We start from the raw sequence: 137992 nt of genomic DNA on the forward strand, positions 1-137992 counted from the left end.
TAAACCCATCTCTGAACGAAAAGCTTTTTCTGGATACACAGATGGAAGATCCTCCTAATCTGTTACTATCTTTGAGTCAGACACTTTCATTTTCACAACCTGCCTGTGAAAACGGGTAGTGCAGTTATCTGGTTTACTGCAACGCGTTTGGCCCTAAGGCCTTTCGAGGAGGCTGAGCTAGGTCTCCTGAGCTGTGGGTAAATGCTCTAATCCCTGGATCTCTTTGCTTCCCCCATCTAACAGCTGCAGGAAGGTAGCTCCAAGGCTGGAGCCTCATGGCAGAGAAGCCTTTTTTCATGATGCTGAGAGCGAAACTATTAGGATTGCCGTAAGTCAAATGTATCTATGGACACGAGGACAATTATACAAGAAGTCATGTTTTTATAGTCACAAAAAAACATACCCACAGCTTATCCCACACTGCAGGGGCGATGCTCTGGGTTCTCCTCCGGTGTTTTCCAAAAGAATGAAAGATTTCAACCCAAAGGAAAAAAAATACTATGTTTCAATCAAAAAAGAATTTCAGTTGATAAGAAAGTGTTTTGGTGAAAATGTTTCCACTGACCTAAGCAACGCGGATGACTGGAACAACAGCTGGACTCTTGGAAACTGGCCGCTTAGTGAGGCAAACACCCAAGTCTCTTATCAAGCCTGGCTCTTTTTGTAGTTGCCCACACAGTCATATGATGTGTGTACTTACACTTGTATTTCAGGGGCACTGACTAGCATTTCACGGGGCCAACACACAGGGGGTGTGGCAGGCGGGTGACACATTCGTCAGAGCTGGGGCTGCAAGAGAGCGAGACTTTCTGCCTCACCTCCGTGCAGGCTCTGCATCGTTCCCCGGCTGCTTGGTGTCACACCAGGCAAGCAGGGACATCCTCAGCGGGGCTGAAGCTGCAGCAGGTGAGCAATTGGGTGACCAGCACAGCTCACCTTCCTGCTGAGGAGCCAGTGATCCCACTGCTTGGCACATCTGCTACGCCAAGGGGGCTGAAATCTTCAGCTTGGTCTGCAAGAGCCAAGTGACGTCCATTGGGCTTGTTGTGCCAGGAAGAGCTCAGACGGAGCAGAGAGGAAGCCAGCACAGGACACGTGAGTGGCATGATGACTGGGTGGGTTGTTAGCTGGATCTCTTGGAAGGAGTATTTCTGTCAGTGGAGGGAGCAGCTGGAGCTGGTTCCCATGTACAGGGTCCAATGGGTGTCTGACCAGTCGTGAACTGAAATATGAGCTTTTCTTGCTGGATTCCCCACCAATCTCCCACACCCAGGATAAGCAGTGTATGCTAAAAGCTGATCTCAGGCCACAGCCTTCCTTTTCCCTGGTGAAATGATTGAGTCTCTGTCTTCAACTTCAGGTTTATTTTCGTGTGAGTGAGGAGACCATTAAAGCTCTGTGACTGCACTAGTGCGGTACCTGTCTAGTGTATTCAGGCTGCTCTGGCTTGTGTCTTGGGGGGAAAGAGCAGACATGCACAACACTGTCGCGTTTTCATCACATCCATAGGAAACACTACCAAGTTAATGTATTTTCCACCGTGAGGGACTGAGTAGCAGTGTAGTGACTTCCTTTGGGAGAACAGTGCCAATTCCAGGGCTTGGGCCTCAGATTGCTGCTGCTTGTCCAGGTGCTGATGACCTCTCTGCCCTGGGAGCCTGGCGCTAGCTATACCAGCTTGGAAGGAGGCATTTACTGCACAGCATGGACCATTGAGCCCACATGGCCCAGGAACTCAGTGGTTAAATCCCATGGCACTGGGAACAGCAAAGGACCCAAGGCCGGATAAATCTTAGAGTTAAATGGGCTGGCCGTGTGAGGCCCCAAGGCTGGGTGGGAGATGCAGTGATTTCAGCTTGTGGGGTGCTGGCCTGGAGCATCGAGCAATGCGAGGACTAGAGACTCCACTGTGTTTCAAGGAAGTGAGGTACCATCACAGCCCTGGACTCTGCAGCTCAGCCTCCCAACCCTCATACTAATAAATCTGGCCTCACAGGTGTTTTTCATGTGGTTGTTGTCCCTGTCTCTTAGATAAGGACTCTCTTTGTAATTTCCATCTGCTTTTGCTTAGACACATCACTTGTGCTAATGCTGGTCCTTCTGAGGGTGTGCCAAGGATGAGACAATGAGCCCAAAATGACCTGTAGAAATTCAGACAGACCGGGGGCAGTAATTTTTTCAGCAGAAAATTCCTCTTGGCTCTGTCTCAGGCCCTGCTGACACCTGGTATACAGACAGGTACCCCTGAGGTGGGCTCCAGTCTGACGCAGCTGCCAAGCAGAGGTCTCAGATGGGCACCAGCTTGGTGGCAACTTCTGACATCTTAGGCAGATCTGGCAGGCCTGACCCAGATTAGGTTTTTGTTAGCAGGGCCCACACCCATCAGAGATTCTCAGACTAAAACAAGCATCTCACACTTTGCTTGGAGCACAACAATGAGTTCACAAGTGTCTGAGCTGCTGACGGGGTGGGGAAGAAAGTATTTGAGGGGGTCTTTGTTTCACTTTCCCCAAGCGGTGAGCTCTGTCTTCACTCATCTGTGCTTATCTTGCTCCTTGCAATAGGACGGATCTCTTTCTTGTGTTTCAAGGTCAGGTCCCTTCTGCTTGTGTGTGCCGTGCTGGGAGGCAGGATGGCTCGGAAGATGAGCATTGATGAGCTAGAGGACCAGCTCCTCTGTCCCATCTGCTTGGAGGTCTTCAAAGAGCCGCTGATGCTGCAGTGTGGGCACTCGTACTGCAAGTCCTGTGTGGTGTCACTGTCCTCCGAGTTGGATGGGCAGTTCCTGTGCCCTGTGTGCCGCCAGAGCGTGGACTGCAGTGCCTCACCACCCAATGTCACACTGGCCCGTGTCATCGAGGCGCTGCAGAGCCGGGGCGAGGCGGAGTCCACCCCGGAATCCTGCCCGACCCACCACAATCCCCTCAGCCTCTTCTGTGAGGACGACCAAGAGGTGATCTGTGGGCTGTGTGGCACCATCGGCAGCCACCGCCAGCACAAGATCACCCCCATCTCTACCACCTATTGCCGGATGAAGGTTGGCAGACGGGGCTGGCAAGGGCTCCCCAGGATGGGGGTTAGGGCACCTGTAGCAATCTCAGCCACAAACAGAGCACTGCCTGCTGACCAAGTGTCCCCTATCCGTCAAGGGACAGGCTGGAAATGATGCTGGTGTGGGGGCATGGGCCCTGGGCTGGGGGGCAGCTCTGTCTCAGACCCACTGTGTCCCCAGCTTAGTGAGCTCACAGTTTTGGTGGCTAAACCACAGTGGGGAGAGCTGAGGGTCAGGGAGAGCGGGAGTGGGCCTTTCAAGACTGTTTTCAAATACCATCAAAAGGAGTCTGGAGATAAGGGCTAAGGCGAGGAGCCACGGGAAAGCAGGGAAAACAGGAACCTCGGCCAGTTAGAGTAAACAGCTAGCGTCTCCTGCCCAGTGTCACGTGAAAGCCCAGAGCAGAGAATGGAAAAGCACAGGGCCACTGATCCCCTCAGCTCCTGGCACTGGGTAGATAAGACCGGGAGGAAGCAGAAACACACCTGCCTGAGTCAGGCCCCTGACACAAGCGTTGAGAGGGTGTTGCAGGCCCTGTGCTGGCTTGCAGGCCACTCACGTCCTCCTTATCTGATGTGGAGCCACCACAGGGTGGAAGATGCTGCCTGAGCAAGTGGGAGAAGATACAGAGGGGAAAGGATATGGAGGGCTGAGAACAAGAGCAGACACTTTACCAGCACTCCTGGTTCTTACCAGCAGCATCCAGATCAAGACTGTGGTCTAGGTGCTCTCCTGCCTCCAGCCACCCCAGAACCTTTACATCAGCGAGTAAAGATCAGCAGGATGTGCAGGACTCCGCTTTGCTCGGGGTGCTCCCAGGCACTCTCAGCTCTGTGCTTTCCTCAGGAGGTTGTGGTTTCTTAGGGCCACACATTCCTCAGGGGCAGGCATTCACCGGGGCACAGCCTGCGATCAAGCAGGCTGTCACAGAGGCCCCCACTAAAGATATCTGCTGTTTTTGCAGGAGGAGCTGTCTGTGTTGCTAACCGACATCCACCAGTGCAAGAGGAACCTGGATGAACACTTCAGCAGGCTCATCAACAACAAAATACGCATTGCAGTGAGTGCTATGCACCAAGGGAGCCCGCTTCCCAGAGTCCTTTTTGTGCCACATAGCCGCTGGGAAAACCCCTGCTGCTGGGCCTCCTCGCCGCTCCTCTTCCAATCCTCTCCTCTTTTCCCTTCCCTGGGATAGCAGGCATGGCTTGTCCTCCACCTTTTTCCCCGGGATTGCTATGAAACTGAAGGACTAAACATGGTCTGGTTTTTGGGAGGGGTGATGTAGCCCTCTTTGGTGGCACAGCCCTGTTTTCAGAAGCGGTGACATTTCTTTCTCTGGTGGCACTCAGCCCCCTAGCAGGACCACTGGTCAGAGCTGGTTTCACCTAATGTCCTTGGAGGTGGTGAGATAACAGGTGAAAAAAATGCTGCTCAGAACTGGTTTCCCGGCCTGGGTAACACTGGTAGTTTCACACCGAGTTCATGCCTAGTTTAGCTGCATGTTGGTTTTCCACCCTGTAGGCTTCTCCTAGGGACCTCCTGGCATCCTTTCTCAGGCTAAAGCTTCCCAGCAGGGCTCATCAGGAGGGTTGAACCCGAATGAAGCTGTAGCTTCACTTTCTCCCCCTTGGCCCAGGACACTGGTTGTTCCCTGAGAGCAGAGGGATCCAAGAGCTCTGTTGAGCAGCAGGGCTCTAATGTCCTGTCTAGTCAGGACATTAGGAAATCAAAATTTGGGGGAGGGGTGTGAGCCGGGGTACTGTGGTGGTAAGCCTCTGAGGACAGCAGGATGAAGGCAGCATCTGGCTTGCTGTGAAGGGCCGCTCTTTATTTGGAAAGCGAGTGGACATCTTGCTGGAACACGTAGACTTTGCTTGTGGAATTTCTGAAACTAAAAAGCAGATGAAGGCAATGGATCAAAGTGGTCCTGCACAACTGCTTGCTGTCTCCCTGCAGAATGAGGCAGATGTCTTCAAGTGTGTGACTCGTAAGGAGTTCCAGGAGCTGCACAGGTACATTGACGAGGAGAAGGCCACCTTCCTGGAGAGCGTTGAAGGGAAGGCAACTCAGCTAATCACCTCCATTGAGTCCCAGGTCAAGCAGACTTCAGATGCCCTGCAGAGGCTGAAGGAGATGGAGAGCTCTCTGGAGACACTCAACAACGAAAGCCAGCTTGATTTCATCCGGGTGAGTGTGCTTATCAGGGGCCATGCGGCAAAGGTGGTGAGGGCCAGCCAGGCTCTCCAGTCTGCAGCCCACTACTCATAGTCCTGGGTACTTCCCTGGGTAGCAAGTACAACTATCCAGTGTAGTTAGGCAACCAAGAGAAGAGAGAGGCAGGTGCCCTCTGTCCAACCAGGGCCTTCCCCAGGTGGGAGAGACCTGCCCTTCAGCATACACCTCCACAAAGGGTGCTGCCCTCAGCTCTCCCCTGAGAGGAGACCACTGGCCTCTCCAGCCCCTGGAACAAGTATGTAGAGCTGTGACCAGGTAGAGGAATTAGTGTTTTGGAAGTCTCCCAGCACTAACTTTCTCCTTCTCTTGTGTTTTCCAGAAATATAGCTCCTCCCAGTTCAGGTGAGTGATGAGACCCAGCAGCAAACAGCACCAATGGGGACAGCAGTGCTTCTGCACCGGCTCTGGAGGGTCCAGGCCTGTGGGCACCCCAGCACTGCTAGGGCAGCCTGGCACAGATGTACTGCCCTGCTCACTTCTATGGGCATCACTGTTGTGGTAGAGAGTGTCAGAGCCATGGCTGAAACCGTACCCGCAGCCCCAGAGCAAGAGCAGCTGGGGAGACACAGCGTCACCATCATACACAGCAGCCAGGTGAGAAAAGGTTGCATGCCATCCCCGTCACCTGTGTCATAGCTGCTCATGTCTTTCTAGGTCAGAGCTTCCCAGCCTGCAGCTGTGCGATGGCATCTTCAGCCCTGTTTCCTTCAAGCCATGTTTCCACCAAGATGACATCAAGATGACTGTGTGGAAGCGCCTGCACCGCCGGGTTCTGCCAGGTACTGTCCTGCCTGATTGGCATCACCCCAGATATCCTGGCCTGCTGGTGCATGCTGTTGGGACAGGCTGCCCAGCTGGCATCGCACTGCCCCCAGCCTCTGTCTTGCTCTCTGGACGTGGTTGTGACCCCTCACTACCAGGAGAGCTCCTGGAGCAAGGACTGGCCCAGCAAGTCATGTCGGTAACAGCCTGCTCTGGCAAAACGCTTTTAGCTGCTTAAAAGTTCAGCAGGGCCAGCTTATCTGGCTGTCCCTGGCCAGATCCCAGCTGAGATGGGATCATCCAAGGCCAGTCCTTCTGCCTGCTAGGGTGACTGGAGTCTGAGTGCTTTCTTTTTAGCTCCAGAGATGCTGAAATTGGACCCAGTGACTGCACATCCCCTCCTGGAACTCTTCAAGGGTGACACAGTGGTACAGTGCGGACTCTACCAGCGCCGGGACAGCAACCCCAAGCGTTTTGACTCCAGCAACTGCATCCTCACCAGCAAGGGCTTCTCCTGTGGCCAGCACTACTGGGAGGTGATTGTGGGCACCAGGAACCACTGGCGTGTGGGCATCATCAAGGGCACAGTCAGCCGCAAAGGGAAGCTCAGCAAGTCTCCTGAGCATGGTGTTTGGCTCATCGGCCTAAAGGAAGGGAAAGTCTACGAGGCCTTCAGCACCCCGCGGGCCACCCTGCCACTGGTTGCCCGGCCTCAGCGCATTGGGATCTATCTGCACTATGAGAAGGGAGAGCTGACCTTCTACAATGCTGACAGCTCTGATGAGCTCAGCCCCATATACACCTTCCAGGCAGAGTTCCAGGGCCAGCTCTACCCTATTGTGGACCTGTGCTGGCCAGAGCGAGGGCCCTACTCCCTGCCCATCATCCTGCCTACACCTGCCATGAGCCAGCACCCCCATTTGCCGTACAAACATCCTGCCCCGGAGGAGCCCACCAAGCTGTAGTCTGTCCAGCAGGATGAACCTCTGGCTATGGAAGACTACGTCTCGCGTTGTTTCCTGGGGTGCCACCTCAGCTACAGAATGGACATGGAAACAGGTTCTTTGGCCCTTTACACCAGGGAATGTGTCACTAAGCAAAGCTGCCTGCTGGGCCACTTTTGATAGGGAAGGGGTTCAGGCCTAGTGCTTGCCTTTGGTCCTGTCCCCATGGCTAATTCCTGCCACCTGTCTCTGCCCAAACACCAACGGGCTGCTCAGGACCTGCGCTGGTAGTTGGTCCCCCTCATGCAGAGCATCATACAAAGGCAGCAGTGCTCCACCCTGATCGCCATGTCGCACCTGAACAGACTGAGACAGGCACTAGGGAAACCTGTGACACATTCAGAGTCTTCTGTTGACTGCCTTTCTGCTGGCTATTGATTAGTGACTGCTCTGGCCAAGGGAAATGGCCTGCAGCTATGATACAGGGACTAAGTGACACATTTTGTGCACGCTCCTTTCCCTGGCAGGGAAGCAAAGATGTGCAAGTCTAGAGGGCCTGCAGCAGACAACAGTCACTTTGTGGACAGGGTTGTTTGATGTGGAACCTGTTCTTCTAGAGAACAAGATTCAGCAAGCCAGGAAGAGTCCTTCCAGTCTCCTCTAACAACAAAATGGCAGTCCTGATCTGTGAATGCCCATCCACAACCTAACAGGCAGACCTGGCTGACCAGAAAGCCTAAAGTACATCTGGCCTGCAAAGATCTCCCTATGGAAATGAATGCCTGCCAAAAAAAAGCAAGCTATAAGCATCTCGGGGCGGGGGGGGGGGGTGTCTTTGTTGGCCTGCCCTGCTTCTGAATGAATGGACTTTGCATTAGGCGAGCTGATTGCTGGCTAGCAGTGCCATTGTGTCTGAGGAAGCAGAACTGCAGTCAGACCTGAACAGGCCATTGCAGTGATCTGCGGAGGCTCATAGGGCTGCTGGGAGAGGAAAATGGGTGTCTTAAAAGCAGCAGCCAGAGAGCTGTCTGCTAGCCAGTCAGCAGCTGACAAGGGCAGAAACAGGGCCAACAGGTATTAGCTGAGGAGCTGTGGGACCATGACGGCAGCAAACCAGGCTGGCTAGGCAGATCATCTCTTACAGCTTCTCAGGGATGTAAACTGGTGCTGAAATCAGGGTGTCTCACACCCAGCCTGGTTTTGGGTGACACACTGTGCCTGGCAGGGCTATGGGCAGCAGCACTGAATGGAGGTGCTCACTGGAGGGGTGAGGAGATGCTGGGGTGCTGGCCTGAGGGGTGAGGTGGTGTGAAAAGAGCAGGGTGAGTCATGACCCAACAGGCGCTGCCAGCTGCCCCTACAGACAGCCTGGGAGCAGCACTCCCAACAGTCTTCTCTCCATTCGACTATGCCCATAGGGCGTCTCTATTCTGGGGAATACAAGGAACACTAGGCAAAATATCTCACATGGAGCATGCATCTTATTATCAATTACTATGGATTTAAAGGTTGCTGCCTTACTTCTGAAATTCAAGCAGCTCCAGTTCCTAAATCACAGTAACACATTAAAGCTCTGTCTCAACAGACATTACACAATGTTTTCTTCTCCATTACCATGCAAGTCTGGCTGGATCCTAATGTACTGGCAAATGGTCGTGCACCTTTCAAGGTTTGATCTTACAGGGCAGCATCTTGCAAACAGAACTGCTTCCTACTTTTACCAACCCTGAGAAGTTCCCATGCTATCTACTCCTCCAAAAGACATGTGTTACAATCTGATTTCAAAACCAAACTACTTCACCTTGAGCAGCAGGACCCCGTCCCCTTCCTAGCATATGGACACCACTGAAAAATATGCAAGTCAGGGGCAGTTTCTCAGAAAAATACAAAGTAGCATTTTTGATTTGGTTCTTATGTCACCATATCTTCGATACAAAGGTATGTATCACTTACCGTAGTCTTCTGCTTGCCTTGATCGTCTGAGTTTATGGCTATTAAAAAGTCAAGTGTGGCTATTTTTCTCCAAATATTATTTCTCTTCTGTGTGTAATGCACAGAAATCTAGCACAGCATTGAAACTGCAGTACAACTCTGCTGAATGTATGAGCCTATGTCAAACTGCAGTTATGTCTAATTGCTGGGTTTGGCTGGGTCCCAGCAGCAGCGGAGGAACACAGCCAGGACTCACCTGCAGTGCTGGTCAGCTCTGGCCTGTCAGGACCCAGGCTGGGCCAGGTCTCTGAGGAAGAGCTCAGAGATCTCTGGAAGATTTCAAATTCCCCTTAAGGGAGTCCCAAACAGAGTCAAAAGAAGCTTCACAAACTGCAAGAGTAAGTGCGGTGGTGGGCAAGGCCCCACCAGGCAGAGGAGCTGGGAGGACTGCAGCAATCCGGGGTGCTGAGCGCCCCTCGGCGCTCCGCCACCTGTTAACCCAAACGACCGCTTCTCCAGGAACTGCCAACCACAGCCCCCGCCCTCTGTGGAGAAGGGAAACATTCCTCTCCTGTCAGGTCCCTGCCCTATACCCGCGAAGAGCCAGGAGGCCCAAGGGCTCTGATCCCACTGTGTGACTCCGAGATGGGTCACAAAAGTCGCCTCCGTTTCCTTCTTCCCGACGGGGCCCAAGAAGCAGCCAGGGGACAGAGAAAGGAGCCAAACCCCGTGTGCGGCCGGGTCCTCCGCGCCCGGCCTCAGGCAAAGGGCGGGCAGGGGCAGCCCGAACCCCAGGAGCCCCGAGGCCCCGGGCCGCCACAGCCACGGCCCCCGGCCCTCCTGGGCGGCCGCAGCCGGCACCGCCGGGGCCCCGCGGGAACCGCCGGGCTCTACGGCGCCCCCGCCCGGCCAGGCCCCCCCCGACCCCGTTCCCGGGCTCACAGCGCCCCCTGGCGGCCAACGCGGGCCGCATCCCCGGCCAACGGCCACCTCCCTCCTCGGGCCCGGCCGGCGCTGCCGTAAATCGCGACGGCGGCAGGTCGCGCTGCACGGGGGCACGCGGCCGGGCGGTACGGGAGCCGCCGGGGGCCATGGCGCTCTACAGCGCTGCGGCCGCCGTGCTGGCCGGGCTGGAGCGCGGCGACGGCGGGCTGAAGACCCTCGTGTACAACAGCCGCTTCCCGGTGCGGGGGGAGCGGGGCCGGGGCCGGGGCCGGGCGGGGCCGAGCCGGGCGGGGCCGAGCCGAGCCGAGCCGGGCGGGCGCGGGGAAGGAGAACGGGGGGCCCGGGAGGGGAGGGAGGAACGACAGACCCGTGGCGGGGGGGATGCGGGGGCGCCGGGGCGGGGGGCCGCGGCGGCTCCGCTGACGGCCCCCGCAGCGTGTGAGGCAGCTGTACGCGCTGGTCTCCGAGACCCTCCGCTACTCGCCGGTGCTGGACGCCCTGCTGGCCGGCGCCGCCCTGCTGCAAGCCGAGAAGAAGCTGCCCCCGCAGCTGGCTAAGGTAAGGGCGGCCCGCGGCCCGCGCTGAGGCTCTGAAGCCCCCTGGCGCGCTGCCCGGCCCTCAGCGCGCGCTGCCCGCAGGTGCTGGTGTACGACCTGCTCTTCGGCAAGGGCCTCCAGTGCGGCGGCCGCTGGAAGGCGCTGGCCCGGCGGCACCGGACCCGCCTGCAGGCCGAGCTGGCCCGGCTCAAGGTGCAGCGGAAGGTGAGCAGGAACGAGGATCTCCTGGCCCCGGCAGAGGGAGCGAGCCCAGGAGGTGAGCTGATTTGGGGGGTGGGCCTGCCCCGGCTAGGGGAGCCGGGGAGGCGAGGGCCCGCGTTGTCTCGGCACAGTGGAGGGGTGCCCCTCTGGACCCCCTGGAGTGCTCCCGCACGGCGCCCCGGCTGCAGCTGGGATCTTCTGTGTGCGTCTGACCTGACTGCCGTCTCCCCAGCCCCGCAGCTACCGCGCTACGTCCGAGTGAACACCCTGAAGACTTGTGTGGATGATGTGATTGATTTCTTCAAGCGCCAGGGCTACTCCTACCTGGGCAAGGCCTCCAGGTAGATGTATCTCTGTGCTGTCCTGGGGCCCCTTCGTGGGGATGTCAGTGAGAGAAGGGCTCGGGAGAAGATTCTCTAAGTTGAAGGGTCGTTGATCTTGGTGTTTGTGGTGGCTGATTTGGGATCTCCACCATGATGCTCTTCATTCTTTCCACCTTTCCAAGCGTTGCTTGGCACCAAAGTGGAATGGGGGCAAGGGAAGAAGGGGGATTCTCCACCTGGGCTCTTCAGAGTTTTGGCATTGGGAATGCCGAAGCAGGACTGTGTGTTGATCCTCTTTGTGGCTTGTGAGCAGCGTAGAGGAACTGAGCTCCCTCTCAGGGAAGAAATTCCTGTTGGATCTTCATCTCCCAGAGTTGCTGGTCTTCCCTCCACAGACAGACTTCCATAACAACCAGCTCTATACTTCTGGGCACATAATACTTCAGGACAAGGTGGGTGAGCTGGGGTGCAAGAGGCTGCAGTTGCAGGGGTAGGAAAAGAGCTGAAATGAGTGCAGGGTGGGCCTTCTACATGCTTGGGCCTGGTTTGCTACAAGATTGAAGATTGAATTTTGAATGCAGAAATTTTAAATGCAGCCTGCAGGTATGGGGTTCTCCTGTAGCTCTGGTTCCCTAGCTTGTAGGTACTGGATGGACACTCAGAACTGCACTTAAAAACTTCCTTCAGGGAGCTGAGCCAGCAGCTGGGAGGTGTGTGGGACTGTGGCTTGGGCAGTGCTGCTCCCATCACGCTGGGAGTTGTTCCTAACAGTGGGGCAGCAGTAACGGCGGGTGTTTTGTAGTATTAGTCCTGTGTAGCTGTGCTACCTTTGACCCTGCAGTGTTGCGCATCACCTAAGGGCGGGGTCTGGGGGGGGGGTGGGTGGTGCAGGAGGCACTTGTGGCTTTGCACATCTCATGGCTGTTCACCCTCTTTCAGGCCAGCTGCCTCCCTGCCTTCCTCCTGAGTCCAGCTACTGGCTCCCACGTGATTGATGCTTGTGCTGCACCTGGGAACAAGACCAGCCATGTGGCTGCCATCCTGAAAAACAAGGGGTGAGCGCAGGCTCTGTGTACTGGAGGGGAAGGGGTGCAGCTTGCCCTGAGCCTGCAGGAGGCAGGCTAGCATAAAGAGAAGGCAGCAGGACTGAAGCAAAGCTGCAGCCTGTGATCTTGCCCTGCTAAATTAGGCTTGACATCCACTTCTCTCTAGGTGGGTAGGGGACTCTGATTGATAGTTGTGGGGGGTGGAACAGCCATTAGAAAGGCTTGAGAGAACAGGAAGTCACTTAGTTTCACTTCCCAGCCGCTAACAAAGATCTCTGCCAGAGACCAGCCCTGCTAGCCCACGTACATGGGAGCTCTGCCTCCCCACAGACAGAGGATGTTTGGGGCTGCTGGTGGTGGTTGGGCAGCCTGGTGTGGTGAACGGGATTCTTGGGGCTGGGCAGGGTATTCATTCCTCTCTTGGGGCCTGGGCTCTATGTTCAGGCAGATCTTTGCCTTTGACCTGGACACCAAGCGCCTGGCCACCATGAACACCATGCTGATGCGGGCTGGGGTCACCAGTTTTGAGTTGGCCCAGCAGGACTTCCTGAAGGTTGATCCTAGGGACTCCAAGTACAGCAAAGTGACCTATATCCTCCTAGACCCATCATGCAGTGGCTCAGGTAATGTGCAGGGCTTAGGCCATCTCATCTGCTACAAGGCAGCAGGCTTGAGCCAGGTTCTTGGCATCTGGACCTGTGGGTGACTGCTGTTCTCTCTGCAGGGATGGTGAACCGGGTGCCAACAGAGGAGGCTGCCCCCAGCGCAGAGCGGCTGCAGGCGCTGGCTGGATTCCAGCGCAAGATCCTGAACCATGCTCTGAGTTTCCCGGCTGTCCGGCGCCTGGCCTACTCTACCTGCTCGGTGCACCAGGAAGAGAATGAGGATGTGGTGCATGCTGTGCTTCAGGAGCAGGGCTCAGCCTTCAGGTTTGCCTGCTTCGAGGAGGAGATGGGGAGGGATATGCTGCAGCAGGGTAGTGACACAGGATGCCACGGGGTTGCTGCTGCCACATATCAGAAGACAATGGGATTGTGCTTGTTCTTGTGCCATGCCATGGGAAGTATGCTGTGTGCTGCTGGTGGCAGAGTTGATGCAGAACTCAGCTCTGTCCTGGTCTGTCCTGCACTCCAGGCTGGTGAACGTGTTGCCTTCTTGGCCCTGCCGAGGACTTGCTACCTTCCCTGGGGCTGAATGCTGCCTCCGAGCCTCTCCTGCAGACACGCTCACCAATGGCTTCTTTGTGGCTGTGCTGGAGCGGTGTGGGGAAGAGGCTGCTGTCCCCAGGTAAGAGGGCCCAGGAGACTCTAACAGGGGGATGGTGACTGGGCTCAGGTCTGTCTGTATGGTGTCTGCACCTTTGTGTTTTTAGGGGGTTTGAGGGGCACCTAGAGGGTGGAAGGAGGGAGGCGTGGGGGGGTCAAACCTCACTCAAGAGCACAGAAAGAGACCACAGGAGCCATGGTACTGGGCTGAGCAGGGCCTCAGGTGCTTAACTCGGGCTGTTTGCTCTTGTCCACAGCTCCCTGCCCACAGCAGCTGAGGTAAGCCTACAGCAAGGAGGGGGAGTGGACCCAGGGGCTGCTCACAAGAAGAAAAGGAAAAAGCAGCGAGTGAAAGAGTGAACCAGCTTTTCTTAGGACTGCACATGGCCCAGCTCTGCTTCTGGTAGAGACCTCTCCTGCTGCACCCACTGCTGCACTACCTCCCTTGGGCTGCATGACTGAAAGGCTGGAGCTCTGTCTCTGCCCCTGGACAGCAGGGCCTCTCTGATGTAGACCTGTAAAGTAAAGCTTTGCACCAGCTGCAGTTGTGTTGGACTACTGTAAATCTGTGCCTCTCTCTGGGGTTGAGGGGGCTGGGGCTGTCTGTTCCCCAGGGTACCCTGTTGCAAGGAAAGGGTAAGCTGCTCTTCCAGCCCTATGCAGGCTTGCTCTCAAAGCCAGATCTGGGCTTAGGCAGGTTTGCGAGGTTTAATTGAACAGTAGCAGTGTTCAATGTATCCAGAATTTCTGTACCCTGCTGGGCTGGATTTCGCCTGCTGCAGTAATGATGTCTTACTACTTTGTCCCCCGAAAAAGCCTTACCTCAACCTGGGCTGGGGTTTGAGAAAAGAATCTTGTAAACGCTGCAGTAGCAGTAATGAAAGAGGCATTAGCTTCTTTCTCTTGCTCCTCCACCAAGTATATATCACAGTAGACCTTTAGGCAGGAAGGTGCCTGATCTATAAGTGCCCTAACTGCAGGGCAAAGTGAGGCAAAATAATAGTAAGCTAACAGTCCTGTCCTGTCATCAGCACTCAGACCATTTCTAACAGGCGAGCAGGAACAGTCAGGCCTGAGCGCTGGAAAGCAGCACCACCTGCTGTTCCAGCAACGCAGCGCCCTGCTCAGGCACTGCAAGGCAGGAGGACTAAAACACAATGGTGAGCCAGACATGAACACAGTCTTTTTATTTTAAATCAGTGACAGAAGAAGCAAGGAAAAAAAAATTGCACATTCACACTAAAAAAAAAAAAAAACCTCATCAGCCACACCAGGAATGATCCAAGTCTTCACTTTTGTGTTAAAACCCAACCTCCTAGCACTTTCACTGTCCACATACTGCAACCCAGTCACACAGGTCTCTCCCAGCAGGTACCCAAAGGTGTCTGTGCTGGGGGGGGGGGGGGGTCCCTCCAAAGCCTCCCCAGAAGAGCACCACCCCTAGTGCATGCAAGAGGCCCCCCCCCCCCCCGAGCATGGCAGCACAAACATCGCTCTTGGCCCTGCTCCCAGCAGTAGTCCCCTTCGCAGTGCTGAGCCCCAGCAGTTGGCTCTTCTCCTCTGAGCTCACCCTGTGAGGGGCCCTGACAGGCAGTGCACAGTGCTCCCAGCAGCTAGCAGGGTGCCCTCCCCTTGCATGCTCTTCACCGTCCACCATCGCCGCTGTCTCCCAGCACTGTGCCTGGAGCTGCCCCAGGTTTCAGGAGGCTGAGGCAAGGCCCTTCAGAGGGTGCAAGCAACACTGCACCACCAGCCAGGCACCAGCTTGCAAGCCTCAGCACCTGGAGTCCTTGCCCTGGGGAGCCAGGGATGGATGACCTGCAGAGGCCAGAAGAGGAGGCGGCAGCAGCAAGCTGGACAGGGTGCAAACACCACAAATTAGCCCTCACATGTGATAATCCCCTTATTAGCCAGATTCTCAGCCTCCAAGGACACAGCCCAAGCTGACTCCCTCAGCAAAGGTCTGCCATGCTCATAGGGAAACAGCATTCCCTCAACAGGCCACCAGGTCCCCCCCCCCCCCCCCCCATTTTGGTACAGGAAGGCTAGGAAAATCCATGCCAGTGCCAGGCAGCTGTGAGCCCTTAGAAGGGGGAAGGTGCCAGCTTGCATGCCCTATACCCCACATGCTAAAAGGGGCTGCCACCCCCTCCCCCCCGGCACCACTCACAGCTTGTTGACCCTGCCTGCCTTCCCTCTGCCTGCTGGGAGAGGTATGTTGCTCCTGGTAGAGGAGAAAAATCACACTCGCCACTGTAACGTGTAAGAGCTCCTGCTCCTCACCCTCAAGGAAATTTTAAAAAGAGGAGGGGAGGGAAAAAAAAGAAAAACAAAGGGGAGAGAGAGTGAGAGAGAGAGAAAGGGAGAGAGAGGTTTAGTTACATCCACATATATCACATTTTAAAATAAGGACATTTTGTTACAGCCTGGGAGGAGAACATGGTCACAGAGCACACACCTGCGGTGCTCCAGCCCTGACCAGCCAGCCCATGGGACACAGCTGCCTTTCCCTGATGCAGCTAGTCACCTCTGGTGTGAGTGGACAGAGGTGAGCGCCCAGGCCCATACGCCAGCTCCTCACCAGACTGCAACCGCACAGCTAAACTCTACCACCAGTGCTGCGGGGTGCGGCAACCTCAATGAACCAAGCTTGAAGGAATTCAAAGGCAATTTAGCTTAAATATAAAAATAAATTTTTATTTTGTTAAAAAATGTTTAAATATTTTTTTTTAATTTAGACTTCGGCAGACACACGCACTCACACGGCTCGGAGAGTAAAAAAAACCCGGCAGCAAAGCACTCCTGGAAGTGGTAGGGAGACCGTGGGGCAGGAGCGCTGGTCCCTCTCCCCAGGGCAGAGAGAAGGGGAGGCCACGCAGGGGCTGAGACCAGCTCTCAGTTACTGGGGGGGGACCTGAACCTGGCAGTCTCTTCCCACAGAAGTTCCCAGATACAGAAACAGCCACCCTTCTGGCTGGATGGAAACAGGGGCTTTGGACACAGCACCACAGCTCTTACGAGCTGGTAAAAAACAAAAGGATAGGGACGAGCTAGAAGTGAAAACCAAGGAGGGGAACTGGGTAAACCCATCCTCCTCTCTGGACTCCTTCCATTAGTGGCTCCAGAGGACCACAAAGTGGCTAACGGGCACTCGATCCTGGCCCAGCTTAGGAGAGAGAAGAGCAGGAAGGGAGAACAAGTAGAAGAGAGACTGCCAAGGCTGCAGTCCCCATGCCCAGGGCCCGTTCCCTCCACCCCGGCTGCCTTTCTTTCAGTCACAATGACAAAGGGACAGAACTCACCCAGCAATAGTAGCCACGCAGTGATGCTACTGTCAACACCCAATTAGCCAGGGCACACCCTCCCATGAGGGAACAGATGCCCCAAAAAACTCCAAACAGCAAATCCGGCATAACCAACATGCCGCCACGCACACAGTTCAATTCTTCCTCCAAACTCGATTCAATGAGTGCATCAACAGGAGCACAAACAAAGCAAAACAGACAATGCTTTACACAGAGCAGATCAGGGTCAGCTCAAAGCCTCATGGATGGCAGAGAGCAGCAAGGGCCAGGGCTCCTTCACTGGAAGGAGCCTGGCCCTGCAGGGGGGAGAACACTTCTTGCAGCTCTGAGCACAGCTCATCCCCAAAGCACTCCTCCAGCTGAGGTCTGACACTATAGCACAGTCATTATCCCGTGCGTGCGAGACCTAAGCTGGAGGTTTGATGGGAGATTCACGGTATGATAATAGGATCTTTACCCAGCTGCAGAAGCTGGATCAGTCAGTCACCTATGGCACCAAAACACTATGCCTACCCTTGTGGGGGCGCCGCTGGCATTAATCCAGGCAAGTGTTCTGCAAAGATGGCAACTACCAGCTTGGAGCAGAGCCCTCTAGAAAAAGAGTGTTCACCAGGTCATGAGATTACACAGCAGGGAAAGATTTCTGGACCTGGTGAAGACTGCATCACACAGTAGCACTGGGACAGCAGCATTAGGCAGAGAACTGCACCCAGCAGGGCTGGGCAGCAGAGATGCAGGGAGACAGCAGCATGCCACGAGAGCAGATCTCCAGCCAGGCTCTGAGCAGGGATGCACCCGTCAGCTGGCACCCTGTAGCTCTGCTGCCTGCCACGTTGTGGGGCAGGGGGCTCAATGTCAGGGGAACTGGGGGAGGAGGGCACAGGCACAGCTAGAAGAAGCAATGGGAAAAATTTACATATTATGAAACATGGCAAAATAAAATGAGGGAAGAAACGCTGCAGATATGTACAGAGGTTCATCCAGCCTCAGCTGTGGAACTGTTCAAGTACAAAGGGTTTGGTTTATCCTGTCCCACCCCAGTCACTGCTACCCAGCAGAGTCTCCTGCTGGCATAGGAGATGGGGGCCTGAGCCCCGCCACCGCTGGTCTTGCCACAGGGACTGCTTTAGACTGGAGCCCCTTGCATGCGTGCTGGCGCAGGGGCTCTTCGCAGCAGGCCAGCAGCTGGGGCCCAACAACTCAAGAGGTTACTTTTTGCGGGTGTGCTGTCTCCGCGCCTGCAGCCGCTGGCGAGCCCCGGTCTTGGATCCTGCCCCAATGGAAAACGCAGGGGTCGAGGGACCTGGAAGCAGAAAGGTTGCATAGGTCTCTCCAGCTTCACCCATGGCTGTGTTAACACAGAGGCAGTGTTATCCTCCCTCCCAGAGGGAAAGGAGGGAAGGGAAGGTTTTTTGCCTCCCCAGAGCCCAAGAGGTGCCACCCGAGCAAGTGGCAGGGGACAGCATCCCAGAACACAGCCTGTCACAGGCCCTGTTGCCATCCCCCGCTCAAGAGAGCGCCTCAGCCCATGGGCCCCACAGGGCCAGAGAAGAACCCTTACCGAAGGAAGCACCAACTCCCCCAAAGCCTGAGGCAGGAGTGCTGGGTGTCCCGAAGGAAAGGCTACTGCTTCCGCCCCCCACTGCTCCTGGGACAGGTGTGCTTTGCCCAAAGGTGGGAGCAGGAGTTCCTGGAAAGCAACATGCCACTGTGAGCGCGGGTTAGCAAAGGAGACAGGAGAGCCTGGATTTTGGGAGCAGGCACTTCCTGCAAACAGCAGGATCTCTCTCCATGGATTGAAGGAATACAGTCCCCCAGGACCAGCCTATTCACCTCTGAGAGCCCCTTCTAATGCAAGAAGTTGCTCCCTCCTATTTTCTCATCTTAATCCCTTGACCCTTCTCCCAAGAGGGTGGCCCAGGAGGATTTGCAGGCTAGGGAAGCACAAAGGCCTTTGGTCTTTCTAGACCAAAGAGTTTCTCAGCATGTGGGTTGCAAATCTGCAGGAAGTGAGATGGTTCAGTGAGGGTTCAAAACAGTTGGGAAAACCTCAGCAGATGAACAAGAAGGGATTGCAAACACTGGCTGGAAGTGTTTCTACTCTCCCAAGAAACTTCAGATTGCTATTAAGTGCTGGCAAGACCTTGGCTTCTCCAGAGGGCTGGCTGGGTTCAGCACTCATGCTGAGCCAGAGAGCTGGCATGTTTACAGGGGCCAAGGAACAGCAGACTAACGGATTAAGGACTGAGAACTGGGGCCCTGAACGGATGAGTGAGGCAAGGCCCTGCACAGCATAAACACCAGCCCATCTAGGGCTCCTAAGCCCAGGGAAGTTCAGCAAGGGCCATGAGGAAAGCAGCTGCCTACAACCAGCCCTGCCCTCCACCCTGCTAAGCGGCCTGACTGCTGCAGCTCACCTCCAAACACAGGTTTGTTGTCAGGAGTGCTGGGCACAGTGAAGGCAAACGGCGTGCTCTGATTCTGCGCACCCAGCGTGCTCTGCGTCAGGGAAGAACCGAAAGGCGTTGCCGCAGCGGCTGCTCCACTCTGCCCGGCCCCAAAGTTGAATGATACGGCAGGGGAGCCACTGTTAAGGGCAGGTGTGCCAATCCCAAAGGCACTGGCAGAGGGACCTGACTGGGCAGATACCCCGAAGGTGAAAGGAGAGGGGGTGGTGCCGAAGACAGCAGTGCCAGTGCTGCTGTTTGTGGTCTGGGTGTTGGAACCGAAGCTGGCCGTGGTGGAGGTGACAGTCCCAAAAGAGAAGACTGACGTGGTAGTTCCAAACGCTGCCTGGGTGCTGCTGGTGCCAAAGGAGCCCTGGGTGCTGGCTGCACCAAACGCCGGCTGAGCATTGCTACCAAACGCTGGCTGAGCAGTGGACTGGGCTGTCGGGGCTCCAAAACTGAAAGGGGGGCCAAAGCTGACAGGGCCCGCAGAGGGTTTGCTGGCGGGTGGTTGGCTCTCCGCAGCACCAGTGCTGAAAGCTGACTGATTTGCTGTGCCAGGATACGGTGGCGGTGGCTTCGCACTTGCGCTGAACGAACTGCCAAAAGCTGTAACAGAGGAGCCAAACGACAGCGTTGACTGACCTGTGGTTGCTGGGGTAGATGTCAGGCCGGTGCCTCCAAAAATGCTAAAGCCCACAGCAGTGGTGGGAGCAGTCGAGTTTGAAGGTGCTTGGCCAAAGCTAGAGCCTCCTGGGACACTGGTGGTGGCAGGGATTGTAGCCGGAGCTAGCTTTCCAAACTGGAACACAGGCCCCGAGGCGGCAAAGCTGCCTTCTGTGCTGGGAGCCGAGCTGCTTGGGCCTCCAAACAGGAACGGCTGGGATGTACTGGTGGAAGTGGCAGTGGTAACAGTCAGGTTGGTAGTAGGGCCAGTGGAGGCAGGAGGGTTGAGTCCAAAGCTGAAGACAGGTTTAGTAGTGGCATCCGTGGAGGAACTCAGTGTGGTAGCAGTTGTAGCTGCAGTGGTGAAGATGACAGTAGGGAGGCCCGTGAATACTGCCGGGGCAGTCGTGGAGGCTGTTGGCAGATCTGCAGCTGAGGCTGGCTGCGGTGTTGGCTTGAATGCGAAAGGAGAGGCCTTTGCTGGAGATGAAGCTGCTGTCACACCGCCAAAGATAGGCTTGAACATGGTAGTGGTGGAAGATGCCAAAGAAGGGCCCAAGCTCACAGACGCGACAACTGCAGTAGAGACAGCAGTCGTACAGGGTGTTGTGCTCTCACTTTTCAGCGGAGTTCCAAAGATGGGTTTGAAGACAGGGGTCGTGGCGGGGACAGCAGCAGCTGCCGTCGTTGCCGGCTGGCTGGTTGGAGGGGTGCTCGGCATCCCAAAAAGGATGCTTGGCTTTGGGAAGGAAGGAGGTTTGCTGGGGGTTGGGCCCAGTTCTGTGGATGAAGGATTTGCCAGGCTGCTGGCAGGCTGCGCCCCAGAGGTAGGAGGGGCAGAAGGGGCAGTTATGCTTAATACGGGCACAGGCTTGGTGTCGGCAGAAGTCGCAGGTAACGAACTTGACTCTAGTGATACAGCTGGAGCAGGCAGCTGTGGTGCTGATGAAGACGGCGGAGACACTATCGCAGCTCCAGAAGAGTCTGGAAAGGGGTAGAGAGTGGATTTAGAGACAGGGGTCCTAGACAGACAGCCACTCTGCCAAACAGCCACCCCAGTACTGCAAAGGCTCCTGGAGCAGCACCTCCCTATACTAGATAGATCAAGCCCTCCATGCCACTGCAGCTCACAACAGGAGCACAGACTGAGTGCCCAGACTTGCCCCACAAGGCCTGCCTGTCGTCTCCACTGCGTGCAGAGTGTTTGAACATGGAGTTTTCCAGCCTGGCTCCCACAAAGGTGATGGAGGGCCCCTCTTGGGGCTGGCTCGCTCTGCCACAGTGCCCAGCTCTGCCCACCCTCTTCCTCCTCACCTGCCAGCACAGGGGCAGTCTGGCTGCTCTGCATCTTCTTCAGGCTGTCCAGGAGCGAACTGGTGCTGGCAGGTGCAGTTGTTGACACAGGCGTGGGCCCTGGGGAGGTCACTGTGAACGCCAGTGGTCTGGATTGAGGGGCAGTCTCCGCAGTGGTGCTGGGAGCTGGATCTACTGGAAAGGAGCAAGAAGTCAGCATCCAAAACGTGATGTAGGGGACGACCCATTAGCAGAGCTAATGGGTAGGAAGCTGCATGAACATCCCACAGCTCTGGAGCTGGGAAACCTTACTCATCACACTGACTTCCCACGGACTCTGGGGCACGAACTATCCTGAGCCAGGGGGCGTTAACACTATCCCCATCCTCAAGGGCTGGGCAGGATTTCCTAGGGAGGTTCCTCAGCCTGTATTACACAGGCTTCCCGCTGTCCCAGCAGCCCCACCCCTGGATTTCTACTCGTCTCTAATCCTTGCTGACCCCTTCATCCTCCTAGTCTGCCCAGGGGTGCGGTTCTTACCAGCCTTATCCTCCAAGACTTTGTTGAACCACTGCAACGCTGCCTTCTTCTCCGCATCCAGGTCCTCCGAGGTGATGGAATAACCCAGCTGAGGTGGTGGGGGCTGCCAAAAAAGAGCAACAGCTTAGCTCGTTCTCAGGGAAGCTGGCAGAGCCTCTCTGAACGTGTGGTGAAGGCAGGCCGTCGCAAGACCCGTGAAGCAGGTGTTTCTGCCACAGCACACTACCGCGGAGCTCCAATCCCACCTATTATGGCCCCCGGCTTGGCACTGAGGGCACGGCAGGCCTTCCCCAGGCCATTACCTGGTCCGGCAGCAGGCAGCACAATCACGCACAGCCCACCAGACACTGGGGCTGGGGATAGCGTCACTTCCCACTCCGCCAAGGACGGGGCCTCCTTCCTGAGGGCAGGCAGGTCAGTCTCCCCCCAGCCCTGCAGAAATTGCAGTGAGCACATTCTATCGCCAGAGAAGGGCAAAAGGGGCTGCGAGACAGCGACGTACCAGGGTGAGCTGATCTCCCCGTCGCGATGACAGCAACTGGATCTTTCGCTTGCGTTTCCCGCTGCTTCCAGACACGGATGGAGAGCTCAGGGAATTCTGCTTCTTCCGCACAGGCGTCTCTACCACTACAGATAGAGACAAGTCAGAACTGCCCCTAGGCAAAGGAGGAACTCAGCTCAGGTCAGTATGTTAGTCCCTTCTGAGAGGGAGAAAGGGGACTCCTCTCTGGATGACCCTAACCCAGAAAGCAACAAGTGTCACTGGCTCGGGACCAGCATGTTCTTAAGTTTCTAAGAGACATCTCAAGACTATCCCACCTGAAGACCTGAGCTACATCCTGCTATGTTCTCAAACTGAAGACCCATCCAACTCTGGCCCACAGCTGGTGCAAACCTGTGCTCACCTTTTTCAGTCTGAAGCTCCTTGTCTGATTTCACTGGAGTGGAAGCGTTGGAGCGAAGAGACTCCTCTTCCCTGTGCAAAGGGGAGAGAGAGTTAGTGTCAATCCCCAAGCTTGGCCTCATTCCCAGAGGGGACAGGCCAAACACACTAAGACTCCCACCAGCATCCCTTGCCCATTTCTTCGCCTCAGCCAAGCAACAGGACTCCCAGCAACATCCTGAGCCAGCGGGCATTAACAGCATCCCCAGCTTCAAGGACCAGACGGGACTTCCTAGGGAGATTCCCCAGCCTGTGTTACACAGACTCCCCACTGCTGTGGCAGCCCCACCCCTGGGTTTTGTACTCTGCTCCTTGCTGAGCCCTTCACTCTCGTAGTCTGCCCAGAGTGAAGTCCTTATCAGCCCTGTCCTCACCGTATCAGCCTGAAAGCAGCTCAAAGCAGAGGAGTTGCTCCCATCCCCAAGATCATAGCTTGGTCTGCCATTCAAGTGCACTCAACCCCTACTGCTCTGCAGGGCTGAAGTCAGCTTCAGAGCAGCATTCAGGGGTCTCAGGTGGGAAACGTCACTTCCCACAGACCTCTTAGACCCACCCTTTCCAGGCAAATGGTTGCGTCAGCTTCAGTTCTGACGCATGCTTCTCCCCAGGGCAATCAAGTCCTTCTCTGAGCTGGGAGAGAGCGGAACTAGGGCATAAGCTCCAGAGCAGGTGCTAAAATGCAAATATGCCACAGTCACCTGCGAATCACTTTTGACGAGATTGCAATAATCAGGGCCTGTCTCTCTTCCTGAGTTTCAGACATTCAGGCAATCCAGGCTGTGCCAGTTCCACAACACAACATCGCATCTGTGGCAATTTCCGAATCTCTATAACATGGTGTCAGAGCAGGACAGGGGATCTCAACCGCACAGTGCTGCTCCTGCAGTGCTACTGCCAGGACACCAGTGTAGCAAGGTGGCAGAGATATGAACCAACACCAAATCAACGGGATTCCCACACAGGTGGGTCACCCAGCAGTCAAGTCTTAGAATCAGGCAAGATGGTCCCAAATCCCTTGGTGAGAGGGGTCCAGTTGGAAGTACCATTGGGAAGATGCCCTGCTCTCCTTCAAACTGGAGTTGAGGAGCAGCTGCTCCCTGAAAGAGCAGCTAGTTACCTTGCTTTCTTGAGAGGCCACTCTGGTGTTTGGGAGCGGGAGGACGCTGGGCTGGACAGCGGGGACACACTCACACCGCTTGTCTTCCACAGCTAGAAGCCAGAAGAAGACCAGCAGTAGTTTAGGGCATGGGATGAAAGGGAGTAAATGTTCTATCCTCCTTCTCGCTTGCATGGTAAATGCCGTCTCCGAGAACCTCAGCTAACGAGTCCATCGCCTCACTCTGTCTTCATCACCACATAATTCCTTTCCACATTTCGGGGAGCAGAGCAGGGTTTGGACACCCCAGAGCAAATACATCTCAGGAGCAGGCAGCCTCTAGGCCTTAATGGGCTGGCCCGGCAGAGAAGGTGGAAAAGGGAGGACAGTGCTGTTCAGAGCACAGTCCAGGCAGCAAACACTAGTCCTCTTGCCTCTGCGTGGTGCAGGCCAAGACTGCCTGGCTACCTCAGTAGCCTCAGATGCCCACGTGTGCACAGGGCTGCTCTGGCAGCAGCAGGCTGCCTGTCTGCCAGGAGCTCAGGGCAGATGGACCCCACCTCAAGAATTTTCGGACTTGCCCCAGTCAGAGGAAACCCTTCCTTAGAGAGGCCACAGAGGCAGCCTGCCTCCAAACAGACAGCAGAGCTCCATGAGCCACAATTGTTCCACTGTCAGATCTGCAGCCCTGATCCAAGAGCCATTTAAGTAGTGTTTTTCCACAGCTCAGCAGCTGCTGAGGGGGCCCAGGTCAGAATGGGAACACAGGGCTCTCATACTTGCTGACTCCAGCTGAAAAGGCAGCAGTGCAGCAAGAAGGAGTGCAGCAAGTTTTCCCCACCTGGACCTAACCACCCTAACAGACAGGCCAAGGGTATGTAGGGAGAAAAACAACCTCCTCCTCCTTTCAGCATGAAACAGGCGCTGCAGGAAGACATCTCAGATTGGGAACATCCATAGAAGCATGCACAAAGTAACATCGCTTCCTGCTGCTGCAGGCCCAGCAGCCTGCCTAATGTGTGACAAGATAAAATTGACTGGCTAAGTTGCGCTTGAGACTCCCCACAGCGTTTACTGCCAGGTACCTGGCAGTAATCTTGCTCTAATCTTATGAGCCCGGGATCTGAGTTACACAGGCGGTCCCAAAGGAGGGGCGAACTACTCTGCACTGCGCCTGGCTGCAGACTCCAGCGGTATATTTGCAAAGCTGTTTCCTACCTGTGAGAGGCCTCGGCTAGAGCTGTAGGAGCTGGCGATGGCGTTGCGAATGGAGCTGGGGATCCCACCAGCATACATGTTGTTCACAGAGCTCATGGAAGAGGTGCGCGACCTCTTGTTTGAGCAGTCATCTAGGCAGTGCGAAACAAGGCCCCTCTTCAGAGAGCCAGGCCTGGAGGTGGTTATAAAAAATTTTATGAGCTCCCCACCATCCTGCCCACAGGTCCTGTAAAGGCAGGGCAGGTTGACATAAGCAACTCTACTCTTCCTTACAGCACGGAGCTTAGAAAGAGCCCCCATAGCAGCACAGCCCTAATGCCCACTGGCCAGTGCTCAGACTGCACAGCTCTAACAGTGGGTGACAGGCAAAAGGCAAGGCCACAGCCTCTCCAGCTCTCCCCAGAACCTGGGCTCCACAAGCAAAAACTAAGCATTTTTTCCAGAGTGTGCAGAAACTTACAGATTCACCTCCCAGCTAACAGCAGTCCCTTTGGGCCTGATGGGCACTTACTTGGGTATGAGAGAGGCAGGGGCACCATTGGCTACCAGCGGCTCAAATGCTGACTGTCCACTTCCACTGCTGTCATGGCGCCTACGGGGAAGAGGGGAAAAGTCTTTGATGGCCAGGAGGCAGCAGAGAGCAGGGGCTACCCTGCCAGGCTGGGAGAGAATCCCTTCCAGGCAGGCCCAGCACCAGGAAAGCACAAACCTTGCTTTTCTCCTGCCACCCAGTACTTGGGGCAGAAGTTTTCCCACCCACATCCTGTCACCTTTTCCAGGCTGCAGATTTTCTCTCCACCTAGTCCTGGCCTCACTCATTCTCATCCCTAGCTGCCTTCCTCCCAAGCACCAGCACTCTATTCGCTGCCTGCTGGGCAGAATAGTTTTGATTTAATGAAATCTTGCCCAAATCCATCATTCTAAGCCAAAAACATTTCAGACAAACTTAGCAGTTCATTCCTGGAATGAACCTGGCCACTGAAACCTAGATTTCCTGCCTCTTCTTAGCCAGTGCCATAGACAGTTTGAGCTAGAAATTGGTTCCCCCTTCCCACAAGGGGATTTTAATTTCAGTGGATAACTGACGTCTGAATGTCTTAAAAACAAACCGCACTGTGAAGCGAGGGTGGAGAAATAAGATCAGCTCTGTCACTTAGTCCAAGCACTTTCCTGAAGCTCGGAGCATGCTGACCCCTCATTGCACAAGCAGCACAACGCTCTCCAGCTGACATAGGTACTTTTCTGCCCTCAAAGGTCAATGGATTTTTTTTTTTGCCTACAAGCATTTTTCATGCTTTCCAGATGATTAACACCTTTAAAATTGGCTTTCGTGGCAGAGCTGGGTACTGGCATGTTAAAATAAAATAATAAAAGAGAGGATGATGATGATGATAAAAATATAATAATAATAATAATAGTAATAAAAAAAGAGAAAGACTAGCTAGCATTTTCTGCTAGCACACCCATCCTTTGTTATCCTAGAGACTCAGCTCTCCTCATGTTCAGATTTACCAACCTGAGGCAAGGGTTCAAAGGTAGAGGGAAAAATCAGCTGATGGAATAGAGAATTGCACGACCGACCTGCTGCAACTCCCACTGCCAGCCTGCTCCTGCAGCAGCAGGAACAACAGCTGGGAGCTCCCTGGAAAATGCCAGTCATCCCCCTCTGCTCTCAGAATGACCTTTAACAGCAGGTCCCAGTGTAGCACACAGGATGACATGCTTGGACAGTGCCTTCATCAGTCCAAATTGCTCTTCTCCAATCTCTCAGTTTACCTGCCAGAGCCCAAACAGGTAGCCCTTGGTGCGTAAGGGTCAGAAGGGGGCACAAGGAAAATGGCCTACACGTACACAAATGGAAAGGATGAAAAACAGGGGAAGAGAGAATAACAGAAAGGCAGAGCTATGCTTGGGCAAGTACTCCTACCCAGAGCCCTGGCAAAGCCACTGCATCTTCACTTTTTGGAGCTCAGAGCTGGAAGTCATTGACCTTGATTAATGAAAGCAGAAGATAGTCTTCCTTGTTTTCTCTTTTGTTTTTACCTCCTTTTGCTAGTTACAGCACATAAAGGAGTACCCAGAGATTTTTAAAGCATGATGCTCCCATCCTGAACTTTAGACTTTGGGAGCCCATCTCTCCTTGGAGACTGGCGCTGACTGAAGGATCAAGATGATCAGTCTACAGCAGATACCAGGATTATCTGTCAAGTTTCTCTGAGATGACAGAAGCCCTGACAGGTTTCCTCCATCCACATTCCAGGCCTCTCCCAATCTCCAACAATGCAAGAGAATACACTTGACCCACAAGCTTGCCCAGACAGAAACTTAAACCACATCCTTTGATCTGAAGGACAAGAAGAGTCTTGGAGGAATTTCTGACACAATAAAGAGGGCAGGGTGATCAGGTGCGCTTCCTCTTTGCGGTTCACTTTCTGCAGCACTTGTCCGCTCCAGACTCTTTGTCACAGGATGGGGCACTCTGGGATAAGTCCCATTTGTCACCAATGAATCACTAGCCCCATTTACAGCTTTCCCAATACACAGGCAGTGACCTGCACTGCCAGTTTTTTTACCTTCTCTTGCTCTCCTGATCATTCCCAAAAGCCTGGTCCTCCTCCTCCTCCTCCACAGTCCTCTTCCTACTCTCCTTGATGGCATTCAGCACAGTCTCTTTTGCACAAGGGTCCAGGCTGCTGTTGGATGTAAAGGCCACTGGCGAGATCAGCTGCTCCAGGCTATGAAGTAAAGCAAGGAGTTAGGGAAAGCAGGACCCCTTCAGCTACAGAAGCCCCAGGGACCGAGCCCCCTCCTGCCTTGTGCACCAGCGGCCCCCACGCCCAGTTGAAGGGAGGAAAGGGATCTCCAAGACAGCCTCTTCGGTAGCTTGCAACCATGCAATCCTTTCCATAGCAACAAAGCAATGCTTGAGATGGGGATTAAGAGGTCATTAAGGGGCCAGGAGCTACACACACACACTCCCCTGGCAGAGCGCTTCCAGCGATCAAAGAGGAGAACCACTGGGATCAGGGTGGGGTAACCGGTTTTCCCCAGGCAGATTAATCTCATCATCGCTGGCAGCCAGGAGAAGTTTTTATAGTGCCTTTACAAGTGTGAAGTGAGGCAGAAGCAATGCCCAGCTGCACGCAACCCTCCCAGACAAATGCAGGCCACAGTGGCCCGCGTGCAAAGCGTGCACCTGGGAAGGGGGCTCCTTCCTCCTTCCCAGCGACCTGAAACGCGGGCACCGCCGGGAGCCCCTGCAGCCATACTCACGCGGGGGAACGGGCCAGGCTGGCTGCCGGCCGGGCGATCTTCACCGTCACGGGGCTGCGCACCATGCCGGAGTTGCGCGCCGACAGCACGCTCTTCCTCGGACAGCCGTCCCAGCAGACGGCGGGCAGAGCGCCCAGCGAGGCGTACCGGGCCTGCTGGATGGGGTACCGGCGGCGCGGGGCCTGTGCCAGGCGACTCGGGGCAGCCAGCGGGGTCCTGAAGAGACAGCGGGGGTCAGCGGGGCCGGGAAGACACGAGTCCCCCACGGCCCTCCGGGCACCGAGCCCCGAGCACCGCCCAGGCCGCCCCCCTCCCCCGCCCGCTAACGGTGCCCCGGGGCGGCGCAGGCCCCGGCCGCGGCCCACACGTGGCCGCACGGCTCCGCTTACCCGAGGGCGAGGCGGCGCGGCGGGGCCCGCGCAGGCCGGCTCGAGGCGACGGCCGGACCCCCGTTGGCGGCGGCTTTGCCGGGCGGCCGCGGCGCGGCCGGGCCGGGCCGCAGCGCGCACCAGGCCCCCGCCGCGCCCAGCGCCGCCGCGCCCACCAGCGCGCCCCGCAGCACCAGGCAGGCCAGCGCCAGCACGGCCAGCGCCGCCGCCAGCGCCGCCGCGCCCCGCCGCCGCCCCCACGGCCCCGGTCCCGGGCCCCGCCGCGGCCCCGGCCCGGGCCCCGGGCCGCCCCCCGCCATCGCCGCCGCGCCGAGCCGAGCCGAGCCGCCCGCCAGCCGCGGCTGCCCGGCATGCACTGCGCGCGGGGCGGGGCGGGGCCGGCGCGGGGGCGGGGCGGGGCCGGCGGCCGCGCTGCGCCCGTCCCCGTGGTGCCGGGCTCCGTGCAGCCCCGGCCCGGCCGGTGCCCCCCGCCCGCCCCGCGGCTCCCTGCGCCAGCCCCGCTGTGCCTCCAGCCCCGCGCTGCCCCGTGTCCCCTCCTGACTCCTGTGTCCCCCCCCGTTCCGCGTCCTGTGCCCGTGTCCTGACCGTGTCCCCCCTCCATCTTGGTCCCTGTGTCCCCTGCCCGTCCCGGCCCCTTTGTCCCCGTCCTGTCCCTTGCGTCTCCCCCATCCTCATGCTTGTGACCTTCTGTCCCCATCCCACCTTTGCATCCCCTGCCTGTCCCAGTCCCTGTCTCCCTGAGCTGACCCCTGGGTCTCTCCCACCCTAATCCCCGTGTCCCTGTCCTCGACCTTGTGTCTGTGTCTCTGTCCTGACCCTTGTATCTCCCCCATCCTGATCTCTGTGTCCTCCTGTCCCCTTCCCTGTGTCCTCATCTGGACTTCTGTGGCTCCCTCATGCCATCCCTGTGTCCCCAGCCCCGGTCCAACCCATGTCCCCGTTGCCATCCCAACCCCTGGGTGTCCCCATCCAAACCCCTAGGTCCCCATCCCCATTTGGACCCCAATGTCCCCCCTGTTCCAACCTCTGTCTCGTCTGTCCCAGCCCTGGTCTCTGCACCCCCCTCCCCATCCTGACCCCATCCCTGGCTGTGTGCGGCCCTACGCTGTGGGTGGCCAGGCCCGAGCTACGCTGCAGGCACCCACGGGGTACCGGCCCCCAAGCCGCGGCCTTCACCTGCTCCGTGATCTGCTTTGCCTGACCCTGTCCTTACGTGCCGCAGGGTGCCACAAGGTGCAGGCGTTAACTCCTCACGAGCCAGCCTGTGTGCCCCCGCCCTCGGCCGTGCTGCCTTTCGCGCTGTGCCCTGGCTCCAGGGTGCCCTGGCCGCAGAGGAGGCGTGCGATGCTGGGCACCCCTCTCCGGCTGGGGCCTGGGTGCTGAGCCTCCTGGTGCCCGAGGGCTCAGGCTGGGGGGTTCTGTGTCCATGGTTGGGCAGCAATCATGGGGCAGGTGCCTGGCATGGGCTGGTGCTGCCAGCCCACTCTGCAGGTCAGGGCAGGAGGACAAGCCCTGAGGACTTGAAAACGCTGCTCTGGTTGGCACTACCGCAGGGTGCTTTGGGGGCAGTGGGGTCTGGGGAAGCTGTGCAGCACCACTGGGCTCTGCCACCTGCGAGGACACAGAGCATCTTCTGGAGCCTTGCTTTGTGCTCTGCAGAGCTGGCAGGGACAGGCCACAACTGTGGAGGACCCACCATGTCTGTGGGGCACAGGCTGTGGCAGCAGGGACGCGCCATGACTATGGGGGACAAGTTGTGGCTGTGGGGACAGGTCATGACTATGGCGGATGGTTTGTGGCTGTGGGGAAATGGTGGCCACAGTGATTGGGGAAGTGCCATGTATGTGATGGACAGATCACAGCTGTAGCAGTGGGGACAGGCCTGGGGGACAGGTTGTGGCGGTGGGGGACAGGCCATGGCTATTGGGGATGGGCCGCAGTGGTGTGGAACAGGCCATGGCTATGGGGGGCAGACTGCAGCTGTGGGGACAGGCTACAGCTGTAGTGACAGGCCATGGCTGTAGGCACAGGCTGCAGTGGTGGGCTAGGCCACGGCGGTGGAGGACGGATCATGGCTGTGGGGGACAGGCTGTGGTCACAGGGCTAGGCCAATCACAGGGAACAGACAGTGGCTGTGGGGCACAGGCGACCACTGGGGACAGACCACGGCAGTGGGCTGCCCGTAACCTGTGGGGACCATTGTGGTAGTGGACCCCTGGGGCAGTAGCAAAGGGTCACAGTGGTGCTGGGATGATGGCCAGAGGCTCTGCCCAGCCCCACTGTGGGGGGACCCCAAGGCCGCAGCACATCCTCACACTCGGGCCCTCAGCTTGGACTTGCTTTTGCTCCCAAAGTGCTGGTGATTCCTGGCCACAGTGTTGACTTTGCTTTCCTCATGCCTCCTAGCCCCTCTGCTCCCCGCTGGTGTCACCGAGAGTAGAGGAGCCTCCTGGCGCCGTGCTCAGCCTGTCATACAGACAGCCCTGGGTCTCTGCACAGCACCGCCTGCTCGCTGTGGCTCGCTGACTGCCATGGCATGCGGCAGGATCTGCTGAGCAGCGCTGGACCCTGTTCTCCCCTCAAGCTCCTGCACAGGGTTGATTTTTGAGGGTTTTTTTGGCAGCTCAGGGGTGCCCCAGAGCTCTGGCAGGGCTGAGAGAGCCTCAGTGCTGCCATAGGTCTTGGGAGCACACAAGGAGTGTGAAGTCCTCTTGCAGCATCAAACCTAGCAAGAAAGTTTCCTCCAAGTAGATACTCCATTTATGGACATCATAAGCCAGAGCCATGGGCAGTATGGGAGCAGGACTGAGCTCCCATGCTGTGACTGCTCTGGATTGACCCAATATCACAGCCCAGAGGAGGAATGGGGCTGGCTCTGCATGGGAGACCATGACCCTGCAGCTCCCAACCAGCCACGACATCAGCAACCCACTGGGAAATGCCTGGAGGGCTGCATGCAGGGGAGGGACAAAGGCAAGGCTATTCTTCAGCATCTGAGCAGAGAAAAGGTTCTGTCCCTCTCCAAGCCCCTTCCAAGGAAAGCTGGTGTCACCTTCTTCCTAGGGACTACAGAGATCCTGGGGGAGGGGTTGCTTGCACAAGATGCGCCCACACACTGAGGACAGAGCCAGGTGGAGGTGGACAGCTCTTCCACTGGGGACATGGGTTGTCTCCACCAGAATGCTACCCAGGTCGCATTGGTAATGTCTTCCAGAGTTACTTTCTTTGGGCTGAGCACACGTGACATCAGCGCAGACAGCAGCGCCAAGCCTGGCACAACTGCGGAGTGCCCTGAGCCTACACCAGAGCCCCTGGGGACACAGGGGATGCCCACCAGCTAATGACCATTAGCACCACTAGAGAATGGGTTGGCTTACGTGTGTCAAGTGGCAGCCCAGCTTCCAACTTCTAAATAACCCCCAAAGCTAGCACAGCTGGGCTGAAGTCTTTATTTAAAAATTGAAAACACACAACATATTATACAATGAAAAAAACCTGCATTGGAAACCAGCCGTGCCCATTACCCTCTGCAAGCCAGAGGCTGGCTATGAGCCATCTGCTGCTGCGGGAACTGCTTGCGTCGAGGTTCATTCACCCCAACGTTTGGGAAAGTTACAAAAAGAAAGACGAGGAAAAGTCATTTCAGTTTGAGAGCGGTATCGCATTTCACCAAGATTCGGCTGAATCCCTCCATCCCTCCTCCCAGCCCAGCTTGGTCACAGCCTGGAAACCTGAGGTAGTTGGGGGTTACCTGCACAGGCGAGACCCCAGAAACAGGTGGGCAGGGTTTTCAGGACCACCCAAGTCTCCTTGTGTCCTGCAGCAATGGGATTGTTCATATTGCTTTTGGAGATGCCAGGAGGCCAGAGTTGCCTTAGCTCTGGTCCTGCGTGGGCTCTGGGGGGCCGGCGCGCCGGGATGCGGAGCCCACGCAGGTCAGGGCTCTGGTGAGTGGTGTACGTGATACAGCTACACTGGAACTTGGGGGCAGTGAAAGCCCAGGGTAGGAAGCCCTGCGTTGCTTCAAGAGGTGGCGAGGGGTCCCCAGGCAGGGCGGAGGTGCAGGGCAGGCGGTTTGGCAGTAGCTGCTGCAGAGGCACCCAGGGCTGGCTGTAGGATGTGGGGGGCACCAGGTCCTTACGCATGGCTTTTCGGACAGTCACGGCAGCCGTAGGGCGCCGTGATGCCATTTCCCAGGGGGTGGTGAGTGGGCTGGCCCAGAGGGGATGTGCCAGGATGGCTAGGCAGGGGGAGGCAGGTGGACCTTCCCGGTACAAGTACCAGCCAGCAAAGAGAGCTGGCGTGGCTGACATGTCACCGAAAGGACGGCACTTGTGAGAGGTAGCAGCCTCTACCCTAAGTCCAGCACCCCCAGGTGACTGGTGCTGAGACTATCCCTCCAGCCCCCTCCAGGAAGCCCGTTCAGTCCTCGGACAAGCAGCGCAAAGCATTGCCACTGCCTCCTAAAGGGAGAAGGGCCAAATCCTGCATGCCTAGCACCTGCTCAGGATCTGGCCCTGCTGTCTTGAGCCCCAGAACCAGCAGCTTTCCAAAGCTGGCTCAGGGAGTGCACAGGCAGCGATGCCGTTGGGCTGGGAACAGAGAGCCTCGGCTGCACCAAGGGAGCTGGACCAAGGGTGCTCTCCAGCTCGGCTGCAGGCATGTCCCAGCCAAACAACCTCGATGCTGGCAGGATGGAAGCGGGCGAGCAGAGGGTGGCCGCGTGGGAAAATAACATTGCTGCGTATTGCTGCGTGCTGGTCTGACACCACCGTCCCCACAGTGGGGGCTCTGCAGGGAGAAGGCGACCCTGCTGCAAGATGAGCCAGGGGGCCCGGAGGGGTGGGAGCCAGCAGACATCCCCCAGCCCTCAGCGCCCCTTGCTCCAAGGCACAAAGGTTCCCCAGCCTGGGCTGTACATCCAGCACCTGCCCCGACGGCCACCCTTGCCCTGGGAACGGCGCACAGCGCCTGGGGTGCTGGGGACATGAACACTGCTGCTCCTCCCTGCACCCAAGGTGGTGGTGAGGACGTGGGGGGGGGGACCCCCAACCCCTCTGTGCTGCTGCCCCATAGCCACTCCATGCCCTTGGGAGCTGCTGGCCTGCGGCTAATGCTTGCACAGTGGCTCCAGTGGTAGCTTGGGAGCAGATGTTGCCCAAGCCTGAGCCAAGCACCTTGTAGAGTGGTTTATTGCTGGCATTAACACAGTGATCTGTTAGGGCAGGACAGCACAAGGCAACGCTGCTCGAGGACCCCCAGGCCACAGGCTCCGGGCTAGCCGGCCCATCTCTTCCACTCCAAGCATTGCTACTGAGAGGGCACTTTTGGGACAAGGGGCCAGGAGCTCATCACAACCTTTCTCCTGCTGCCAACCCAAGTACCTCCTCATTGCTGTTCCCCGTCTGGCCACTGCCTCCCGGCACTCGGGACCATGGGACAGGCCAGCTAACATGGACCTGCCCCAGCCACCCACTGGACCTGCAAGCTCTGCAGACACTGGGCTCGTAGGAGGCAGTAGCTCCTACTGGCCGGGGCTTAGCATCCCAGGCTGCTGGAGATGATGTGTCACGTGCGAATGAGCTCCTGACCCCGCAGCCACATAGGATTCTGGCTCTTATAGCAGCCAAAGGCACGCGTAGTGCCCCCGCCGGCAGGCTCACGCACCACCCCGACTCTGCTGCTCCCAGCAGCCGAGTGGGAGTGGGGGCTGCGTGGGGCCGGGGGAGCACACCTAGCACCAAGCCCAGAGGTGGCCCAGCAGCACCAGGAGAGCCAATTCCTGACCCTGCTGCATCTCCATGCCGCTGGGCCCATGGCCCTTTGCACCATGGCAGGCTGCTGGTGGGGTGTTTGCGCTGAGCCAGTTAACGCGTTAAGGCTGGAGAAGCAGCAAGAGGCAAAGGAAACCCTAATGCTCTCAGTCAGCCAGACCTGGGCCAAACAGTTCAGAGAATCTGTGCAAAAACGAAACTAAAGGGTTAGAGACCACCCCAGAGACCCCCAAGCAGCTCTAATAAATACACGTGCAGTTTGCGGCTGGCGTGAGGCAGGGCGGCTGGGGAGCCCTTACTCCTGGCCCCGGGGCCTCCTCCAGTGGCGATGCAGCTCTCGGTCCTGCGGCGCTGGAGGTGGCTCTTGGGGAATGCAGAGGACATGTGCTTCGGGGCGGATTTTGCACCAGTTTATTGTGTATCTTCTGAAAGGACTGCTCCAAGCTGGGTCCCAGTCAACCAAAGGGGCATCTGTGGATGGCTGCTTCTGGCACAGGGAGCTAATCTGCAGCTGGAGAGAGGAGAGATGGTGAGCGGGCACGGAGCAACACACCCCTTCAAGCATCCCTCTGCCTCCCCCGACCTCCAGGGGCTGTATGGCGTGCCTCAAGGGCAGTGGAGCCCTGGCGGTGCACGAGTGCGCTGGGGTCAGCTGTCAGCAGAGGCCTGGGGCTGAGCCGCAGTGCGGGCAGGAGGACCCAGAAGAGCAGCGAGGCTCCTAGGAGAGGTGGCAGTGGGTGCAGACGTGGGCTGCTGGAGCTGTCCACAAGCTCCTGCACATGCCAGAGTCCCCACAGGGCTTTGGCCATGTGTGCTGTCGATTCCTAGGCTCCTGAAGCTCTGCTTGGGCTAGCTGGAGTGAGACCCGTGCCTGCTAAGTGCCTGCCTTCATTTGCTGTGCAGGCCTCAGCAGAGGCATCAGCGCAGGACTGTGCAGCCAGGGTTCCCCACCTGCCCCACTCCTTCCCCAAGCGGCTTCCCAGAAGGAGCAGGAGGGATAAGAGACAGCGGACGCAGGCAGAACAGCTGCTGCCACTCCCACGGCCGTTGGTGCAGTTGGTGCCAACCAGCTCAGACGGGCATCCAGGGCACCCCAGGCTGCAGGCTTCCTGCGGTGCCCAACCTTCTGCATGCAGGGCACTTACCATCCTCCTCCCAGCCCTCTGCCACTCCTGCCAGCTCATAATGCTTCTTGCGGAGCTCCCCCAGCTTCTGCCGCTCTTTCTGCAGCTGGTTTTCCAGCTCCAGCACACGCACCTGAAGGATAAAGCGCACTCTGCTACCGCCCTCCTGCGTCCCGGGGCACCGACCGCTGCCGGCGACACAGCCAGCTCAGCCACCTGCACGCTCCAGGAGTTCCTCCTGCAACCTGGCCCCCCAAAACTAGCTGTGCCTGTGCACAGAGATGTGTCAGGCTGAGCACACCTGCAGCCTTCCTGATATTAAACCCAAAGTTTCCCCCATAGCACATCCAATTAATGCTCTAATGGCAGATGGTCCTGGAGAAGGGACAGAGCACAGATGTGCCTAAGGCCAGGTGTTGCCTGAGCCCGGAGGGCTGTGACTCGGAAATGCATGGAGATCCTGCAAGGAAGGGACAAAAAAGGAGGTGTCAGGGCTGCCTGGTACTAAATGGAGGCAGGTGCTGTGGGGCAGCACGACAGGGAAGGGGCAGAGGGAGGCCAGAACCGCGCTGGGCTATTGCACTGCAACGGGCACAGCAGCTCCCATAGTCAGGGAACGCTCGGGGAACAACTGCACATAACTTCTGGGCAAGCCCAGGCCACAGCCAGGCTTTTGCCTTCATGCCCTGTGCTTTTCTCACAAGACAGCAGTACCCTGGGGGCCAGGCATGCTCCATGCCCACGTGGTCTGCATGGCCAGCAGATGAGCAGCACAGGGCATGGCGCCCCCAGCCACTGCGTTTGGGGAAAGAGATCCACTGTGAGCGCACAGATCTCCCCTTTCTCGCGAACGGGTGGCAATCTGTCAGCCCGCAGCCGCTGCATTACCTGTCCCTGCCAGAGCCTGCCTGGGGACTCCCTCAATAGCCCAAACGTGCCAGAAACAACAGCAGATGGGTATCCAAAAGCACAGAGAAACCTCCTACCTGAGAGTCCATTTCTTGACGCTTGATCTGGGTTAGTGTCATGCTGGAGAAGTCCATACTGTCTGCAGGGAAAGAAGACACACCCTCCCCATGAGGCTCGGTCCCCAGCTTCACGTCCCCTCCCCGGCTCCACCAGCTCCCAGACAGTGGACAGAGTTCATGGCCAGTGGGAACACAGGCAGAGTGTGGCAGCCGCAGGCAGAAACCACCACGCACATGGAGATGACCAGCTGAATGCAGCACAAAGAGCAGGGACCTCTGCACAGGTCTGTGCTCCTAGAGAGGGCTTGTGGGCCCCACGCTTACCTTTCTCCTCAATTTGTGACTTCCCTGACTTGGTGGAGGCCACCACGCCAGCCGTGGCCTGATTGACACCCCGAGAGGCTTGCTGGAGCTTGGACAGGTTGGCGCTGTCTTTGTCGGCTTTCACCTGCCAGGGCAGAGAGAAGGGGTGCAGTTGCTCTCCGGGAGGTACATCGGGCAAGGGAGAGGACCTGCCAAACCAGCTTGCAGCCCTGCTGTGCCTTCATGTCACCCCGGCCCTGGCCAGTCCTGCTGGGAGCCCCCAAACCACGGCCAGGAAAGCAGCATGCATGTTCCCCCAGGCAACACCGGCAGATAGGGGGACGTCCTGCTCCTGCCTGCTTGAGGCCGGAGCTGCTGCATCTGCTGGAGCAAAGCCATGGGCAGCGCCGTGCACCTGTGATGAGCTTGCAGGGCTGGGGACCAGCCTCTGCTGCAGCACTGGACACAGCTGCATCTCCGCAAGGACGCGGTCGTGGAGATGGTGGCGCTCAAGGGAGCAGCCAAGCCATGCGAACGGCCACCTCCAGCCCTGGGCAGCAGAGCGGGGAACCTCCTGGGTGCATTTGCATCGGGCACCGTGCAGGGCTCCTACCTTGGAGGCTGCCACCAGTTGTGCGGTGCTGGCTGCGATCTCGTGGGAACACACCATGAGCTCCTCGAATTTCCCCTTCCCTTGTACCACCAGGTCAGCAGCATCACTATGGGAGGGCAGAGAGAGAGGCTGCGGCCTCCTTCAAGCAGGCCCCATCCAGGCCTGGACGCACATGCCCCCCTGCCGTTTCCAGGGGCTGCTCGTCTCTCGCTCTTCCTCTGTCTGCTGAGCCCTCCCCTTGGGGACAGCAGGACCCTGACACCCTCCACCAGTCATGGCGGCACTTACACCATGACGGTTGCTCCCCAGCCCACGGCCTTGGACGCGGAGATGAGACCCTCTGTCCAGCGGGAATTCTTGGCATAAAACTCCTTGGGGGATGCTGCACCCTGCGGATTAGCAGAGGAGAAAGACGCATGTTCACGTGCTAGAGAAAGAGGGACCGACCCCACCCCAGAGGTGGGCTAGCTGGGGCAACAGGGCTCTGCTCTTAGGGAAATGGAACAATTCAGGAAGTGGTTCAGGATGCATGCGGAAAGCTGGGCAGACACCCGGACTCTGGATGTCACAGGCTCCCCTGAGCAGTGTGAGGGGCTGCAGGAAGGCTGCTCAAACCCTCCAGGGCATGCAGAGGTCAGCAAGCTCTGCAACGTGCCAGGTGCTGCCAGAAAGGGGAAGACCTTGGAGCCCTCACAGGAGATCCTGGCAGTGAGTGTTGATCCTGAGAGCTGTTCTGGCTGGTAGCCTGGACCTCTGCCTTCCTGCGACAGGGGCCAGAGCTCGGAGCAGCACAGCCTCAGGAGGCCCACGGCTCACACAGGGATGCCAGACTGGGCAGACACCCATGATGTCAGGGCTGGGGTTGCTGGCGGTTGCGGTCCCCGGGCAGGGCTCAGCTCCCTACCCACAGGGCGCTGGGCCTGCTCACCCGTCCGCTCTCCACAATCTCTCTCTGGAGGTCCTTGGATGACAGAACCAGCACTTGGATAGCCTGCATGAGACCAGTGCAGGACCCCAGGATCCTGCAAGACAAAATCCATGGAGCCATGGGGAGGCCTGCACCTGTTTAAAACCCCAGAGTGTCCCTGCGGCAGGGAGACAAGCAAGACGACCCCAACACCTTGGGGTAAAGGCTCTCCCAGCCAGTGCCAAGGGCAGTGGGCTCAGTTCTCTGGGTAGGCCTGGCTGACGTCGCTCCCAGGGTCACTCCTCCATCCCCCAAATCCTTCCTCCTCCTCTCTCAGTGCCTGGATATAAACCAGTGTCTTAAACTATGACCCGTGGGGCCCTGGCCAGCGCTCACCTCTCATTCACTTCCAGTTTGACGCCAGTGTCGCCAGCCCGGGCTTTGCTCAGCATCTCCTGATATAAGGGGGAAAAGCCACACTGAGTTGCACGTGCTGCCTGCCACCAGCCCCACCAAAGGGCTCCTTCCCATGCCCATCGCTGCCAGCGGTGCCACTTGCACCGGTGGGCAGGCAGCGTGTTCCAGCTGGATGCCGGCCCACTGCTGGCCCAGCTCTGCCTCCTGTTTTGCAGCAGCTAGAAATGTTGCTCGGACCACGGTGGGTTTCAGAGATTTTGGGCTTTCATCTGCCTGCAGTACCCACAGCCTCCGGAACAGCCAGTGCGGGCTTGGGACTCGCAGCAACCCCGCAGGGCAGCGCCAGCAGTGCCAGCTCACCTCGATCCTGGCAGCTGCAGTTTCTATGGCTGCCGAAGTAGCCGCCATCTCCTTGTCCACCAGATCGCCCAGCTCCTCCTGCTCGACATCCAGCCCTTTGGGTCGCAGCTCCTGGCACCAGGACACAAGGGAGCGTCTGGAGGTGGCAGACCACCAGTACAACCCCTTCCACCGGTTCCCCCCAGCCCCGGGGACAGGGCACACGACGCAGGCTGCTGTGCCTGACGTCCTGATCCTCCTCCTCCCAGGCCGTCCCATTCGGGAGCCCGCCGAGGCCCCCGGCGCCCACCTAGGGGTGAAGGCCCATGCAGCGTGAGGTCCGGCTCCACGCACCCACCTCCCCGATGGCGCTGATTCGGCTGAGGCAGTTCCTCACTGGCGTGCAATCAGCGCCCTCCAGGGTGCCCGGCTGTCTCAGGGCGCTGAGGTAGCTCATGGCCTCGCTCCCGCACTGCTTGCAAGCCTCCAGCAGACCTGGCCGGACCACAGGAGAGGCTGAGGGAGCCGTGCGTGGGGCAAGAGTGCCCAGCACCCTGCCCTCCCCGGCCCGGCAGCACTCACGGTCAGCGGGCTCCATGGGGGCCATGTGGGAGGTAGCGCTGCCTTGCAAGATGGTGTCGCTGATGAGGTGGGCAAAGAGGGCCACGCAGGGCAGCAGGCTGCTCATGTCTGCGGGCAGGAGAGAGGGCACACGGCTCAGGGAAAGCAGGCACTGCCCATCCGGGCCTGCGGGCCAGGCACCGCACCCTGAGCTGGAACGATGATGGGATGAGCCCATTTGCCACTCCTGAACCTCTTTTGCACGTGCTACGGCTCTGCGCGGAGCACAAGCCTTGGCTGCGGCTCCCAGCCGGGAAGCCCCACGGCCCCGCGCCCCGCTGCATGCCGGAGCTGCCCCTTTCGCCCCGGCTGCCAGGCTCTCACCTGTGCGGTCGGAAAGGTATTTGCTGTGTGCATCCTGAAGCCTCTTTATGCAGTCAGAGGCTGCCAACGTCCTGGACAGGAGGTAATCTGCAGGCACACAAGAGACAGGACTCCAAGACGGGGAACAGGCATCCCTGTGCAGAGCACAGCCCCATTGCACAGCCGGGCTGTCCTGCCTGCAGCTGGGGATGCTGCCGGCTACGAGGCACAGGGCACCGTGCTCCCCAGCCGGCCACCCGCACCAGCTGGATGTTGGAGGAAATCAGGACTCACCTGCTGAGCTTGTGCAGCTGATGTGAGTAGGGTCTTCGAGGCGGCTGAGGGAGTCCTGCACCATCCGCTCTGCCTCCTGCGCAGTGCCCTGCAGCAGGGCAAACTGCTCCTCGCTGAGGCGCTGCTGCAGGGCCTGTTCCACGCTCTCCTGCAGAGCCAGCATGGGGATCAGGGCCCTGGCCAGTTAGTGCAACCCCCTGATGCCCCACTGCTGCTTCCAGCTCTCATTGATTGCCAAAGACCCACAGTGGGTCTCAACACAGAGGAAGGCTTTGCACTGCTCTACCACAGCCCAAGTGGCCAGCTGAGCAGGACTCAAACAGCCACGTGCCGTGGAGCACAGCTCCTTGCGTGGCTCCTCTCGGCATGGCCGGAGCAGCCCTTGGGCTCCGGCATGCTGCTGGGATGCTGGGCAATGCCAGGATGCCCCAGTGTTGGTGCTGGCTGCGCCAGCATGCCACGTCGGGGTACCTTGTCTTTCAGCTGGGTCTGCAGCGTCTCCAGCACCTTTTTGCTGCTCTCCTTCTCACTGCTGAGTGTGTCCCGCAGCTGCTGAAGCTCAGCCCGCAGGGCTGCCATCTCCTCACAGTGCTGCTCTGCCGCTTGGCTCAGGCTGTTCCTCTCCTGCTCCAGGCCCGCTATCCTGGTGCTCTGCTCTACTCCCAGCTGGACAGGCACAAAACAGATATAGAGCTTTGCTGAGGGCATGACAGGGAAGAGACAAACCCTTGCATTTGGGGAACTGCAAATTCCCTGATGGTGTGGACACCATCATGGCTCGTTCTAGGCCAAGGCCTTGTCTGCTCCTACCATCCCTGCTCGATGTGTCACAGCCTGCAAAGCCGAGGCCAGGTCGCAGCCCTACATCCGCTGTGTCCAGGCAACCTGGCAGCAACCTCACAGGACACGACGGCCTTGCGTGGGACCAGCCGAGGCTCCCTGGAGTTGCCATTTTGCTTTTATTGGCTGATGACTGATACGTGAGTGCAGCTGGTGTGGGTGAAGGGTGCTGGCTGCCAGCTCTGGAGCTGGCTCTGCCCTGAGCATGTCCTGCTGCAGCCTGTATGTCGGCCCCTGGGGAAGGACAGCTCCTGCCAGTTCCTGATGCACCAACCTCTATAATGAGCCTGGAAAAAGCCCTGCAGTCCTACACAGCAAAGGACCACATCTTCATGGGCTTGACAGACCCTCTGGCACGACTATCAGTCCATAAAGAGACCGGTAACACAAGCCGCACGTTGCCTGCCAGTTTTACAGCAGGGCAGAGCCACCCTGTCTGACTCCTACCTTTCACCACTGGCAATTTCGTTCAGTGATTCCTGCCTCGCTCAAGCGAGAGCAAATCTTTTGGCTTCTCCATCAGGATGGGCAGTTTTACAGCACAGACACGGTGGTGACAGTCGCCTGCTTTCTGCATAGCTGCTGGGTCTGGGGCAGGCTGTGGGGAGACAGCCAGCCTCCAGGGCTGTCTGCACTGAACTACAGAGTGCTGCAAGCCCTGAGGGGCTCCCAGGTCCCATCCCCGCTGCCCTCGGCAAGTCCTGCCACTCCAGCTGGGTGATTTGCTACAGCTGGGGAATACTGCTTTGTGCTTGCTCACATCTGGGAGTGTTAAACCTCACAGCTGATCGCTAAAACCACGGGGATCTGGAAATGATGAAGCAAGCAAGTTGGTTATCAAGCTGATGGCATCTTGATGGGTAACGCTTTGTCTTTTCTAACTGCCACAAAGGCCACCCCTTTGTCTGGGCGTTCTGGACAGGGCTGAATGCCCCCAGCTCAACCTGAGTGCAAGCGGAGAGGATCCAGCCCTTACACCAAGGCAATCAGAACAGGGCTGCCAGTGCCGGGACGGATGCAGAGGCAGTGAGGCCGTGGGAGGATGGCGGGCCCAGCACCGGGGCAGCCCAAGAGGCTGAGAGGAAGCGCTCTCACCTGTGTGCTGGACTCCAGCGCCCCTTGAAGGGCCTGCAACTCCTGCTTGCTGGCTGCCAGCTCCCGCTTTAACGTTTCTAAGACTTCAGTTTGCTCCTGAGACTGCAGGCAGAACAAAGTGGTCCTGAGTTGGCAGCCCGCAGGGGTGCTGGCCCCGATTACTAGTCAAGCATCCTCCCAAGCACGCCTGCCCCTTGCCTTGTGGTTCCCCAACCCTCTGCCCTCCTCCCTCGCAGCCCTCCGAGCACGGGGCTTCAGCCCAGTCCTGACTGCATGTCCCTATCCCGCTTGGGACCTCCCCACTCTGCTCTGGGCCCTGACTCACCTTCCTCTGGGCCTGCTCGCTCACCCGCTGGAAGGAGTCCTCCAACTCCTTCTTCTCCCGCTCCACGTCACCTTGGGCCTGTCTCGCCACTGTCACCTGCTTGGTGACCTCTGCGTTCTGGGGACAGAGCATTCAAGCTGGTCAGCGCCAGCCTCCCACCCTGGCCCCAGCTTGCTCTCAGGGCAAAATCCTGGTGCTCCCACCCAGGCAGAGCAGCCGGGAACGCTCTAGAGAGTGTTTGTGGAGAGCATCTCCCCGCAGCAGCAGCCGGCCACAGGACGCCAGGCTGGGCGAGGCGGGCAGGAGCCTACCTTCCGCAGCAAGTCAGCATGGTTCTGCACCAGCTCACTGTACTTCTCCTTCAGCTTGGTGTATCGCTGCTCGTTCGCCTGTGCCTTCCCTGCCACACACACACACGCGCAGCAAGGTGAGCGCCCGGTGGCATCCTGGCAGCAGACCCCCCCTGCCCCCCCCAGCACCCCCCCGTCTCTGGGCCTGCTGGGCCAGGCCTCTCTCCTCACTTTCGATCTCTGTCAGGCTTCTCTGTGCTTTCTCGGTGTCCTCCCGCTGCTTCTTCAGCTCCTCCAGCTCCGCACGCAGGAACTCGCTCTCGTCCAGGGCCTGCTGCTTGAGGTGCCGCTGCTCGGCCAGCTCGGCTTCCAGCTCGCTGATGCGCCCACGCAGCTGCAGGGCCCGCCGCTCGCTCTGCGGAGACGGCAGGCTAGGCACGTGCCACCAGCTCCCGGGGGCCATCCAGCGTGGGCCCTGCTGGCAGCGCCCCCGGGCACTGGGCAGGGACTAGGGGACAGCCCCGAACACACCAGCCGGAGCATCAGCAGCTGCAGGTTAAACCGGGGCCTGGGAGTGAGTCTCCTTCCCTCGGCAGAGGTGCAGCCTGGCTGCTTCAGCCCTGTCAGGGCTGTCTGCCGTGGCTGGGGGGGTCCCTTTCCCACAGGCACTAGGGAACCGAGACCCAGCACACTTGTACCTACAGGGATCCTTGTACAGGACTCCTTGTACCTACAGGGATCACTCCCAAGGACCCAGAACCCAGGGCAGCAACAGGCAGGAGAGACACACAGACATGGTCAAGGGACCAGCAGCTCGCAGAGGCACAGCAACCCCAGGGCAGCATGGAGACTGCCAAAGGATGAGGGTCCATCGCCCCAGCGCTGGCCCCGCCGACAGCATGAGCTTCCAGGCCTCATCCTGCCCCGAGATCACTGGGGCCCATTTGCCTCCAGGCCTGTACCCAAGGGCTGCTGAGAGCAATGCACCAGCGAGTGCTGCGTTAACATGAACATGACGGTTATAAACTCACCTCTGCCTTGAAGTTTTCTAGTTCCTCCTTCAGGGCACCGATCTCCCTGTAAAGCTGTTCAATTAACCGGTCCCTGGGAAGGAGAGAGAGATTGCATGCCTCCTCTGTGCTCCTGCCTACCACCACGGAGGTGTAGAGATGAGGAGAGAATAACACTGCAGTGTCGCCATATCCACTGGGGACGGCTGAGCCAAGCCCTGTGCGCCTGTTCCCCACAGAAGACTGTGGCTTGGGGACAAGCACTGAAGACTGTCTGCATCCTTCAAAGCTCTTTGCATACAAAAACTGCCAGCTTACCTTAGAAGCAGGATGGGGATGTGACAGAGGCCTACGAACAATGCAGAGCCCCAAGAGAAAACCAGGCCCTTTGGCCCCTCTCCCCCGTAACAGAAGAGCAAGAAACATGTATGGAGATCCTGAGATTGGTTTGGATCTCGCCATGGGGTGGGTCTCTGAGATGGCCTGATGGTGCTTGCCAGCATGGTGGGTACGTGCCTTGGGAGAGGAGATCTCTCCTTAGGCACGAGGGCTGGGAGCGTGCGGCAGCCACCCCGTGGCAGATTTGCATGCATCTGCTCCCGCCACACAATGTAGAGCTCTGGATCCACTCCAGGCCTTTTCTGCCGCCCACGGTATCGCAGAGCCGCAGGCTTTGGCTCTTGGCTCAAAGGTGCTCTCCGGAGCGGACTCCGGATAAACTGCCTCCTGGGAGGGAGACCCAGGCAGGAACAGCACCTGAGCGTGACGCCCTGCAGGAGAGGAGAAGCCATGGAGGCTCAGGGAGAACTCACTTGTCATCCTTGTTCATCCCGTTCTGACTGTTGAAGTTGAAAGGATCGCTGCTGAAAGAACTGCCAAAGATGTCATCAAACTTATTGTCAAACAGACTCTGAGGGGAGAGAAACGCAGAGCCGGTGAGTCAACCCAACCCTGCTTGAAGCACCCCAAGGAAGGATGCATGGAGCCCCGGGTCCCCCGGCTTTCCCAGATGGAGTGCAAGCCCTCAGCGGGGTGGTGAACGTAGGAGGGTGCTAAGGCCTACAGAGCCAACCCTTGACAATGCTTGGACCTGCCTGCTACATGCTGCTACTTTACGTCTGCCATTAGAGCTGGTGCCTCCTTGTGTCACCTGGACACCTGGGGTAGCTTCTACAGGACTGAATCTCCCTGCTGCTCAGCAGCGTGCAGCCTCACTGATGGGTGTCCAATGCAGAAAACCACACCCCCATGTTTAACGTGAGACATCTGTGGTCTGCTCCCAACTAACTCCTGGGGAAGGAGATCCCCAATGCCATTTCACTGCACACCGGTTTCCCTCCCGAAACACCGAACAGCCAGGGAAAGCCACTGTGAGGATCGCCTCTCCCAGCCATGATGACATCCAGCTCTGGCCCTTAGGAAGGAGGCCTAGTGCAAGCCCATAGAGCTTCAGGGCAATTCTGGGAAGTAAATGTATACAGCCAGTCATCACTGGAGGGCACCAAACTGTTAAGAGAAGCATCATGGCATCACTTCAGCCTCACCAGATTATGCAATGCTCCCAGGAGCCCTGTGGGCGCTCACCCTCTGGGAACACACAGTGCCAACATGGCCCTCTGCACAGAGGCTCCTTAACACCTGTCATGCCTGCAGGCTCCAGGCCTTCGCGGCTTTCTGCTTGCTAAGATCCAACCAAACCACAGCTTGGAGAGACAACCCTGGATGCAGTCTGGCTGGCGGACTTGAACCTTTTCACAGCAAGAGAGGCAGAGGGCGGCTGGGAGAGCCCAGAGGAGGCTCCTGGCGGCTCACCTGTGATGCCGTGTCCATCTCCACTAGATCAGTGATGGGCTCGCTGTCTGGGGAAGATGCCTCAGCAGGGATGACCACCACGGGGCTGATGTGCTCCGACAGAGCCGAGGCTCGCAGGAAATTGGGAGGGTTCTGGGGAGGGAGGAGAGCGCGGCTAGGCAGTGCGAAGACCTGCCCCTCTGCAGGACTTCAGACATGGCTGGCCTGAATCCAGCCCCACCAGCACTCCCACAGCTGGCTAGGAAGGAGCCCGAGCAGGCCTGTGGTTTGGTGCGGTGGGAGCTGTGCTCCGCTCTGGCTGCTGTGCCTGCGGCATGCACCAGAAACACAGCTCGTATCCCCTTGGCTGACATATCGTGGGCCCAGCCCTCCGCTCTGTGGATGCCTGGTTAGGGCTGGGCTCAGCACTGAGGTGTGTTTCCAGAACAAAATAGGTCTTAAATCTGCTACAGCCAGGGTGCAAGGGGCTGTTGCTGCTGCAGGCCAGCTCTGCAGGCAGTTCTGGCTCCAGGAGGTAGAGCTGGAGGCGGACATGGAGCGGCATCACGCCACAGGCTTGTTGTAGGAGCTGAGCATTACGTTTACATTTTGGAAAGTCATTTGGCTCCTCACACCTCCCAGTTCTGCTGCCATGAGAAGGGATCCCGGACCACAGCCCCAGGCAGGGACAGCAGCAGCCAGAGGAATGTTTCCTTCCCAAAGGGTCAGACCCAAAGAGGGGTCTGCAGGATGAGCCTCACACCACGCTTTGCTCTTGGCTGTTCTCAGGAGCCAGATAAACTCCTCTGGGAAGCAAACAGGCAGACTGGCTGCTGGCCAGTGCAACCGGGCCGTGCAACCTGGGTAGGCAGAAAGTAGCTGAAGGAAGCTCCCACGCTTGCAGGAGCGGCGCGCCAGCTCCGGTGAGCTGCGGGTGCTGATGCCGGCCCCGACCTGTCCAGCTCCGACTGCGAGGCTGTGCACACTGTGCCTTTCCGCTACCTCTGCGGACTGGAGGCTCTTACAGCACGTCTGGGCTCTGATCAGCTCTGGCCACAGAACTGCACAGCGAGTCCTGAGTTTCCCCCAGCACCAGCAAGGGGAGCACGCGACCGACCGCCCCTGCTGCAAACCCTGGCTGCGGGAATGGCGAGCGCTACTTGTGCCCAGGGTGGACCAGAAGTCGTGTGGTTCTCACCTCTGGAAGCTGTGGGATCTGAATCAGCCGCTTGAAGTACTGTAGGTTACTGGATCGATAGAACAGGTCCTTCAGCCTGAAAGGAGAAGGGCAGAGGCTGGTAAGGAAGGTTCTCCGTGTGCCGTGGCCCCACTTTCTCACGCATCCCCCCATGGGTAGCTCCTCTGCACACCTCCTCCAACCCCTCGCCTGGCTCCAGAGCAGCATCACTGTTGCTGCTCTGTGCTGGAGGGGACGGTGGTGCGTGCGGCCATCAAACCCATGGCAAGCCCTGGGAAGGCCCCCCAAACCCCAGCCTCTCTCCTCTTGCTCCATCTGAGAAGCAAACTCTGCCAAATATTGAACCCCAGAGGCCTTCTCCCGTAAACCCCAAAAGGAAGGGACCCGAAGAGCAGAGAAAAGGACCCAAAACTAAGAATCAGAGTGGCTGCACTGGATCAGACCAGAGGTCCAACCACCTCTCTGTCCTGTCCCTGAAGTGCCCAAAACTGGATGTCTGAGGGGACAGCTGAAAAACAGCGCTGCTCGCATTATACTCCCAGCAATCAGCAGGTCAGGGCTTCCAGCCTGGGAGCTACATCTACATCACCACATTTAATTCTCTGCGTGGGCATCTCTCCCATGAGTAGGCCTACCTTCTTTCTTGAGCGACTTCCAATTTTGGCATCAAGAGTATCCTGTGCCAAAAAGTACTCTCCGCTGTTTATTTTAAGCCTGCTGCCAGATCATTTCCTTTGGCACCTTGGCTTTTGTGCAGTGACAAAAGCAAATAGTTGTTCCCTCTCTCTTTTCCACTCATTCTGTGATTCTCCATACCTTTACCATAACCCTCAAAGGTCTCCTTTCTCCTTGTCCTCTCCTTGGGCCCTCTGCCCACCCCTTACTCTTCTCTCGGCTGCTTCTGCTCTTGTACCACTCTCTGGGCTGGGGGACCACAGTCATTGCAGGGGAAGCTGTGGCTCCCCAGAGGTGCAGCAGCACTGACATGCTCCCCCAGCTCTCCATTCCCTTCCCACCCTGATGTTTGACTCCACGTGCCAACGTCAGCGAGCTGTTGTTTTCTGAGTGCTGTCCCCATCCGATACAACATCACTGTCCTGGCTGGCCAGACCTCATGCAAAGCCTAGATACGTGCTGACATTGCTGCTAGTCTTTTCCTGGGGGCACTGATTTGCAGGGTTTGACCTTGAATTGAGCTGCCCTATCACTGCACAGTTACTCCGCATTGTGACATCTTCCCGCTGTTCTCTGTGGTCACTTTTTGTTTCAACTGCCCTCAGTAATTGTGTATCAGAGGCCGCGGTGTTTCACTACTCACTCTTGTTTTCCCTCATTTAAAATAACACTCAACAACACGAGTTCCAGCACAGTCACCTGAGGATTCCCTGAGAAACTCAGGGAATCATCTGTCACTTAAGTCCAGCACTTTGTCTCCTGTCTTTTGAGCAGTTACTAATCCAAGAGAGACCTGCCCTCACATGCCAGGACAGCTTAATTTCTTTTGGAAACAAACTCCTTCCCTCTATCATCTGTATTGCTCTGCATGTGCTTACACATTCCTTCCAAGGACTCTAATAAACCCTGACTCACAAATTCACCACATAGCAATGCTCACACCATCCCATTCTACCATTTTATAAAAATCGTCCTTGTTTAACCAGGGTGCCAAGTCCCAGGTCAGCCTCACTGGTGCCTTCCTCCCCTTTCCCTCTCTCACCAGGGCCCTTTATAAAGAACAGCATCATTTCAAATATTTTGCAGTTCTCTGGCACTAAGATACCTAGGCAATTTTCCAGCAACATGTTACAGCCACTCCCTCACGTGTGAGTTTCTGGATAACTGCATGAATGTGACTTGCTTCTGCCTATCTGTTCCTACCCCTTTTATCTGTTTCTTTTAAAATCTCTGCTATTGATACTTCAGTTTGGGACAGTTCCTCAGACATCTCCTCCCTCATGGCAGTCCCCCGGCTCCAGCCCAGGGGCCACTGGTGCTATGAGGGCCTTTAGCTTTTCTGTTCCCAATTTGTCTTCCACAAGCATTTCCCTTGAACTGCTGTGATCCAACAGCCCCTGGTTTATGTGAAAAAGCACTGCTCACTCTGTGCTCGAAACAAGTGCTCCTCAGGATCTCTTTCTGAGTTGCCTTATTATGATTTTAGATTTTTTATGCAGGCTCAGTACTAGCCTCCGTGCTCCTCAATTGGGCATGCTGTACCTGCTCTGAAGGATGGCTTTTCCCTCCTCTAAGGCATCCCTGCTCTGCTGCCTAACCCTGCAGCTTCCCTGACACACAGGGAAGCGTCTTTTCTAGTGTCTTCGCATAGACAACGCACTGAGCATTGCTGCCCACCACTGCATGTTATCCGGTCTCCACGGCACCTGCAGGCCTTGCAACAAGCTTTCTCAGTTTTGTACAATTTGCCTTTTTTGAAATGAAACACTACTCAGGGAAATCTCTTCCCTTCTCCACGCCCACAAAGGCAATGGCCTTGACTGCACTATGGGGCACACACAGTCTCTCCATTAATAGCATTTCCAACCGTGTCCTGTCGCTGCTCAAAAGACAGCCACTCTGGAAAAAAAGCAGGATTCAGGTCTTTCCTCTGTGCTCCTGCCTTCCTTGAAAGCCCAACTGGGTTTCTGCCGTATGAACAAGTCACCCCAGCACTTCTTGAAATGCACTTCAGCTGTGTCCTTCTGCCAGCAGAGCAGATGCCCACAATCCCCAGAGCAGCGGGAGCTGGGTCATCTGCAGGCAGAAAATGCTGCTAGAGGGTAGCTGCCAAAGGCGTGACAGTCTGCTGTGCTGAATACCCTGTCCACCCCGAACGCACGCTCCCCTGGGACGTCACCAAGCCTCCCTGCCAGCCACCTGCAGCGCTCAGCTTCGCAGCCCCTGTTAAACACGCATTTTCTTTATGCAGCAAAGCTTCTGTGCTAAACGGATCAAACACTTCCAGCAAAGTCAGGAAGGGCAGGACTGGGCCCTCAGCAACGCCTGAGAGCCTTTCATCTCAGCACGCCAACTGCACTTAGCAGTTAAAACTGCAATTAAACGGTTTGAGGATTTCAAATCATCAGCTAGCATTTCATATCAAATGCCATTAGCGGCTGAATGCCTCTTTAGAATTAATAACATAGCTATCATCTAGTAATTCAATAGCAGTGGATTAGTGAAACAAAGCGGGTGTCTTGGAGAAACCAGCCCTGCTCTAGGAAAGCTGTTTTTGAGCAAAGGCAGAGAAGTCAGACCGGGTTGACTTCTGAGCCACAAGCCAAAATTCTGCATTTCATCTGCCTCCATTGCTCGGCTGCTGAGCCCAATTATAAAGGGCTCCGGTGGCCCACTCAGCCTGCAACTGGGACTGAACGGAGCTCCGAGTCATTCCTTCCGATGTGAACTCTGTAGGCAGAGCATCACCTACAAATGAACCGCGGGCAAGAGCTAGCACTTGTCCATCCAGGCACTTACTTTCTGAACTGCTCCAGGAAGCGGTCCCTGTGGCCCTGCAGTGTATCAGCCGGGAGACCTGGAAGACGAAGCAAATGTAAACCTCACCTCCCCGGGAACATGCACGGATCAAGACAGTGCATCTGCATGGCCATACCAGGATGGGTCCTTCCAGGGATGGTCACCCTTCTCCTGGGGTTTGAATGCTCCAGGCTCAGCCTCTCGCTGCAGGACAGGCTACAGTGCGGGATTACATTGCCTCAGATGTCCCCAGCGCCCTGGAGAGGATGCTTTTCTGGGGTGCTGGGGGATCAGGGGCTGGGAAAGGTTGCAAGCTGGCATTCAGGCAGCTGCTGTCTCTACAAGGTGCTGAGGAGAAGCAGCTTTCTCATGCAACGCACTGTTGTTAGTCCAACCTCTCCACAGTCAAAGTCACTGCAAGGCTGGATGTGTGATTCGGGACTAAAAGGGGAACGTGAAGGACTAAGGACTCTGAGATTGATGGGTGGCACCAGTGGCTGGGTTCTCCCACCCCAAGGCTGCTGGGGCTTCTCCTCACATGCGACAGTCTCCAGGACTGAGGCGTGTTCAGTGGGGCAGGCCTGGCTGGTGCAAAGGAGCCCACAGCGCACACAAAGCTAACGTGGAATGGAGCGTGCCTGGCATGGGAGGGTTTGGTCTGGAAGAGCACTCCTGGAAGAGGTCTGCCCCTTGTCCCTGTCCATCACTTGTGCCTCCTTGGCCCTTGCAGAGAGCTCTGGTGACTCCTTTCACGGAAGAGGTTGGGAAGGAGTTTAGGGAGGTGACAGGCACAACTTGGGCAAGGAACGGTGAGCCCCAGCAGCAGCCTGCCATAGAGGGCAGGTGCTCAGGTGCCACCAAACTGCTGGCTAGGCTGCTCCTGTGCAGGACAGCCAGGCGAGCTGTACTGCAGCTAGCAGGCATTTGCCTGTGGGCCTGGAAACGCTCCATGCACAGCGTGCTCTGCTCCCCGCAGCCCCACCACCCCTCTCTGTGCTGGCCTGTGCTTGCCAGCCCAGGGTCCTGGGCCGCAGTGGGGCTCTAGGCTGTGCTCAGATACAGTAGAGAGGTGCTCCCGAGACACAGGTGGGGGTCCAGCCCAGCCAGACCTCCTGCCTATGATGGCAAGCCTTTGGCTCACGCTACCAAGTGCTGGGAGCCACAGGACTGCAGAGAAAGGGTGGTTTGCTGTGAGAGGAGCAGCACAGCACAGCATCCACCTTCACGGAGAGCTGCGCCAGGACCTCTCAGCCTGCTGCAGATCACCTGTGGTCTAGCCCAGCAATTAGGAACAGATGACAGACCTTGGAGGTGGCAGCCCTGGGAATACTTACAGGAGTGGAGTTTGAAGAGGAGCTTGACAGTGTAGTCATAGAGGTGGCTGCAGTCCAATATCACCTGGATCAGCGGGGCCAGGCGGCACTGGCCTGCAGCAGTGACTGACACAGAGCGTGACATGTCCAGGGAGTTGAACACTACCGGAAAAAAGCCAAGATGGTGCTTAGGCCCCTGTTCCAGGGGACTCATGGAAACTGTCACCCCCTGCATGGCAGGTCACAGGGTATTACATGATTCCTGCACAGCCAGTTCGCACTGGCAGGCATGGGCGTGAGTGAGTCTGTGACATCCCCTTCCCATCCACAGTGCCTGGAGGACATAGGCTTTGTTCTTGGCCTGCAAACACCCCTTGGCAAGTCTCAGCACATGCCACCATTCGCAGCTCTGCTATGGAAACTTGTGCTGGGGAGACTCCACCTGCCACGTGATGCGGGCAGGCTGTCGAAGTCAGGATTTGCTTGATCCAAGGGAGACAAGCAGCTCCGAGCTAATGGTCTAAACCACGGCATGGTCTAACCAGCGCACACCACGGGCACGGAGAGGGGAGGAACCGGGAGCAGCACAGCAGTGGTGGGCTGCACGTGCACTGTGCTCCTCCTTTCACAGTCTCTCCAGGCCCTGCATCCCCACCGACGTAGCCTTCTCACTCCTTTGGGAGGCAGTTTCTCCAGCTGGGGCTCGGCCCCCAGGAAGCTGTGCCAGCATAAAGCAGCTCTGAGGGCTCTCCATCTGCACTGTGGGCTAACGGACTGCCAGCTGCTTTGCATCAACCACTTGTGCCCTGGCCCTGGCTGTAGCTCTGCACCTCCTGAGGATTCACTAGGTCCCTGGGGCAGAACTCCATGTCTCCTGAGTAGCCTGGTACCCTGCCTGCCACCCTGGGCGCTGCCTGCCAATGCCATGCCCGGCCCCTGCGCTTCAGAGGAAAAGGATGAAAACCTAACACAGATAACGCAGGGATATTGATGCTTTTGCCAGCAACCAGCTGAAACCCTGAAGGATGGCACTACTGTGATACAAATACTGGGCAAACAGGCAGGAGCGGCAGGGAGCTTGGGCCGTGCTCCAGCCCTTGGGTGGCTGCAAACTGCCCATTTTGGCAGATGAGGTCAGGAGCAGGAAGTTCGACACCCCTCACTACTGACCCGGGGCAGAATGATGTCCCTGTGCAGCTCACAGCAGGGAGGCAACCCTGAGCCACAGCTCTCCTTTCCCTGCTCTGAGGGCTGCGCGGCACGGCTGCCCTGCCGTCATGCCCAGCTATTTCCAGGCAGCACAGCCGTTCGGGTCTCTCTGCTGGGCACCAGGCTCCTAGAGATGTGCGCACGGAAAGCCAGATGCAGCCAGAGACTCCAGAAACATCCAGAAACAAAGGACACACTTTTGTGTTTGTGATCCTCTGCAGCGAGAGGAGAACGTGGAGACTGCGCTAAGACACACATGAGCATCCCCTGTAACTGCCAGCAGGTTGCAGGGCTCCTTACCACACTCCTTGGCCATTTGAGGCACATTTTACATGTCAGACTTAAGTCTGGGGTGTCGTAAAGGGTAGGCCAAACTATTCTTCCTAAGCAAGTGAGTCTGCATGTGACCTGACGCATTTATACAGGGCACTAACAAAGCTGCTCCCAAAGAGTTTAGCAAGGTATGGGTACGAAGACCACTTCAGGCAGGAGCTGGAGGCTACAAGAGCGAGATGCGCAGCCCCCCCATCCTCCAGTTTCCACGTTACATCTGCTCATGCGGATTGAAACAGAGATCAGCCATGCCTAGAGGAACAGCACAGGAAGTACAGGAAGCGCAACACAGGTGCTGCAAATGGCATCATGGCCTGGGCTCCCTTGTCTCCCCAAAAGGCTGGCGCAAGGGAGCCCCCCCATGAGCTCATGGCTCCTGCCCTGTGAAAGAAAGCCCTGAAGGGGTTTCCTGCCCTGAACCAGCTGCACAGGCCGGGGTCCCTGGCAGTCTAGCAAGGCTATGGGGGAAGAGGGCAGCTTCATCTCCCTCCATCCAGCAAGCCCTTCCCTGGAAGCGCAGCAGTGATAGCTCCTGAAAGTACTCCTGGGACCAGGGCTGCATGGCATGGACCAGCCCTTCAAGCACCGGCCCTGCTGAGCGAGCTCACGCACTGCTGCCCCACTTCTCCTGTGAGCAGCCTTGAGATGAAGGCCCTGTTCCAGCTCCGTAAAAACACATCCCTGTACTACAAAGCCAGTCAAATTAACCCTCTTGCCTCAGACAAAAGCATCCCGGAACCTCCATGCCACGACACATTTCCACTTCTGCTTCAAGGCTATCACACGCCCCTGCTATATTGTAGTGCCAGCACTCAAGGCCTTGTAAACCCAGCAAATGAAGGACTGCTCTGGTATTGCTTTAATTTGTCCAAAACCCAACCCTGCGACTGCATACAGAAGTGCATTATAACTCATGGCTCCCTAGTCCTGAGAGCTGAGACTCGCGTGTGTTCACCTTTCTGCTTGATTATAGCCTCTATGAGCACGACAGAGAGAGCAGGCAGTATCTGCACTCCTCTAGCAGCTCTGGAACTGCTGTAAAACATCTGGGGGAGCTTATGTCCTCTGTTAATAAAAACCAGAGCCTGTCACAAGCTCGCAAGTAAGAGAACAAAGCCAGCCCAGGGAGAGAGCTGAAGTGAGAGATCAGGAAGACGGGGAAGTGAAACTGGAGGAGCGTGGGGAGGAAGCGCAGAGCCGTACAGCACAGCCGGCTCCACGCAGGCTTCCCAGCAATGCTAGAGGGCTCCTAGGGGGAGGCATGAGCCAGGCATAATTCTCTGACATGAAATAATTTTGGCTAATAATAACTCTGGTGAAGTGCACGAAAAACAGATGAGCTCAGACGCCCTCAGACACCTCCCTTCCTGGAGCTTGCGACTCAGCATCACGCACACATCAACACCCCCATGAGCTTCAATCTGGGACAGTGGAGGCAGCTCAGCCTCCTCTGGCGCTGCACCCACCGCCGCTGCAGGGTCTCACGCCGCAACCTCACAGCTACCGCAGGTCACGAAAACAAGAGGCTTACCCGTCTGGAAGAGGTTCAGCTCACACTCCAGATAGTCAAACATCTCCACTGTGAGTTGGAAACTAGGAAAGAGGGAACAAGAACGTTAGAGAGCATCCTCGTGCCCTTGCATAAGCCTCATCTTCCGGCAGGTGTCACCCCAGAGGGACTCGCAGGTGATCCAGCATGGGAGCCCACACTGCCATGGCACCCTTTGGGAAGGATATGGCAGCCCTGAACAGCAGCTGTGCTCGGTGAGACACTTCCCAGAGCGCCTGCAGTGTGATCGCCTCAAAGCTTTGCCCACTCCCAATTGCCTGTGGTAGGAAACGGGGAAGAGGGTCCAACGCAGGGCCCCTGTCCCTGGTTCGGACTGGGCGCCAGCAAGGGTGTGCAACACCTTTCCACCAGTGCTTCCTGACATCTAGATTCCTCCCCTCGCCTCCAGGCCCTGGCGTCCCTGCCTTGGAATGCCTCGTTTCTCCTGTCCTGGACTCACAAATTATTGACGTCGTTCTCTCCGGCCTCATCAAGCTGTCGGTCGGACATCTGGAGGTTGCCAGGGAACCTGGGATTCTGCACAAGGAAACAAGAGAAGGTGTCAGGGAAAGGGCTTCTGAGGACTTCCCAGTCTGGCCACAGCTCTGCGGCTCCTGGGGCAGTGCTGCTGCCAGGCCAGGAGGGCCAGAATGGCAGCTTACACCCATGGCCATAGGTATAAGAGACAGGGATGGCTCTTCAAATGCCCCCAAGGATGCAGCTCAGGCTGTGGGCCTTCCCACTCCTTGGGCTAAGAACTACTGCACGTTGGCCTCCTCAGCTGGTGGAACGCAGGAGCTGTGGCTGTCTCCCTAACTAGGCCTTGCAAAAGTTTGCAGACTCTTTTGGTGGCAGGCTAAAATCTCATGGCCCGTCACCAGGTCTTCTCCATCCACCTTGGCAAAGCAACCCTGCAGGCTGCCTTAAAGAGCTTGCGCCACAAAGGTGACAAAACTGTGTCCCTGCAAATTCTGGGCTGCTGCTGAAGCAAGCAGCAGTGAAGGGCAGAGGGACCCCAGCTCTCTCCCACATCATGCCCATGGGCCAGCAGCCTGCCAGCCCAGCACAACACGCTCCTGAGCAGGCACTGTCATCCAGCAAAGCTCAGTTCCTCACCAGGAAAAAAAGTAAAGCTCTGCAAATACCCCTTTCTCCAGGGCAGGGGCTGAAGAGATGGGAAGTGGCTGGCTTCTGCTGCTAGAGGGGAAAAGCCCAAGGCCTTTGGTGAAACAAGAGTGGAGCCTTCATGATCTGCAGACCCCACGCTCTGTCTAGCATGGGCCAATCTCCCTGGGTTTAGAAACCTGCTGAGTAGGAAGGAGACAGCGCCACCAGCCCTCTCGCGGCACCGCTTATCAGTTGGAGGAAAAGGAGATGGGCCCAGAGCCTGCAGAAAGAGGGATGGGGGTGTCCGTCGGCCACACTGATACTGGCCAGCACACGTGGCCAGCGGGGAGAGCCCACAGTGCTGTGCATGCGGCCCATCCATGCTGCATGTGGAGGATGGAAAGGAGCTGGTAACTCTGCTCTGGAAGGTGAAGCTTCTTCATGCTGCCTCCCTCATCAGACTATCCCGGCCAGAGAGTTTTAAAAGAGGTTTAAAGTATTTCTAAAGTGAGAGCCACGCTATGGGGCATTGCGCCTGGCTTCAGAAAGTGCCTTTGAAGGTAGAAGCGTTTGTACTCAATCACATGTGTCCTGGAAGGGAACAGAAAGACCAGACAGGGACAGCTATTGCCCAGGCACTGGGGACCATGGGGGTGGGGTGCCGGAGGGACAGCCCTGGGCCACAGCCCCTCTTGCAGCCCCCAAGCAATGCGGCAGGCTGTCCTGGCAGGGCACGGGGCTCCAGAGCCCCTGCTTAGCTGCTGCCAAAGCCCTCGGCCACCTAAGCCTCGTTCTGCAAAGGGTTTGTGTTGGAGCGGAGCTCGAAAGAAAGAAAACCCCGCAGGTACCAAATCTGCTGCTGCCAATTATCTTAAGGATTAGGGCACTTAAACCCATGCAGGGCAGCGCTTGTGTAAAAGCCCACCATGATTTTTCATTCTGTTCTTAGAGGCAGGCCTTTATTTTTATGCCCCAAGCGTAAGAAAGCGTCTGTCTAAACAATAAACTCCATCGACGCCGCTTCCCAGAACGCACAACAGGACACGCCATGTTGCTCTCTATAAATACACTCCCTATCACCTTTGGCAAACATCACTAACTGAGTTGCAATCAGGCAAGCTGGCTTCAAGCTATGACAGCAGACCTGAAGCTGGCCAAATCTCTGACCACATCCTCCCCGAAACCCAGCCCAGACAAGGGACCTGAACGGCAGCTCTGGTCTGCAGAGTCAAAACAAGTTCCTAACACAAGCAGAGAGATGGAGGAAAAAAAATTTGGGCTGTCCCCTGGCCCCAAGTGCCCAGAAGCACCTTTGGTCCAAGAGCCCAAAGGAAAATGGGATTTCCCAAAGGAAAAAATGGATTTTGAAGTGACAGACATTGATAATTTCAGTTATCAGGCCACAAGCTGGGGACACCACTGGGTGGGACAGGATGGGACATCATGCTGCTGTGCCGACTCCAGTCGGGACAAGGGGCTACCCCTCTCCCAAGCCCTTACGCACCCTCCCCATGTCCGGCAACATTCAATGAGCACAAGTCCTTTTCTGAAGGTTGAATTAAGGGCAATGTATTGCTGAACAGGATTTTCAGAAAGCTGCCAGAAGTGTGACCAACAGATGCTATATTTTTCCTAAAAGACACTCTAAAAATCACACACGGTGGAAGATCCTTGCAAGCCTGCTAGGCCTGTGACGCAGTGCGGGGGAAGGCTGCTGCTCCGGTGATGGGGCTTGCCTGCTCTCTCAGGGATGCAGCGTTTCCCTCTGCTCTGTGCGCCGAGTGATGAAGGTGCTGGGATGGAGGCAGGTAATGCGGAGGCAGAGGCTCTGGGATCATGAAGGCAAAGGCAGCTGTGGGCTGAGCAGGCTTGTCTCGTGCTACCTCATCTTGATTCCTGGCTCATCTCGGAGCACAGGCTGCGCTGACTCAAATCATCCTCATTCACTTGCACGCGAGTCGGAGCAACCTCAAGGTCTTCCTGCTCATCCTTTTTTGTGCATGAACAGGGATACCCCACCAATTTAAATCCTCAGCTTCCCTGCTTGCATTTGGGGTGTGATGGAGAAGCTGGGCTCCACAGTAGGGTTTTTCAGGGGATTTACCCTTCAGCACTACCCTGTGCCCTGCCGGGTCCACAGCCGTCTGCATTGCCTCCTGTCCCACCGTGCCACACGGGCTGGCTTCAGCCCCTGCAGCCAGGCAGGAGATGTCCGAGAGGGCAACAGTGGGGGCTGAGGCTGTGCAGGTTCATAGCTGTATCTCAGCCTTCCGCTCCTTATAGTCCAACACATACTGTCTTCCACCTCTGCCTATCAAGAAGGATATTTGGGCTCCAGCTATTCCTCGGGGAGACATACACCCCAAAGCCCAGGATCTCTTGCTGTGACCCCCTTCTTTGTAGTCTCCCAACTTCCAGAGTAAGGAAGACGAACCTAAGTGCCTCTGAGGAGCCAAAATGTCCAAATATGCCATGAAGACAGCTGACCCCAAGGCCTTGCTCCTTGGGCCACTTATCAAGGGGAAGGACAGAGACAATGGCAGTTTGTGTCATTATTTCACGGCGGCAGCATGAGACCCATGATACAGGAAAGGACGCGCTGGGGTAAGGGTGAGAATTACACCGCTCAGATTGCTCTGCCAGCCGCTGTCCTGCTCTGCAGCATTTTCACTGCTTTCTGGCTCTACATACCCAAAATGTAAGCTCTCGCAGTAGCCCCTGAGCTGGGCCCAGCTGTGCTCTTAGAGCAGGGCTAAGCCGTGGACCCCCACTCACAGCCCTGTTGTCCATCACTTGGTGTGGTGGTGGCTCAGTGAGGCCTGTCTCTTGGGTCTGGTGCCTGAAAAGCAAGTCTCCTCCTGCTCACAGTCCCAAACCACTGCGAGAAAATAACTGTCCGCAGCCACTGCTCATCCCATGTTTAAGGCCCTGAAACGGTCTCCTTGTGAGCCTGCCACCATGCTTTCAGACATGAAGAAGTCATCAAGAGGCAGTGCAAGGCCCTGGGCGCTCTCTGCTGGGTTGCACCTCCAGCACCACGGCTGTGGGCCTCCGAGTGAATGCAGTGGGGCTCAGTGCCTGTGGCTGTGGTTCAACCGTCCCACGCAAGGCAGGTGTCCCACTGCACCCAGTTACAGCGCCCTGGGGAAAACCAACAACCCTACAACACCTGCCCAGTGGCTGGTTCGCCCAGCAGCAATAAGCATGCTGCGTCCTCCCAGTTGGGCTGTTGAGAGGCTGCTAATCCCAGTTGCAGAGCTCCGGCTGCTGGATGGGCCGGGCTGGGGTCCTGCAGGGACGGGGATGGGGACGGGGACAGGATGGGATGGGATGGAGAACACTCACTTTTGTGTGGAACTCCATCTTTGTTCTCAGCAGTTTGAGGTAGATGCTGCACAGCTGTCCATAGCCCTCGCTCAGGTGACCCTGGGGACACAAGAAAGCGATTCAGACCTGAGGAAGGCTGCACTTTCAAAGAAGCTTTCTCCCCACTGCTGCGGGCACCAGCAATTGCAACTTGCCTGTCTGGACTCCTACAGAGCGTGATTCCCTGCCTGTGCCTCTCCTCCCTCCCCCAGCCCTTTCCTCCCAGGACACAGACTGAACCTCAGCTGCTGTCTGGGCCACCACTACCTGCCATCATCCCAGGTCTCTTTTCTTCGTAAAACACAGAGCAAATACTCCTTGTTGGTATCCCGCTGCCTGCCACATGCACTGAGCAAGAACTGCCTTGTCCTTCAGGCCACGTGCGTGAGCTGGGTAGCATGGCACGTGGGGGATGTCTGCCCAGAGCACAACGGCTGTGGGCTGGCCTACATCTTGGCAGCAAACATGCTGACAGCTTTATATATGGCCTGGAGAAGGGGAGGATGGTAGGAGGATTTAGTCATGACTTTCTGGTCACGCTCTCTTTTACTGCAGGTTTCAATGCTGCCTTTGGCTATCAGAGCAGAAAGAACTGCTCATCACTGTGACGCACCTGGGATGCTTTCAGCACAACATGCAAGATGTTCGAATGAACTCCTAAAGCAAAGGCAACTCACAGATGCCCAAGAGGGCCCTTCGTTTGAGTTCAGGGACCATACTGGGATCCTTGTCCTCATGCAGGGCTGTGCCTGGCTATGTTAGGGGCTCTGCAGGGATGAAGGGGCACAAAGCTCTTAGCGGCACATAAGAGATGAGAGATGTGCACTTGCCTTGCTTCTTTGAAGGCTTTGTAGTTAGCAGCTCTTCCAGCTGAAACCATTTCTGCCAGAGCTGCCCAGCATCCCACAACTCTGCATGGTCTCCTACAGAGACTCACCTCAAGGACATCAGGACCCCTGTGACCCTGGGGTTTTACAAGGTTTTGCCATAGAACAGGGAGAACAAATCTGTGCTTGGAGGATGAGATGGATACTGAGCACTACCTGCAAATCCAGCACAGCGAGTTCAGAGTACCCACCAGACACACGTTGAGCTGGCATGAGCCGCAGCTCTCCCATTTTGCTCTGATGCTGGGAATACATCTACTGCACGTTAAGAGCCCAGTTTCCTCCAGAATTTCTCATGTTGAAGCCTGGGTGCACTCCTGACAGTTGCACTGAAAGATGAGCTTAAGGCCCAGTAGACAGTACTAGGGTCAGTAGGAAAAGAAATAGGCTTTGTGGCAGCTGAAGGTCTGATGCCCAGGCTTTTCAGGAACTGTGGCATTCTCATGATGGGAAAAATGACATTCTGGGGGTCAGCAAACTCTACAGGAACTGGCTTTCTGCATTAACTCCCCTCAGTGCAGGTTTTGTCTCTGAAGCTCCTGTCCTGCCCTCATAACTTCATACCAGCTCTGGAAGCTCAGTCCAGACTACTGTAGGGGGAGAGCTCCTGCTGCCGAAATTCTCCTACAGGCTGCCTGTGGCCCGCTAGAGAGGATGAACGCTGGCAGGGCGTGCACAGGCCCCTTCATGGACAGCGCAGTCCCACTCATGACACCTTTCCACAGCTCCTTGAGCTCCTCATAGACATGTCCCATCTACTTCTCCTACCCTGCTACGATTCCCAGCACCTGCTTGTCACAGCTCCTCCGGTTCATCTCAAGCCACTTCTTTACACCCTTCAGGGTAATCCTTGCTTCTCTTTCAGGCAGCCTCGTGCCTCTTCTCTCCTCCTTTCCAGAGACATCCTCTCCTCCCACGATACACAAGTCACATCCTCCCCCTCCACCCAACCCTACAACTCTGGCCCATCTCTTGGCAGTCTGCCTTGCTGTGACTTTCCCTGTTCTCCTGCCCCTCCGCTACCCCATTTAACCTACTGTAGCTGGAAAGAGGTCATTCGCGTTACTATGAGTATTTCTTGCTATAAATACTCTCCCTCATTCACTCCTCTTCTCAGCAGGATAAAGCAAACCAAACAGACCTGGCATTTCTAGGCCAAGCCACTCACTCTCTGGAGGTGCCGAGCCAGTGCTTTCAGCCCAAAGGAGCCCTGAGGGATTTTAAGCTTCCTGATATCCACCCAATGCTCAGTGTTTCAGGGCCTGGCTCCTCTTGGGCCAGATAATCAAGCCAGTAACGCGGAGTCAGCTGCAATTTGTGACAGCCGCTCTGCGCTTCTGGCTTATCCTCCTCAAAGTGAGACGGCCTCAGGGTAGCTGTGGGGCAGGGGAGCAGCCTACAGAGGCACCCTGCAGGCTGCCCAGCTCCAGCCATGGGGGCAGAGCCTAGCAGGGGGCTGCCAAGGGCCTGCCAGCCTGGTCCCTGCGTCCTGCAGCTGTTTCCCTACTGGGCCTGGCAGGGCTGGCCACTTACCCACATCCTGCTCATGTCACTCAGCTCGTTCTTGTACCTCACAGAGTCTTTCAGGACCTGGAAAAGGAATCAAGAATAAAATATCAGCAAGTGAGGGCAGCACATATAGCCAGCCATGCTCCTGCTAGCTCTGGGGGCAAAGCATACATGACTTTAAGCTAGCAAATAGGCTAAGAAATGGGGCTCCTGGAGGCATTCCCAACTCTGCAGAGAGCTTGCTCTCTCATTACAGGCAAGCCCCAGCCTCAGGATGCCTCAGAACCCTGCCAGCGTCCATCCCCCTCCCTATGCAGGGATGGAGAATCCTTTCTGATCTCTCTCATATGCACGTTATCTCTGCGAGCAGAGCAGGTTCCTCTGGCATCATCACTGCAGATGCACTGTCTGCATTGGGGAGTTATTCTGCATGACCTAGCTCAAAGTTTTTTGGAGGATAAACCCTTGCAAAGTTGTTCTTACTTTTAAAGGGCTTGAGGTTCTCCAGGTAAAATGGAAGAGGTGAAGGATGACTGGAATCAAAGTGCATGTAGATAACAGAGCAAAGGGAAAACAGGCGAAGAGGGCTGGGGGCAACCAGACATAAGTATAGAGCCAGCTCAGGGCGGGACCCTTGGGCTGGTCCCCGCAGAGGACTCCCTGCCTCTTTTCACCACTCGCAGCTATGGGAGGGCACCAATATGCTATCACTTCCCACTGCCCTGTGCTAACCCTGAGGGCAATAGATCCGGCCCTCTGATGGCTGCAGAGCTGAGCTCACAGCACCAAGAGGTGCCTGGGGCAGCAGCGCCAGAGCGCTGCTGCATGCAAGTTGGCTAGGAGACGCGTCAGGGAACAGGGACACTCAGATGCAGCACCGCTCTGCTCTGCCCTGCCTTGCTCTGCAGTGCCAACCCCAGTACCTAAAATTCAGGAAACAGGTCATGAATTTGAAGGGTAATGATGTACATGGGGTCTTTTCATGAACCTTTGGGGACGCAGGGCAGCACTTACATTCGAATGGCCGTCTCGGAGGAGTTTGTGGAAGACATGGCAGAACTTCCAGCAGAGCACAGCATTGCCGGAGAGCGGAAGCCGGTTCACGACTGACCAGAAGGTCTGCGCCCCCTTCTCGTGGTGCGTGCCCAGGATGCATGGTGAAAGGCTGGTCAAGGAAACACTCCCCTCTCAGGTCTGCGGGCCTGAGGTGATCTCCCGGAAACAATAGGCCAGACCGGCTGCTTCCTAACCACCCCACCTCAACAGGCCAGCAGCAGACAGGCAGCTCTCCCATGTAAAACAAGGGTCTCGTAAAGCATCTGTGCCCATCACCAGGGATTCAAGGGGAAAAGGCTCCTTCCTCCATGGGGAAAGATGATGGGTCCAGCTTGGTGCCAAACCCCTGCAGTGTCAGGCAGCTGAGCTGCAATGTTGAGCCCAGGTTCCCATCCAGCAGCAGGGAGCTCCGAGCCCACAGGAACCCTCTGTCTTTTCCCAGCGAGTACCAGGAGAGCTGGGCCATCACAGGGAGCTGAGAGGTTGCCAAGCCACAGCCTCCAGCCTGGGCACATGCTGTCCTGAAGGGTGGCACACGCTACCCCTCTCCTCCACATCCCTACTGCTGCCTGGGAGCATCACCTGCATGCTCCAGGCCAGGCTGCACTGGCACCTCCTGGCTGCCTTGCACATCTGCTGGAGGCCCATTTTTCAGGGTCAGCGAACAATTAAAAGCACTTTTGAGATTTAAGTGCCTTAGGCCCAGGCTAGACAGTCTGCTGACGGACATCAGTCCTTCTGGCTTTCCCATCACTGCTCCCACGGGATGGCAGCACTGTGGTGCGAGTGGCCAGTGCAGACCCACCAAGAAAAAGCACAGGTTGTAGCAGGAGGGAGCGCAAGGCACGTGCACTACTCAGCAGTGCTGCCCTGGGAAAAACCTCAGCCAAACAGAGACCCCCCTCGGGGCGCTGCGCAGGCTCCCCTGAGCGCCTGCCCTGGGAACGAGCTTGTCCCGCAGCAGCGTGCGGCAGGTTAGCTCAGCCGGGCAGCGTCAGCTCCGCCTGCACCTCTCCCCACGCACTGCCTCGCCTTGGCCCCTTTTCCGAGCAGCCCCAGCCAGCTCCCACGCTCGCTTGTCCTGCGGCCAACTTTCAGAAGGATATTTCTGGCGTGTTTCTCCTTGACAGCCACTTCCTGTGTATTAATAGCCTTATTGATGCTGACAGTCTGAAAAACAGAAGCGGGGAGGGGGGTGAGATGGGAAGGGCTTGGGCTCCAAGTCCCCTCTGCCTACACGGACACGGGTGCCTGGCTGTGCCGGCACCTGTCAGTGGCTGGGTCCAATCCAGGTCCCCAGCCCTCCAAGCGGCCGCTGTCCCACGCCAGCTGGACTCTACTCATTCCCGGATGCCTTTCTGGGATGTGCCTGGCATCTGGCAGGTTCAGCTGCTGCCAGGATTCATTTACTCAGTATAATAATGATGCAATTAAAGCACTGACCACAAAGGACTCTCTCCTGCCCGTGAAGCAGTGGGACAGGCAGAGGGAAGGCAGACCCCTCTCCTGACCCTAGATCATGGTCAGCAGCCCCTGCTCTGCTTTCTACAGTGGGCTGCCCGGAGTAGGGAGCTTTGGGGGGGAGGGGAGGGGGGGAAGGGAGAGGGAACGCCAAACGGGGATGGCCAAGTCCACTATGTGTGGTGCAGAGTGGAGAAGAACGGGGCTGGACGTGCTGTTTGGCAGCAAAGAACAGGACCCTGCTTAGCTGGTATCAATTGGTAGGCACTGGACAGAGAAATCAGAGCAGCTTTGCAAACGCTGCAAATATTGCTTTTGCAAACACTGGTGCTCCAGCCCCATCCGCCCCACAGCCCCGTGGCTGGAAGTGCCATGACAGTTTTGCCATGTGCCTGGTGGAAGAGGAGGGCAGGATGTGGAGCTGCCAGACAGTGCTTGACGTGGCAAGGGGCAGATGGACCCACTGGCACAGGGGGACACAGCTGTCCCTCCTAAGGTGCAGGTGGCATTCTGTCTCTGGTCCTGCAACTATCCCTTTTTTCTGCTGCGACCTCCCCTGCATCTAGCTCCGATTCACAAGTGTCTGTGTCAAGGTCCAGCTATGCTCCCATCCTTGCCTTCTCCCAAGCTTACCGCTTAGGAGGAACATCTGAACCTCGCTCATTTGAATGTGGTCCCTGGCACAAGAGGTCCTCACAGAGAGGAGCACCACTAGCAGCCTGATCCCGCTCAGAGACAACAAAAGCCTTCCTCTGGGGCAGTTGGATGCCAGGGTGAGGGCTGTGGGCAGCCTCTCCCCAGTGCAAACATACCCACAAAACCCTCCAGCTGCTCTTTTGCTCTTTGCCAGGAAAGGCATGTTTTGCAATGCAAATGCTGTGGACCTTGCGTAGCCCACATCGAGAAATGTGGGTGAAAGTAGAGCAAGAGAAGCCACTGCACTCAGCTTCAGCTGACAGAAAAGTTGCAATAGTTGGAAGCATTTTCCTTGTGGGATTTCAAGTGTTTTTTGACTCTAACCTATTTCTGCATCTCCCTTCTCAAGCACAGGACAGTGCTAGGAGGTACACCAGAGGCTGGGAGATGCATTAGCTGTTCCAGCCACCCAGCCTGCACAGGAGTGAACGTGCTCCTAGCCCCAGTGCCCTGTGAGCTGATACTGCTAGCAGTCACTACTCTGTTTAGGAAGTTGTTTGGTTTGAGCATTGCAATGCTGGCACGGAGACCCCTCTCACCAAGCTCGCACTCACCCTACTCGCAGCTACTTCTACCACTAGTTTGACACTTGTGATAACGTTGCTCTGCAAGGATCAACACTGTATTGATGAAAGAGAGAGGGCGGCTCAGCACAGTCAGAAGCAGTTAATTACTGACGCAAGCCAATTAAAGCAGTGGGATTAATTCCCATGCCTTATTCATTGACAGTCCTTCCTACATCTCAGCAACTCCCTTAATCTCCGAGATGATCCTGATACAGCTTCATCCCAACAGATGGTAGAGAGGAAGGCAGAAACCTCCAAGCAAAACTGACTCCTCTCCACTGCGCAGGAACGAGGAGGACACATAGGGCACCAGCTGCACACTCTGCATGTATAGCTGGGCACAGAAGGGCCCAGATTCCCCCAGCAAACACAGCGTTGAGCACTACCCATGTCCCAGCTTCCTGGAAAGTCCCTCTGCCCCCAATGGGCTTGCCATCTGGCATGGGGAAAATGTATTAAAGGCTGAGATAGCTTCTGTTCTAACCCACAACTACCAATTACAACACTGAGGGGAAATCAAGCATCCACTCTTTAGTCTAATGGAGATTTCTACGCCTGGTTTCTCAATGTCCCGGGACAGACTGGTCCTGCTTTGTGAGAAGGAAAACACTGCTACTTGCTCCAGCAGTGGACAACAGCACCAGGTGCTTCAGAGCACAATTAATCCATTTAGCCGTTTCATTGTTTCTTTAACCAACGACCATATGGCACTGGCTCCGTTAGGAAGGATGCCTGCGACAGTCTCCAGCTGTGATGAGCTGCACACCATGCTCACCGTTGCATACCCTGTTGCTGGGAGGCCAATTTTCCTCATCGCGGAGATGCAGGTTCCTCATCAGTTAGATGCAGGGGGCTCATCTCAGGGTGGCAGGGCATCAGAGAGAGATGCAAGTTTGCCTGCCGGAAGGCAGGGGCACCCTGCTCCAGACAAAATGAAATGAGGTCTGGACACAGACCAGACCCTGCCACTTAGCCCAGCCTTAACGAGAGCTAGAAGAAACCCTGCAGGGTCCAGCAATGGAGGAACCCAATCACAGCACGTCTCCTCACAACCTGCTGGGTGGAGGTCATCAGATTCTTTATGCAGGAAGGTTAAGGATGGGAGCCACCTCTCCAGTTCTGCCCTTCCTCATGCATACAACTGTTGGGTTTTTTTTTGACATAAATAACAAAGGAAAAAAGAAAAAAAAGAAGAGAAATTCAGCATTATGCTCATTTTCCTCTTACAAAAATCTAAAGAACAACAAAATCCTCAGAAAGGAGTCTCTGTGGCAGCAGTTGCCACCTGGAACATGTTGCCCACACCCCATAGCCCTACATCCCAATAGCAGTAGGTGGTGCCTGGTGAGGAGTGGGTTATTAAGCGTGGCTTGTCATTGTCCTAAACTCAGGTCTACAAACATGAAGGCGCACTGAGACAGGACACCCAAGATGGACCATTTGGCACTGGAAGAAGCAACCTTGCTCCCTCTGGTTCTCAGTCCCATCTCTCTCTCAGGAGCTCCTCTGAGCTCCCCCCGTGAAAGCCATGCACTTCTCGTAAGGTTAGTTTTTTGCTAGCTCAGCCGGGGGTCAGAGGAGCGGGAACACAGGGCTGGAGTGAGAGGAAGCAATAGGACTTCCCTGAACTATCAGACTGGCTCAGCCCATCCCATCCGACTTCATCCTGGAGAGAGTCTAGCGGAGGGCTACAAAGATGATTAAGGGACTGGAGCCTCTCTCCTCTGAAGAAAGACTGCAAGAGCTGGGCCTGTTCAGCCTGGAGAAGATGGAGAGGTAATCTGATCAATGTGAACAAGTATCTGAAGGGGGAGTGTCAAGAGGATGAGGCCAGACTCTTCTCCGTGGTGCCCAGCAACAGGACAAGAGGCAACGGGCACAAACTGAACCACAGGAAGTTCCACCTAAACCTAAGAAAAAACTTCTTGACTGGGAGGGTGACAGAGCACTGGAAGAGGTTGCCCAGAGAGGTAGTGGAGTCTCCTTCCCTGGAGATATTCAAAAGCCGTCTGGATGTGATCCTGGGCACTATGCTCTAGAGGCCCCTGCTTGAGCAGGGGGGTTGGACTAGATGATCTCCAGAGGACCCTTCCAACCTAAACGATTCTGTGATCCTCAAATGTCAGTGTGAGCTAACTGCCCTATGCTTCCTTTACTAAAAGCATGTCAAGCGTTTAAACACAACTCTAGATACCTAAATGCTTATCTGGGGATACCTAGATAAAAACATGGCTTTATTTGCTGTGTGCCGCTGTGTGGTTTTTGCTTGGACAGAGGTGATTGCAGCTGCAAGGAGGGCACTAAAAAAGCAAGTCTCAATGCAAAAAGTGAATAGGCAGACTGCATGATGGGAGGGGTGCAAGAAGAGAGCTACTGAGCCTCATGAGAAAGTGGTCTGGCGGGTTTTTGACTTACTTTTCCCCCACGTAACCTCAAACAGAGCTGAGAAAAAGCCACAGAAGTTTTGGACCAAAGGTGATAAACTAAATGAAAGCACGGATCCTGCAAGTGAAATCTCAAAGCTTATTAAAGTCTAGATGACAGCGCCGTTCTTGCTAAGGTGTCAGCTTCAGCAAGCACGTTTCTGCTATCCCCGTCCTTTAAGCTTTGGGCCAAACGCTCCCCGAATCCTGCCGTCTGATTCCACAGAGGGAATTATGCCTAGGGGTTGCTGGGAGAACCAGAAGTGCTTGCTTTATGCAGTCTCTAACAAAGAGGGATTAAAGAGGGCTGCTGCAGAGCCAGCAGCGAGTTAAGGAGTGATTCCTGGAGAGCGCCCTGCTGCCTCAAAGGGCTCCGGGGGACCAAAGCTGCCGGCACAGCTGAGCGAAACAGCGTCACTTTGAAATCCTTCTGCTCGGCGCAGCTGCGCCCAGTGAATGCAGCCTCTGCGGCGAGTGAAAGCCTCGGGGCACAGGGAACCTCATTTTCTCACCTCCAGGGGAGCGCAAGAGCCCCGCTCTTTCCCGGAAGGTTAGGGAAGAATATGTACGGGACTGCACATTCCTAGGGCCAAGGGCTTCCTGAAGCCGCGAGGGGCTGGGACCTTTCAGCACGCAGCTGAAAGAGCAGCATTGTAAAGCGCTTCCTGCTTCAGCGGCTCTCTCCGAGGCTGGTTCCGGAGAGGCAATTATCAGCGGCAGCACACAGGAAGGCGAGCTTTATCCCGCCGCCCCTCCCGCACCCCCCCCCCGAAACAGAGTCGCCACCAGGCTGCACGGCAGCCAAGGCAAACGTTGAATGCATTTCCAGAGAGATGCGGGGCACGGGAAGCGCCCGCGAAGGGAGTCCCGCGCAGCCCCTCGGTCGCGGCCCTAGGTGGGTACCGCTGCCTAGGGGACGCCGGCCTCACGTGGCACCTTGGCTGGCAAGAATGCCCTTTAGAAAAGCTGGGAATTAAGTTCCAAGTTGAAAATGTCATTTCCTACTGACCCTTCCTGGTGAACTGAGGACAGTTTTTTTCTTTCCAAACCGCTCCTCTCACAGATTAGCAAGATGGGGCCGTCAGCACAAGCTATCCGATCCAAGGAGACATCCTTCGCTTCCCAGCCTGCAGAGGAAGCGGAGGTTCTTGCTCTCGCCAGATTTCCCAAGAAATCCTCCCAGAGGAGGAAAACATAGTGGGGGAAAGGTAGCAGGGATAAGCAGCCTTCAACGTGATTTCCGAAGTGCCACACAGAGACAACGCCGCCCCGCAGCTCGGGCCGCTGAGCGCAGGCGGAGCGGCACGGTGCCAGTGCCGGCAGCCCGCGCCGCACGGTGGCTTCCATCGCACCGCGGGCCTCACGCGCCTCTTCCCCAACGCCTTGCTTTCAGTGCGAAGCAAACACCGGACTAGATCGGCGCAGACTGTGGAAAGGAAAGGTGGTCAGTCCGCAGGGAAAGGCAGATCCAACTTTTACTTCCGTGGAGGGCAAAAGGAGCAGCATGGCCGCTGACTCCGCTCGTGCCTACATGGGCTTAGCAGAGGAGCGCAGGCTTCGCGCACACCTCCGTTCAAACGCGGCGTTTGCTCTTCCCTGCTGTTTCAGGCAGCTTCGTCACACCGGCCAAACCAGGCCCAAACGCGGCCCGCTGGACGCTGTCAACGCCCGTCTCTGCCCAGCGCGCCCCTCTCCGGCCCGAGACATCCCCTGCGAGACCCAAAGCCGCGCAGGCGGCAGGAGCCCTGACCCGAACGCGGCGGAGGAGTTCCCATTCTCACGTGATTCACCTCCTTCCTGGCGAGGGCCGGCAGATGGGCACTCAGCAGGGGAGCCATGGTGGACCGCACCTGCCCTTCGCCACCCCGCGCAGGGCTGGTCCCCTTTTGGCCAGCGCAGGACAAGGCCTCCGCGCCCGGCGAGCACCTTGCGGGACGAAAGCCCGAGAGCAGAGGAGCTCCCAGAGCCGACACCAGGACTCAGGCAGAGCCAGCGCCGTGGTGAGCGCCGTACCCGAGCAGCGCTCGCAGCGCGGAGCCGAGCGATGGAGGCTGGAGGCATCACCTCCGCGGGAAGCGAGGGTCACGGAGGGGCGACAGCGTTACGCTCCAGTCCCCCAGTTCTGGCTGGAGAACTAGGTCAAGAAGGCCAAGTCACCTCGCAAGAAATTTTGGGCTGCCTTAAAAGATAACTTTCGACCTCTTTTATCCTGACGGACAGGCACAGAGAGACGTTTTTATCCTGACTGATGGGCAGGACGCTCCAATGCTCACCGGCCACTATGGCTGAGGATATTTTAATTGCAACACTGCAGAGACAAGTTCGGACCCGTGAGGCCACGAACGCATCCCCTGTGATGCCTGTGGCTTGTCTCTGGTTTCTCTGAGCCGACAGAGCGATGCCTGTCCCCCCCCCCCGCCAGCCCCGAAGCCACGTTAGGCAGAGAGTGCCTGTCCTGCTCCCCCAGCCGTCGTCCTTCCCAGCCCCGGCCTCCCTCCTGGGCATGGCCCTGCCCGGGTGCTGAGGCTCCCAGAAACATGTCCAACCACCCGTCAGAGCGTGCTGCCCGAGCCTCGAACGGAGGGTCCCACGCCCGGCGTCGGCTCAGACAGGACTTCCCGGGCTCTTGGGACGCTTGTGTGTGCCGCGGCCCTCGGGCCTGGGCAGGGGAACCGGGAAAGACATGAGGAAATCGCCCCGGCAAGACGGGGTGCAGAGCGGTGAGTGGGCCTCGGCCAACCCCCTTTGCTCCGTGGCTGCCCTGCTGCCCCTGCCCGGGAAACGCAACCCCCCGTTTCCTCTTTTTGAGCGATGCCGCAAAGCCAGTAACGCTGAAAGGGAAGAGAGAGGAGAGGCCATCTGAGCCCCTGTGACTCAGGCAGGCCCCGTTTGGGCAACGAGTGTGCTAATCGAGCCACTGATTACAACACAACATCAGCGCGGCAGGGCCAAGGGCTGTCCCCTAGCCGGAGCAGGGGGATAGAGCTTTAAAAAAAAAAAAAAAAAACCCAGCACTTGGAGCAGGGGTACGAACCAGTCAAGCTCATCCCTATGCCTTGGTGTGCCCAAAGCTGAACGAACACCACCAATAATTCTGCAAGCTCATTTCAAGCAGGGTAAAGAAAAACCAATGCAAAACCAGGAATCAGACCCCGAATTGAAAAGCTCAGGCTCTTTGTGAGAGTAGCAGAGTCATGTAAAACAGACCAGAAACTATCCAGCCTAAAAGCTTCGCCCTGCAGCAATGGGACCTGCCAGCTCACGCCTGCTCAACGGGCCTGCGGAGCTTATTTCCCTCCTTCACAGCACTTGGGGGACACCCAGAAGTCCACGCAAGGTCTTCTGCCAAGGTCTTCTGCTGTGGCTGGGTGTGACATCCCACCTCTGCCTTGGGTGCGTTTAGTTCCCATGGGAATCTGGGAATTGTGCTGGGTCCCGGGACAGGAAACTGGAGGGCAACAAACATTCTCAGGCCTCAAGAGCACGGAGCAACCTGGCTTATGTGACACGCTGGTGCAAGACCCCCAGAGCCCCGACGGCTCCTCTCCAACAGGCTCAACACAGCGTCTGCACACAACCTCCTTTTGCAAGGAGTTTAGACATCTGTACTGACAAGGGAAAAGCACCAAAACGGCAGCTTCACGCTCCAGCACAAACTCTCCTGACCTATGTGCTTACTGGAGGCGGCAGCCTACAAGGTGCTGAGATGCTTAAACACCCCCAGCGGGAACGAAAGATAACCAGGACCATATACAAAGTGCATATGCCGCATCCCCTGCGGGAACGCGGCGTGACAGACCCTCCTCTCCGCACAAGCCATGCCAGCCACCCTGAGGCCACAGTACGAGAGCGCACCGGGGGTCTGGGAGAGGGCTGGAAGCAGCCACGCTTTCGCTGCTCTGTGCGAGAACAACCACACAAAAGGTAAAATCCCGCTCAGTGAATGGCTCTGACCACGGGTGGCTGGAAAGCAGCAGTCCCATGCAAATCAATCACTACAGGTGTTCGTGCCCACCGCAGGAAGCGCACGGAACAAAGCTCTCGTCAGCCGAAATATCTCCCCAACGGTATGACAGCAGACTCCAGCCGCAGGGACACACGTGAAAAAAAAAAAAAAACGCACGCAGGATTGCAGAGACAGAATTACAGGTGGAGACAGAATTACAGACGGCTTTCTGAGCACAGCAAAACAGATCTCTTGCTCTCACATGCAGATACACACATTCGCAGCCCCCTTCCAGATTCCCCCAAATTACAAGCTTAGGATCCTTTGAATCGCGAATCTACCGTTAGGCAGAGAATGGCTTAGCTCGGCACAGGAGCTGCACAGAGCCTTCTCGCATCTCCTTTCTTTTCCAAAAGGAAATGAGTGTTGAATAAAGAATCCAGCGCTATTGCAAGCTATTTGGAGAAACTGAGTAAGTTGCAGCGTAACACCTCTTAGTAACGCTCATTTCTCCTTAACCCCTGTCTATAAATGGATAGCTGAGACTGGGCATACCTCCGGAAAGCTATTCTCAACCCAGCCCTACAGCATGCCACACACACAGGGGCTCTGGGGGAAGTAAGCGGTTAGTAAGATCTGACCCTGGCAGAGCTCCCTGAAAAAATCTGTGGAATTAATTAAAACGTAAAACCCAGCCCAGCAAAGCTTCACTCTGGCCCTGGGGCAGCAGGGTGATGGGGTGACCAGGATATGGGAAATCCTCCCTCCTGGCCGGCACAAGGCAGTGGGGTGCGGGAGAGCCTCTCAGAGGTGCAAATCACACCGTTTCAAAGGGGATACGGGGCTCTCTTTCAACATGACTTGCCAACAGTAGCAAAAAGCAAAACGCAGGCTCTCCAAGTTCAGAAAAGGGTTTTTTTTTTCCCCCTCCTCTGAAGTACTGAAGCAAATCACGCTGGACAATGCCTGCAGTGCTTAACAACGCACTCAGGCCTGGAGAGCCCTTAGGGAAAGCAAGGGCCAAGGCGAAGCCCGGGGAGGCGGAGGCGGCTCGGCCTTCGTTCCCCCTTCGCAGGAATGCCTGAGGAAGCGCTGGCCCAGCCCGTGCCTGCTCAGCAGCCCGCGTGACCTTATACAGTAGTACCACGAAAGGAGACAGCCCTGGTTTTGTACACAACACCCGCAGAAGGGAAATGAAGAAAGGCAGGCTTTGCAGCCAGAGCAGGCAGCAAAGAGGCAGGTGGTAGACATATACCTACGTGTGCATATGTGTGTGTACACACACACACATATATGTATAATAAGAGGATGCCCAGCACAAATTGAGTAAGTCACGGTCTTCCAACTCAGTCCTAAATGTTTCCTTAGAACAGGGAGACATAAGAAGTGCTTCCCCATCATTTAATCATGGCTATCTGGCTGCATCAGAGATTTCCACTACTGGATCCATGAGCTACAAGCTGTTAGTGCTGGAGCCACTCCAGGGATGAAATACCTTGAACGCAGCTAGATGAGCACCTTTGCAAGAGGGCTATCACTCTTCTAGCCTCCTGTTCCAGTCAGCCTAGAAATAATCCCAGTAATCACACGTCTCAGTGTTTGCCCTCACTTGGGCCATAAGACAAACATATTTTTCTCAAAGCAATGATTGCCTCAGTCTTTAGACACCCAGATATCTTGCTGCATCAGCTGGGCTTTGCTCACAACTGTCCTGGCTTGAGATTACTTCTCAACCAAAACGTCCCTTCAGGAGAGCAAAAGTCAGCTTCTGCAGTAACCTGCTCCCTGCGTGGCTGCTGCAGCCCAGCATGAGCCCTGCCCCAACCGAAGCCTCAGGACAACTGCGGGCATGCGGCTTACAGAAGAAAGGTAGCACAGAGCAGAGAGGCAAATCGGAGAGCTGAATGAGAAGTCCAAAAAACCAAGATATGCCAACACCGTGCTTGCCCCAGCCAGAAGCTTGCCTACCACAGCAGCCAATTCGGAGACTAGCAAGACGAGGACCAAGGACATCTCTCCACAGGGCAGCAGAGACAGTCCTGAATCCCAAGGGATGACAGGCCTCTGGGGCAGCTTTTGGGACCGGAGCTACCACCTTGCATGGTACTGCCTGGTCATATGGACTCTCCCAGGCAGCTGGGAGTCTGCAATGTCCCCTGCAGCCTCTGCTGCCCCAGAGACAGCATTGCCACCAGTTTGGTGGCACAGAGGATACCCGAACTCACTGAACTCCGGAAACAGCAGAGGAGGGGAGGATAGAAGAAATGGCTAACTGGGGTCGCCGGATGTAAATCTTTACCCTCCCACATTGACACAACTAAAGACAGCAGGAGAAAACCCTAGCACACTGCCAAGAGAGACAGCCAGCATAATTTCATGATGTATTGCCTGTCTTTCAACTTTGCTGGAAACCAAAGCAGCACACAGTCAGGTTCTTCTTGGCATAGACACAACTGGCAAAGGTGACAAAAGGCCCTGTAATGCTACTGGGGAAAATGGTGACTTCAGATTAACATCATGCTTGACCTACTTGTTGTTATCGTATGCTTTACTGCGAAAGGCAACGCAGGATGTAAGTGTTATAGAACAGCTCTTGCAACACACATGCTTCGAGGAGAAAAACCTTCTGGCCCAAGAGAGCAAGTGGTGATGTTCAAACACCTGCATCTAGGACTGGGCGCTGGAAGGGACACACTGGGACTGCAGCTGCTGTCAGCCTCCCCATAAGCCTTTGCTTCACGTGTGCAGTACCATTCTCTGCAGTGCAAAAATCAAAATAATTTGAAGGCTATACACTCCAAGAAGTGTATATGAACCAGAGAGCATAGGACACCATCTCACTGGCTCCTAGTTTTCAAATCACAGTGGAATCACACTGCAGGAAGGAACCTGCAGGTTAGTGCATGTATGAACTCTCTGTATAAGGAATGACCTCACCATTCTTCCTCAGAAGTGGCCTTTGCAGATCCTCAAGCTAAAACAATGGGCTGATCAGCACCATGAAAGCTAAGGCAGGAAAAGACGGCAAGATTTGATCGCTCCCTCTATCTTTGAAGCAATCAAAGAGAAAGAATGAAGAAAAACACCAAATGGATTTGTGATGGGTCTCAGGGACTCGAGAGGTCTGATTTGTGGTGGATGGTGGAGATCTGACAGATGCCAGAAAGGGAGAGCCAGACTGTAGACCTCTGACCGCTAAGAAGTGATTTGAAGCATTTGGTATAATGACACTGGAAACAAGAGCCTGCTAAGTTGAATGCATCACTTCATACAATTGTGGTATCAAAACCCAAATAGGCCATTAGATTCCTCAAATGCCATAAACAATTTATGCAGATTAATTACTTGGACAGAATCCAAGCTCTAGACACACTTCTTTCATCCAGCTTAAGGAATACAGACTCTTTCAATCCCCAGAAAAGCTTTGGCAAAAAAAAAAAAAAAAAAAGGCAGAAGTAAAATTGATTTAGGGGTTATGGCTGGCAAAAAAACTGAGGTTACAGAATAACCCATCCTCATTAACGACTGTCTGGGGAGTTTACGCCATAAAGGCTGGGATCCATTTGAAATCTCCAGCTGCAATAACAGTCAAAAGAAAAGTCAGCTGAGCCTGCAAAAGAACTTGGGGAATGTTTCAGCCATCTCAAGAGCTCGGAAGGGCCAGTACTGGCCCCGACAGAAATCAGTGCCGCAGATTCTGCTGCCCTGCACACCAGCAGAGGTATAAACTGATGGAGAAATACCCCAGACCCATTCCTTCCTGGATGCTAGAAGATGCAACAGTTACTCTGGGAAGAAGAAGAGCCATTGAAACCAGGAGATATACTCTGAGGATGGCCAGAAGTCACCTTGCTCTATCAGATGTGACAGACCAGCCCAGAGAGCCAGGTCTTGGAGGCAAGGCTGTGTCCCTGGCTCACGCGCTGCAGACAAAAGCATTCCCCATTAAAACCATCCAACACCGTTCGCGCAGCACAGCGTCCCTTCCTCTGAGTCGCTCGAGCAGGCTGCAATTTCGACCTGTGCCAACTGGAGACCCCAGTATAACCAGCTGAATCCAAAGACAGTTTGCAAACCGCATGGCAGCAAACCTCCTACACGCGCTGAAACAAGGCAAGGAGGTAACGGGGACGGCCTGAGCCTCATTCCCGAGGAGCACCAGCACACATCCTCCCAGGCCGGGCATCCTCAAAAGCGGCTGCACTCCTCCAGCAGCTGTTCTCCCAGGCAAGCACTCGTTAACTCTTAACGCTTAATTGTCAATATGGGCATGACATCACTGGCAGCCAATTGACTGCACTAGTGCCCCAAGTTGCTGAGCCCATTCCCCCATGGCCAGAAGCCTTTTCCACTGGCTGTCCCATCAGCCAGGCTTTTAATTTTAAGTGGGGATTTTACGCCCTGAGAATCTTCCTCCCTCCGCAGATACTAATTACTGCTGGTGGATCACTGGCACTCTCTGTTTTCCAGGGTTAGGGCTCAGGACAAGTCTTCCATGGTCTTCCAAATATACTTGATACTTTAACAGTGGCCCCAGCTGGAGTCTTCTGCTCCAAGGAATGCAAACGTTTGGGCATTTTTTTGTAATGGGAGGAAGTAACGGCAGTAAGACTTGATGCTAACACTGTCCCCCGATTGAGGATGCAGAGAGCAGAAACAGAATTGTGCAAACTCAGCATGCAAGAAGTTCAGCTCCAGACAAGCATTTCAGTGGTAAACTGCCATCACAAAAGGCATCCCCTTTCCCTAAGCCACAAAGGACAAAACTTGCTTGGGAAATTTTATCCCTTGTGGAACTTTTTCATCTAGGAGGAAATCTGCCTTTTCAGTGGCAAGAGCCAGGCAGCAGGCATAGCTCCTGCTATACGGCTGCCTCAAATATCTTCCACGTGAAAGGTAGGATCAAGTGCTTCTGGGTGATGTGACAGCACCATGCACTTCAACTTTGCCATGACCTATTTAGATTTCAGACAAATAGCTGCAGATTTCCCCCTCAAAGAGGATAGTCCCAGGGGTGCAGACCCTGACAGGTACTCTGGGACACTAACAGCCAGGCTGCAAATGTAGCAACAACGGGAGTTTTTGTGGAAATCCTTCCTTGCAACTCCTCCCGCAAAGCATCACATCTTCTGAACAGAAGAAGCAGTCCCTTACCACTGTAGGCAGATGTGAGAAAATTAAGCGAGCATTCATATTCCATACATTGGGTTATTGAAGTACCAGCACCACTCAGCCAAATGGCTGCAAGCCGACACGGAGCCAACGGCCCGTGCACTCAGCAAGGGGCAAGCTGGCTGACTACCAGAGCCAGGTCTGGTGTCTAGAAATGTCCAGGGCCAGCACAGTTATTCCTCAGAGATGTTTGGGTCCTGCAAATGAGCTGAGAACAGCCAAGATTGTATGGGCTCCATGCTGGACCTGGGTGACTTTCCCCTTTCCCTAAGCCAGCTCTGCCAAAGCTCCTATTGCTCCAGCCCACGCTACCTCTTGCTAGTCCCATCCCGGAGACCGCAAAAACCCAAATCTCTCTTCCAAGGTGACCAACGCAGAAGATGAACGTGCTACCAGGATCTGATCCTCAAACCTCCTTTTCACCCCAAGCCCGTTTTCATTGCCTCTGCCCAAGCTGAGAGCTCAGCTCTCCCGGTGCACTTGGAAGCTCTGCCCAAACGTGCAAAAAAAAAAATCTCACAGCAGCGCAACACACGGCCACAAGTCCTCAGGGCACCGCCTGAGCCCAGCGGAGTAGAAAGCCAGGGGGAAAACAAGTTGAAGTACGTGGACGAGAGCAAATCCTGATGCAGGTACCTGCCTCACAGGAGGCACAGGTGGACCAGCTCAAACACAACGACACCTCCAGCTGAGGACAAATCACCAGATAACACTGAACGACCCCTGGCGTGTTTCACGCTGCAACACACGCCAAGAAGAACAGTTTCTTCCAGCTTTTACAGGAGAAGAACCCCAAACCTTTGGAGCCTTCCAAACAAAGGAAGCTCACCGGGATCCCAATGCAAACAAGCTACCTTAAAAACCCAGCTCCCAAAAGCCGTGCCCGGGAGGCAGGCGAAACGCTCCTTAAGTCACGCCGCCCGCCCGGCAGAGCGGCAGCCCCGCGGCCGCGCTCCCAGGCCCGGCTGCAGCCGGGGCTCCCGGCGCGGGGCGGCCGCGGCCCCGCCGGCTGCGGGCCGGGGGGGGCGGCGCGGCCCCGGCCCCGCCGGGCGATGCTGCTGCTGCGGCACTTACTATTTTGCCCACCTCCATGGTGGCGGCCGCCGCTCCCAGCCGCGACGAGGAGCCGGCCGGCAAAGCCCGCAGCGCGGCGAGGAGACGGAGCCCCCTCGGCTCGGCGCTCCGAGGCTCGGCGGCTCAACGCGGCTCGGCGGATCGCATGGTGGCGGCGCCGCTGGGCTGGAAGCGCCGGCGCCCGGCGAGCAGGGAGCAGCGGGGCCAGCCCGGCGGCTGCGGGCGCCTGGCGAGGCAGCGGCGAGCTGGAAGGTTCTGCTGCAAGCAAAGGCGGGGTGAAGGCGACAGAGCGCGCGCAGACGCGCGCACCCACCGGGGGCGGCACAACCCCTCCAGCGAGGCAGGCGGCAACGAGGCGGCCGCCGAGGTGCAGCGAACCGAGCTGCCGAGACGAGGAGGAGGGAGAGTGGAGCCTGGCTGCTGCTGCGCTTTGAATAACAAAAGGGCTCCTCCGCCCCAGCGCCGCTCCGGCCCCGCAGCTGCCGGGGAGCGCGCCTGCGTGCGCGCGCCGGGGCGCGGCCCCGCGCGGGGGGGGGGGTCCCCCCGCCCGCGCGCGCCGCCGCCAGCGCCCCAGCAAGTGTTTTCGGGGGCAGCAACAAGTGCTTGTGGAGGCAGAAGAAAATGCCCAAAGGCACCTGGCTCGGCCCCATCTCCTGCCCCAGTTCTTTGCTCTCCGGGTGCTGGAGGGGAACCTCCACCTGAGGGTTTGGCCAGTGGCCTGCACACAGTCTCCTTGGGATACGGGTCCGCTGGCTGCAAGCTCAGTTGCAACCAAAAAGCGCTTAGACTGGCACAGTGAATGAGTCTACCCTTCATGTTGCAGGTGCATCGCACTGACCAGCCGCGTAGCCTTTTCCCAGGGCTCAGAGCAGCGAATACCTCCTCCCACCTGCCGTGAGACAGGCAGACAGGAGGCAATGCAATAGCAGATAAATTTGGCCCAACTGCTACCAATGTTTTTCGGAAAGAAGGCACAACAGATCTATTATTCTTCAAATGCCCTAAAAGCACACCCAAAGCAGGTGGGAATAAAAGCATCCCATCACTAAAATGCAGCTTAGAAACTTCAGAGCCCTAAGAAAAAATGCTCTTGTGGTGCTAGCCTGGACTAACATAATCATCCCCCTGGATTATTAGAGTCTAGTCTCAGCTCAGCCACTTACTAAGGGATGGTCACTGGCCTGTAAATTACCCTTCTTAGTAAGATAATGGGATCCCATAGCCCATGCACACTGCAGGGACCCAAGGGGGATAGCATGGAAATAGGCATCTCTCCCTTAAAAGCGCAGCAGGCCTGGGAGAGCTGGCCAGTTTTCCTAAACGCCGCAGCACACACACGGTAGAGAGCACAGAGCACCGGGCGCAGGCGACGTGTGCGCTGCTGCTTATCAAAGACCCGGCTCTGCTCTGTCTCCGCTTCTTGATCCTGCCGCGACACCTCTCTTTGCAGCCAGCTGATGGCTAACTGGGCGGTGTTAGGGTCTCTCCTGCGAAGAACAAGTTTTGGCAAGAACACCAGGAGAGAACTGCCCAGGCCGTATGACTTACCTAAGTTAACTGGGTTGCACTAACAGTCTTACACAAAAGGCAGTCATTTTTCTTCAGCTTTTGCTGGACCTGAGGTACAGTCTGATTGCAAATAGGGCTAATTTTTTACGCCTTAGCCACAATGCACGTTCTTCCAATGCACACATTGTTCTCAACTTGCAGACAGCTTTAGGCCTGAGAAAAGCATCTCGGTGAGCAATTTCTAGCTAGCAAGAAGCCTACCCATTATGCCTCATAAGTAAATCTCAGTAACTTTTATCTATGCATTATAGCTGAAGACTGAATGGCATCCTTCGCCATTTGATTCAGCCGCAATTGCTGTGGCCCACCTGGCTGCTTTGCTGTACTTTGTGCACAGTCCTATTTTAAAGCAAATACTCTTCTGAAAATTGATGTCGTCAGGAATCTGCTGGGAACTAGTCCAAGCTCAAGTCCTAAAGATATCTACAAACTTGCAAGGTGATCACAACCTTTAGGGACAATCTCAGCCCACTGCTTACCACTGCAGCCTGCTTTACAAAATAATAACTGGCACCCGTTGGCTGGAATAAACTCCCAGGATTCAGGAAAGCTGCTCCATAGTGGGAACGCTATGGCCCCTTTCCTCTTAAAGCTTCCAGAGCGAAAGATGTGAGCCTGGTCCTACTTGCTCAGCCCTCCAGTGTGTAACATAGTGACCCTCCCCCCCCCCCCCCCCAAGTTCTTCCTTGGCTAACGGGACCGTGCATCTTGCCTAAAACACTAGAATTAATTAATTAAATGTCAGCTTGGTTTAGTATTGTTGCAAGCTAGATGCCACAAGTGCTGCTTGACTTTCTATCCCAGGTCCCATCACATAGCACGCTCTCCTCCGGGGAATGCAGCCCATGCTTTCCAGAGCACCCTGCCTGCAGCTTTTGCAGCTGGGAAGCTCCAAGAGGCCACAGCCCTGCAATTAGCACTTGGTTGCAAGGTTTTAATGCCTCGTTTGCAGGCACAGAGACCTTAAGGCATGTATGCAAAGAGCACCCCCCCCCCCCAAGGCACATCTGAAAACAGAGAGAATGTGCTCAAATAATTTGGAACAAAACCCAGTCCCCCACCACACTAGGACACATGTAGGATGGATGTGAATTTTCCTATTAGGTAACCTATATGGGAAATATGTCCCTTTCAAAATAAGTTGCAGGATCCATTCTTTAGCCATACTTACTGGCAATGCCCTGTAATATCATCAAAACCCTTGTACACGTCCCTTTCTGTGTGCATCCACAGAGCACGCAAGCTGCTCCCCCCACGCTGCAGGCTCCCTGTGTTTTATCTCCTGCTGATGGCCTTACATGCAGGCTTTGTGCTCCAGAGATTCCTTTTTAATCCCACAGTGCCCTCCAACAGGGCAGTTATCATAAAGCATTTCATAACAAATTAAGTCAGCTTGTTATTGTTAACCCCTCTTTTTCAAAATAAAGGTTTCCTACCAGTTCCCTCCTGAGCTAAACAGCTCATCTGTCTTTACAGCCAGTTCAGAGAGAAGAAGGCAGATACAGATCCAGGAGCAAGATGCCCCGAGCAGTGCCAGGCATTCCCCTGCAGCATCTGGGCACAGCAGTGGCCACCCCATGCTGCTGCCAGCCCAGAGTCAAAAACTGGGGCCCAGCATGCACCCAGCTGAGCATCTGCCAAGCCTCTGCTCCACCAACACCACAAGGCAGCAGATCTAAGGAGGAGACAATCCTGGACAGAGATTTTACCTCTCCGCAAGCGCTCTGAAGGCAAAGCACTTCCCAGGCACCTCCTTGCAGTGTGCAGGTCTGGAGCGCAGCAAAGGGACCTTCAAACTGTGCTTGCTGGTGGAACGAGGAAGGAGGAAGGAAGACCACATTTCTGGACACTGATTCCAGTGAGGGAAGCAAGGGGACACTCTGAGAGTGGGAAATCGCACCCAGAGGGAGGAGACAAAGTCTGTCCGCATGGGTGGACTTCCCTCTAATGTGCCTGAGACAAAAGCCAAAGCCCGATTACAGACTCTTCGCCTTGGATGCTACAAGATTATTGCCATTGTAGAAGTTCCAGTTCCCAAGACTATTTAGGGAGACCAGCTGAATTTGATCCTTGTCTCCCTCTTGTTTCCAGGAACTCCAAGAACTGCGCACCTATCCGCCATGAAATGTCTTCCCAGGTCAAACCAACAACACAGCGCTACCGTAAAGCTGGTGGCAGGGTAAAGAGTGAGAGGTTGAAGGCCTGAAAAGCTGGTAGAGCCTGGACATGTAAGTCTTGGGCTTGTGCACCCTGGCCACAGTTGTTGCTTGTTTCCCCTCATCTGAGCCACTGGGTGATAACAAAGAAGAGAGATTGTGAAGGCTATTAGAAAGCACTCAAAGGAAAGAGCTGGAGAGATTAAAGTCCATACAACTTCACAGCAAGGAGGGGTCTTCAAAAGCTCTTTGGCTAAAGGGCAAAAATAAGAACCAAGGCAGCTACAGAAAAGTCTAAATTCAAGGCAATTTAGGAAGGGTCCCCAGAACAAGGAGAAAACCGAGTTTCTCAAGGATAAACAAAGCTCCTCTCCCAAAGCTAAAAAAATTAAACCGAGAGCAAGAGCAGGAAGGCAGTGTGCCTGACCAAGCGAGGGGCTCAGAAGGGACCACAAGATCAGCGCGAACTGCAAGGGCAAATTAGACTGATAAATACATCATGAAATGCTGTACCTCTCGCCTGGGGAAGCAGGGCCATGGCCAGTGCTGGACCGTCCCAGGGGAAAGGGAAGGATGCGCACTAAAGAGAGCACAGGATCCCTCTGCGTTGGGCACTCTCCCTTTTTATGGGGCCTTTTTCTAAAATTCGTACCTCCCACCAGAGCAGCCAAGAGGGGCAAACACAAAGAAGGAGCAAGGAACCCAAGAGGCCAAACCGTGCGGAGAGTCAACCTGCCAATGAGTGCAGAGAAGGTTGCGTTTCAGACCTTTTCCCCTGCTGATCTGGTTTTTATAATGGCTTTCTATAATGAAAATAAGTCTGTAACATGTTTAGAAAGTCCTGAGCATGCGATGCTCTAACATTGCATTTCCACCAGCAAGTTAAGCTGTTGTAAACCATCACTGCTGCTGGCAAAAGCAGCACCACTTTCTCCCCCGGCCTTCCCCTTGGGCTGGGGCAGGCGCTCGCGCGGCCATCTGGAGTAACGTTTTGGAGAACTCACCCAGGACGAAACTAAATTGTTTTTTTTGTTGGGCTAGGCTAAATCCAGATGAGTTCCCTGATGAGGTTCACCACACAGCCGCAAAGAAGTATTTGTGCTCGCACAGCAGGGGCGTGGGGGGAGCAAGTGGCCGTGGGCATGGGGCACCACCTCCTCCAGGGTCAGAGCCCGCTGGTGCCTCTGCACAAGCTGTAGGGCAGGATGGTTATTCTCAGGGCCTCTCATAAAGATGCTGAAGTGCTGAGGCACAAATCTCCTGCCTTTTTTGCAGATTTAGCAGCATCAGCTGGGCTTTCAGCACAGATTCCTTGAAGTGCTATACATATAAAGCAATTTTATGCTTAACTCGCTAGCCTGAGGCACAGCGCAGATCCACCTAAGGTTGTGCAAGGATAAGTGAACCTGCGCTAAATCTCTGGCAGTTTGCACGCACATGTGCATGCACACACACATTCACATGCAGGCAAATACACAGCCCTGCGTGACAGTGGGGGGACGTCAGGGGTAAAGCTTTACCAGCAGAGACGAGTGTGCAACCTTGCAGCTGTTTACTATGCCTCTCCCCCTCCTCTGTTAGTGCTGGGTACAGATAAATTGATGAGCCTGCTACAGCCTTGGAGAGCAGTGCTTACGCTTTTAGCAGCATCTGTGCTTAGCTCCATTAGGCTCAATCCCGCTGCTGGCAACCCAGCCAGGGCCACTGCAGCAGAAGGCAGGGTGTGGGTTATATATAGAGTGCCCCAGTTATCCTCAATGTTGCAGGTGTACATGCAAGGCGACACACTTTATTTCAAGGCTGGAGAAACCTTCCTTTCCAGAACATGCCCAGCAAATTAGGAAGTGCTTCAGTAGGACCAGCCCTAAAAAGCCTCGACATCTCCCTTTCAGGGCTGATGTTCTCTAGTTAGGATGCTGCAAATGCTCTTGCGAAGGAACACAGCTGCAGGTGGGAAGGGGAGCACTGGATGAGCACTGGAGAGAAACCACCTGAAGGTGATGCTCTGACTGATGAAAATGTCTGGGCATCAAGGGCAGAGCAGGCAAAAGCCCACTGGACAGCTGCAGCAGGAGGGGAGAGGGAGACACTGTGGATGCCCCTTGGGACTGGCTTCAGCGTGCCTTTGCCAGCCCAGAAAGGCAGGGTACCCTGCCTTCCCCAACCCAGTTCATGCTACTGCTTTGGGAGTTCTCATATGCCCTTGGTGGGGACCGGTGTGCAAGTTGTGACCTTCTACCGCAGCGAACAGGGAAAGCAAAGACACCGCTGCTTCCTCGGAGAAATTTGGGGGGACGCAGGCCCCTCGCCTCACCCTGCCACCTCGGCTCCCAAGCTGCAAGGCAGCTCTGCCACCGCCAGCCTCTCCTTCCTTCCAGCAGCTCCAACCAGCTGCTGCCATCTCCGCACATCTGCTCTCCCTCCAGCTGAAGTGGTCTCCTTGGTCCTCCTGGACCATACAGCGCTAACCTTTGTAATTCCCACTCCCGCTGCTGTAGGGACAGGGCAGCACACTTGGGTTTCCAAAAGCCTCACAAGAGATGTAATGACAAACACGCGAACATAAGGGTTCTGTCGTGGCAGCAGACCTGCCCATTTCCATCCTCCCCAGCGGGCCAAGAGAAAGCGGGGAAACCCCTCTGTGGCTTGTGCTGGGCTGCAAATCCCTTTGCTGAGCTCAGAGACCCTTTACAATATCATGGAAAAATCCTCAGTCCTCCTGTCTCCCAGATGCAGCTCAGCTATTATCCTGCAAACTGCTCAAATGACACACGCGGTTCAGATCAGGATGGATGAGGGGGCCAATTCCCACCAAAATAAAGGGAACTAGGCATAAAGGGTCTTGGCAAATGTGGCTTTTGTCATTACAGCCAGTTTGACCAGGTTAGTCAGGTGATGATCTAGAAGTCACTTTATCTTATTGGTTTCACATTTCTTGCTTTTATTTTTTTTGAGCGGATCTCCACCTAAGCTCATGCTCTAAGAGAAGATGAAGTGGAAAGCCAGGTCCACTTTGCTACAGGAACTTTCCAAAAGTTCTCCTGTTTCTCTTCTTTCCCACTGTTCATTTTACCAGGTCTAAAAATACCCTGAAGCCTTTTAAAACCTTCTTCTCTTGCAGCCTCCTCCCTCCTTGATGACTAATAATATCTGTCACTCCCTCTTGATCTTTCTATATTTCTCAAGTCTTCCCAGAGAGAAGAGAACCAAAATGGAGTAGTGCCTTCAAAATGAGAACAACCCATGGAATCACAGTGCATCCATTGCAATATTTTCCATCTGATTCTTCATCCTCTTTGAATCTGGATGAAATCCCTCCTCTGTCCCTGCCATGAGCATGAGGGGGACCTGCCCTTGCCCAAGGCTCACTTATATTCACCTGGCCTTACACGGGCTTGAAGCTGTATTTACACTTCAGGTTGCTTCTGTGTGCAAGGACAGCAACTGTCATCGCTGCATTGTGAGTTGCCACTCAAATTATTTTTCCTCGAGGGATGCAATTACTTCCAGATGCATAAGTGTACGAGCTGTTTAAACCAATCTTCCCAAAGCATCTCTCTTCGCTCATGATTAGGACAACATTTCAACTACTGCTGTCCTGGACTGATCGGCAGGCCTTGAGATCCTGCCCCACAAGCTAGTGGCATGATAACCTGCTACAGCACCTTTCAGGGACTGGGACTCCAGGATCTGGAAACGGGTTTTCAGAGCTCTTAAAATTATTGGAAAAAGATGAAATGGTGTTTTGTGAAGCATGTGGCAAGGCCTGACTTGGACTCCCAGCTGCCAAATGCCAACTGTTCCCGTGTACAGCTGTGAGTGGAAGACCCCTGTGGAAACAGGTGCTGTGCAGAGCTCAGCCCAGCCTCCGCACAGCGGCCGTCACGAGGGACGTGGCAGAGCACCGGCACAGCCGACGGCTTCATGGAAATGCTCCCTGGCACGACTGCCTTCCTCAGTCCTGCTGGGTCGTATCAGGAGCCATGTGCATCCCCCGAGGCACGTAACCGCTGTAAATCCACAAGTCGGATGTCACATGAAGTCCTCTCCCTGAAAACCCTACATGCTCCAGAATGATATTTAAAGTAGAACAGCAGGTTCAGTGGACAACTACTGAGTATATATAACACTCTTTGCTTTGTATTTTTCAGGCTTCAGCTATTTTAAGCATATCTCCTGAGTCGAAGGGGTGGCAGTTACTCGCTCTGCATTTACAGTAGCGTGGGTTGGGTAGGATGTAACATCAAAGTATTTATTATACTAGATTTAATTTCCAGTCCACAGAGCCTGGTGGTCACCTCCGGCTGTGCAAAAAGCATTGGCTGAATTTTGATATTTCAGAAGAAGGAAGTGAAAAGCCAGCCACCAGGGTATATTTGTAATACTGTGATTTAAAGGAAAAACTCAACTTATACTGAGTATGTTTGGTGTTTGTGGCAATTTTTTTTTTTAAACTGAATTGGGAGATCAGATCATCTTAACACAGAAGAACTTCAAATGTGAATATTGGACACAAATTCTTCCACCCTTTCAAATCCTCCAGTAAGAGATTCTTGTCCTGCAGACAAGCATTCAACAGACTGCCTACACATAACTGCTCATAAATTCACTGGGGGAGCACTTGTTCTCCTTTATGCATTGGGGTAGATGTGGGAACAGAACAATTCAGAGGATCTGCCTGAGGTCAGCAGGCATCTCTCCTCTTTGAACTATGGGCTTGTACTACAGTCCAGCCAAAACTTTCCAGGGTCATCTCACACCGAGGTGCTACTGTGATCTTCAGCCTTCCAGAAGCGATCCGGCAATGAACATACTTTGGAAAATCCTATGCCCATTAACACTGGCAACGTAAAAAAATATTCAGGAAATCTTCACAATCCTGGTGGATGAGCTGCTTTCAATAACAAATCTGCACTAGAGGTGAAGCACTTTGGAACAAGATTTCAAAGGTATTTGGGTGCTCCAACACTTCTGAAAATCTCACTGAACTACTAGCATCCAAACACCATTGCAAAACTTGACTTCATAAAATATCCTCCTCAGAGCAGAACTTATGAATAAGCTCAACACAATTCTGAAATCTTTTTAATGCTACCATGTGAAACAGAGGGGGAAAAAAGAAGTCGGTTTTAAGTGGGCACAGGTCCAGATCTAGCTGGCTGTATGAACACTTGTGTGGGCACAGGATTTCCCACCTAGCCCTATGCCACTCTCAAGGTGCTCCGAACCTTGTGGTTTGGACTAGCAAGGTTTGTCGGTGAAAGTCTAGGAATGCGGCCCTTCCAGATCTCCCAAAGCAGAAGATAAATCAAGTGCTCCAGGTTTGCAAAAAATGAGAATACTCAGGTGATTGACGGGCAGAAGCAAAGCAGCAAAGAGCTGCTATCTCTCCGCTCTCAGCCCGCGAGAGCTGTAAGTGCTCCAGGCTTGGGCACCCCCTCCTAGTATCGTGTAGCATGGGCAGGGAGCCCAACCACATTATTACTGCAGCCTTACAGGAAGCTGCCTTGTTGGGCTGTCAATATAGAGATTTTTCCTTTTTTTTTTTTTTTAAATAAATAATACAGCCACACTTTGTGCTACAGTTATTGATCCTTTGTTATTTTTAGCTCCTTGTTCAATCTGTACCCATTCTTACTACAGCTACAGCATCAGCTTCGTGTAAAATCACTCAGATGGCAGCTGCAAACAGGGCCAATTCAAGGTTAGCAGGAATTCTTGGGCAGCAACTCTGCTAAGGCACCTGTATGAAAAATGCAAGCAGGAAAGAGATAGGAAAAATAAATAGCATCCTCCACACTTGTTCCCCCAACAGTCCTGCTACGGTTGCAAGGAGACAGGCAGATCCTCCCCTCCAAAACTGTGGGCTCAGAGCAAAACAGACTCCTGCTCCCCACCTGGGGCAAAGCAGTGAGTTGCAAGGAGATGTGCCCACAGGACCGGCCCGGCCCCACTGACTCCAGAACAAACCAGCAGCGTGCTGCTTTTGCAGAAATACAGTCTGCAACGCTTTGGATGCGCGTAGTTATGAGAGAAAGTGGGTGCCTACTTAGAGGAAAGCACGCAAGCTTGGCAGATAACCAGTACTGGTCACTGTCACCCAACCCCAGAGACAGGAAAGTGGAAACCAGTTTCCAAGCTACTGCAACATCCTACTTGTTCAGAGCTACCCTCACGGGCAGTTATTTCTTCTTTTCCAGTCGCACCTCATGCTAACTTCTGAAATCATCTCAGCCTGATGTTACTTTTATGCTGTCCCTACAGCTTTCACTTAGAGCCCTCCAAGCTCTGCCAGACTTGAGTTATGAAGCGATATAAAAGACAAATGGGGAAGGTAACAATTTAAGTGCTTGAGCCAAAAGCATGGCAGTCAGTAGCAACAATAACAAATGGATGTAACTGAATTATGGCAGGGGGACATAAAACTGCACACTTAACTTCAGCTAACATGCACGTGACCACTTTGTCATCGCTTGCAGATGTCTCTTGTGTTCCCTGCGTCCCCATCCACATGTGTAGGTAACCTCGAATCCCTTGTCAGCTCCAGCAGAGGCTCACACTCTTCCTCTGTACAAATACAGCCTGTTCCACACAATGGACTGGTTTATTTATTTGCTTTCTTCTTGTAAGCACAAGGCTGACACTATCAAGACAAGCAAAACACCCTGAGAGGGAAATATGGGTTAGCAAAGTTCATAAATATGCTACTAAAACATCAGCATTGTGCTCACCACTCTAATTTTTGCTGCCCTCATCAGGCAGCTCTGCAAATCTGGCAGCGCTACAGTGCTGTAGACCTTCTTTGTTGTGACACGCATTATTTCTGAGGCTGACATTAGCTGAGCTGAGTGACTTCTTGATCACCCACTTCCTTACAAACCCCAGAGGTTTACTTGGATAGATGCTCTTATCCAGAAATCAATGGCTTCTACTTTGTCCTCACTTCTCCACTTTGCAATCCCTCCACAATTGGATTATTGCCATAAATTATTCAGGAAATAGTCAATAAAACATGGCTCTCATAAATTTCCTTTTAAAGCCCTTAAATTCTGCCTCAGATGCACCTGCTTCATTTCATCCCTGCACCTGTGGGCAGAGGAAGGTGACTTGCTGAAGACTTCACCTGAAGTAAGGCTGGTGGCTGAGGAGTGCTGGAGATGGAGAAGTGCCAAAAAGGAGTAGCTTTAGCATGCATTCAGGGAGCAGCTCAGCTGTCCCTTAGAGTCACAAACAAGAGTTTTAGATTAGAAATGGCAGGTTGTTGATCCCTTGCTAACTAATAGCTGTTCTTCACATGTCCTGTGGCAAAGGCTGGGTTACTTCCACAAACCTGCCAAGGTGCCTCCCTGCAGCAAACAGACTGAGGACGTCAAGACCCTGGGAAAGCTCCCTAGTCTGAGCAGTTGCCGACTGCTATGTGGCTCTGCCACCGTCCCTCGTGTGAACCGGCAAGTTTGCGCTGCCTTCGGCTGCTGGTGCACGCTCTGCTTTCTCTGGTATTCCTTCAAAGGCGCTTCGGGGCCCCGTGGCCAGGGGCCAGGGGGATCAGCACCAGCCCCTGCCTCCCCTGCAGCGTGACCCCCTCCTCTTCCAGCACATGCTGCTCTCAGGCAAGAGCTAAACACAGGAACCATCCTCATCCCAACAAGATCAAATCTGGGCATTCATTTCTGCATCACTTTCCTCACTGCTTTTATCCAAAAATATTCATGGGTTTAGATCTCACCTTCAGCCTGAGCTAGTCTCCTCCACCTCCCAAACCTCTCTTATAGAAGACCTTCAGACTGGCCCATCAGAGGGATCATTTTGATTACCTACTTCTTTCTGCTGGTCCTTTGAGTTAAGACTTGAAAACCAGGTGGCAACCCTTGCTTTTTGTACTACGCTTCAGCTGAACACACAGTCACAACCTGAACGACCCCCTGCTCCAGGCACAGCATAGGAATTTCTCCCACCATTCCCTGAGCATTATTTCAATACAGAACCAAAAAAACAGGAGAGAAGGTGGCTGAGTCAATGCTCAAACAGATCTCCAGTCTGACAGACACACACTGCTCCTGGCACCTACAAAAATCTACGTAAATGTTAACAGATTTGTGACATCTGCATAACAAATGAGCTACAAATAGACTCGTCTGAAATGAAATCATCCAGTGCAACTGGTCGGGTTAGGAAAAGGTGCAGGGACCGTTTTTACTGCTGCTCGAGAAGGTGCTCCACCCAACAGTGGAGAGCCAGTGGCCAAAGGCTGCGCGGCTCGTACACCGTGCCAGGCAGTGCCTGCAACTTGGAAAGTAGTGCTAGAGGAACAGGGAGGACTTCAGATGCTAGGCTTGTTTCTAACTAACAGGCAAAGGCAAAAGTATTCATAGGAAATAGGCAACATATTTACAGCCCCAGGAAAGCTTCCTGTTCTAAGAATATTCATATTTAACTGGACCAGATGGCTTAGATCTCAGATAGACCTGCTTTGTATAGCATGGAGTTAAGGTGAGAGAGAAAAAGGAGAAACCAAACCTCTAGACAGGACAGTCTGTCAGTGTGAAATGCTATGACACTGCACACTGGAATTCAACACTTACCACGAAAGGGGTCTGAAAAGACAGTTCACTGTCAGCAGTTTCAGAAGAACCTGTGCAACGTCAAGAGCAGCACTTCTAGCCAAAATGAAGGGCTGGTAACTCCTCCGGCAGACCTGGGGATTGCTCAGAGAGAGACTGCCGGGTTTGTTTTGCTATTTCAAAACTGCTCCACAGTCCAGAGCATCTAAACCAACGTGAGCAGCAGGATTCACTGCCTGCATCAACATGGCCTGATTACAGTGTTTAAAGATTGCTCATAACAATACTGCCTCCTTCTCTGAGTTTGCTCCCTAAAGGTTTTCCACTTTCTTTGGTATACTAGGCCATTTTCCAGCTCTCACACTCTCCAACTCAGCCATGGAGACCGCTTTCTGTTTCTGTCTCCAAGAAAGCTGCTTCCCAAGAGTGCTGCTTCTGATCTCGGAAGATCTGGAAGTCATCTTCAAGCTTCTGGACTGTAGATGGTTGGAGGAAGACATTGCAGAGTAGATACAGAAAAAAAAAAAAAGCATAGATTAGTGGTCTAGGAACAAAAAAGAGTCAGATCTTGGCTCTGTCTTCAGCTGAGCCACCAAACAACTGTGTGCACGGGCATATCTTAAATCTTTGTGCTTCAGCCTCTCTACCTCCAAAAGAGACATGAAGACTCACCTCCTTCATTAGAGACTGCACAAGCCAGCTGAAGGTTTGGAAAATGCTGGGCCTTCGTCAGCTAGAAGGTGAGGCAGAAATGCAGAGTGTTCTAACTCCCCGGAAGCAAAAAGCCAAGCAGGGAAAAAGATTAAACTTCTCAGCCAGTGAGAGCCAATGTGATCAATATGCTATTTCAGTTCAAAGGGAAAATGGCAAACAAATCTAATTGATTTCAAAATGGTAGTTAAAAATAGCTTCCAATGCTTTCCCACTACTCGAATACCTAACATTCTGCTATTCTTCCACCTGTGTTTTTCTTCTGGTGTTATACTCTCTTTTTCCCCTTGTTGCTGTGTGAAAAAACCACAAATACAATTAGTTATCCCAGCTGATTAAGAGTAGGTCTGCCTATGCAGAATGTGAAGCCAAGTGCACAGCATAAGCAATTAGAAAATAGTCCTCTCATTGCCTTTTGGTGAACAGAAGAATTGGCAGGTATTAACAGACAGAAAGGTGCCCTGAGGATGTCACAACGTGGGAAGAGATGGCTCCGACCAGGTGATCTGGGTAGCCAGGGGCGCTTTATGTGCTGCAAGCCTACTCTTTAAAAATCACTAACGCTCCCAGGAGAGCCCTGGAGGCCCGGAGTGATCTGGAAATGCGGCAAGGGTCTGAACACAACCGCTCTTTTCCACTCTGTGAGTGGTGCTGTTTTGCTTTTTAATACCCACCCCTGCTTAAACAAAACCAGGAATTACATGCATGCTGGAAATAAATAGTGACTAGGAAATAATATCCGGTGTCTGTACCCACTCACTTCTCTTGCAGCAAGGAAGAAACTCACTGCCAGAGTCCAAACCTCTTCTGCAGGGAAGAAGTGACATTAATAATTAATAAATGCTATTTGGTGCTTGCATAGAACCTAAGCCTAGAGGCCACAGAGGTCTGTAATGCACTTCAGTGGGACCGAGCTCCGTCACGCTGTGCAGCAGGATGGGTATCCTGTGATCCCCTGGGGTTTCAGAAACCAGGGTGCCACTTCATAGACAAGTTAAGCAATTAGTGCAAGGCACAGCAGGAGCCTCCACTGAACTGGGACCTAGCTCTGCATCTCCACTGCAGTCCCCAAACCCCAGTCCCAGGGTCCTCTCCTCGTACTCCTCCAAGGCTACCAAGCTTTGTGGATGTGTGCTATGTGCTGCTGCCAGTTGTAACCAAAGAGCTCGGCAGCATCTGATGTATAATTCATATGGCTCAGCTAACAGCGCAGCAACATCAAGGTGGCCCCATCCTCCTGCCCGAGGTACTCCAGAGCTTGCCAGCATACAGCAGTCCAAGTGCACAGCATTGCTTCTCCAAACCCCTCTGCTGCCACAGCTCACGATCCAATCCTTCAAAAGAGCTGCTACTTTGAAATGGCAACTTGAGGGGATGGGGGGAGCAAACAGTTCAGAGAAGCCAACAGCTCATAAGAAATTCAGCTCCATGGTTCGGCAAAGGGGCACTCTGCATGCTAAGAGAGCAGCTAGAGGAATGAAACACATCTTTAGAAGAGAGCTGCCTCGAAGCTAACGCATTGATCCTTCCCTCGTGGGGGACCCAGAGATGATGCTGGCCTGATCTGGCCTTGCTCCATCAGGGCAAGCACACTGTGCTCTCCTCAAATTGTTTCCCAGGCTACATATTGCAGGAACTCTCATCCTTTTCAGCATAATTTTTCCTTTCGATAATACTCTTCAGCTAAGCAGGCTTCTCTCCTGATGCCCATTCCCTGTGCAAAGGAGCAGACACTTTCAAGAAGACAGAGGAGGAAAAAGGAGTATTTTGTGGCAGATACACAATCGGAGAAAAAAAACCATATGGGACAACAGTCTTGCTCTGGTATGTAAGTGCAAGCGTTCCTCATGCTCTTTTAAAAGTACCATGGGGCCACGCTCTCCACGTTCGATACCCCCTCTCCTCTCTTGCTCCCACGCTTTGGGGGACGCCCACCTCAGGTGAAGCTGAACATAGGAGGTAAGCGACTTTTCGGAGCAGAGCAGAATTATTTGCCCGATTGTAAGCAGAATTATTTGGCATCATGTGCGTTCACTGGACAGGATGTGCTTGTTTGTTTGCTAAAAGTCAGAAAAGCACATCAGAGGCATGTTGGTGCCAGAGCAGGGATCTCCACAGAGGATCCAGGGTGGAGTATGAAGTAATTTGAGCAAACAACTGAGGTGGAAAAATCCCAACATATATAAAGGAAACTTTGTTTCACATGTTTTATTGCTTAAGGACTGGGCAATCACAGGCCCGATTCCCTGCAACAGGCTACAAAGTCCCTTCCTGAGATCTAAATATTAGTTTTACTCATTTTTCTTTTTCTAAAACAAATAAACACTGCTGGCCTGGAACTTGTACTAGTGATCCATTTTATTTACCCAGCCCGGGAAGAAAGGGATATACTGTAACGCTCATACCAGCTCTGAGACCGCTGCTGGAGAGGAACAGAAAATGAAAACCTTGCTCCGGGCGTGGAAAACACGTCTGTGCCATCCAGCAGGATGTGGAAAATGGATTAGAGGCACTTGGACTTCACGCAGACAAAGAGAGAGAAGCAGCTCCAGCCGGGAGCCTCTCCAGCAGCCGGAAGGGTGACGACCCGGTGCCGGGAGCTGCTGGCGGTCCAAGGCTCACCCGCTGGGCAGTCTGACGCTGGCGCTGGCAGGGAGAAGCAGCAAGGGCTGGCCTGTGGGGGAGGTTCGGGGGCTTGCACCCGCTCCTTGCCTCCTCCACTCAGTGACGCAGTAATTGCAACCTCGGCAGATCCCATCTGGCGGCAGGAAGGCTGCGGATGGAGTTAGGGAGGAAGGAAGCAACGCTTCTCCCCGTGGTATGGGAGATGGGGATAGCCCACCTTGGTTGCAGCCCTGCTGGGGCACAGCAGCACTACCCTAACCCCGTCTGTGACTGCTAGGCAGGGCAGCACAAGGGCTTTGTGCACACTGAAGATGCAGCTGCCCCGCACTGCCACGGGACATGGCCTTAGGGAGAGTGAAGCGGGATGCAGAGGGATCAGCAGCATCTCCATGTGTTTCAGGGTATCAGACAGTTTAATGCAAGAGAGAAATCTCTGCTTTCCAAGGCAAATCATAGCATCTTCAGTATGCATGATACTGTCACGTACTGCTGACAGCCATCCTGCCCATCCTGCAGGCCAGGCGCTGCAGTCGGACCAGCACAATAGACACGATGCCAAAAAGATTAGGTGTCTGTTAGGGAAAGAGAAAATGTGCTTCTGGCTACGTATCAACAGCTGACCTCAAAATGAAATGTAAGCAAGCACCTCTTTCCAAAACTATCAATCGTCCTACATTGTGATACAGCACTAGTAGTAGCAAACAAGCCATGTGCAGAGCCTCAGGCTTGCTCTCCTAACTAGCATGCCTATTTGGATATCTGTCCTCTTTCACATTTCTCTGGGCTAAAGTCCTGGAGATGGCAATAAGAGGTGCAGCCAGTGCAGTGAAGCCCTGAAGTTCTCAAAAGTACTTGAAACCAACCAAATTAATTTTTTTAAAGCAGTTCAACAGCAAGGTGTCAAACGCTCCAAGACCGTGACACAGAGCCAGCCCAGCATGTGGAAGTCCCTGCCGCGGGGTTGCAACAAGGCCCTATCACACTGGGCGTCCTTACACCAAGAACATGCTCCACCGGAAGGTGACACAGCTGATCAGCGTGACTCAGTGACAAGAGGTCTTATGAAAGCCATTGGGTGTCAGCCAGCTTCTCAGTCTCAGAAGCAGCAGCGATCAGACTTTTCCAGCTAAGGCTACATGGTTAACTGTATGAGCTGCAGGCACAGAGATTGTGGGAAAACAGACCTGAGTGCGTCCACGGAGAAAAAGTGCCTGCTGCGTGTTCCCACTGTGGTCAGGGAACAGGGACGTTATGTACAGTTTTGGATAAATAAACATGATTGTGCTCAAAATCTGCTGGCTCATATAATCAGAAATAACCCTGAAAAGCCCTAAACACAGCTGAGCTACTGAGGCCAAAGGACCAACAGCCCCCTGCACCATCCCCAAGTGCTCCCTGGCGAGGGAGAGAGAAACAGAAATCCTCCTGTAGATACAGCAGAGAATTTGCAGAGCTCTTCTACCCAGAAGAGCACAGTAGAAATTCGGCAGTGTACACACCAGGAGCTGTCCCCTGTAATGGGATAAAAAATACAGGTGAGAAATACACCTCCGAGGATATAGGAACCGGCTTCACATGCGCTCACTTTTGCCAAGGTGAGCAGAGAGGCTCTGCAGCCTGCTCTGCGGAGCGCCTCTCACCGCAAGTAGCAGCTTTTCTGTGGTGAGGCAGACCCCCAGGGTGACCCAGCCGTCACCGCTTTCATGTTCTGTAGGGGTTTTAATTTCTTGTGGGTGCAAGTTATCTATTTTAGAATTAATGGGAAACATTACTAGAAACAAACTTGGCAACTTCATCCTTCTAAGTATCAGATAGGAGCTGTTAGTTTGTAACATTTCTGCAATGTGGAAAAATCACTTTTTCATCCTGCCGATGTAAAGAGCAGCTGGATAAATAGAGGACACTTGTTCCTCTAGCTAGCAATCCCGGCCGAAAAGGGAAGAAGGCAGACCGAAATCATAAAAAAACGACGATGTAATGTACAGAACCTGGCTGATTGCCATTTTCATGTGATGGCTGATTAAAAGAAAGAATTGGTTCAGATTTGGCCTGAGATGCATTTTCCTGGCAAAGAAAAAGAGAAATCAGTTGGAATGCCGCTGTAGGCATCTTTAACGAAACCACAGCAACAGAAGAGGAGCAGACCTATACGACCCACCGCTGCTGGGTGAGGCGGCTAGCCCTGCTCGGATCACTCAGCCAGCAGACTTGGCTCACTTGGCTCGACAGACCACTCAGGCCCCCATTTCACGCCAGGGTCCTAGGTGGACCCATGCCCATGATACCTACTTCCCACCCTGTTCCCAAGATGCAGCCATGGAATGCACATATATGGTATTTAAGTCATATGGTCTTAATTGCGAAGTCTATGTAGCATATACATAATTATACACCTCTTCTGTGAGAGAGCAGAGCAGGTCCTCCTGGGACACCCCATGCCCTAGGGGTCTGAGATACCACTAGCAGGTGGGAAATATGTGTCAAACTCTCTGAGCAGAGGAAGGGAATGGAGCAGGAATGCACTGAGTGAACACTTTTCCCTGGCTTTGCAAAGCTAGCTCTGAAATTTCATTTAGCCAAAACCCCATGCATTTGACCACAGTCAGAATCAGAAATAATTTTGAGAGTACAAAAATCACAGATTTTGACAGCCAAATTGTTCTCTCCTTTTTGCTCTGGTTTATTCATGACTGCTGCACAGCGCAGCAGTCATGAGCGCAGCTAGCAGAGCAGCGAACAGAGGCAGCAGTTTGTGCAGTAGTTCGCACAAAAGGACACCAGAAGACAAGAAGGCACCTTCATTTCCAATCCTCATAGCGTATGCTTCCTCAGATATGGTCATGATATGCCGCAGAGCACGTTCTGTAGTAGCCGTCGGAGCTGATGCATCAGCTGTGTCTGAAGCTTCGACCCAGGCAGACCCTGTGACATCAGATGCAGCTCTACAGGTCTCCGGCTGCAGGGAGTGCTTGGGACCTTCTGTGAGATGCTGGGCTGGCAGTCAGCTCTCTTGCAGAAGGTGTGCTGTTGTTGACGAGCTGTTAGGTAAAGGACTTATGGGAAGAAGTCGGTAGGCCGCGTAGCATCCGAGAAGATGAGCAAGAGATAGACAGAGTATTCTCCGAGAATACTCTGCTCCAGGAGTCCCAACTGCCCACAGCAGTGGAGTTGCTGGAGGGCTCTATGCCATGTGAAACGGTGCATCATAACACTGTTGAAGAAGGCTGGAAACTGGTCACTTCTTCTAGGAGGAGAAAGGCTCTTGCTTCTCCTCAACATTTGCATTTGAGGAACAGGTTTAGCGCCCTCCAGGCTGAGGAGGAGCTGGGCATGGCTTCAAGGGAAGTAACTGGCCCTACAGATTCTGCGCCATGCAGGCACATCTGGAAGAAGCGGCGAGTGATTGTTGTGGGTGACTCCCTGCTGCAGGGGACAGAGGCACCTCTCTGCCGACCTGACCTCTTGTCCAGAGAGGTTTGCTGCCTGCCAGGGGCTCGAATAAGAGAGGTCATGGAAAGACTGCCAAGGCTTGTCCATGCATCAGACTACTACCCTCTGCTGCTCTTCCCTGTGGGCACTAATGATACCAAGGGCAAATTGGAAACCATCAAACAGGATTTCAGAGCTCTGGGCATGGTGGTCAAGGGTCTGGGAGCCCAGGTCATTTTCTCCTCAGTCCTGCCTGTGAGGGGGAAGGATGGGAGGAGGAGTAGACGGATTTTCCAAGTTAAACAACTGGCTGTATTGCTGGTGTTGGCAACAGGGTTTTGGTTTCTATGACCATGGGACCCTGTTTGAAGATTGACAGCTGATGTGGAGAGATGGAATCCACCTCACCAAGCAGGGCATACGTGTCTTTGCCAACAGATTGGCCAGCCTGGTAAGGAGGGCTTTAAACTAGGCAAGATGGGGGAAGGGGACAGTTAGAGAGAGAGAGTAGCCAGCAAAACACCGCTCAAGTCAGGATGCCTCCAGTGGGTGCGTGCAGTCGGGGAAGTGTGCATGGGACATGGCTCTGGAGGATCCTCTTGCACCCCTCCTGAGAAACCTGCATGTTCGATTGCCTCTCTGAAATGCCTGTACGCCAATGCATGCAGCATGGGGAAGAAACAGGAAGAATTAGAGATCTGAGTGCGGTGACAGGGCCATGATCTCATTACAATTACAGAGACATGGTAGGATAGCTTGCATGCCTGGAATGTGCAATGTGCTCTATAGGACCCTGCTTGAGCAGGGGGGTTGGACCAGATGATCTCCATAGGTCCCTTCCAGCCTCGGCCGTTCTGTGATTCTGTGATCTTGTACAGAGGAAGTTTCATTTTCAGCCCCAGTGGGCAGGAACCGAAATCACTTGCCATTTTGTTTGAACTCCTAGTTCTCCAACCTGGCAGCTTGTAGCAAATACCTGTCTGTCCTCCTCAAGCTGTTATCACAATCTCTGCAGCTTCAGTCAACAATGATGACACATACATGGAGCTCTTCTGCTAAACCAGCCAACACTGAAATATAAAATACCACCACCTGCATGGTTGAGTTAGGTTCAGAGCCAGAGACATCCTAGGGCAAATGGAAGCATCTCATCTCTTCTCAGAGGAAATATTTGAGACTCCCTGCGGACCTTGCTGGATTCAGCTGCCCTGACGTTTTGACGTTTCCTTTGTGACCAAGGGGATCTGAAATGTCAGGCTCTTCAAAAATAAGAGCTTAGGCTTCAGCAAATTCTTAGCAAATCGGAGGTTACTGAAAATAAAGGCATGGATGAGAGAATTCACGCTCTTAGAAAGCCAGACAGAGCTCCGCAGAAAGGACACACAGCAGAAGTATTTACTGCTGGAGCTCAGCCAGTAATAGAGGACTCCCTCACAAGGACTCCCCAAACTCCACATTAGACAACCCCATCCCCTGCTGTGATTGAAGTCAGAATAAAGTAGGGAAGAAATCTCCTAACACCTGACAGAAGGCTTAAGCCCACAGTCAGTTTGAGTGTATTAGGAATAAAATAAAGAAGAAAGAAGATGCACTCCAACTGGAATACAGGACGTGTCTCCTAGCTTGGCATTTGTAATCTTTTCAAACTTGGACATCTCAGTTAAAAAAATAAAATCGGAATGCATAAGCAAAGACTATCCCTATTTCTAGCTGCGACTCCTCCCCTGTGTATTTGGCTTCCCAGATGACTTAGTAATGCAAGGCACTTCTTTTTGAGCTATAAAAAGAGCCCAAGTGGTACTGCAATAACCGGGAACACAAACAAGAGGATAGCGCACACTAAGACCAGGCAGCGTGAGCTCTGCTGGGGCTGAAGGGGAGGTGTAACCACAAATCAAGGCCAAGAATATCTCATCAGAAATCCCAGGACAAATGAATCCAAGAGCAGGTCTTATTTAACCCAAGTCCTCAGCTAACATCACCTTTTTAAGGGCGCACAAGGAGGGAGAGCTGAGGGGCACATCCCTCAGACTGCTGAGCACCAAATCTTTTGGGGTTTCACCTAGCAGCACCAGCAGCTTTGCTATCTCAACAGTCAGCTGTGATGAACAGCGTGACAGCACTGCTCAGAGCGATACCCGCTCACTCAACCCCCAAAGGGGTCTCGAAGCACAGCCTCGTGCTGAGTGCCAGTCACAGAAACATAGACCAGAGCAAGGCAAGGTCAGAACGCCACGTGAAGAGGCTGCAAAGATGGAGAGAAGATCTAACAAAAAAGCTGCTCTGGTGAGTGACGCCAGGACAACGAGCCCACAGTGCTTCTCACACAACATGCCTCCTGCAGAAAGATTAGACAAGCCTCCCTAATAACTACAGGCTGAATCCCACCTTCCCATCCTCCGACTCTTCCCCAAACCATTAGCATTACCTTTGTCTTATCTGGATTAAGCTCCCGCCAGCTTGCACTCATTATACCCAAGCCTTGGCTGGGCACTTGCAAAGCTGAGCACTTTCTGGGCTGGAGCTGATGACAGCGACACAGAGCCCTGGCTCCTTAAAACATCCTCTGTGCAGTCTCCCAGGTTATTCCACTGCCCCTTGTGACTCTCCTGTACAAGGAATGGCAAAGGTCTAGCTTTACGATGTACTGCATGTAACACCCTGAGGAGCGGCCGAGCTGTTACCCCAAACCCAGGTCTCAGCTCCCAGAGCCATGACGGTGTGTTGGGAAACGCACATAGCCCAGTGCACGCTCAGCACGCTGCCAGCATCCAGGGTCGACGCTACTGCTAACAAACCCGGAGTATGATGCCTCCTTCTGGAACCTCATATAAGGAACGAGGCCACACCAAAAGGCAACACTTCACTCCCCAGTGTGGGTGGGTCAACATAAAGCTATGGCCAACTATGTGAATCAAAAATGGGGCCTCCTTCCATGAAGAGAGGCCTTACTGACTTAGCCTGTGTCAGCCCGTTGCCATCTGCAGGCTGGGGACAACCCAAGAGGCGCTGTGGAGTCGTCACCACTCCACATCAGAGCCATGTCCCTGCCAACCTTACTTGGGTAAGGACAGGCAGAGACGGAGCAGTAACTGAAGAAGCTGTAAGCATCCAGAGACTGATTCCTGAAGGGGTTAACAACCTCATCTCACACCAGATCCACTGCTCTCCAGCTGGGTATTACTAGCTATGCAAGTTACAGATAATAGAATTACACTAGAAATGTCACAAAACTCAGAAATATGTACCTTTGCCCTTTCCAGACAAGTATTTACCTCCACAAAAGCAGTCAAACCTTGCTGACGCTGCAGAAACATTTCGTTCCCATTTGTGAAGTAAACAGAAAATTTCTTGCTGGGAAAACATGGGATCTCTACCAGGTAAATGAACTAGGAATGACCCTACCAGGAGAGATTTTCCCAGGCAACGGAAAAGAAATTAAAGACTTCCTTTGCCTCCACTTCAGCATTATCTTAAAACCTCAGAAAATCTTTACATTACTAGGAGCTGGAGTATGGTTTTTGTTGTGGTCAGTTCTGGAGATTGTACTGGTGGATTGCACGGCTACAAGAAAGAAATGGCTAAAGACAATGTGCTTAGCATACATATAAATTATAGCCCAGGATGAAATGGGCAATCACGATGTCCACGAACCAGCAAGGGTATGGATCAGCACCAGCAAGGCGCACTGACAAGGTCACTGAGATTTAGAAGTACTTATCAGTGTCTCAGCATGGCATTATTTGGTTTTTAATTTATGGGATTGCAGAGACTGCATTTATTCCAAACTTGGACCAACAACGAACAAAGCAAAAGCTCTTCTACACCACAGTATTTAATTTCAATGCTCTTATTGCATCACATCTTTTCTGGACTGTCAGGAGGGAGAATGACAATTCCTGGTGTCAAGTAGCAGCTTGTCCCCAATGTCCTGTTCTAAGTACCTTGCAGCATTATTCAGGCTTACGAAACCCCATATTCTTGTTCACTTTCAGGAGAACACAATGACTGGAAAACACTATTTTCCAGCTTGCATCTGCTAGTTAAAATAAAAAGCAATGCCATATACTCTCTAGAGAGCTCCAAGCTGCTTGCATAGAATAAAAGAAACAAATGTTAACAATAAATAGAAAGTCTCTAGCCTGGCCCTGATGAGAGAATCCTGTTTTCCCAATGGGTCCCTTTGTTTGCTGCAACTTGCCTCTTTTCTGTATGGTAAATATTTAATGTGCCATCTTCCCCTGCAGAGGACTTGATGACTGCCAGTACCGGGTGCTGGAGAAAGGGAGCTATTCGCTGCCTGTCCTGTGGCCCCAACTCTGGGGGCTGCTGCACCCATACAGAGCAACCACTCTGCAAAGCAGGAGCCCAGCACTGAAAGCTGTACTTCGAAAGAGACTCCAAAGAACAGAAAACTAGAAACTAATAGACTTTTCTGAGGCATTTTCTACAGACAGACGGATAACCACACGCAGTCTGGCCAGTCTGTTAAGAGCACAGATTGGTGCAGTTAAATTTGGGTTTATTGTAATTACATAAAGCAGGCTACCAATCAGACGATGTACAAGTAGAACATAAAATTAGGAAATTCCCAGAATAAAGTAACCACAACTTTTGTAATCAGATCTTCAAGTAGAAACCATGCTTAATAGATTTTTGTTAGTTCGCTCAAAAACAAAGAAACAAAGAGTCTTCTCCACTTTCAGACTCAATGAAGGACTGACCTGACAACTGAAGTTAAATTGACGATCTGAATTTCATGACCAAGTCAGGAAAAAAGGCTGTAATCTCACTAATAGAGCTAAACTGGTGAGAAAAATGCATGGCTTCTCTAGCCATCATGCTGATGATATTTGCTTTGAGCAGGACCAGAGAATGCAGTGGTGTGCATTAGTCCAAATGGTGAGCCAACATGTCTGGAAAAAGGCAAGGCATGAAAGGGTTCAGCAAAAAGTGTGCCACATGCCATGAGAGGTCCCAGGCTCCACAATGCAGCTAGAGGAAATGCCCAAACCTGCAGCAGGGCCTGAGACCATCTAGAATTACCTCTTTGCTCGCCCTGAAGATGTTTCTGGGACCTGGGACCTGGGATGTGGTTACCTCTGCCAGGTATGCTATGAAAGGACAGCCAGGAGTGCACACTATGCCCGCACTCCGAGCAAGTTGTAAGGCTGAGCCCATCGCTGTGGTACTACATCTACCATGACCGCAGAAAATTTACACAAAACCTCTCCATGGGCATGAGATTTGTAAAGCTGCAGCAATGTGTTAGATAAGCCTTTAAAGAAGGGAATGAAATCCTGTGGTTATGAATGGAAGCTACAAACATTAAGACATATGAAATGTCTGTGTATGACTTTTTTGCATTTAGACTGGGGATATCCACCTTCCACCATGAATAGCCTGACATAGACTTTACAGACATGGTGAACAGCAAATAATGTAAAATTGTTCCAGCAGTAGCCTGGGACTTGCGCATCCAGGCTGCAATACCCGTCTGTGCCTCCAATTTCTTCTGCTACCTTTGGAACAATCCGTCCCCAGGACATTTTTTAATTTGGTGACCGAGCAAAATAAAACACGAGCTAGCCACGGAGATTAGGACCAGTATCCAGCTTTTCTCCCATTCCTTGTGGTGCCCCTTGAGTCCTGAGCTCCTAGCTCTGTGGCAGGAGCAAAGGAGGCTTCTAGACTGCCTTAGTGCTTGAATAACCTCTGAGGAAACCACAGAGAAGGATCTGAATCCCCATAGGACAGAGGGGTTTTAAGTCAATTCTCTACAGCCTAGGTGAGCACTCAGGCTGCTGTACCATGGGGTGGTGGTCTTGCAACCTGTGGGCCTATCTGACAGAGTGCCTCCGCCAGAGATGCGGGAGCCTGCGCGCCAAGCCATGGGGCACCCAGAGACTGCTGCTGTTCAGAGAGTTAACAGTAAGAGCTTTTAAGCATCGAGGATTAGATAGTGCAGAAAAGAAAATGCTGTGAGTTGTTCTTTGATGTGACAGCACACATCTCAGACCAAGGGAGCAGCAGTAGCTGGTCTGTGTCCTGCCCTAAGGCTCTCTGGACCCACCCGCACTGGCAGTGCCTGAGGCTGCCCTCAATGCCAGTTTTGTTGGCTACACTGACAAAAGCACCTGCAGGCACAGGTCTAGGTAGCCTTGCTTGACCTACAGGTCTCAGCACATCCAGCAGGCCATCCGCAAGTTCCCACATATGCAGATGGAGGCTGAGATGCAACCGGCTTAATCCCAAAGCTGCCTTGCATCTGCCGGGCAATGGCTTTGCATGGCAACCCCCTCCCAGCATGGGGACAACTCGTGCGCCCGTCTCAGAGGCCTGGAAGAGCTCAGACCCATTAAAAATTGTGAGATGCTCTAAAACTGTTCAAGGGGCACCAGAATATACAGTATGACTCAAAACAGTCTTCATCAGCCCTCCCAGTGGTGCTAGCTGGGTACTGATGCTTCTTTTTATTTTTTAAACAAAATTATCAATGTTCTTAATTTGAAAAAATGAAATCTTTAATAAAAAAAGAAAGTTTTGAAGCCAATCTATTAGCCAAATTTGAAGCCAACCTTGCAAAGATGTGGCAACATTCGACTGCGCGGGCGCTAACCATTGCTCATTTGCTCTTGCTTTCGTCAAGTCACAAATACGTTCAGTTTTCCTACTAAGAAATATACGTGTTCAAGGAACTAAGTTTTTTGAGCTTGGTATCCAAATAAAGGATGGAACAGCAGTTTATCATAGGGCTGGCTTCCTCTTTGAAGTATTTAAAGCCAGATGTTTACAAAGGTTACAAAGAACCCAAACCTAACCATTTTCTTTTCCTGTTTACTTTTGAACACATTACTTCCTGAGCCAATTAACAGCTGTCAGCCAGATATAACAGCTAACAAACTACAAAAACAGGGATGAATGATGGAGTGAACAGAGGCATGATACAAACTGCAGTCTGTCTGCCAGGGCTCGAGGGTCTTTTAGGTCCCAGCTCTTGGCTGTCTGCCTGCCAGACAGCGATTGGGTGGGTAGTTCAAGGTCCTTGCTTCAGCTGAAACCTGCATGCATACACGTGATAACACGCTGGAAATGGCAAATAAACCCTTCTGCCCCACTTCTGGCTCCTGAACTGCTAAGGGTTAAAGATTTTCTCAATGTTCAGCCAAAGCGTTCCCTCCTGCAGCTTAAGCCCGTTAAGGTTGGTCTGTCCCAGGCGACTAATGAGAATAACTAATCCCTGTCGCCTTCACACTCATCAGAGAGCTCTGCCATCTCTTCCAACCCCCAGCTCTGGTTGTCCCTTTCCTCAGGCCTCTCTTTTCCACCTCTGAACTTTCTTCTTCTAAAAGAGGATGCGAGGCCCAGGGCTGCACGTGCAGCTCACCCCGGCCGAGCAGCCCAGCACAGCCACCTCCCTTGCACAGCAGCATCCCAAGCATTTGCTCGTGCTGTGCCTGTGGTTTGGTTTTTTATTTTTCTCAAAGCACCCATGAACCCAACCAGCATGTTTTTCAGCCCACGTCTTCCCATAGTGTTGCAGGCAAAACAGAGTTTCCTGGGGAAGCCACTCATTCCAAACCTTTAACTGCTCCGTGCTGGCTCTCTCCACCAATTGCCTCCTCTGTTAGAGCAGTTTCATCCAAATCCTCAGTCTTTTTGTCCCTTTTTTTTACCCCTTGCCTGTAAGAATTAAATACTCCAACTGTGTTCAGCTGGCTGCCTGCTGCCTTCCCTTTTGCTTTCAAAGCATCCCACAGCCCCCCACAACATCTATTCAACAGCGTGCACCGAATATAACGGGAGGGGGCACAGATCCCCACCTCCAGGCTCAAGCATCAAATGCAGCTAACCTGAATCACAGCATACCTTCCCGCACCAGTCGGTTGTTTCTGACCGACGTTGCCCCAGCTTCAATGAGAGGCTAAAACCCTCGGCTCAACCAGCAGCCGAGCAAGGTGTTCAGTGTTGTTGGGGCACTGGCATCGTGGAGGAGGTGACAGGTGATGCTAGGCACAACCGAGAGCAAACGTGGGACAAGTAACTCTTGTTACAGGCAGATGGGGAAGTCGCTTCCTTCCCTTTTTAAAATGTACCTGTCCTTTCCCCTCTGCAGCCCAGGCTCTCTCTGAGCTGGCACGCAGCCAGGCTTTGGCTGTTACATGACCCCTGCTCCTCCATGTCCATGCCTGCTTTCTCCTCTCGGAGAAAGTTGTTCCCTCTTCCACCACCAGCAGCAACGCCCTGCAGCCTGGGACAGGGTTACCTGTTGCTTCAGGTGGAGAACTTGGGGAAAATAATTCTTTTAGGTGGCAAAGCTGAAACTCCAGTAAAACAAGAGGATAAGCAAGGTGATAGTTTGAAATGGAATGAAGGATGCCCCCAGAAACAACCCCTATTTTCATCAAAGCAATGAAATTCTCATTGGAGAAATGTTTTCCTGACCTCAGAACCCACTTGAATGCAGGCAACCACGGTTCATACCTTTTATACTGCTCTGTGTTTTAAAGAAATCTGACGCCTTCCAAGACCACCTAGCAAGGTGCATTCTGAACTATGGGACAAAGGCTTCTAACGGCAGCAACCTCCCTCAGCCTCAGCCTTCCCTGTGTTTCTGCAGGGCCCTTGACATTATTTGGGCCAAGACCCTCTCTTATTACTAGATGACTTGAAATGCCCTTGGCTCAAAAAGGGGATGTTCCCATCCAGAGCAACACTAATCCAGCAAGAGGCTGGACACACCAGGCCGGTCCTTCACCTCCTGCCAGACCAATTTACTCTCCCGAGACAGGGGCCACTTTCAGAGCCTACGATTGCATAAAAAACTCACTTGTGATTTCTGCATATATTAAAATGAAATCCCACCATTCAGGATTACATTAAAGAGAAAAGCAGACCACATACAGCTAATCTGGTAAAGGATAAACTATTTTCATCCATATAAATGAAGCCATGGAGATGGAAATAAGTTTCTAACAGGGACTCACTGAAAAGAGATGAGATGACTCACTTCATTCCTGAAGCCATATTCAATCTCAAGTACCTCTAATTCCTATTAAAATAAAGGACATTGAAAACATTCAGGATCACTCAGGACAAAGCACAAGAGCTCATTTTACTGGAGATGAAAGACTAGTGAATTAATCCACTGTATCACCTACTCCCCTAGGATGGGCTCAGCTGGCTTAATCTGTCACTTTCCACAGACAGGAGCTATTTTTTCCTGTTCTTGCTAGTGTCAATATGTTTCTTTAAATATCTTTTCAGAGAGGGTGTATATATAGTAACACTCTGGTACTTTTAAAAGGAGCCTCATTTCCTGTGTAAGAGCTGAAGCTCTTGGCAAAACTGCCTACTGGTTGCAGCATCTGAACCACAGAAATTGTTTTTTTTTTAAATGAAGATGTTAGTAGAAAAATGTTTTTTCCTCCACAGTTGAGAGTCGTACAGAACTGGGTCCAATATAAAACTGAATTGAATTAGCTAAATATTATCAGTCAGGCTGCAAAGGCAACCAAAGACAGCACTCCAACAGCCCACGCTGCTCCATGCTGGGGATCAGGATGTGCAGTGATCTGCTTCCAAGCCACTTTTGACTGTAGGGTAGTATACTGGAAACAGTATACTGCACTGGAAAAACACTAGGGGAAAAAAAAAGCCTACTTCCATTTGACATCATTTTGTATCTAACTGGCTTTCTCCTTCTTCCGCGTGCTCCTCCAGTGGCAGAATAGGAAAGCAAATAGTTTTCCAGACCTGGGAAAATGAGCCCTTACACTGTGAGATGGTGGCACAAAGGTCGAGGATGCACAGGACCTGAAATAACTTTTGAGTGAGATTTGGAACTGGCTCCTTTACAGTGTAACACATCTCAACCAGAAAGTCTCAAGTGGACTTCCCTTGACCGCAGCTCGGCTCTTGCCCGGTGCAAACACTAGATCTGAAGAGCACATGGGAGCCCCCAGCAAAACCTATTTATCACTGTGGCCAGTATTTGCTCACTCCTCCTCACACTCAGTGCTTGTGACACAGGCAGCGATACTCTGAGCGGATAAAGGAAGAGAAAACACCCCTTAGGAATGAAAGCCGCAGTATCACCACCTCACACAGCTCTTCCGCCTTCCACCTTCACCCAGCCACCAAACGCTGAAGACTGCGCACGCCCTACGAAGAGGCAAAACGCAGGAGTGGGTGTATCGACTAGGGAAACAGAAGCTGTCACAGTCCCCCTCCACTTCAAGGCTGACAGCATTGCTGGGGAGGGAGAGAACCTAAAATTAAATGGGCCCTTTTGTACTGAGCACCCTTCAGCAGGGATTGGTGGTGACCTTTCTGTTCTTTTGAGCTATTACAGCAGTCGGTTAACACTCAATTTACTTTTTGTACCAGAAAGGCGAAAACTGACACGGGGCAACGATCTGTTTTTAGCATACCAAGGTCATGTAGAAGAAGGAATAGATTTGGGAGCAGTTTAAAAGGCCAAGGAGCTGCAGGAAGACAGCAGAGGCAAGCCAAAGGGGATGTGTGGGAGGGCAGCAAATGGTGGAGGGAGGCAACAACTTGTTTACAAGAGGAGCAAAAGTCAGTACAGAGATTTCAGGAATGGAGGACTGAGAGCCTCTCGGGTCATCCGCAGGAAGAATAAAGAGGATTCACATACAATCTGCATGCGCGGGGCTGTTCCTCAATGCACAGCCAACGTCCTGTGCTCGCCTGACCTCTCTCTCCTACATGTCCAACCACGATGACAGCAGATGAAGATATCACTGTTCACCCAGCACCGTTGGCACGTGTGGCAGTGCTCTCCGTGCGAGCTGGCCCAGTCCCTCTGAACCAACAGCACTGTCTTTGCAATGGTAGATACTTTACAACCCAGACAAATACTTTCTTCAGAGCAGAGCCTTCACACGGCAGGTTCAAGTCATCATTGTCTTGCATCTTGTTCAGTGACACATACGAATATTTAAGGAATGCAACAAGTGTAAGCTGCAGGGCTTTACACCCCCTCTGGACCATGTAAATGACCTCTAATATTATGAGCAACGATGAAGACAGCTCAGTGATCATCTTCAGCTCCATAAATGTCTTTCCTGACTAATTTCTTAGTCATAAGTTGTCATCATGTTATAAATTGTCCTGAGGGCCCAGTGTGCTGCGTATTGCACAGTTGGGTAAGAGAAAGTGGTTGAAGTGAACAATCTAAGTAATCCACCTTTCTGTTTGGTATTCAGTGCCTTTCTCGGAAGAAAAAAAAATTGCAGTCAAAGAACACCGTTTCCACATGGAGCCCAGAGGGGAGTAGGGCTACCGTAGCACACTACCCCACACAGGGTGTGGGCAGGCAGGCCCTGCAAGGGCAAACTCTGCATGCAGTATGTGACCCTGACCGGCTCAATACTACCTGTTTCTGCTATCAGCTCAAGCCTAGCAGTGGAAATCATGACCGTGACACTAACCCTTTTCTGAATCTGGTTGCAACCCAGAGGGAAAGCTTTAAAGGAAAAGAGGAGCATTACTGAAACACAGTAAGTCACTTCTCACTGCTGGGCTTGTCTGCATTAGACAGTTTTACTACTGCACTTGACCCAAAAATACCTGAAACAAGTCATTACATCGATTCTGTTTTGGGAAGGGACAGAACATCTCTTCCCATGCAAGAGCCCCCACACATTTTGGATATGGGGCACTGCATGACACCTCGCAGGAGGTGCAGCATGGTTGTGACACACGAGAGCACTTCCAGTCGTCTCCATTTATCTTAGTCCATTCTGCACCCAGCTCAGAGCAGTTGTGCTCTGCAAGGCAAATCAATTTCTTCTACTCTGCCTGTGGCACAGTGCTAACTTTTTACTCCTAATAGAATTAGGAGTAGTTTTAGAATTACTCCTAGGTAAGAGAGTTTCCCACATGTTTTTCTAATGTGCAAATTGCAGCACTCCCCTTTTCAGGTTTCTAGACGCAAGCACCTGTGCAGCTCCTGGGTTCAAGTGCTAGCGCTTGGGGATGCGCATCATGCACAGTGGGTGGCTTGGCACTATCATACCCTGTCTCTCTGAGAGTTTGCAACTCCTGTCTACACTGATGCTAAGCAGCAGTTGGCCTTGCTGGCCCCATCCTTGCTGGAAATTAAGGGAAATTTCCCACAGCAGCCTTAAGTAGCAGTGAAGAAGAAACACTAGTATAGTCCGGTGGCTGGCATTTTATCGCTGCCTTCCAATTGTCTTCCCGTAGGTCGATACAACAGCATGTACGTGCTGGGTTTTGTTAGTATTCCTGGCAGCGTGACAGCAATACTGGGAGGTGCTCCTTGAATTCTCAGCATAGCCAGGATGGTGCTGCTCGAGGGTGCCTGTGACGGCAGCAAGCAGAGCTGCACATTTCCAAAAGATGTTGCAGGCAAGACGTTAAGTCACTGGAGAGAACAGCAAAATGCCATCCACCATACGGTGCTCTCCAGGGAGCACAGAGGATTGCGTTGGTACTGGGTGACAGCAGCAGGCTGGCATTTCAACAGCCTGGGCAGAGCCATACTTCAGAAAGGATGATTTGCAATGCTGGCTCCACACATCACAGCCAAAGCAAAGTGCACTTGGAAATTGCCTGGGCAAGGAAGGTGGTGCCTCCCTTGCATTGCTTCTCCCATTCATCTTCCTGGAGAGTAATTTATGTCATAACAGCAGAAGTATTGGAGGTTTTCCGTGATCCTTCAGCACATTGTTGTGTGTCTTGGTATTTAGCACCATCTGTGTGCATCCTCCATACCCCCACAAAAATCCTTCTTCCATTCTGACTCCTTTTTTACCTTTAAGTTCTTGACTCATCCAACTGCTAAACAACTCATCTCTGCCAAACTAGCAAATGGAGTCAGCGCAGGATGAAATTCACCTCTCCATCCTGTCATTTCACCACACTGTCCACTGAGGACAACTGCAGTGAGAAGCAGCTGAGCGAAACCCAAGCAGGGAAGGCTCCATTGCAATAGCTAACCTAAATATATGGAGGCCCAGGCCTTTAGCTTCAAACCTTCCATACAGACCTCTAACACACAGCCTTTCATTCAGAACAGTTTGTTACTGTAGCATGTTTCTCAATAGATAAGAAAAATTTGCAGGGGATACAAATGTCAGACTCAGAAGTCACATGAAATACAAACATTTCCCTCAACAGGTGGCAGAATTTTGACTCTTTGTTGGTGCTTTTATTTCCTCCTCATACATCTTTGCTCTGTGCACAGACTTATTCCACTGAAGCTGTTGCAAAAAGCAGTGGTGGAACACAAGTGAAACGCCAGCAAAAGCATGGTCGATATTGCAACACTGCTCACCTCCACGTGCACTCTCTACAGTCAGGACCCTCAGTAGCACAACATAAAAGATAACACCGTGTCAGCATGTTCATCACATTTGCATCACCAAGAAACTCAAGACACTTTTCTAATCAAGGAGGAGAAAAGAAAGCCACTGAGAAATTTATTCCCACTTGTCCCCAAACCAGTAGACTGTCAGGGGCTGACTCCTTCACAGCCAGAATGCCCGTGCATGTGACAACAACCACCAAAGCTTCTTAAGGTATTCTCATTTTCCAAGCTGAATGTCAAACTGCATAAAATGTGCTAAAACCAGGTAAGTCTTATCCAGGCTAATACAAGGCCCATTTTGACATGTCTTCTGCACGTGGAGGATCCTTTAGCCAGAATATTCTTCCTCACCAGGGCTCTACTGTTATGAGACAGGCAGGTTTGGAGGGAAGGAGGGAAGGAGCTTGTGCATAAGGAAATACAAGAAAAATCCTCATTTTAGAAATCCTTTAAGAGAAGAAACTTTTGTGAAAAAAATCATTTCCAAATAAAGAAACATTAGATTTTATTTAAAAAAAAGCTAAAGAAATTAGTTTCAAATTGTGGATGCCCAATGTGTGCAAGATCAGAGGGGGGCCTGGCAAGTTCCTTAAACTGGAGGGAAATAGGCAAAAAATGAAGGTAAAAGACAGGAAATTGCTCAGAGCTGAATACATTGAAGCTGAAGAAATAAAAGACCTGAAGAGACTGAGCTAGCATTTCAGGAGAGACAGGTGGTGCCGGGATAGCACCTCCTAGAAACACATGCTGTGTCACTTGTCTGCAAATTACACGGGAAAATTAAATTTAGATCGTATGGATGTTCCAAGCTTTGCAAAGACTGCGGTGCTGCTGGCACTCAGTCCAGTCCTCGGGTGCTGTGCCGCGAACGCTGCTCCCCGCAGCCAAACTGTTAGCCCTCTCCTAATTATCACCTTCTGGGTGGGAAGCAAAGGCTCCCGAGGGTCCCGAGGGAATACACTGCGTCTTTGAAGTGGAGATCCCATTAGCCCATGCAGCATGGGGTCATTTACTGACAAATGGGACTTGCTGTTCCTTGTTAGTTGCAGGAAGACTGTTCAACTCCAAAATGAAGAGGCTTTTGCTGTTTCCTTATCCTGTCAAAGGGCTGTCAGCGCTTAAGAAGGCAGACAACTGCACGCACTGCCTTTAGAGTTCAAAACTAGTCCTAGTTCCACCTTTAGCACTATAAATAATTAATTTTCTGGGTAATTTAAGCAAGGAACATGAGAAGGCTCCCTATGCATAACTGCACGTTCAACCTTAAATCTTCTTGTTTCTCTTTCTGTAAAAAACTCAGAGTTGATCCTTGTTCTTTACCACCTAGCCATTAAGCCACACGCCATTCCCACTCAGCAGTGCTATAGCCTTGCGTGGGATGCCAGCTTTATCTGTGTCTTTCCAGGTCATATAGCCTCCTCTTCTCCACCCTCAGAGCCATCTAACCCCTTCCTGAACCACCTCTACTCCTTTCCTGCCTTAGTTTTACTTCCTCTTCCCCTTGAGGGGCCAGATTCTTTGCTTCCTCACACCTCCCACATTCGCTTACAGCAGTGACTGTAGAGTGGGAGTAAAATGTTAGTAGATCATTAGTGCCATCAAAATGGCACCAATATGCATTTACTTTCTATGATTTCACAAAGTGCAGAACAGAGGCATGCTGTCCCCAGCCCTGCTTCCCGTTTCCATTACATTTACATACACAATCCTTTCAAGCATCTCCTTTCCCTGAAACTGCCCGCTTTTCCCCCAAAGCGCCCACGTGCCCCCTCCCCACCTCCTGCCCGCAGCCCCCCCCCATCCCATGGGCACTCCCAGGCAAAGGGGCGCACTCCACTCCGTGCTGCATTTGAAGGATTGTCTCGCTCCCAACTCCAGAGCCACAAGCTCTGCAAGGCAGAGGGTTATTTACCATATACAATTATAGAGTTGCATAAGATACAAAAGATCCCAAAGCAAATAACAATGCGCTGGGGCAATGGCACAACCCATACGCAGCTGACCAGCAAGCCCGGCCAACACTAGCCCTTCTGTGCAAGACAAAGTGCACATTCTGCACACGCACGCCCCCAGGAAGAACCAGAGAAAAGTGGCTTTTATGTTAGTGTTTTGTACGAATCTAAATGTTTAAGTAAGAACATTACAGAAGCAGCAGGCGCATGAATCCTTCAGCCTTGAGTCTCCTAATGAGTTCTGGAAAGTGCAAGCTACTGAACCAAATACTCCCAGCAGACGGGCAGATAGGATCTGAGCCACCCTATGACAGGAAGCATAGGTGAAATATAAAAAGGCCCTCAAACTGCCTCAACTCTAAACATATGCTCTGGAAGCTGATGGTGAAAAAAACCATGTCTTCTTTTAAACACATCACCTGCCTTTTCCTAGGAGCCACATAAAGGCCCCTAGGGCCTGTCCTAGGGCTGTCCCTGCAGCCTGCACCCTCCCTTTCTACACCAACAGGACGGTTTGGGCAGGTGCCTGCGAGCACCACGGCGGGTCCCTCCAAGATAACAAACACCTAGCACGGTCACTAAACCCGCTTGCGGTGCCTGTCTCCAGCCTAAACAACAAAGAGGCTCTTGCAGCGCTAAGGGCGTTCATGGAGAACACGATCCAAGCCCCCGAGCACACAAGGCCGAGGCAGCACCGGCACGGGCACAACTCCCGGCCCCACGGGCCGAGCTTGCGCCCTGCCCGGGCTCGGCGGCTGAACTCCTGGGCGCACAGGTGGAGCTCGCACGTTTTGCTCCCTCAGCGGCCACGAAGACGGCCAGCGCCAGACACCTGGGGTGCAGGGCCAGTCTCCCTGGCCCCCTGGGAGGCGCCGTCAGCTGGGACAGACCACGCGCCCACAGAGGCGCTGGGCCAAGGACACCACTGCCGTGCCGTGCCCAGCACACCCGTCGTCCGGGCGCCCCCACGCAGCCCCCTGGGCCCGGCTGGCTCCACCCTCCCAGGTCGGCCCCACCCACTTCGAACAGCTCCGCCCACCTCGGCCCCACCCAGTCAAGCCAGCTCCGACCACCTGGGCCAGCCCCACCCGCGGCAGCCCCGCCCACCCGCGGCAAGCCCCGCCCACCCAGGGGGCCTCACCCACCTGGGTCGGCATCGCCCGCTTGGGCCAGCCCCGCCCGCCGCCGCCGCCCCGCGCGGTACCTGCGTGCGCTCGAAGCTCTCGCGCTCCGCCTCCAGGCCGCCGCCGCCCGCCCGCCGGCTCAGCACCTTAGGCAGCGGGTTGGACACCTGCTTCATGGAGCTGCTCACGCGGTCCATGGCCCCACTGCGCCCGCCGCCCGCTCCGGCCCCGCCGTGCCGCGCCCTCGCAACCGCTCCGCTCGGCGCCGCCGCTGGCCGGACCCCGCGCCATTGGCCCGCCCACCCGCCATTCACGCGCGGGGCACGCCCCCACCCGCCCCGCCTCCTCCCCTGCGGCTCCGCCCTCCGCCCCGCCCCTGGCTGTCATTGGCCGCCCCCAACGCCACTCGGCCGGAGCTCCCGGGAGGACCGGCCTGAGCTCGCTCAGGCGGCCAGCTTCACGGGAGCACGGGCAAGCTCACTGGCCCGAGCGGATGGCATTCAACACCAACTCCCGCCTCCCCGCGGGAGCCACGCCCTCCATCCCGCCTCTTGACACCTCCCAGTTTAGCGTGCCCACCCTAGAGCCGTGGCCCCCGCCCCTCCCTACCCTCTCTGCTCTGATTGGGCACGGCGCCTGCCGCTCACACCCCGCTGCCACTCCCCGGGCTGCGCCCGTGGGCTGGCGCGCGTGGCGCCCCCTGGCGGGGGCCGGGGGCAGTGCAGGGCTGGGCGGGGCCTGGCCAGCCCTGGGCCCCGGGGCTGCCCCGGGCGCGGGGGGCCCAGGGCCGAAGGGCTCTGAGCTGTGGCTGGAGCTGGCGCGATGCCGGGGGGGGGCCTGGCCGGGTCGAGCCGAGCCGGCGTGGTGGGACTGCCGTGGGCAGGCGGCTGGGAGCCTCCAGCAGCAGCCGGCCTGCTGCGCCCCGTCCCTGCCCCGGGCTCTGCCCAGGCACCAGGCCACGCGGTTCCCTCATATACCCCTAGCCTGGCCTGGGCTGCCCTGGGAGGGGACAGCGTGCTCCCCCTCACCAGCTTGTCACAAAGCGTAAACTGACCAGGTAAGCGCTTGGAGGCATGCCGCGCTCCCTGCATGGCCCCGCCGTTCCAGCTCCTCCGGGGAGGGATGGTTTACAGGGAGCCCGAGGGGTGCATGTCTCCAGGGCACTGTCTTCCACCCCCTCACCTTACCTTTGCTGGGGTGAACTGTGCTCCCGCTATCCTGCTGAGTAGTCTTAGTCAGGCTTGGCTTAAGATCTAGGTTGGATTCGTGGCTTCAAATTCCTGCTTGGGACCAGGGAGGAAATGTCAGGGAAGCATGCCTCGGGTGGTTTTCTTGCAGGTTAGCCTTTGCCTTTGCAGGTCAGTGTCGCTTTGGACAGGGAGACCAGCAGCGTGCAGGAAGGCCCTGTGGGTCTTTGCCAAGGGGAGATAGGTGCTGTTTTGTCCAAGCTGTGGGCAAGGAGCTTGGGAGACGTGTGCAGCTGTGGACACAGCTGGCTGAGCAGAGCAAGGAAAATAGACAGGTCATTTCTCTGGTAACGCTGGCAGATGGGCAAAATATTGTTACTTCTGTCCAAAAAACAAGGAAAGATAAAAAGGAGATGTTTTTTACTTCCCCTGAACAGTTGAGAGATTGGTGGCAGAAATGCTCTTTAGGATAACATGATCTGGGTTCGTCTCTCTGGTCCGTTCACTCATCTGAGACTTGTATTGTGGCCTGATCTTTGCCCTCTCTCAGCCCAGCAAATCACTAGATTACCTGGCTGTGGCCAGCTCTTGCGGTTTTGACCAGGAATCCCCTTCCACAGTAGAGGAGCTTTTCCCACTAGGATGTTTGTCAGAACTTTCACATTTCTGCAAAATCTCCCAATTCTGACAAATCAGCATTTTTGCAGAGAGCCTGAAAACCCTATCAGGCTGTTCCCTGGTTAATCCCTGATGATGGTAAAGGGGGCTGTGCTGGGGTTGTGCTAACCAAATTCCTGGATTCTTAAAAGCAAGTCATACAAAATCGGCATCTTTACATAAGGAGTAGCTGTGCAAAACCATCCTGTCCACCACTGCCAAAAGTGATGGGGGTAATCTGGCAACAACATTTGGGATTTCTTCACATTGAGAGCTCTCATGCCATGAGCTCTTGTGTAAGCAGTTCTTCCCTGCACTTCTGAACCTTTTTTTCAGCTGAAACATTTGCCAAACAAGCACCCTTCTGTAGCTGGCCAATGGGACCTGTGAACAGGCTGTTTGTACTATATGTCTTACACTAGTTTGTGCTCCTGCCTTGGCTATCAAATTCCCAGCGGATGGCAAATGGCCTATACTGTGCAGCAAGGCCATCTCCTCCCACACCAGGTTGTCTCGACTCCCTGTCTGCCTTCTCTCTAATGTACTTTCTGGAAACCTGCCTCCTTCCTTGGGGCTGCTCCCAGAGGAGGTTTAATGGGTTTAGTTCAGTCACTGTTGCAGCAAGGTGATTAATAATTGAAGAAATGACGTCATTGCCAAATAGAGATTAAGTAAAGAAAGAAGAGTGGAGGGCACTTGACAAAGGAACACAAAGCCCTTCCAATACACTTATCTCTCCCACCCCTCAGTGTGTCCAAAAGCATCCAGCTCTGGCATGACCCCTCCGGCATGCAAGCCTGGATCCTGGAGGGCTGAGTTCTCATTAACCTTCGGATGAGAAACCACAAGGCTGTGACTTGGGTTAGCTGCTCCCTCTTCCTGAGGAGCAGAGTTGCGTCCATCCTTTCCTGAGCCTGTGCAGGACAGAGGAAGGTGGCTGGATGTGGGCTGCAACATGCTGTTCCTACTGGCTGCTCCTGTCTTCACCAAGGAAGGAACTGTGACAGGATGGAGCTGGAATCCAGCCCATGACAGTCAGACCACCCCGGGCTGGCTTAATCCATCCAGTGGCTCTGCTGGATTGTGCTTTCAGGCTCTGGCCCAAGCTCAGCTGCTCTACAGGAATTTGGGGGACTACTTTCTGGTGAGAGCAAGTGCCTTGCTCTTAGGCAGACTATGAGATGCTGTGGGAGAGCACAAGGCAGAGGGCTGTTCCTGAGGCGAGGTCTTTTCCTCTAGGTCAAGTGGTTTGGAGAGATGGAAAGGAATAGGACAGGAGGTCTCGGTGGGTGGCTTGGGCTGTGGAGCAAGGCGACCATCCTTTCTTTCAGTAGCTACCTGAGATGTTTGTACCTGAATATCTTCTTTAGGACGAAGACCCTGGGGCTGGTATCTGCTGGGACATGGAAAGAACTGTGGGTCCCCTCTCTTGTTGCCTCTAGGCCAACCTAGTGCTCAGCAGCACATGACACTCAGCAAGTGCTGGCTCGGGGTGGGGAGATGGGACTAGAGCTGGTCCTTTCCCTAGCTGCAGGGCTCTTTAGAACGACCTTCCCTTGCTGCTCACCTGCTCCAGGGCCCCTGCCCATAACAGTCCAAATGGAGGGCTGCTCCCTTTCCACAGGGACGTTCTTTCTCATCTTGATCCCAATCAAAGTTGACCCAAAGGCTCCATAAGCAAAGGGGAACATGAATGGCAGCAGGGGGGCCAGAAGGGACTGTTGAGGGCTGTGGGTCTTGACAGGCTCTGTTCTCAAGAACTGGGAGCTAGAGGCTCCCTTTTCAACCCTCCCTCCCCAAACAGAGCTGGGAGAGTCCCAGGGTGCTGTTGCAACACTCTTCACCCTCTCATGGCCTGGACAAGGCTCAGGGAGAGCACAGATCCCCCTTGTTTCAGCAAGAAAAAAGAGGCATAGAGAAAGCCACAGTCCTTCCTCTGTTATCCAGCTGGCTGTGCTGGAGCAGACGGGCACAGAGCTCTGTGCAAAGATCCTTCTCTTTTTTCCCCCTGGACATGAACTCCGAACCCTGTGTCCGAGCTTCCGTCACCATCTTAGACACCCTAAGACACAATGTGCTGATCCCACCAGGGGAGGCGAGCCATCCCTGGAGGGCGCATCTCCTGGAAAGCCACACCGGGGAAGGTCTGTGGCCATTTGCTAAGCCTTCCCTAAATACAATCATACAACCACAAATATAAGTGTGACCTAGTGACGGGGCTATTTGCTGACACCCAGAGACAAAAGTATCTGATGAACCAAAGTGTCCACCTGATGCAGGGGTAGGGCAGGGTGCAGGATGGTGGCCCAGGCCCAGTGGAAGGGTTCATGGGAGAGCAGAGCACACATGGTATCACCTTGGGCAGTGCAGTGCACCAGGGAGAGCCTGCACATGCATGGGTTTTGATCTTTTGATTCCATTTTTCTAAAGCTTTGGGTAAAACAGCTGCTGCTGCTGAATCCTAGGGTGCTAGGGCTGACAAAGAGCCTTTGCAGGAATCAGCCCCACCTGGCCTACTATGCAGGATGGTGAGCAGCAAAAGGAAGGGCTGTTCCTCGTGCGGGAATGCCAGATCCCACCTGTGAGGGCAGCTGAGGCAAGGTGGCCACTTGAAAGGGGTCAGGAAGAGGATCTTGGAAAAGAGCATTTATCTACAGAGCATGAGGGTTCCATGTGGCCCTGTCTGCTCTGTCTGGGGTGAGCTCTCCTAATTGCTCAGATTTTTCAAGTATGCCTTTGTGGGATGAAAATCCAAAACATCATCAGGTGCTTTCTCTGCACTAAAGCCTCACCATCTGCCTCTGTTTGTCCAAGAAGAAAGCTCAGCATGGTTATCAATTGGGCCTAAGGGAGAGCACCCTAACCAAACTGGGACCTTAATCTATGATGCAGCTTTGTGCAATGTTCCTGATGGACCTGCTGCCTGTGTAGTGGTGGAGCCCTCCAGCAGATGGCAAACGCTTCCCACTGCCAGGCTCTGCTCCAGAGCAAGTTTCTGACCCAGGCTGCCTGGAGAGCTCCACCACTACACAGGCAGCAGGTCCATCAGGAACATTGCACAAAGCTGAATACACAACTGTGAGGGTCACCACATCTCACATGCTGCTTGTGCAAGGAGCAGGAGGTGAGAAAGGCCAACTGCTCCCAAGGTAGGACATGGCGAGCTTGATTTGTTAAAAGACAGCCTTCGACTGCCAGGATGTGATCACTGATAAAAGGTGTTCTGTGGTTGAATCAGGGTGTGCAGTGTTGGCAGTGAGACCCCTGTGCTTGTTGAGGAAGACCAAGGGTAGTTAACAAGGTGGGGGCTAGAGGAAGGCCTGGGTTGCAGATCTGAGTCTATCCCTGTCTTCCTTTATAGTACAGAGATAACCCAGCTTTCTCCAGTGCTCATGTAGAGCGTTGTCTTTATTTTCTGGATGCCTGAAATCTGACAGTCTGATCTGCAGGAGCTGCAAGTACCTCCAGCTGCGGTGAAGGCAACGGCAGGGAGACTTTGCAAATACAAAGTGCCATGTAGTGTTAGGCAATTACCAAGAGCCAAGTGTCTCAAAGCTGGCACCCAAAATGAGCAAACAGTTTTTCTCTTTGTTTCTTTGAACCTTAGCTACTGTAGGTAAAACAGCCACACACTGCTATAGGTGCTGGACAGATCCTGCTCAGCTCCAAGCAAGTTGGTGCTCACTGCTGAGGACATCTTCAGGGAATGCAGGATACACGTGCATGGCTTTGACTTCACAAAGGCAGCCTGTCTCTGTCCTTGGAAAATATTGCCAAATTTCTGTGAGGGCCACCTCCTGCCACAGCAGCCAGCTCCCTCTCACTCTTTAGGCTCTTGGTCCCAAAGTGAGGCTTTTCTGGGCACCCCAAAATTTATCTTGGGTAATAGCACAAACTGCAATAATATATTTCTGCCTTGCTGTGTGCTTAGAAACTACAGGTGTCTTTCTGCTGATATTTACCCAAAATTTTCATCTGGAGGCATACCTTGATGTATATACTTCAACCCAAGCATTTCAGTGCAATTTCCTAAGATCAGCTACAGACCTTGTAGTCCTGTGGAACAGGCTGCCCTGGGGAATGAAACATGAACAGCCCCAGAGGATGCAGACTAAGGACCTGTCTAGCCCAGAATTAAAGTCTCCAGGTGTGGCCACGAGCAGATCCCTTGAAGAGAAAGACAAGTATTTGTGTTGCCTCCCTTGAGTGCACTCCTGACCTCCAACTGTTCTGTTTATGAGTCCTCCTGAACTTATCACTTCAAAATCCATGTCCAGTCTTGGACACAAGGAGAATTCCTTGTGATCACCATGGCCCTTGCTGAGGACCTCCCCAGGTCTATTACTCCTTGTATGAAGAGTCACTTTCTTCTGTTCCTTCTGAACCTGGCTCCTGCTGGCTTCACTTGGTGGTCCCTAGTTCTCGTACTAGCAGAGAGGGTGAATAGTCAGTGTTTGTCTCTCTTTCCAGGCCGCTCATAATTTTGCAGACTTTGCAGAAGGTTCCTTTTCCCACACTGATAAGTCTCTATTCCTCTTGAAAATACGTCTCCTGATAAATCTGACATCTTGCTGAGATCACTCTGTGATCGCTCACTACTGCCAGTCATTGTTTTTCTGTTTCCACCTAATTTGTTCCCAGTTTAAGCCACAGTTCTCCATGTTAGTGATCTTGCAGCTCCCAGGAGCATTGCTTCTTTTTCTGTGATAATGTGACCCCAGATGTGACTTCAAAACTGACAGTAGGTGTAGTGGAGCAGACTGCCTTCAGGGAAAGAAGAGACTTCCTCCTGTCTCCAAAATCTGTTCTGATAATGTGTCCAAAGAGACCATGTGTGGTTTCTATCAGAAGCTGAAACACACCATAAGGCAGAGGTTTTACAGATTCCATAAATAGTTCAACTTAGGATGTATGGTATAGAGGAGGCTTTAGAAATCAAAATATTTAGAGATTTACATTATTTGTCTTGGCAAGAGGGAGCAGCCAAAACTGAAATACAAAATCTCCCTTCAAGGAAGGAGTGAAGTTGATGAAAACAGTGGAACAGGGGAATAACAGGTGTCAAACACCTTTTGCAATGAGCAAAAGCAGGAAACATGGTCAGTATATCTGAAGGGAGAGAGAATTCATGGAAAATGTCTAGGCACTTATATATTTCTGATAGAAAATATCGATTTTTAAAACAAATCTTGACATTTCCATCAAAACCATGTTTGAACATTGCAAGAACATTCAGAATGTTGAACTGAAAGCAACTCCAAACTAGGCTGTGCTGGTGCTTTAGCCGCATCAGTGATGACATCTTCAGCTTTCTCCAGCCTGTTCTCCTCCTCTCAGTTTTATTCCAATCCCTCTGTGGAGATGTGTAGCAGAATTTTTGAGATCAGTCTGAATGGAGAATGAGTGTGTATGTTTGGGTGTGAAAGCACTGAAAAAATGGCAGAAGTAGGGCTATGAGAGCAGCAGGTGTTGGTGGCAACTTGGTTAGTAGGTTGTCAAGATCCTGGCGCATCACAGGTGTCTTACCTTGTTTGTCCGTGTGGCTCCCCAGTCTCCTGCTCTGTCCTACCTGTCTCCATGGATGTTTCCAGCACCCCTAGAATTAATCTGCTGTCTCTTGCCTCAGGCAGTGGCATTGGTCTTGGTCTGTTATCTAAGTCACGTCAAATGTTTTGTCTGTTGTCTCAGGTAGCTGTGTCCATCCCATGTGTGGCAGGGCCCATGGAGAGAGAGGGTACAAGGGGCACTCCTGAGGCCCAGGCAGCTCCCACCCATGTGCCCTGCTCCCTGCCTGGGAGCCCTGTTTCGCCCCTGCCTTACCCAGCATCCCTGTGCAGCAACCTCTGAAAAAAGGTGCTGGTAGCTCCTGGCAGTGGAACAGGGCGAGGGGAGTGATTCCTCCTAGGCTGGAGGTGCAGATTGCCTGAACTGGGCCATTCAACTGGGATGGAGGAGAGCTGCTGTGTCTCTGCCCCAGACGTCCTGGGAGTGAAGCACGGATGGACACGCATGTTGCAGGAGATGCTGGAGAGGGGAGGCAGTAAGGGTGCAGAGGTACTGTGGATTTTGGTGTGTGGTTCAGCACACACCTTCCTTCTAGGCCAGCCCTGCTGTTGTCGGTGCTGACAGGCCATGCTGGGGTGCTGCTGTGGCCTGCCTGACCCCCTTCCTAGCAGCTCCTGGGGACAGCCAAGCTTCAGAGGCTGTTAGATTAAGCTGCGTACTGTGGATAAGATGATGGCCGTTGATGGTATGATGCCAACCCCAGTCTGCTCAAGGTATGGACCAGGAGCAGGCAGACATCTCCCTAACCTCATTCTGTGCAGTGTAGGATGAGCAGATCCAGCCAGACAGTGGAACTGGGACCCAGTGTCCCTGGGAGAAGGGAGGCTTCCTCCTAGCATCTAAATGGACTCCAGACAGGGATTCAGGAGCACAGGACAAGGGAGGTTGTAGAGCAGACAGGCTCCCAGCTGAATCCCGAGATCCTCAGCTCTTCAGAGCAGGGTACCGCAAGTCCCTCTCTGCCATACATGAGTAAAGCCTCAGCCTTGGCTCAGACTGTACCAGCACAGGGCTCCTGCCTGGGAAGTTAATCCCTAGGCATGATCTGAGATGGCAGCAATCCCATCAATGGGGAAACAGAGATGCAGAGGTGAAAGGACGTGCCCAAGGCCTTGCTGCTGCAAAGGCAAAGATGGAGACAGAGCTACGATGGCTGCAGAGGAACTGCAGGGTGTGGGCTGAATCAGGAATGCCTTCTTGCTGTGTAATGGGAGCTGCCTGTCCCTGCTAAAGAAGTGCCTTTCCAAACGGCCCTGGTAGCGTGTGCCTCAGGGTCCCAGAGCTCTGTGGGCAGGCTCTCTCCAGCTGCCCACTCTCCCTGCTTGCACGGGCTCCCTGCTTGCATGGCAGCAAGGCACCCACTCACAGTTTCACCCTGAAACCCTGGCTCGGGTTTACTCATGCTTAAAAACACTGTTTTAGTGAAACGAAAAGTTCTGCATAAAACAAATCCTGCATTGCCATCTAGCCCACCCTTTCTTAAGAGTCTGGCTCAGCTTTTCAAGGAGTCCAGTCTACTGAGACATGGTGATGGTGTGCATCATGCCCTGGAGCACTTGGGAGCCCAGGGCCTCACATCAGTTTCCCCTCAGCCGGTCCAGGGAATCTCCTCATTTCCTTTCTGCTAGTTCCTCCTCAGTGTTCTTACCAGGCTAGAAACCACTTTCATCAGTGATTTCTCTTTTCTTAATCATCCTCCTCCATAAAGGAGTTAAGTCATTTCCTCCACTAGGTCATCATGAAAGGCATCCTGCTTGTGTGGCATTCTCACTGTGACAGTGATTGTCCAGCTGCTGGACACATTCACTAGCGCCGCAAATACCTGTCCCTATAATGCTCTCTTGTGAGTGGCAATACTTTACCTTTCCCTTCCTCCATTTTCCTGAGGTTTCCTCCACAAATCTTTGCCTGGAAGTCAGCAGAGCCCTTCTATATAGATGTAGCGTTCCCAGCAGGAGTTTCTCTGCCAGCACAGTGACACTGTTGTTCTCCCAAACAGTATGAACTAGGTCAACATGCTGGGACAGTGACAGAGCAAAGTCAAGGGGATGTTGGTTCTACATTGCTAGAACCAAGTAGTTAAGTAGGCCAAACTTTATAGTACCAGTGTGGTTATGAGCTTCTACAATTCTTAGTAAACACTAATGCCTGAGCCTCATGTCGATTGCTGACATACTGTTATTTCAGTTGGCACTTGCATTTTTGGGTGTTTTGCTGACCCATTGCTGTGGGCAGCTGGGGAAGGCTGCTTGACTCGTGGACTCTCCTTGCTGTGGTTGTAGTAGGGGAAGTGGGTTGCCCTTATTTCTCCTGTGATGCAGACGACATTCTAGGAAATAAGTGTATGTGGCAGCCACGCTCATTCTCCGTCCATGGCCATCATGTGACTTCTAGGCAAAAGGTCCAGCTACTAATATCCTGAAACATTGCTTTCAACTTTTCTGTAGAGCCCTTTTGGTCATGGGAAAGGAAAAGGCCATGGGTCATATCCTGTTCTCTTTATCATTTCATAGTATTTTATCATTATGAAGTACTTGCAGCATCAGGGCATTACTGCATATTGGGGTCTGGGCACTTCCCTCTGCCACTTACTGTGCAGGGTTTACACCCTTGACACAACACTTTTTCCTTTGTGTCGTCTTTCAGCAACATTTCCGGCATATTTTCAGCTTTATTTGCCCTCTCCCTCTATAAAAAGAACAGAACCCAGGAATCCAGTGTGAGGCACAGCAAGGGGCCCTTTGCAGTAGTCCCTGGTCTAGACCTTCTACAGTTTATCTCCACCCAGCAGAAGCATGAAGTCCTTCACAGCTGCCCTTGCTGTTCTTTTTGTGGCTGTCTTCTGCTACCAGGTCTCATCTTCACCAGGTGAGTGCAAGCTCTCCTCTTGGAGGGGTGCTCTTCTCTTTCTCACTGCCCTGTAAGGTCTAGTAATGCTTGGCACCTCTTCCTTCTGAGTGTCTGCTGCGGGAAAGGAGAGGTACATCTTGCCACTCTGGCTTCTTGAGGGAAGGATAACTGTGGTGGGAGACTGTAGTGGGAGCAGCGTCTCCTCCAGCAGGACCCCTCTGGTCCTGTGACCCTGCTTGTACCTGCTGACATTTCCCCCAGTTTGGTTATATCAGAAAATATCTCTTCTCTTCTAGCTGCTGTCAACTTTTCCGGTCCCTGTTGCATCCAATACAGCACCAAAGCAATTCCCCTGAACCGCGTGGTAATGTACGAGCACGCAGGCAGCCACTGCTTCCAGCCAGCTGTGATGTAAGTAGATCTCCTGCTCAAACCCTGGGGGCTCCTGCCCTGCAGAAGTGTGGTAGCCCCAGGAAACCCTACAGCATACCCCATCCTGCCAATGGCTATCGGCATGTTGGGCTCACCCGTGTTAAGAGAACGGTCTGAAAACATCTCAGAGGCAAGCTGCACAACTCAGAAAGCCTGCTAGTGGTCCTCCCTGTTAGATTTGTGTCAAAAGAGCTTCTGCTAGTCATCTCTCCCAGACAGTGGATCACAGGCAGGATGGTGTCCTGGCTGGAGAAGGCATATTGGGGATGAAGGTGGCGCTCTCCCCCAAATGCCAGAGAGAACAGGAGGCTGGTAATGACATTTGGCCAGTCCTCCTGCATTTCCTTGGGTCTGTTCTGCAGCTATAGAGGTGCCTGATTCGGTGGGATTCACCAGCAGCAAGGAGCATGCAGGTGCTCAGCATAGCCGTTTGCTGTTACACTTCCCACCCACAATGGTCGTCCTTTGAGAATGGGCGCCTCTTCTCTCCAGTTCCTTTAATGGGATTTTCTTCTGCAGATTTACCACAGTCAAAGGCACAATGCTCTGTGGCAACCCAGAAGATAAATGGGTCCAGGATATCATGAATCACCGAAAGGACAAGGCAGACAGTGGAAGGACAACACTGTAGTCACTGCAAACATCACCTCTACCACAGAGTCTTCTCTCACGAGCTCCTCCTAAACATGTTCGTGTTTTCTTATTGCCTGTGAATTTTGATAAACTGCCGGTGTGCAGCTCTTTATTTAAAGTGTATGCAAAGGCATTTTAATTTATTTGTCATTTTCAGTCAAACTTTTATTTCTAATTTGTACTGATTGTGTTTAAGTTAATTTTGTATAATAAAAAAGAGCAAATTAGCAGCTTCTGCCACTGGGTCTCAGGAGGCTTTACCAAGGCCATAGCAGGCCAGCATGCCAGTTTGCAGGTCTGAGCATCGGAGTCCAGCTCTCTGTCCTGTTCATTTCATCCATTCCACAAACAATTCTGCACATACTTTAAGGACCCATGCGGCACAGGGAACTGTGGCCGCCCATGCCCCTGCTGAAGGTGCGCCTGGCAGTTAGTTCCTAAGTGGCACTAGGCAGGCTGACTGGGCTGGAGAGCCCAGGCAGCTCTGGATGGGGTCAGAGGTCTTGTTTTTTGGCTTTCTGTTCTGCAGTCCATTAGCAGTCTGGCTGGCTGTTCAGGCCTTTCTCTGAACTGTGGTGGCCATATCTGTATGTTAGAGTTTGACATTTGGGAGCTTCTGACCTGAGAGGCCTGACCTCTGACCTTGGGCTTCTCCCAAGCACAGCCAGAGCAAGGCCAGAGCTGGTGATGCTGGGGCAGCTGGTGCCTCTTAGCCCCCCGCTCTCTCTCCAGTATTCTCCCATCCCCTCGCGGCCTGGGGTCTCCTTCCTTTGAGATCCTCACAGATCCTCCACTTTGGTTTGTGCCAGGAGGGTTCAGCTGGAACTGACCCAGGGGCCAGCATGTGAGGACAATCCCAGAGAGCATTTCAGGTGGCATCAATTAATTCTCTGTTCTGGTCCACAGTTGCTCCTGAAGCAACACAGCAGACAGCTAGAGATCACAACTCTGCCTCTGCCACATCTTGCCCAGGACAACACTAGATGGGGCTGCAAGGACAGACTTGGAAGAGATGCTGCTCTGTGGAGCTATTTCCACCTCCAAACTCAGACCCAGGCCTTTTCTTACACTCAGGGCACCCACAGGGATGGGTACCAGCCCCACAGCTGCCTGTTGGGCCTTCTGCCCCAGCTGTCTGGGGCAGTGGTGGGTGCTGCCATTGCTCAGTGAGGCCCATGGTTGCCTGGTTTGATCCCCAAGCGTAGCTCCCACAAAGCCCCTCTGAGCCTATTACGCTGTTTGAAAGGCACTTTGGCTGTTTCAGGCTGAGCTAAGCCTGCACTATTTCTGGCCAAGGCAGGAAAAGGGCGGTAGGGTGAAAAGCAGGGCCCAGGGCAGGTGGCTTGCTGGTCTCAGGCCATCGGGATGAAACGATCCTTGTCTCTGGCCTTTCGCGGTGGAGATCCTGGCAAGCTGCTTTTGCCTCCTTCCCCTTCTGGACAGCCCTTGTGAGGGTACTTACTGCCTGCAAACCTGTGTGAGTTGTGGCTTTTGGTGTGCCTTGGATTAGCACTTTATATTTAAATATCTAAGCTTGCAGCTTTCTAATAAGATGGGCAGGTAATACTGGGAATGTTTTTAAAGACTGATTGGACAGTGTGGTTAGACTCAGGGGCCACTGAGCTCAGACAGGACATTGATGCAAACTGTGAAAAGAAACCAGAGGAGAAATGACTGGGCTCTCGTTGCTAGTTAAAATGCAGCGGAGTTACCCAGGGCTACTCTGCTTGGTCACCTTGCAGTCCTCTTTGCTGGATCAGCCCTCCACTGCAAATTTGGTCAGAGGAGCAAGGGATGGCCACACGGGCTTTCCAGGTGCCTGGGGTTATCTACGGGCCTGGATTATTTCTGACTCTTCCTAATTTGTCCTGGTTTTCCTCCTGCAGAGTTTTTGTTTTGCCTTGATCTGCCTGGGCTAAGAGGAAAGCGCCTTTAAGGCTGGCTGCGGGTGTCCCTCATGTGCACCATGCTCCTCCCCAAGCCAGCGCGGAGCATTCCAAGCCAGGGCGCCGACCCGGACGCTGCTCTTATGTAAGCTCGCTGCGGGGCAGGTTTCTCCTCCCGCGCCTCTCAGGAAGCGCTGGCGTGGCCGACCGACACCAGTCCCGCGGGCTTTCTGGGGACATTACCATAGCCCTGCCTGCCCCGCCAGTGGGCTCTTCCTGGCACTCTGAGAAAACCAACCGGCCGCAGCTGCCATGGCCCTGGCCAGCCCCCTGGAGCGGCTGCACGAGGAAGCCATTTGCTCCATCTGCCTGGAGTACATGAGTGAGCCGGTGAGCGTCGACTGTGGGCACAACTTCTGCCGCGGTTGCATTGCCAAGCACTGCCAGGAGAAGGGTCTCTGGGCCGACGGACCCTTCTCCTGCCCGCAGTGCCGAGCCGCGTGCCACCGCAGCAACTTCCGCCCCAACCGACAGCTGGCCAACATCGTGGAGAGCATCCGGCAGCTGGGGCTGCGGGCCGGCCCGGGGCCGGGGGCTCTCCTGTGTGCCATGCACGATGAGCGGCTCAAGCTCTTCTGCGAGGAGGACGAGGAGGCCATCTGCGTGGTGTGCAGGGAATCCCTGCACCACCGCCCTCACACTGTCTACCCCATCGAGGAGGCCGCACAGGTCTACAAGGTAGGGGAGGCTCAGCTGAACAAGGACACGGTGTCGACAGGCGAAAAGAGCGCGAGGCCTTGCACCTGCCTTGGGCCTTGTGCCTGCCTTGGATGGGGCTGGCCCCATGGCAGCAGCATCCCTGGCACCCCAGGGTGCTGTGCTGTGCGTGGGGAGCTCGGCTTTGGGGGGCCAGGCAGCTCGTCCCTGGCAGGTCGTGGGGGGCACGGTCCTGGGGCTGGCAGCCACCCCTCTCTGCTGTCGTCAAATAGCTGTACGCTATTCTGGCACCATCAGGGAAGCGGGGCGCCTCGGGCAGCGGAGTGGATGGCAGCTGCCCCGCATCCTGGCAGTGCAGAGAGGTCGGTGCCTGTTCGCACGGTTTGCACTCCAAACCCAAACAGTGAGGAAACTGTGAGAAAACCAGGGCAGTGCAGGGAGGGTGAAAGCTGCGAGAGGAATGAAGAGCGCAGCTGCTGGCTTCGGGTGCCAGGGCTGGCACGCAGGGGAGGCATCGCCTGGCAGGACAGTAACTCTCCCCTTGCTGCCTTCAGGCGCTGGCAGCTGCAGGCTGTGGGATGAACTGTGGCACGCGCTGGCCACTGCTGCGGTGAGCTGACCTTGTTTATTGCCTTTTCAGGTTAAACTCCAGAAATCTCTGGAGTATCTTTCCAAGGAAGTGGAAGAAGTGAAGAAACGTGAGTCAGCAGAAAGGATGAAAATCCAGGATTGCAAGGCAGGTGCCTGTTTTAATTTTTAAGGAACCAGCTTAGGCACCTTTACAAACTACTGAGTGTTCTGGGCCAGGGCCATTGAATTTGTCACACATTTCGTATAGTCCTCGGGTGGGACGTGTCACCATGTCTTGCTTTCACGTGGAAGACCCACATCCACAGGGGAGCCTGGCCACAGAGAGGGGCTCAGTGACAGTGCAATAGCACCTTCTCTATGAAGCAAATGACCCAGCATATGGTTCAAAGTGCTGTGTTTCCTTGGTGTTTTGGTATTCTGGCTTGCAGCAGTCCTCACGGCTATGCACAACAAGTAGGTGTAACATGCTCATACCAACAGGCAATGCTGGCATGCGGTGTTGGCCCTGAGGCTGTAATTGGAGCTTGTGGAAACCAGGTTCAGTAAATGTGTGTGGCTCTAAAAAAAATTAAATAGTCCAGAAAGGCTTTGAAAAGAGCAGCATGTCAGCTCCAATGAAGTCATGGGGTCACGTGTGCTTGTTAAACAAAAAGACATTGGATATTTTTTATTTGCCTTGGTTTTACAATATGTGCTTACGTTAAAAGCCAGGCTTGAGCCGTATGATGAGCTCTACTCCACAACCGTAGGAACTAGAAGTGCTTTCATTGAAAAAAGAAAAGTTGAATTACCAGGCCTCTGTCTGACTACCGCTCTATCCCAGGAGATAAGATGCCTGCAAAACAGCTGCCTTTCAAGCTAAAACCAGTCCCTTCAGGGTAGAAACTGGAAAGTAAAAGTAACTGCAGAAAAGGAAACGAAACTGCTGGACTGAGTTATTGAGTCCTGAGCTAGAATTGGTGACTAAGCAGGGAGCAATGGCAGGGAAAACAGGTTTCTCCAGCTTTCCCTGCTTATTTGCTCGGCTCCTCTGCCTGGCCACGGCTGTCACCAACTGCTGCTCTCTCTGGCCAGGCCAACCCCTCGCCTAGCAAGCCAGGATGTGATGGCTACTTGGAGTGCTGGTGCTACCAGCTGTCCTGGGTGGCAGGAGAGGACTAGAGGAGATGGATGTTGTGAAACAGCAGTGTCATTCTCACCTCCGCCTGCCCTGCCTGAGTCAGGGCTAGGAGATCGCCTTGTAGGGTCACAGCTCTGCTGCCTTCAGGCTTTCTGAGGCTGATTATGCTATTTTAGTGAAAAGGAAAAAATGTCCCTTGCAAGTGGTGAAGCGGAAGTGGCTGACAGTCCTGGCTTATCAAGCATACATGAGTCACTTCCAAGAAATCATGTGCTTGGACAGAAAAATACAGTAAATAAATAAATAAATAAATACAGTTCGGTTTCCTTTCATTTACCTTCTGGGTTTTGAGGCTTTATGGTCCCAATTAACCACAGCATATTTTCTGGAGGATGCCAGCTCCTGTGCTTCAGGTTCTGAGCCAAGTACAAAGCTTTAGGACTCAGGAAAAAACTCTAAAGCGTAGCCAGACCCTACCTGTTGTTGGATCCTCGCCCCCAGACCCTAGTAAGAGCTCTCAGCACCCCAGAGAGGCCTTCCTGGCTCCTTCTCTCCCTCCCTCAGTTCCTCCCCAGTGCTGGGTGTGCTACTGGACATGCAGTGTTCAAGCAGCACATTAGCCTGCGCCTAGCTTGTAGGTGAATAGTACACCTTCTAATAAAAACCTGTGCCCTAAGCCTGATGGCATATCCTCGCAGTCCATCATCCCACCTAGATAATCACCCTGTGCTGCACTGGGACATCTCTAGATATCTGAGGACCAGCTGACCAGAACTGCCCTGGGCAAGGCCCTACTGCTGATAAATTAAGGATGTCAAGTCAGATACTAGGTGAAAGCCCACCTTTTAGTCTTTGGCTGTTAATTTAAATAAACACTCTGATCCAAAAGTGGGGTGGTTTCCCATGGCCTGACCACTGAGTGTGTGTAGTTTTGGGCTTTGTGTTAGCTGCCTGGCTAACATTGCCTCTCCTTCCACCATGTGTCTTTCCTTTCACAAGGAGGCAGTGAAGAAAAAAAGGGAAAGGATTGTGAGTGAGTTTGGAAAACTGCATCGGCTGCTGGCTGATGAAGAGAAGCTGCTGCTTCAGAAGCTGGAGGAGGAAGAGAAGAGGATTCTGCTGATGGTCAGTGAAAACCTTGCCCAGCTCGTGGAGCAAAAGTCCTCTCTGGACCTGCTGATCCTGGAGATAAAGGAGAAGTTCCAGGAGCCAGCTGATGGGCTGCTCAAGGTCAGGCTGTGCCGCCAGCCCTCTCTCTCCTGGGGCTGGGAGAGGGGCCATACTTCTGATGTGGGGTTGCCAGGGGCCAGGCTGACACAGAGAAGAGGGAAGGTGGGCAGCCCACAGCAGGGGAGGCCTGGGGAGCTCCAACTGCACTGGCCATGCTCCTGGGGGCTGGAGACAATGCATTCAACCAACTCTGCTCACCAGGGCAGGGGGATACTGTCTATCCCAACCACATTTGGGTTTCCAAAGCACCCTGGGATGGAGCTGTGCTCAGGAAAGCAGTGGCAGTGATGGGGAAAGGTTCCTTCCTCCCTTCCATATACATACGAACTCTTGATCTCCCCACAAGAGGGAACAGGCCCAGACCATCGGTGATACCCGAGGTATGTGTGGCTCCTGCCATCCCAAAGCCCAAAGTGTCTGTATCCCACTAACTTAGTCCCCAACCTCAGCCCTGAGGTCTTTTCTATCCAGACCTGATATCTGTCCTGTGCTAAGGGGAATCTGCTCTGCAAGGCTGCCTGTGAGGGCTCACAGGGCATCTTGAGCCCTGGGGATTGCCAGCCCTTATGTCTAGTCTGACAGGTCCCCAGGTGAATAATGGTGTGAGAAAGGCCCATTGCTCTGTTCCTTTCCCTGCATCAGTTCAGGGCAGAGTCCAACTCGGCAGTAGGTGATGGGATCCTCCTCTCCTCCTCCTATGCGATGGGAGACCTCTCCTATTGTGCTGAAGGAGAGCCAGCACACACTGAGATGTGGCCTGTCCTCGGAGGTGGAGAGGATGCGTGACCTACAGTGCAATGGAGAGACAGCTGCCGCTGTGGACCTCGGCAGTGCTCAGGAGAGCTTGCAAACTGTCCTGTGGAGCAGGGCAGGCTGGCACTGGGCAGGCACAACCAGGGCAGCCAGTCAGAGCTTGCTTGGGTGTGTTGCCCGCTCCACAGGGCAGACATGCACCGGGACCTATGGCAATTGAGGAGCAAGGCCACGACTGAAGGGCTGTGCAGAGTGAGGCAGGTGGCTGGGGGCCAGGCCGGCTGATAGGCATGAGACTATGGAGTGACACACCAAAAAAGTTTTTTCTCTTCTTCTAGGACATGAAAAGCATCCTGAACAGGTAGGTACCAGTGCTCATTCCTCCTACTGTCCTGGCTGCCTCCATGCTCTAAGCGTGGTGTTCACATCTGCTCTGTGCCAGGCCATTCCCTGTCCTCCCTGCACAGCCCCTGCCTAGCTTCAAGCTAGGTCCTTCCTAGTGGTGAGGCCCAGTGACCAGGGACAGACAGAGGAGGGGACTGAAACCAGTGCAGGCAAGCAAGAGAGACTCAATGCCTGTCGTCTTCTGTGGCCCTCAGAACCAAGGTCTTGCCTGGACCCGCAGGATATGAGAAGGGCTCCTAAGGGATGTGCTGCTGGGCTGGCCTCACTCCTTCCTTTCCACAGGGTGTTCCCACCCAGGATTGGCACTGCAGCTCACCTGGGACCCCTTTCCTGTATGTAGTTTAGATCCAGCGTGTAGATCCCATCTGGCTTGCTGCTAGGCAAGCAGTTAGTCCAGGCGCTTTGCCGTGGCCGAAGAGCTTGCAGCAACAGGTGCAGTGACCCTGGGGAGCTGCCATGGAGGTTGGGGATTGCCAAGGGCTGGGGATCACTGGCTAAATCTCTCTCTAACTCAGGAAAGACAGAAGGAAACAGATGCTGTGGATAGCTTGATGCAGCCGGATCTGCTGGAGAGCAGATTCGACTTGCTCTCCTGTGCCACCTGAGCCGGGTGCAGTCAGGGCTGGGGCTCCTGAAACGGTGTCTGTGCAGCCAACAGAAAGGGATTAAAAAGCCCCCTGAGATGCAGCAGGAGACTAGCTGTGTTGTGGGTGCTGGGTATGGCTGGGACTCTGTGTCGGCTCGTAGGCAATATGCTCTTTTCAGGTGCGAAGGGATGAAATTCCAGGCCCCCAGAGCTGTTTCTGTGACCCTGCTAGAAGATTACAGCATCCCAGAGCGCTGCCTGGGCATGAGGGACATGCTGAAGAAATTCAAAGGTAAGGCAGCTGCTTTTGTGCCAGGTCCTGGCACATTTCAATCCTGGCCCTCCTGCTGTATGCTGTGGCACAGGGAGAGGTGTCAGCGCACTCAGTGCAGACGTGGCTCTGCTCTTGTCCTTGACCACCGCCAACACCAGCAAATGGGCACATATGAAAGTCTCTGACAAGCGGTAGTGAGCTGTGCTGTGGTGATGAGCATTCAGGTAGGAAAAGGCCTTTGGCAAACGCTGCTTGTTCAGGAGGGGATCTGGGACTGCAGTCTTTGGCCCTGTCTACACTAGACAGTTTAATAAAGGTCATATTTACATGAGGAAAGTTGCATCATTGTAGTGTTACTCTGCAAGTCAGCCTGGTGAAGCAAGGGCTGGTTCCCACACTGTTGGCACTTTTGGGAGTGAAGAGTTTTGGTTTAATGTGAACCAATTCCAGACTGGCTGTGGTAAGAGAGTCCACCCAGGCTGCGACTCATCTTTAAATTAAAATGTTTTCAGATCATACATCTTTTTAGCTCAGATAATGCAACTTTCTCATTAGCACAAGTGCTAACTGCAGTTTTTTTCAACAAGTTTTGTTCAATTGGTCCCAGTTGCATACAGATGAGTTCAGATTGGTTTCAGGGTGGGAAGACTTTCTTTATTCTGATCTTGGGTGGTTTGTGAGGTGCCCTGAAGCCTAGGAGGGCACTTAGGAGTCTCAGGCTCCATGTTGCCTACAGACTTCTAAAGTTGTGTCAGGGAGGCTGCTGAGATGCACTGATGTTCTTCCTGCTCTGTAGCTGCATGCCAAATTTTTTGATGTGGTTTATAGTAAAAATGATTTTGTAAATTATATTTCGCTAGTGCTGGGCCAGGACTTCCAGTGCTAGGTACTGTACAAAACCATGGACACATGCAGTTAAATATAGTAGCCAGCAGTAGCTGAAGCTGGAAAAGTTCAGCATCTCTGTAGCAGACTCATCCATTCATGTCATTGTCTGCATGTTAATTCATCCATAAAGTCCTGTACCTCCTTCATTTATTCTCCTCATTCCAGTGGATGTGATTCTGGACCCTGAGACAGCACATCCTGAACTCACCCTGTCTGAAGACCGGAAAAGTGTGAAGCGAGGAGGCAAGAAGCTGATTCTGTCCCTCTTTGACAACCCCAAGAGGTTTAACACCACGCCGCTGGTGCTGGGGGTTCAGGCCTTCTTCTCCGGCCGGCGCTACTGGGAAGTGCAGGTGGGAGATAAGACAGAGTGGGGCTTGGGGCTGTGCAGGGAGTCAGCCAGCCGGAAAGGCACCATCCTCTTCTCACCTAGCAATGGCTATTGGGTGCTGCGGCTGCAGAACAGTGGCAACTATGAAGCCCTCACTTCCCCGATTTCCCTTCTGAACCTGAGCGTGAGACCCCGGTGCATTGGAATCTTCCTGGACTATGAGGCAGGAGAAATCTCATTTTATAATGTGACTGACCGCTCCCACATCTACACCTTCACTGACAAGTTCTCTGGGAATCTCCGGCCTCTTTTCTTCCCAGGTGCTTTGCTGGGGGGCAAAAATGCAGAGCCCTTGGTGATCTCCTGGATCAGGGACACACAAGGGACTGGCTGCATCGTCCTGTAACGTGTGGTTAAAAGGCTGCCCTGGCCTCAGCACAGGACAGCCAGAGACCAGTGGGCCTGACCAGTTGGTCTCCTGAGCAGGAGGTTGGCAGCAAGGCAGCACTAGAGGAATAGGTATGTGTTTGGGGTGAGCAGCATGGCAAGGTCTCCTTGTGCTTCTGGATGCTGTCGATGACCCACAAAGCATAATGCCTATGAGAAACCTGACAGCGACTGTGTCCGTTCACGTGATGCATTCACCCTGTGCCGGGCCCGTGCCGGGAAGGGCATTACATGGCACAGATATGCCACAACCTGCTCTTTCCCTGATGGGGACAGGAGGAGCCTGCTGAACACCATTGCCCTGCTGGTCACCTTGCAGGCTTTGGGCGAAGAGCGTGTGCACAGCCTGAAGTATAGTGCTTGTTTTAATGTGAATTGTACTGAAAGAAGGAAATAAAGAACTGATTTGGGAAGACCTATGCAGTTAAGAATACATTTTCACAGTACATCAAACCGTGCTGCTTAACTGTGGGGGCGTGGCTAAACCTGGGATCTGAGAGAGCAGTGCTGAATTTTGGAGAAGGAAGCAAAAGTCCTTGTGGTGCTGTATTCACATCACCCGCCATGTGCATGTCCAGCCCAACTGTTTGAGATACTAGCCTGGCCCAGAGGCTACTCAGTGCTTTTGTGGGTCTGGGAAGTCAGAACTAAGTCTGGGGCCACATATTGTCACTTGAGCACTGGCCTCCCCATTATTAATGACTATGATCTGATCCTGAACTGGACACATTCCCTGAGAATGTAAGGATGTGACTGGAGGGTTGGAGCCTCCTCAGGAGTGCCTGGCCTTCCAAGAGGCCCACGCTTGCACTGTGTCCTGGAATGCATGAAGCTGGGGACAGCCACTTCCGAATGCATCAGTGTGGTGTGCGTAGGTGCTGCTGGGTACAGGCCCTCTCCTGCCCAGGCAGGGTCTTCTAGGGATCCCAGTGTGGAGTCACTGGGACACTACAGTGAGCTGATACCTGCAGGTATTGAGGTCGGAGATTCTGTAGCTGCAGCTGCTTATGTGGTAGACTGTGCTTCAGCCTTGTGATGCTGGGGCCTGGGGTGAAGGCAAGGGCATGTCTGTATGTATGGTGGATGTAGCACTGCGTACCAGTCCCTGGGTTGCTCTCCCTGGTTCCCTGGCAGGGAAATCATCTCCAGGTTTGGTAGCTCCAACTCCCCTGCCTCCCCTCACAAGCTGAAACAGAAAGGCAGCCCTGCTGATGTGAAATTTCCAACCGTGGGAAGTGGTGCATTGCTCAAACTGGGATGGACGTACTTTGGGACTTTCAAGACTAAGGGAAAGAAAAATCATTCCGCCTTCCCTGATGTCTCTAAAGGTCACCCATGCTACTTGGTCCCTCCTATCCCTTGGGACATCCCTTCTGCTCGAGGATCTACTGCTGCTCTAGATGGGAGCCTTCTGCCTGAACCAGGCTGCAGTTAGGCTTTTCCAGCAAAAGCTCTCAGCCCCTTAAGTCAGTTGTTGCATCAGCCAGTTGTGCTCACTTAAACCCAAATGCCTGCAGTCCATGGTTTCAGGAGGCAGAAAACTGCCAGAGAGCCAGACAAAGTGGAGATAATGGCTAGTGGTCATACACTGCTGGCTGGAATGGCTGGAGACTGTGTCCTGAGCTAAGCAGGGCACCCTTGCAGGCAGACACACTCCAATAGTGTGTAGATCTCCCTCCACAATGACAACAAAAAAAAATGAAGCTGCTTAATTCAATAACTGATTCAGTTTGAACAAAATGAGATGTGACCATGATAAAGAATACTCAGCACAGTTTTTCTAGGGATGTCATGGGCAGTACTTTAGTACTCCTAGTGAGAAATGGTGCTGCAGTCAAGGAAGCAGTTCCTTTCAAGTAATTTTTGTTGCTTTTAGTGAGTCCCATCTGCCTTCCTTTGGCTGCAGGCTCTTTCTTTTGGAGCATGCCCAGCAGAGGGGAAAGCCCGGGTAAGAGAGCCTGGACTCAACTCTGACATGTCACAGGAAGGAGATGGGCAGTGGACCCCAATGGGCGCCACATCTTTTCTGACTTTCACAGTGGTCTTACAAAGGGAGTTTGTGGATCCTGAAGAAAGAAGGAAGAATTTGAACTTTGAGGGCTTGATAGAAATCTGGAAGCAGAAGCAATTGTGTGGGGAGTGGTGAGAGCAGCCAAAGAAACTGGTTAAGCAGGGTGACCGCTGGGAAGGGACCAGGCTGAGTGTCATTGAATCAGGGTGGGATGAGGTGGTAAGATGGAAACTACCCAGAAAGTAAGAATAATCTGACTGTGGAAAGGTGAAAAGTGAGCAGCTCTACTACAGCGCAAGAGGGACAAAGAGCTTTTTCGGAAGACTCAGGAGGGGAAGTGCAACAGTTTAGAGGTCTTGCAGATTGACACTGGCGCAATAGGTGGAACAAATGAGTAGCTGAACAGAAAGGATATGGACTCACCACGCAGCGGCACCCGAAGTGTTCCTAGGAATCATGAATCTGTCTTCCCTAGGAAGGAGGGTAAAGGCCCGAGGAATGAGATGGCTGTGAATAAGCTATACAATTTTCTGTCCGATGGACTTGCAACATTACCTACAACTAAGATTTAAAACTGCTCTGGCCAGACACCCATCTGTCCTCAAATGCCCAGACTAGCCGGCATGGGGCAGTTAGAGAAAAGCCAAGAACACTAGGACCAGGCTCTTAGAGCTCCCTGATGACTTAATGCTGAAGTTGTTCCTAAAGCTACTTGCAAACTGGTTTTCAGTTTAAGTTCATGGCAAATTGAGCCTGCCCACATGCTTGGTGGAAGAGTTTGTATGTTTGTATGTTTGTTGCCTGGGCTTGGCCTCTGCACAGATCCTCCTTGGTGAGAACCTGGTCCTGCTCAGACCTCCAGCCCCGACTGTGTGGGAGGCCAGAGTCTGGACTCATCACTGTGGTCTTCCTGTGGTGACTGTTCTCACTCTTACCAGCTCAGGCCTTAAGCAACCTGGTTACCCTCTTTTGTGGAGGTAGGGTTATTTATTACCAAAGTGGCTGACTTGTATGTGCCAGGGTAATCATGTTCTTACAGCTTCCCTTGAGCTGATCTCAGCAACACTTGACCAAAGCATGTTATGATTTCCCAGTGCAGGAGGATGGGCCATATATTTTGCAAGAACCTCTTAGGCTGAGCCAATCTTTTGCTCTTGCAGGTCCCAGGGTTTTTCTCCTGTTTGAGGTATCCAGTTTCACTGAAGGCATTAGTCCCTCAGAATGCACATCTGGCAAAAAGGTCATGATTTGCAGTCAGAGGATGAGGGAGCTGTTTTCTATGCAATCTGTGGAATAGCTACTCCTTTAGGCTTTGACTTCTGTAGCAATTTGATCACCCAAAGGCACTGACAGTGTTCTCTGTTAAGATTTTTTGCCAGCAAAGCTTCCAGATCTGCAGTTTTAGAAATGTGTTTTCTCAACAAATTTTAACATCCTTCGTTCACTGCTAGGATACTTGAAAATACTTCATCATCATCATCAGGGGATATGATGTCTGTTTCTTTCTAAGAATGGATCAGAAATGTTCTTTCATATCTTAAATGCCACTTCTGCTTTCCGTTAGCCGTTATTGGGAAAGTGATAACCAGATACCTTTCTTTGAATTAAATTTTCTCCATATACTAAATAATTCTATGTCTTCCTCAGCCCTAGAAGTCTTGGATATATGTCTGGCTTTGTGTGCAACCTGCAAAACCATCCACATTACTTCCCTGGAACTGAAAAGTCAGGAGCTGATTTCGTCTGTAGTATCTTAAAAGTTACAGTATGAATGGCCAGAAAATACCTGCAGAGTTTTTATTCTTTTCCTTCCAATATCTTAGCTTGTTGAGATCAGCCAACATACTGCAAACTGGATTTTCTAACTGAGCACGCTATGGTATTCCTTGTGTTCCCCTTCTCTTTCCTTTTCCTATGAAGAGTGTCCTGCAGCCCTTCGATTCCAGGAGAAGTGGCTTCAGGTATCACAAAATGCCAAGTATCACAAGACAGGTGGTCACAGATCATGACATTTCTGAGTGGGCAGGCATTTTACCTTCTGAGTGTCTAATTCTTGTTTTAAAATGTGGGGGTGTGAAAGCTATGCTATCCATAGCAACTGCTATCCATAGCTCCCTGTTTATAGCTCCATTGGCACAGACTAGCTCCTCCTTCTGTGCA

At 53.7% G+C, this 137992-nt stretch overlaps 5 protein-coding genes and 1 pseudogene across 9 annotated transcripts; 4 read left to right on the forward strand and 2 right to left on the reverse strand.

Moving 5' to 3' along the window:
* The first annotated feature begins 966 nt into the window (after window positions 1-966).
* Window positions 967-9002, forward strand: TRIM50 (tripartite motif containing 50). Of its 2 annotated transcripts, none has more exons than XM_068910110.1 (7): window positions 967-1095; window positions 2591-3037; window positions 4017-4112; window positions 5009-5239; window positions 5607-5629; window positions 5942-6066; window positions 6407-9002. In XM_068910110.1, the coding sequence occupies exons 2-7, from the start codon at window positions 2633-2635 to the stop codon at window positions 7012-7014; spliced, it is 1488 nt and encodes a 495-aa protein (XP_068766211.1). In that variant the 5' UTR covers window positions 967-1095; window positions 2591-2632; the 3' UTR covers window positions 7015-9002. The 2 variants fall into 2 exon arrangements, with proteins under 2 accessions (XP_068766211.1, XP_068766212.1); XM_068910111.1 differs by having other exon boundaries at window positions 1002-1095; window positions 2596-3037.
* A 925-nt stretch (window positions 9003-9927) lies between these two features.
* On the forward strand, window positions 9928-13812 carry NSUN5 (NOP2/Sun RNA methyltransferase 5). 3 transcript variants are annotated; one of them, XM_068909488.1, is made up of 11 exons: window positions 9928-10109; window positions 10306-10428; window positions 10509-10683; window positions 10861-10969; window positions 11265-11403; window positions 11891-12006; window positions 12442-12620; window positions 12722-12926; window positions 13132-13284; window positions 13520-13541; window positions 13638-13812. In XM_068909488.1, exons 1-11 carry the CDS (start codon window positions 10017-10019, stop codon window positions 13722-13724), a joined length of 1401 nt encoding a protein of 466 aa, XP_068765589.1. In that variant the 5' UTR covers window positions 9928-10016; the 3' UTR covers window positions 13725-13812. The 3 variants fall into 3 exon arrangements, with proteins under 3 accessions (XP_068765589.1, XP_068765591.1, XP_068765590.1); XM_068909489.1 differs by having other exon boundaries at window positions 9954-10109; window positions 10318-10428; XM_068909490.1 differs by lacking the exon at window positions 10861-10969 and having other exon boundaries at window positions 9938-10109; window positions 10509-10631; window positions 11347-11403.
* Window positions 13813-14434: 622 nt separating this feature from the next.
* On the reverse strand, window positions 14435-28784 carry POM121 (POM121 transmembrane nucleoporin). The gene is given in 14 exon segments (XM_068909487.1): window positions 14435-17870; window positions 18129-18257; window positions 18985-20664; window positions 20995-21168; window positions 21514-21616; window positions 22016-22140; window positions 22419-22489; window positions 23574-23665; window positions 24771-24942; window positions 25282-25362; window positions 27344-27505; window positions 28044-28259; window positions 28433-28689; window positions 28692-28784. Coding segments are annotated over 14 exon segments (3450 nt in total). The 3' UTR covers window positions 14435-17775.
* A 3080-nt stretch (window positions 28785-31864) lies between these two features.
* Window positions 31865-113543, reverse strand: HIP1 (huntingtin interacting protein 1). Of its 2 annotated transcripts, none has more exons than XM_068909629.1 (31): window positions 113350-113543; window positions 63554-63617; window positions 62406-62548; window positions 61416-61472; window positions 58975-59055; window positions 54983-55059; window positions 54505-54566; window positions 51453-51593; window positions 50119-50176; window positions 46645-46720; window positions 45468-45599; window positions 44468-44565; window positions 43677-43749; window positions 42877-43060; window positions 42667-42755; window positions 42356-42472; window positions 42031-42132; window positions 40567-40761; window positions 40096-40243; window positions 39823-39909; window positions 39460-39567; window positions 39236-39372; window positions 38899-39009; window positions 38518-38576; window positions 38143-38236; window positions 37503-37603; window positions 37215-37320; window positions 36623-36746; window positions 36317-36378; window positions 35352-35463; window positions 31865-34717 (listed from the first exon to the last, which is right to left on the reverse strand). In XM_068909629.1, the coding sequence occupies exons 1-31, from the start codon at window positions 113464-113466 to the stop codon at window positions 34707-34709; spliced, it is 3126 nt and encodes a 1041-aa protein (XP_068765730.1). In that variant the 5' UTR covers window positions 113467-113543; the 3' UTR covers window positions 31865-34706. The 2 variants fall into 2 exon arrangements, with proteins under 2 accessions (XP_068765730.1, XP_068765731.1); XM_068909630.1 differs by lacking the exon at window positions 113350-113543 and adding an exon at window positions 77786-78290.
* A 9730-nt stretch (window positions 113544-123273) lies between these two features.
* On the forward strand, window positions 123274-124820 carry LOC104146237 (C-C motif chemokine 5-like; annotated as a pseudogene).
* Window positions 124821-125938: 1118 nt separating this feature from the next.
* On the forward strand, window positions 125939-134236 carry LOC104146263 (E3 ubiquitin-protein ligase TRIM39). Its single transcript, XM_068909823.1, has 7 exons — window positions 125939-126070; window positions 126480-127217; window positions 127837-127932; window positions 129907-130137; window positions 131229-131251; window positions 132061-132173; window positions 133209-134236. Exons 2-7 carry the CDS (start codon window positions 126792-126794, stop codon window positions 133778-133780), a joined length of 1461 nt encoding a protein of 486 aa, XP_068765924.1. The 5' UTR covers window positions 125939-126070; window positions 126480-126791; the 3' UTR covers window positions 133781-134236.
* Window positions 134237-137992: the final 3756 nt, after the last annotated feature.

Source organism: Struthio camelus, chromosome 16, assembly GCF_040807025.1.
Source record: "Struthio camelus isolate bStrCam1 chromosome 16, bStrCam1.hap1, whole genome shotgun sequence".
NCBI classification, from domain to species: Eukaryota; Metazoa; Chordata; class Aves; order Struthioniformes; family Struthionidae; genus Struthio; species Struthio camelus.

Coding starts and splice junctions, on each gene's coding strand:
- TRIM50 (XM_068910110.1), top strand. CDS start 2,633: ATGGCTCGGAAGATGAGCATTGATGAGCTAGAGGACCAGCTCCTCTGT. Junction 3,038..4,016: donor CCACCTATTGCCGGATGAAG/GTTGGCAGACGG, acceptor CTGTTTTTGCAG/GAGGAGCTGTCTGTGTTGCT. Junction 6,067..6,406: donor GCACCGCCGGGTTCTGCCAG/GTACTGTCCTGC, acceptor CTTTCTTTTTAG/CTCCAGAGATGCTGAAATTG.
- NSUN5 (XM_068909488.1), top strand. CDS start 10,017: ATGGCGCTCTACAGCGCTGCGGCCGCCGTGCTGGCCGGGCTGGAGCGC. Junction 10,684..10,860: donor AGAGGGAGCGAGCCCAGGAG/GTGAGCTGATTT, acceptor CCGTCTCCCCAG/CCCCGCAGCTACCGCGCTAC. Junction 11,404..11,890: donor ACATAATACTTCAGGACAAG/GTGGGTGAGCTG, acceptor ACCCTCTTTCAG/GCCAGCTGCCTCCCTGCCTT.
- HIP1 (XM_068909629.1), bottom strand. CDS start 113,466: ATGGACCGCGTGAGCAGCTCCATGAAGCAGGTGTCCAACCCGCTGCCT. Junction 45,600..46,644: donor AGATCCCACAGCTTCCAGAG/GTGAGAACCACA, acceptor CTCCCTCCCCAG/AACCCTCCCAATTTCCTGCG. Junction 37,321..37,502: donor TGGGGAGCAACCGTCATGGT/GTAAGTGCCGCC, acceptor GCCCTCCCATAG/TGATGCTGCTGACCTGGTGG.
- LOC104146263 (XM_068909823.1), top strand. CDS start 126,792: ATGGCCCTGGCCAGCCCCCTGGAGCGGCTGCACGAGGAAGCCATTTGC. Junction 127,933..129,906: donor TGAAAATCCAGGATTGCAAG/GCAGGTGCCTGT, acceptor TCCTTTCACAAG/GAGGCAGTGAAGAAAAAAAG. Junction 131,252..132,060: donor ATGAAAAGCATCCTGAACAG/GTAGGTACCAGT, acceptor TGCTCTTTTCAG/GTGCGAAGGGATGAAATTCC.